Genomic DNA, 121896 nt, shown 5'->3' with positions numbered 1-121896 from the left:
AGCTCTGTAATCACAACAATGCACCCAGACTAATGAATTGCTCTCTTTTCTTCCTAAGCCAATCAGACTGCATTTATTGTTAGGACAAACACCAAGTTTCTTTCTAAGGGGCGTTCTTTGTTGTTGCTGCTGCAAAACCAAATCTATGCCACAAGTTACCATGTTTCATTTGTGAAGCACCAAGTCACTGAAATCTGTTCTCAAGCATGAATTCTGCACAGCAGCGCCAGCATAGATCTTTTCTCCTGATATAGGAACAAAACCACCAGAACACAAATTGGGTTACAGATTTTTTTTTTCAAAATTATGTAGTAGCAACCATCAATATATATATTTACTGCTGATTTCCCTCAAATGTCAAATGAAAATATTAACACACATCTTCCAACCTGGTGTTCTTGAATTGTGTTGGAATCTGTGAAGACCCAGGCATGAAAAAAAAAAGTCCCAAAGTAATTACACAACAAAGACGAAAAGGTGTTACAGCGCTGCTCTTAGACTGCAAATGATGCCAGATGTCTTTGGCATCCAAATTTATCTCAGTCTCAGTGCTCGAAACAATGGATGATTATAGAAAGAAAACAGCCCCGATGAGCAGAAGAGTCATCATTTAAACACAACAGTATCCAACATAGCTGCTAAACACTGGACGATGTTGGAAGTCATCAGCACATCCACATGTTCTTCTAAATGACGTTTTGGGTCCTAAAATATAAACAGAGAATGTTATTTATAGGAGTTATCACACACCCCATTTTTAGTGTCACACTAGCACAACTGAACAGAAGCTGCTAGTAAGCCATTACAACCCCAAACGAGTGCTAGTGTTTTAAGCATGTTTTAAGTTTAAAAAAAAAAAATCTTTGTGTTTGTCTGTGTTCTTTATAAAGTTTGTATCTCTGCTACCTAATCTTAAATAGGTACACACCACACCCTGGCCTGACATGGCTCGACCCGACAAGGTCTCATTTATGTCAGATCCGGCCTTCATAACAAATGAGTTCGACACCCCTGATTTAAATGCTAGTGCCATCAAGTAGGGAGAGGGGTGGGGGCACAGTTAGTATTGTGCATTAGATTCGAAAGAATGTGGGTGGATCGCTGTTGTCAGATTCCAGGCAGTTTGTTCACACTGACCCTAATCCAGAACCTTGTGTGCATTCCAAGTTCCCAAACTTCTTGGTCAAAGCACCCTGGTCAAAGCAGATATTTCCAAGCACCCTGAGCTGCCCAAGTGCCTGAAAGCCATCAGAGATGGGTGGGGCCTGTGCACCCATCCAAACACTCCACTGGCCACAAAACCCATCTTGGGCCAGTCACACACTCTGTCACTAACGTACCTCACAAGCTTATTTTAAGGCTAAAAGGGAGAAGAAGAGAACAATGGAAGCTGCTCTCAGGCAGGTATGAATACATTTTATAAAAATGCCTGCCTAACCTGGGGGGCATGTGTGTGCAAAGCGATAGTTCATGAACTTCAAAAATTTTAAAATATGTATCGCCATATACATTAGAACTAGGTATGCACCACAAATTGTCAAGTTCAAGAAGCATCTATTTTAATGCTGCCTTTTTCTTCTTATTCATTTATCAAGTTCATTAATGAAATCTGGGCTCCACTGAAATCAATGGGAGCTTTGCCATTTGCTTCCAATGGAACTGGGACTTCATCCCATGTTATTTTAAGATATCCTCACTCAAAACAAAAGTGCTTTCCAATTAAACAAATGAAAACAAACCATAAAATACAGATAGGAACAACAGTGAGATATGGGGAAAAAAAATCCTGAAAAAAAAGCCTAAAAATGCTCTTTTTAGAAACTTTCTAACTTGCAAGCAAAATACACATTCATGGTTTGCCATGGAATTACATTTATATCTGCAGACTTTTGGCTTGCAGCACTGAACAGGTTCAGTCAAGGAGTTTTAGGCTTCTCAATGGAGATTCCATTTTGCTAAGTGTAGTTTTGATTTCTAGCATAAACCTGGCAAGAAAACCTTTGACAGCTCCTAAGCTTCTTAGCCTTAAGGTTCTTCTTTCCAGTCCTCCTTTTCTGAATACATATGCAACACATGAAGCTGCCTCATACTGAGTATTACCCTTTGCCACCCCCTTCCAAAATTTCAAAGGTGCCTGCAGTCTCAAGGAGACTGGGGACCCCTGAATTATATTGTATATCTATAAATACTACTCAGGCAAAATATAGGTTTGTTCACTATTAATGGACTACGAATAAGGCCCTTTGTGAGGGGAAACACAATGGGCTCTAGAAAGAGGCTCTGGGCGAGTGCCCCCCTCCCCACCCTTGCTGTCTTTCCGCCCACTTACCCAAGTGAAGGCATTCACTACCCCCAACCTTGATGTCTTTCCACCCACCCAAGGCAGCTGTTTTCTGTAGGGGAAGTGATCAGACTTCAGCTTTCCATCTTCTTCCTTCCCTGCAGGCACTGCCTAGGAAAAGGACAGTCTTTCTCCCCAGTGGGGACCAAAGCAGCTTACATTATTCTCCTCTTCCACTTTTGATCTGCGCAACAACCCTGTGATGTAGGTTAGGCTGAAGGTCCCCCCCTCTTCAAACCCTTCCCACCCTCTCTAGGCTCCACCCCTCAAATCTCCAGGAATTTCCCAACCTGGAGTTGGCAACCCTATTTCCTTCCCAGCAGCAGTAGCAAGCAGACAGGTATAGGGTAGCCAACCTCCAGGTAGAGCTTGAAGAACTTCTGGTATCACAACTGAACTCTAGACAACAGATATCTCTCCCCTTGGAGAAAATAACTGCTTTGGAGGGTGGACTATATGGCATTATATTCAGCTGAAGCCTCTCCCCTCCCCAAACTCTGGCTTCAATAGACTCCACCACAAAATCTCCAGGAAAATTTCCACTAACCTGCAACTGGCATCCCTAGTCAGAACTGGACCCAATGAGTTCTCCCTCAAAGGCCAACAGAGACCTGGAAAGGGCCTCTCCATTGTCTTTTACTGAGAGGGCCAAGCTTGGTTGCCGTTTACTGATAGATTGGTTGCCTAGCAACAGCTACTGCCTAGTAGCTTTCCCAGTAGCCCATTCCTTGTCTGTCTTGAGTCTGGCATTGGGCAAGTGAGAGGAGCGTAGCCAGCAGAGCGACTGATTGGTGGTTCATGGGCCAATCACTAATGGAGTGCACACCACAGCCAATGGGAAAGCAGGACTGGGCCAATTCCATTACAGAATTATTATCTACGGTGTTCCTGTGTTTAACATTGGGAAGGAGGAAAGTAACATAGAGCTACTTTGCAATTGGTTCCTCAAAAGTACAGTATGTTTAGAAGTGGGTGCCACTTTGAAAAGGTTGGGAACTGCTGCTTTATTCAACAAGTTTGGTCCTTACAGCCACCATTGATTGATGTTATTCATAGTCCATCTTTCTCACTGGAACTCAAGGCAGATTACACAATGCAAGTCAAATAAAATCAACAGCGTAGGACTTCCAATAAAACAGTACTACAGAGTGCGGATTGTCTGTGGCAATAATATGAAGCGTAAGGGGATCTGTTAGCTAGGATCCGTTAGCTAGGAAACTCATATCCCCTAAATAGATCACTACCGAGTCTCCTCTCAGTTTTCTAGAGTGTGTGTGTGCGTTGCTTGTCACATAAAGAGTTCAAAGCTCTACGAGGTACACAATTCTCTAGATCAAGGCCCAGGTCTTATTTATTTAACTCATACATACCACACCATTGTCCCCAATGGGGTCCCAAAGTGGCTTACATCAGGGGTGGCCAACGGTAACTCTCCAGATGTTTTTTGCCTACAACTTCCATCAGCCCCAGCTTGGCCAATGGCTGGGGCTGATGGGAGTTGTAGGAAAAAAAATTCTGGAGAGCTACCATTGGCCACCCCTGGCTTACATCATTCTCCTCTCCTCCATTTTATCCTCACACAACAGCATGCATAAAAAACACACCCTCACTATTACAACTGCGAACCTATATTGTTTTACAATGCGAAGGAACACCAACGTTACTTAAAAGGCTGCGCATGCACTGGCAATCGGTTCCACAACTGCCGGCTACAGAAATAGATTTGCTTATTCTTTTGGTGGATGTTCAGCCCAACAACAGAAATCGTATGGATTCCTTTTAAAGCCTCATGTGCTTATTTAGATTCAAAATGTACCACAATGAAAGCATGGCAGGTAACAAATGGTAGCGGTTCTGTCTGTTATTGAGACTACCTTAAGTCAAGAGACTTGCAATCATTTGCTCCGGTGGAAATAAGTGAACCCTTTGTACCAAGTTAAAAAGAAGCAGGGGGGGAGGACTCTATCAGCATGTGACTAAACAAAAATATACAAACCATGTTATTTCACGTCAGTATAATTCATTACACCTCACCTGCTTGCCAACATTTTTTATTGCCAGCTGTTCAGGTGTCATTTTATCTTCTTCCTCTACAGCCTGCGAAGAAAATGTGGGAAAGGTTAACACTTGAGATCTTATTAATTCCAGAGCCAAAAACATTAAAACACTATTTTCTTAAAACCGAACATAAAGCTACAGCATCCTTTAAAGAATTACACTTCCAATGGAAAAAGGAAGCTAAACTATGCTGGTTTCAGGCTGTACAACAGTACCAACTCATGTGCATCAGGGTGACAGTCAAGATCCACACTCTTTAGTTATCTGCGTGGGATCCAGTCTCATTCCTCAGTCAATGCTTCTATTGAGGGGATACTATATTTTTCAAATATGGTGGCAGGGAAACCATGATGGTTCCTCCACAACACATTCCCACTGATGCTGTAAGTGTTCTGAGTGTGCTTATTTCTCATATTAGCATTTCCAAAATTTGGGGGTAGTGGTGGTCCAGGAGCACCTAGGGGTCTCCAAGAGCATACTCCAGGTGTCTTTAAGGACTGAGGTTCAGTCTTTTCCATGCCATTTGGCTAAGATGAAAACAAAGGTTGGGGTTCTCCACTTTGGGGAAAGGGGACCAAATCAGTTTCCTGCTCTTCCAGAGGGCAGAATCGCATACAACTGCCATTGCCTGCTGTTGCCTAGCTAACAGATCACCTGAGAACACAAGCCAGAAGATGAGCTGACTGGCTGACCAATACTTCAGTCCCAGGAACTCCCATTGGTTGAATGCCACCAACTCCTGTGGTCCTAATACAGTCATGAGAGAGAGAGAAAGTACCTTGTTATAATTCTTTGCTAACTCCAGCATTTCCTTCACTACTGTTTCATTAAGTTTGCAGTGTTCACTGTAGTCTTGGAGAGTTAACCCTTCCATCCAACTCTTCTTATGCAAATTCAGCAACATCTGCAAAAAAAAAAAAGTAGCTCAGTCACAACACAGTTTTTCAAAAAAGTGTATCCGATTTCAGCAGATACTCAGATGGTTTAAATGGATAACAACAGATGCACACTCAGTCAATTAAAGTTGGAGAAATTTTGCAATGGTTAAGTGCCGGTATCATGGTAGCTGGAACCTTTACATCAAATTCTGTTCTGCAACAGGATCTGAACTGCAAAAGACAATGGCAGATGAGTAATCCTGCAGACCTCTGATGCCTGCTGGTATTCGTAATGATCACTGCCGAGAGATAAGACAGTTGCCGGTAATGGGAAGGCATTCAGAACACTGTTGCCAAGTCTGAATTACATGGGCCTCCACTAGATGACTCTTCCCCTGTTACATAGATTGACTCGTTACCCTACTCATAAGTACCCATAGCCTTGGAGATGATCTGATGCGACAGAAGCTGTCTGGGATATAAAGTAATAGAGAAACCGGAGGCTACCCTCAGAGGGAGATTCTGAAAGACCTTGATTAAGTGCTAAAAATTGTTTGTGATCATGTGGCTTCAAGGCCTTCAGCCAGACCATCAACTTCCAACACATAATTGGTGTCAGAATTGCTGAGGTCCCATTCTCAGTCATGAGAACAAAGTCACGGGCATGGGGAAATGGACATCACACTGAAAGGATGCCAGCACATTGGGGTGAAGGCTATACACGGTAATGGAAACATCCCAAATCCAAAAATCTTTTCCTTGTCACACTCAGCAATTATTGTTATCACCTTAGCAAAAATGCTTGCAGTGCAATGAATGAAGACGGAATTAACCTGGGGGGGGGGGGGGGGGCGGGGCACGGTGGTTAAGGTCCAGACTCCAGAAGCTGGAGCAAAAAAAAAAGGAAAAAAGAAAAACTTAGTACAGGAAATGACATGAGAGGGAACGGCTCTGAATCTACATTTCTCGATGCCTTGCGGAAAGCGATGCACTAAACACAGCCCCTATACAAACACCCCAATCTCACGTTATCAAATCTGTCTGCCTGTGCATATCATGGGTGTGTTAGGGGCTTTGCAAAGCAGCAAAAGAATTTAACACTTTTGAGTCTTGTGAACCCAAAGGAATTGGCTCTGAGTGAGAAGGCTGGATTCTGTCTGGGTTCATTACTTTCAGTAAAATGACAGACATATTGACAGTTGACTGAATACCGCCTTTTGTTAATTTCCATGCAATTCCAAGGACAGCAGGACATCTGTACAGAGGCATTAAGTCAACCTTATTGCCAATGATCCATAAACTAGGTGGAGTCTGTTGTGAATATCGTATCTTACAGTGATCTGGTGCACTGGGGAGAGGTTAGACTTTGCAAATTAGAAAGGAACAAGTGTGGACCCACAAGAACTTGTGGGGAGGGGGTCGCTTCATTTTATCCTATATCCCTTCCCTACATTATTTCATCCTTCTCTCCGCCTAGCAGTCCACCACATCCCCTCCCTTTCCCCTGCTTCTTTCTCTCCTTTCCACTCACCAACAGACTTTTCTTTTATCTGCCCCACCAACAGCCTTCAACTTCTTCTTATTAACTTATTTCACTGATACTCCAACCTTTCGCTCACATCATTCTCCTCTCATCCATTTTATTCTCACAACAACTCTTATCGGGTAAATTAGGCCGAGAGAGAATGACTGGCCCAAGTTCTTGCCAGGCCAAGTTGCACAAGCTGCTACCAGGCCCACATAAGTTTTGTGGCATCAAGTTTCAGCCATTGCCGTACCTGGGTGAGTTACCCAAGTTGCATGTCGGTGGTTGCTGGGCCCAGGCCTGATGAGCTTTCCTCTCCAGGTCAAAGGGGAGGGGAGCGGAGGTCAACTCAGAGGCCAAAATAACACTGGAGAGAAACCAAGGTCTGTTGTGGTTACCTAAAAACACCCACAACACCTAGAGGACATTTTTTTTAAAGCTACAGATGCTGCTTCTCTTATCATCATCATCATCATCATAGTTATTGCATTTCAGATTTTTCTGCAAACTGGAGTTTTTCTCAGGTTTGTAGAAAGATCTGTCTTGTCTGTCCATGGCTCCAGTCTCTGGATGGCAGTATCGCCACAGCCATGTTGAGAACTAGATATACTGATGCTGCACTTGGGCGATAATGGTCTGCAGTCCTACAATGACATTCTTCTTGTTATCTAAAGAAAAGAGAGACCATACACCTTTAACATTGTAATGGAACCCAGTGAAAGCACTTTGCAGTGAACCTGAGTGAAGCTTCTGAGGTAGGGAGGGTGGGATAAAAGTTTAATAAAATAAAAATAAAATTCAAAAAACCCAAAGAAAACTCACTAACCAGACTGTCATATTAAGCATATACTTCCCTTATTATGCATGCTTCATAGCTTCATAGCCGCCCTGAGCCTGCTTCGGCGGGGAGGGCGGGGTATAAATAAAAAATTATTATTATTATTATTATTATTAAACATGTTTTATGTCTGCTGATGCATCCTGTCATTCTTCCAAGGAACTCAGAGGTTATCCCCTCCTCCATTTTATCTTCAAATCAGCCCCCATGCTGGTGGCGGGGGAGGGAGAGGGGGACAGAGGAGGAGATACTGGCTCAAGATTACTCAGTGAACTTTGTAGCTGAGTGGACATCTGAACTTGGATCTCTCCAGCCCTAGGTCAGCATTCAGATTCTTTGGGATATATGGCTGGGCTCTCGGCTTACTCCCTCATACTCATGGGTACTGGGAGGCAGAAGCATCTTTACAGACTATACTGTGGCAGCTGCATGAGTTGATTGCCATTACACAACACTGCTTTTAAAGCTCTCTAAAAGCACAGCTATGCATACCCATCCCCCCTTTGCAGCCCATTAAGATCAGTGAATTGTGTCCTTGGACTGGACAGTTTGTGAGCTTTTGGCATGGAGGTTGTTTCAGCGGTGATCCTGATGTTAAGGCATACATCCCCTAGGCCAATCCCACAAGTGCTCCATCATGCAGGGATTTATGGCGCTCAAAAATAGCCTGCCTTTCTCAACAGGCTTTTTACAGAAAGCCAAGTTTTCTGGCGACTTGACCAGCATGTTGACATGGACGCAAACATTCAAGTCAAGCTGAATCACTTTGGAGCATTTTCTACATAGTCTGATTTCACAACGTTTATTTTTTAATATTATAAGGAATTTGAGACCAAGCAAGAAAATAAGGCACGAGTCTTTTTTTAAAAAAATAATAACAAATGCAAGAAAATTAACAGGTTCATTGCAGAAATGGAAGACAAGCTTGCAGAAAGACATGGCTTTAAAAAACAGAATGCCCACTTTTTTTTTGTCATTTTAAACAAAAAGGCTCCTAAACCAGCTAATTAAGACAGACTGATTTCCACCAACAACTTATTTAGCATTCCCCGGTTATTCATGCAGATACCTTCTGGAGGAAATGCAGTTTCCTGCAAGAGTACAGATTGAGGTTCATGTGGCGCGGCAATGCACGTGCTATATAATATACAGGAGCAGGAGGAGAAAAATGAGATAGACAATGATGGTGGAAGAGATCGGAAATTAAAATTCAGATCACAGCACCGGTGCATGCCTCTAAGTCATCAGCTTAAATAATTTGCAATGACTTTTAAAAATACTCTCTAAAGCAAATAATTGAAAACACCATAGAGGGAGAAAAATAAACTTGCCTTCTGTTCTAGCTCATTCTTCCTGTAGTTGATAGTAATGGAATAGTAATGTCTATTCAGACCATGAATTAAAGCCTAGAAAAAGAGAGGAAAAACAGGATAAGTAAAATGCCCCCGTGTATCCAGTATGCTAGAAATGTCGGGAGCGCATCTGATTTATACCACCAGTTTTTGTTCATGAAGTTCTCCTTTTTTTAAAAAAAAATGCATTTCTTTCCCGAATGAAACAGTTCTGCACGACACTTGGCTCTTACAAAGTTCATTCCAAGCATTCAAAGAGATTCATTCCTTATGGGAAAATGCAACCTTTCTTCAAGCCTGCCCTTTGAAATCATGACACTGAAAAATCTTCCCTTCTGCTTAGAAAAGCTCAAAGCCATGTACATTATCACAGCAATCTGTACAACAGCCATGGAAGGCAGGCAGCATTGTTGCCATGAAGCAGCTGAAGGCAGAAGAAGCTAAGAGAACAGCAACGTGCAGAAACAGGTGCGTGGATGTGGCTAAAGTTTAAGTCGGGACCTCGGGATATACTTGAGTATTGTGCATTTGGCAAACCCTAGAACGTATTAATAGGTGGTATCTTTGCTTATGTCAAAAGACTGCCACCTTTTAACTGTTTATTATTAAAGCTGCCTTGAGCCTAACGGAAAGGTGGGGTTCAAGTATTTAAGTAAAATAAAATGGCCTGTCTGGCACTGAAGAGGACCTCTGCTTCCTTTGTCATTGCTCCCACTCTATGGAATGGAAGTGAGGGGAAGCGAGGGGAAGACCATACACTAAAACTTTTAGGAGGACTTCTGGTGGAGGGTAGGCTGCAGGCATTTTATTAAGTTGGGGAAATGTAACTTCCAGTTCTAGAGTATTGTTTACTAGAGTATTGTAAGCCACTGGGAAAGGAGGATGCGCAAGGTGTCTTCATGCATGCATATGAACATATGAAGCTGCCTTATACTGAATCAGATCCTCAGTCCATCAAAGTCAGTATTGTCTTCTCAGCCTGGCAACGGCTCTCCAGGGTCTCAAGCTGAGGTTTTTCACACCTATTTGCCTGGACCCTTTTTTGGAGATGCCAGGGATTGAACCTGGGACCTTCTGCTTCCCAAGCAGATGTTCTACCACTGAGCCACCGTCCCTCCCCTAATCTTGCTGTGTTCCTGCAACTCCATCAAAACACAATACGCATTTCCTGCGGATGCAACCGAAGGGTGAAAGGGACAAAAAGTCAAATTAAGAACTTCGTATAGGACAGGACCGATTCTTGCTACAGCTGGCAGCCCAGAATTGTAATTTTTGAGCAATCACGCAAAAGAGAAAAAATAAAGCATAACATGACGAGACAAGTATCTGTCATATGCATTTTGAAAGAAATGAAAGTTACATACATCCGTGCAACAACTTCTGGCCAGGATCCAAAGAAATGTTAAATGTTCACAAAGGAGAACCACACTTGCAAATGGGAGTATGCTGGTATTTGATGACAGTTCCCCTCCCCTTTTTTCCCCCCTCTTCATTCTAGCAGTTCCTCGCTGCTGAAAAGACAAGTCGCCTTTGAAGCCAAAAAGCTCCTTGTCACTTCAGAAATGGGAGCTGCTGCAATCAGCTATCATGCCGAGAGGCCTATCTCCCCTAACGCAAGGGAATCGCTTATTTGAATGCTGCCCTCCGTTTTGTAAGGACCACTACGCATTAAGCCAAAGTATAAGAAAAGAAGCAGGGAAATATGCAGCAGGTTCAGTGCTGGCTTAGAACCAGCAACACACCAGGGCCAGCAAAAGCTGGCTAGGCTTTTAATGGCTGCTTGGAGAGCAAGATATAACAACTTTCTAAAGAGGAAAAAAAAATAATGAAGCAGTAGGACACTGTGGGAGTTTACACAAGAGGTCATTACATACTACCTAAAAAAGCCCAATAATGTATTCTCTGGAAAGATACAAGCACAGGCTTGCCTGCATCCAATAATAATAATAATAAAAAAACATTAGTCGGTTCTTTCATACTCATTATACTTTGCAGTTTGCGCTAACTCATATAAAGAGCACCATCCTTCTGCCCTATTAAGCAAGAATACTATGCGCACTGAGATATGAGTTTTATATGAACTATTGTTAGACAGGGAATCTGTGATGAAACAATCAACGGGTCTGTCTGTGTTTTGATGTCAGAGGGGTTTAACTACGACTAGATCGGAAGTCTCCAAGGTGAGAATGAGAACTCCGATTCCAGCTTGATGGTGGGGCTCGGCTGTTTTCAAATGCAAGGGCGGTGTTTACAGCATGTGCTGCTATTAGTGCTCTTGTAATTAATCTTCAGAGAAATAATTAGGCTTTGTGGTTGCAACTATCTGGGCCTTTTAAAAAGCATTTTAAAGAAAAATAATAATTTTTTTGGCATCAGTGCGGAAGAATGGCAATGACAAAGAAGTTACATCATTCATGAGGGAACGGTTGTTGAAGAAACAAGATGCTTTCCATGCAGAAAGCCCCCGCCCCCATCCCCAACCTTAACTGCAGAAGACTGAAAGCCAAATAGAGGAGTGCCAGTCTCCATCTTTTGACAAGATTTATTTGGGAGTACGCTGCAGTGATCCCATCCCCTTATCTTTCCAGAAACGGCGTAAAAATATAAATTTAAAAGTAAAAAAGATCGAGGTTCGTGCTTTCAATAACAGCCCTGATCTCCTGTTACCAGTTCTCCTGTACTCAGTTTGTGAGTTTTACTGATTTATTTAGAGGAGAGAAAGATAGACAGAGAGATGCCAGACTGCATGATATAGCAGGCATTTTTTTAAAAAAAGGAAATGTGTTTCAGATTGGTTACTATCCTAAACCATAGTCATTTGGAAGTTCCGCTGAAATAAACTGTATTCTCAGGAATATACATCTATGAGCCTCTTCAGACATTCTTTTGGTTCCAAGATAGTAATAATTCAAGACTGTGAGGGAGATCCTTTCTTTATGAGTAGGAGATAAGAAGTGAACTCAGATGAGTGAGATCTACCAGTTCATTCACTGCTTGGCTAGGGGCACAGGAAGAAGTATGCAAGTCCAAGACATGTTCCTAATTTCACCTTGAGTAAGTTCTCAGACATGAAAAAACTACCACTCTGTTTTTTTCTAAGGTATCTGAGTCTGAGACTTACTGGTTTGCTCACAAGTTTCTGGTTTTATGGTTATGTTCTAAGTATGTCTATGACTTGAGTGACTGCTCTTATGGTCTTCGGCAGTCATAAGAAAAACTAAGACCAACAGAAAGTAAGACAAGCTATTAAGCAAACACTGAGAAAGACATGAATAGCATGAAACTACCGTATTTTTTGGACCATAAGACGCACTCCCCCCCCCCAAAAAAAATGGGGGGAGGAAGTGTGTGCGTCTTATGGAGCGAAGGTACCTTCCTGGGGGGGGTGCGATCTGTTGCCTCCGCCTCTGATCCCGGCGCTTCCCCCGCGCCTGCCTGGCTCCAGCTTCTTCCAGCAAGCGCTGGGATTGCTCCACGCTGCCCCCACCGCAAACCCAGCGCTTCACGAGCGCCGGCTGTGGAGAGGGCAGTGTGCTTCCTCCGTGCCTGTCTGCCTGGCTCCAGCTCTGACGCTTACAGCAAGCGCCAGGATTGCTCCCTCTGCCCTCCCATCCCAGCGCTTGCTTTAAGCATCAGAGCTGGAGCCAGGCAGACAGGCACGGAGGAAGGACCCGCCCCCTCTGCAAACCCAGCGGGGGGGGGATCCGTTGCCTCCGCCTCTGATCCTGGCGCTTCCCCCGCGCCTGCCTGCCTGGCTCCAGGCTTCTTCCAGCAAGCGCTGGGATCGCTCCACGCTGCCCCCACCGCAAACCCAGCGCTTCGCGAGTGCCGACTGTGGAGGGGGCAGCGTGCTTCCTCCGTGCCTGTCTGCCTGGCTCCAGCTCTGATGCTTACAGCAAGCGCCAGGATCGCTCCCTCCGCCTTCCGATCCCAGCGCTTGCTTTAAGAATCAGAGCTGGAGCCAGGCAGACAGGCATGGAGGAAGCACGCTGCCCCCTCCACAGCGGTGGGGGCAGCGTGGAGCGATCCCAGCGCTTGCTGGAAGAAGCTGGAGCCAGGCAGGCAGGCCTGGGGGAAGCGCCGGGATCGGAGGCGGAGGCAGCAGATCGCCCCCCAGGAGGAAGGTGCGTCCTATGGTCCAGAGCTCCTTATGGTCCGAAAAATACGGTAATCTGCATGTGATCTCCTGAATAACATATAACTGTACTAAAAAGTCATAGCAATGGTAACACTGAGAATAAACCTATTATGTACATCTTTGTTCTGTATGAAATGCAGCTGTATCTTGGTGGCAATATTTAGTATTTCATAAACCTAAAATGTGGTCTTTTAAATTCTTTTCATTTGAAATACATACAGAAGAGGAATGGGAACAAAATGGTCAGCGATTACATTTTGAGCCACAAGAATCATGCACATCTCAAGGTGAATACCAAACAGTAAATTTTACCTGGATAGACGGCTTGTTTAAGTGACCCAGATTTGAAGTTGTTTGTCTTGGTTCATGTCCCAAGACCATCATATTAGCATTGATCAATCTGAAGGCATCGATAACAACCTGTAAAAACAGGACGCCAAAAGTCAATTCTTTGTAGAAGACGCAAGCGACTGTGCCAAGTTAACAGTGGACAAGTCACGATCAACTCACATCCGAGTTTTGGCCTTTTTCCAGAAAATTATTTAATTATAATATTAATAAAAAAAGAGACAGCCTCCTGCTGACTTTGCCAGCAGCCCACTAATTCTATCTTCTATCGTAAGGTGACACCAATTACCGCATGTTTCAAGGAAAGGAAAATAAATTTAAGCTTTATATAAAAATATATCAGGAGTTAAATATCCATCTCTTTCTCTATATACATATAAACACACAGGCCATGTAACTTTAGAGACATGTATATATTTGTCACCTACATCTTACCTAGTCAAATTGAATGACAGAGAGACTAAAACTGAAAGTGAGCACAAGCTAAGGGACTATGTTTAAAGCCCAGTCCTGTCACATCAATTATACCACTGGAATACTTGAAATGACAACAAAATTATAGTCAGCAAGGAACTTGTCCCATGTATTCCCTTCTAGTCAGATGCTTTTTACTCCCTGCAAGTAGGAAAGAGGTTATAAACTGTCGGATGGATTATGACCACCTTGTCAGTGTCACGGCCGGGAGTAAAACAGAGGGGGGGGGGAGGAATCAAGGTCAACTTATGGCAGAAAATATGTACTTGGCAACTTTCAGAAGTTTATTACTTATTTTTGTTTGCTTCTATAAGACACCACAAATGACAGACTTGTGCGTTCTGCTGATATTGTCCAAGGACCTTTCAGGAAGCACTCAGGCTGCAAAACAGAGGGGTGGAACCTCTGTAGTTTGAGAATGATGGAGAACTCTCACATACGGCTTCCTGTCTCCTCTCCCAAATTATAGCCCAAAGTGCCCCTCCAAATCATATTCTGGGGAGGATCAATGACTCCTCCCCCCACAGAACAGCATTGTGGGCGAGGTGGGGGGAGGACAAGGTATGAGGTGACAATTGGCAAAAATGGCACTTTCTGCCCATTCCGTGGAAGTGCCTAGGTTAGGAAAAGTGTAACATACCTTCATCTGAGAGGAGACAACAACAGATGAGACTATAGTACAATCACCAGTTTAAAGCTACATATTCAACTGCTTTCATTTGTAACTCCCTTTAGTCACAAGATCATTAAGTGGCCTTAACAAGCTACAATTTTTCACTTCCTGTCTGCTACACAACTAAATACCAGCCTTCTATAGAGGATAATGTAAAGCACTTTGAAATTCTGAGGTCGGCATCTATTACATCAAGAGAACATTCAAAGCCAGAACAAATACCGTGTTGCTGTGTTAAGCAGTTTACGCCAATACACTACAATAGTGGCTACGGAATCCCAGAGGTAGAATGGAGGCTCTGTGGCCTGGGAGCACTTCAACCTCAATTTTTTCCCCCTAAATGGGAAGCACTTGCAGCATGTGAAAACCTCTCAACCTAATGCATGGGTTTCTCCATGCAACTGTACAAATGCCTGTGGCTACAGGTGCACACACTGAAAGACAGTTAGGGCTTCTTAGCACATGTATGTGCAGCTAAAACAGATGAACACAAGATCATGTTTTTATGCCTCTATGTGCAAGAAAGAGCCCCGTGGCGCAGAGTGGTAAAGCTGCAGTACTGCAGTTCTAAGCTCTGCTCACGACCTGAGTTCGATTCCGGTGGAAGCTGGGTTCAGGTAGCCAGCTCAAGGTTGACTCAGCCTTCCGAGGTTGGTAAAATGAGTACCCAGCTTGCTGGAGGGGGAAGTGTAGATGACTGGGGAAGGCAATGGGAAACCACCCCATAAAAAGTCTGCCATGAAAACGTTGTGAACGCAACGTCACCCCAGAGTCGGAAACGACTGGTGCTTTTACAGGGGACTACCTTTCCCTCTTTTTTTTTTACTATGTGCAAGGGCTTTCTAGGTAAGGCTGGCATACGAACCAATTTTCAGACTAAGACGAGGAAAGTGTTAAGAGCACAGTAGAGAAGCATCCAGGGCCCATTCCTAAGACATTTTGTAAGACGTAAGAAGGATCAATGATGCAAAGATTAGAAGTCTCACACAGACCTGGTAAGACTAAACTAAATGAGGTTAAACACAAATCCAGAGACCAGCAAAGATTACCATATCTTGCTACAGAAACTGTTTGGCCCTGCCCTTCAGCTGGTACTTGAAGTCACCAGAGACAGCTTAACTGTCTGCAAACTGTAATGCGGAGTGGGGAGGACAACTTCTAGGTGATTATATCCCTTTTGTGCCTCAGCGGCACCAGTGAGAGGTTAATGAAAGCCTTACTTACAGCCTTACACTGTGATTTGTCATTTGCAATTTTATTTTATCACACACTGTTTAAATTGTAAGCACAGAGGGCCATGGGGGAAAGTGGAATATAAGTATTTTAATAAGTAACAGGCGCTTGCGGCCCTTCTGCGAACGTGACAGTACAACTGCACCGTTGCCGTAGAGCAATAAAGGGATAACGGATGGCCCAAGTTTGGGGGAGTGACTATCAATAGCATTTAGAGAGGGGGCCAGATCATTCAGGGATAAATTAAACAAATCGGGGGCTAGAATACAGCCCTGTTTGACTCCCCGACTGGAAATGATCTTTGAAGTTAATGCACCTAGGTCGTTATATCGCACTTGACAGCTATTAAGGGAATACATTTTACGAATAAGAAAAAGTAGGCGTTTATCCAGACCCATGATGTCCAATTTGTTCCAGAGAAGATCCCTGGGAATAAAGTCAAATGCCCCTTTTAAATCAAGGAAGGCCGCAAACAGCCTTCTTCCCCTTCTACCACTGTATTTCTCTATCAGATGGTTAAGAATTATACAGAGGTCCATTGTAGACTTGCCAGGACAAAATCCGATCTGTTCCCTACTTGGGAGATTTTGCTCTTTCATCCATGAAGTGAGTTTTCCCAAGAGGTATCTCGCATATAATTTGCCTGCTATGTCAAGCAGACGAATTGGGCGATAGTTCTCTGGTTCTTGTGGGTCACCCTTCTTATAAATTGGGACAACTATGGAATTTGTCCATGATTCAGGCATGGTCCCTGCTTTATCGATCACTGTGAAGAGAGTCGCCAGAGGGGAAGTCCACTAGTCAGAATTGTTCGTAAATAATTCTGGTGGGAGTCCACCTGGGCCTGGGGCCTTCCCTGCCTTCAAATGACTGATGAGATTATTAATCTCATTAGGACTAACAGGGGGCCATTCAGGTAGATCAGGATTTGTTCCTCCTGATCAGATACAGTGGTCAGAGGGTCAAAAAATAAATGATGGAAATGGTCCAGCCAGACCTTAGCAGGAATGGAATGTCTAGAACAGTGGCTCTTCACATCAGAAGCACCAGTAACTAATGACCAGAAAAGCTTACTGTTAGAAGCAGTAGAGGCACTAATAAGTAAAACCCAGTTCCTAATAGATAATTGCCTTTTCTTATGAGCCATTGCATCTTTAAGCTTATTTTTCAGTTCGCAGTAGCTCAGGGGGATATTAGCAGTGAGGCTGTTGCGATAAGTGCGATATACTGCATGCAGTTGGCGTTTCAGTTTTTGGCGTTCCTCATCATACCATGGGCCTGTCTTCCGAACAAGGGGGCTGGATTTAGCGGTTGACTGCTGTTTATAAAAGTTAATTATAGCCGAAGTTATATTGCTATAAATTTGAGGGCCTCAGAAGGGTCCGCAGCTTCGACCAGTTGCTGATTTAATTCCATTAATTTATTTGTTTGGAGCAAAAGGTTAATGCTTTCTTGAGCTGTCTCTGTCCATCTGACTCTTGGAGGGGCAGGCATATCGACAGGACCCAGAGATGAATGACTAACAGCCTCAAATTTTAGTAAGGTAATCAATGGAGAGTGGTCGCTGTCCAAGCTCTCACCCACTAAAAAGTCCACAATAAGTTTTCTTCAATTGGGAGAAACAATAACATAATCGACAACACTACTGCCTAATCTGGAACTAAATGTGTACTCCCCCAGCAAGTCATGTTGCACAGACCCATTTAATATAGATTTATTAGAGGGGATACAAAAATTTGCCAGAAATACTCCCGCTGCATTAACATGGGGGTCCTTAGAGTTCTTTGAAAAAATCAGGAATTCGGAGAGGGAGTCATGCAGGTCAAGACCCAAGGATTCACATCACATGTAATTATCATTACCTATTCTAGTGTTAAAATCACTCATAATTATAAATTTGGCAGAGGGGTACTCCTGCTCCAGGTTCTCAATATACATGCTAAAACTGTTTCATTGTGCTGAAAGGTCTCCTCTGTTTAGACAAGGGGGCAAATATACATTAACCATTATTAATGTTAGGGCTGATAGTTTAAGCAAAAGCGCCTGGGCCAGCGAAGAGCAAGGGGGCAGAAAGGTAGTTTTTGCTTTAATCTGGTAAGAAATTAAACAACACAGGCCTGCTCTACAGCGGCCCATTTGCTTAAGCTTAATTTCTCTCTCTCTCGGCTTGGCTTCGCGAACGAAGATTTAAGAAGGGTGCAATAGTCCACGTTTGCTGCAGGCTCGCTGGTGGCTGACAAGACCAATGTGGGACAGGCAGGTCCGGCCACAGCGGCTGCAGGGAAAAGTCTGATTTAGGGTTGGTCCTGTAGCAGTGCGATTCTTCCTCAATCTCCTTTTGTCCTCAAGACCAGCTATGCGTGCGTTCTCAAAGGAAGAGACAGCCTGGTGGATGGTGTGCCTCCATGCTTTGCGATCTGAGGCTAGGTCAGACCACTGGTGATGGTTGATGTGACAGGTGCTAAGGGATTTCTTCAAGGAGCCAGTTTGGTGTAGTGGTTAAGTGTGCGGACTCTTATCTGGGAGAACTGGGTTTGATTCCCCACTCCTCCACTTGCACCTGCTAGCGTGGCCTTGGGTCAGCCATAGCTCTGGCAGAGGTTGTCCTTGAAAGGGCAGCTGCTGTGAGAGCCCTCTCCAGCCCCATCCACCTCACAGGGTGTCTGTTGTGGGGGAGGAAGGTAAAGGAGATTGTGAGCCGCTCTGAGACTCTTCGGAGTGGAGGGCGGGATAGAAATCCAATATCTTCTTCTTCTTCTTCTTCTTCTTCTACCTCTTCTTTGGTGCCCCTCTATTTCGATGGCCGGTGGAGAGTTCGCCATACAGGGCAATCTTGGGAAGGCGGTGGTTTTCCATCCTAGAAATATGCCCTGCCCAGCGCAGCTGCGTCTTCAACAGCAGTGCCTCGATGCTGGTAACCTCTGCCCGCTTGAGGACTTCAGTGTTGGTCACAAAGTCACTCCAGTGGATGTTGAGGATGGTGCGAAGGCAGCGCTGATGAAAGCGCTCAAGGAGTCGCAGGTGATGACGGTATAAAACCCACGATTCGGAGCCATAGATGAGGGTTGTCATCACAACCGCTTTGTAAACATTGATCTTTGTGCCTTTTTTCAGATGCTTGTTGCTCCACACTCTTTTGTGCAGTCGGCCAAATGCACGGTTTGCCTTTGCCAGCCTGTTGTCAATCTCCTTGTCGATCTTGGCATCTGAGGAGATGATGCACCCCAGGTAGCTGAACTGCTGGACTGTCTTCAGAACTGATTCACCCACAGTGATGCAGGGAGGGTGATAATCTTCCTGGGGTGCAGGCTGGTGGAGAACTTCTGTCTTCTTCAGACTAACTTCTAGGCCGAATAGCTTGGCAGCCTCTGCAAAGCAGGACGTCATATGCTGCAGAGCTGATACCGAGTGGGAGACGAGTGCAGCATCATCAGCAAACAGTAGCTCTCGGATGAGTTTTTCCATTGTCTTGGAGTGTGCCTTTAGTCGCCTCAGGTTGAACAGGCTGCCATCGATGCGATAGCGGATGTAGACACCATCGTCCTCATCTAGATCTACTGAGGCTCTTTGAAGCATCATGCTAAAGAAGATCGTAAAGAGAGTTGGCGCGAGAACGCAGCCTTGCTTTACACCTGTGCCTACTGGGAAGGGCTCCGAGAGGTCGTTGCAGTGTCTGACTTGGCCTCGCTGGTCTTCGTGTAGCTGGATGATCATGCTGAGGAACCTTGGGGGACATCCTAAACGTTCCAAGATTTGCCACAGGCCTTTCCTGCTAACGGTATCGAAAGCTTTGGTAAGGTCGACAAAAGTCACATACAGAGCCTTGTTCTGTTCCCTGCATTTCTCTTGGAGCTGCCTGAGAACAAATACCATGTCAGTGGTGCTCCTGTTAGCTCTGAAGCCGCACTGGCTCTCTGGGAGGAGTTCTTCTGCAATGGTGGGCACCAGTCTGTTCAGGAGTATTCTGGCAAGGATTTTGCCTGCGATGGAGAGCAGGGTTATCCCCCGGTAGTTGGAGCAGTCTGACTTTTCCCCTTTGTTCTTGTATAGGGTGATGATGATTGCATCGCGAAAGTCCTGTGGTAATTTGCCTTGTTCCCAGCAGGTGACAAGTACTTTGTGAAGTGAGCTATGTAGTACTGTGCCCCCATGCTTCCAGATCTCTGGTGGAATTCCATCAACTCCTGCTGCCTTGCCACTTTTCAGTTGCTTGATGGCTTTAACAGTCTCTTCTAGGGTGGGGATCTCATCCAACTCTGTTTTCACCGGTTGAAGTGGGGTGAGGTGGATTGCTGAATCTTGAACTACGCGGTTGGCACTGAAGAGAACCTGAAAATACTCCGACCACCGGTTCAATATGGATGCCTTGTCTGTGAGGAGCACTTGGCCGTCTGCACTATGCAAGGGACTCTGAGCCTGATATGATGGACCATATACTGCCTTCAGGGCTTCGTAGAACCCTCTTAAATCACCAGTGTCTGCACACAGCTGGGTTCTCTCTGCAAGCTTGGTCCACCACTCGTTCTGAATGTCTCGAAGCTTGCGCTGGAGGTTGCTACATGCAGCGCGAAAGGTTGCTTTTTTCCCAGGACAGGAGGGCTGAGCAAGATGTGCTTGGTAGGCAGATCTCTTTTTTGCCAGTAATTCTTGGATCTCTTGATTATTCTCATCAAACCAGTCCTTGTTCTTCCTTGTGGAGAACCCGAGGACTTCTTCAGAGATCTGCAGGACGGTAGTTTTTAGGTGTTCCCAGAGTGCTTCTGGAGAAGGGTCTGTGGGGCAACTGAGGTCCTCAATTCTTGACTGGAGTTTTGCCTGGAAGGCAGCTTTAACTTCGGCTGACTGGAGGCTGCCAACCTGAAACTTCCTCCGAGGGATACCTCCTCTCCTGGGTGTGGGTTTAAAGTGAAGACGGAGATTGCAGCGTACAAGACGATGATCCGTATGACATTCTGCTAGCGTGGAATAGGACTTATAACCTTCAAATTGTATTTCACTCTGAGCCCAAGTTTCCTGGCATGATATAATATCAAATTGTTTGAGGGAAGTCCATAAATCTGTGCTAGTCACCTTTTTCTTCCAACCTGCAATTCTTCCAGGATAAATTTTTTAGGACTGGTTCTTGGGCACCTTTGAATAGTCAGTTGGACCCCCGATATCCAGAACTCTCCCCTGGTCAAGAAATACACTGCCATTTTTGGTGGAGTTTTTGAATATCATTATTGGGAGAGGAGCCTCTGCAGGTAGATGTAATAAATCATCAGAACTGGAGATGATTTGGGGCTCTATTGAGGATAGTGAAGTATAATCGGTATCGTGGGAGAATGGATAGTTTCCAACATCACGACATAGGGATTTAACTTGTGCTTCTATACGGTGGACCAGTGAGATCAAAGTTGAGCTGGGCTCGGTAGTCAGTGTACAACTGTCATTCACTCCCATCCAAGAACTGTCCTGCAGGGCTGGGTTGCAGTTCTGGTGCAGACTTGCTTGCATTGCCCCTTAAGCAGCCCTCCATCTGGCTCCTGGGTAGAAAGGACTGCAGTAGGGATAGCACAGTCTGCCTCCATGCTCTCATGCAGTGTAACATCTGCAAAACTAGCACGTCGGTTCTGGTCTGATCTGCGCTTGAGCAACTAGGTTTTCAAGAGCTCTAATCTGTCTATGATCCATTGCTGTTCTCTCTCGGAGAGTTCCACAAATGCATCTTGGATATCCGCTTCCACTGGAGTCACATATGATAGCAGATCTGATACGTAAGGCACAGATTTATTGTTTGCAAAGACTTGGCAAACAGCAGAGCCTTTCTGGTTGACAACGCTCATTGATGCCCTTATGTTCTTCTTAGAGCTCATGTGTGATCTGACCCGGTGACTTTCTTCTTCATATCTCACTTCCGGGCCAAAACAGTGTTCATGTAAACACAGGTTGGAAAAATCTCTTTGGACATCGTGCCCTTTGTTTCTAAGAAGGATTGAGGGGATTCCTGAAGTACAGAAGGACAGTATAACTCTCTGTGTCTGATGCACTCTGGGCAACAGTTCTAGGCCTTTTAAGTCAAATGTCTTTAACTGGTTGCCCAAGAAGGCCTTTTAGTGCTTTTTTACCAGCATTTTTGAGTTCCAAGGTGGGATGCTTCCATTATATTTACAGAGAGTCAAATTAACCTTGGTAGGTAATAGCACTAGCTGTTGTGAACCATTTGTAGCTATTATCTCCTTATCTCTGGTAGAAATGTCCTCCAAAAGAAGAGACTGCTGTAAAAGCACCTTTGTCTCTCCATCCTTAAGAACTTCAGTCTTCCTATCAGACATATTTGTTAGGATGCTGCTCATAGAATCCATTTTATGGTGCAGCAAATGCATCATTTTACAAAGGTGGTCAATCGTTCCAGCAGTCAGTTGTAAAATCTCAGAGAGCCCAGCCCCAACATCCACATTCTCAGTACCTTTAAGATGGTGTGGCAGGCTCTCACCCACAGCAGAGTTCCCAAGCTTCAGCTTCCAGCTCAGGGAGTGATATATTTAATTCAGCAGCAATTTCCGTGGAGTCTGCTAAATTTTCCAGCACTGCAAACCGGTTGCAGGTAGGAATCTGACATGAATAGAAATCGTTAATCTTCAGTTGTTTGGAAGAGGGTGTGGCACAGTCCTCTTCCTCTCTCCCGCGTTTAGATGTTTTCATTGTTAAAGTTAATAAGCCCCCAAACTTTAGGGAGCTCGAAGACCAGCTGCAAAATGTAACCAGCAGTGAGAGGCTTTTTTTCCTCCAGCAAAAAGTGAGCGAGGTCAGCAATCAAACACTTGGTTGTAACAGCAACAAATTCCTATTCATTAGCAAAGCTGGCGTAGGAGGGAAGCTTATCTCTGCTTCAAGTTGTCGGCCGTGAAAGAAAATTCAGATTCCAGCTTTTACTTCATACTGCAAGACAAATTTCCTGTCTATAAACTATAAAAAATCCAAAATTTTAGTTTTTTCAAAATCCTGGAAACCACAAAAGCTGGTGCCTCAAGGGAAATAATATTGAACAGGTGAAATCTTTCCAATACTTGGGGGTCTTTTTCCAATATAATCATAACTGGACAGTACAACGCAAGAAAGCAGTCATCTCAGCAAGGTGTAGTTCATCTGCGGTGGTTAGCTTTTTTTTACAAGAACGGCAACCAATTTGTCCCAGCTGCCATTCATGTTTTTAATGCTAAAACAGTTTCTCAGTTGTTATATGCGATCCCCATTTGGGTTTGTGCTCTCAATTTCCAACTTCAGCAAATTCAGGCAGCATTTTTACGCCATATTTTAAGGGTCCCCAACTGTGTCAGCTATGCTGCAATGTGCCTAGAGACTGGAACCCATTTGATTGAGACCAGGACATGGCTACTAACTATAAAGTTTTGTCTACGCCTACACTTTAGGGCAGACCCTGCTAGTTACATCTGTATGATGCTAGCGGATTCCTTCGTTTCCACTTAGTATAGTCAGATCTAGAAGAAAATACATCCCATAGATGTACTCTTGAACAACCTCTATATGCTAAGTGAAACTCAGGCATTCAGAATCCTGAAACAGAGGATCTTAGATATTGAGAAACAGTCCCTTTGTTCTTCTGGACATAAAACTTGTTCCCTTTAGCATTTGGTATTGTCCCAGATCATGGGCTGCCTGCTGCCTACCTTTCCCAGATTACTTCACCCCAGTTACACCGCTCTTTTATGTTAGCAAAACTCAGTGTTCTACCCTCAGCGGTATTGTCTGGGAGGTTTGCCAACAGCCCTTATCAGGATAGAGTCTGCCCATGTAATGGAAGGCATCTTGAAACGGTCGCCCATGTCTTACTTTATTGTGATTTTTATGGGGAAGTGCAAGACTGTATAATCTGTATAATTAGAATAGTCTAATTTTTATGGATTACCTGAAGCGAAGTTAGTTTTTTTTCCTACTATCTGACCAATGTTCCCATATCACAAGCCAGGCTGCAAAGTACCTTTTGGCTGCCATAACAATCAGGGAGCAAAAGACTGGCTCCCCTTCTTGATGTTTGACTGGTTTTTATAGCTGAAACTCCATGTAAATTTGCTACGCTGCACTTTTTATTTCTATGCCAATAAAGGTATTTGGATTGGATTTTAATAAGTAAGTCATGGTTCATATAAAGCACCACGAGGACAACAATAACAAAAGCAGTCCTGTGCAGAACTGCTTCACTTTAAGCACACAGATCTCGGTGGTCTAAGAGTAGAGTGACCATCCATAGGATTCTAACCACCCACCCTACACCAATTCAATCAATGGATGAATTTCCTAGACCATTATACACAGTGAACTGTTGTCCTGTACCCAAGGTTTTCTTTAAGCACTTCTAAATAAATTTTAGTTTAGCTTTAGGTCAATTACTTCATTTATAGCCTGCCGTTCTAAAGGAGACGTCAAGGACTGATTATTATATAAAAAAACACTTATTCAGACAGCATAAGGCACCGAACAAATAATGCAGTAGGACTAGGATCAGAGTCTGAAAACAAGGCAAAACCCTCACAACTGCCTAAGGGTCGATATACAATAATGTAGAAAGTGAATCACAAATACAGAAGACAATGCACATGAGCATCATGAAAATGCAGCTGTTTTTAGCAACACTAAGGCAAAAAAGAAAATAAAGTTCCCTACTTGAGAGCAGGAAATTGATTCTTTTGCTGATTACTAGCCATAGGCCTTTAACAGCAGAGGGAGAAATGTTATATCACTACAACTATAGGCTATCTAAATAAGTGATGTGGCCCTGACCTGGTTAGCCCAGTCAAGCATGATCTCGTCAGATCTCAGAAGCTAAGCAGGGTTGACTCTGGCAAGTATTGGATGGGAGACCTCCTTGAAATACCAGCAGTCGGGAGGACAGGAGCAGGCTTTATTCAGCCACCTCTCTGAATATCCTCCATGCCCCCAGTAGGAGTCAGTCACCAGAGGTTGCCATAACTTCCAGGCGCACTGCGCACACACTCACACGTGCACACATATAAAATACAACCTCCTCAATAAAATAAGTGATGCAGAATGTCCCTAGTGCTGCCACTGAAATGCAAAGGATTGAGGAGGATGAGGCCATTTCTTACCTAAAATGCAGGAAGATATTTTCTTGAGAATCAAAGAGGGGGTAAAGGTGTGTACAGATGACCCTGGCCAAGGCTCTCTCATAATCTTGAAGCTGAAGACGGAAACACTGGTAGCCTTGGACCTTCAATTTAGTACACATAGAGCTCAACATTATGTAACAAAAAAATTTCAACCAACAGAATTTTAAATGAGAGGCTAATTTTAATGCTATCTTAGCCTGGGGGGGGTGTTACTTTAAGCTGCTTGTGGTGCATTTTGTGACCTATGCTTTTGGGCTGTCCTGGGACTTTTTCAAAACTGGATTTTAATTAATATGTTTAATGTTGTGTTTTCTTTTGTATACTGTCTTGGGCAGGTTCCTGGAGAGGCTGCAAAATAACTATCTAAATAAATAACACCCTCCTGTGGCTCCCAGAGGACTTACCAGTGGAGATCACAATAATCAGAAACAAAAAGCAGACCAATGTCAATTAATATAAACAGCACAATTACCAGGCATAACATTTCTAGCAGAAGTCCCCCCAAATTTATGAAGGACTTATTACAATTCCTCAGACAAGCTTAAGGAACATAACCCCCCCCCCCCCCAGAACTTGATGAATGATTTGTGCGCCATATTCCTTCTCCCTACTTCATCCTCTTTAATGGACTGGTTAACACCATCTTCTCCTCCATGTATCCTAGGTCAGATTGAAAAATATTCTCTCTTCTTATTCCATCTTTATTTGTTTTTAAGTATCGTTCTTAGTTCACTTGCCTAATTCCTTCTGGATAGTTTTCAGTAAATTGTGATTTACTTTCAGAGCCTTTGGCACAAGGCGCCTGTAACTACTCGACAGCACTAACGCTCAGAGAGCCAGTTTGGTGTAGTGGCTCAAAGCGATAAACTCAAATCTGGAGAACCAGGTTTGATTCCCCACTCCTCCACAGGCAGCTAACTGAGTGACCTTGGGTCAGTCACAGTTCTCAAGACCTCTCTCAGCCCCACCTACTTTCACATGGTGTCTGTTGTGGGGAGAGAAAGGGAAGGAGATTGTAAGCTGCTCTGAGTGAACGACGGAGCATAAATTCAACTCTTCTTCTTCAGGACTCCTGCTATGGGTCAGGGATACATACGTATGTTCCCTCTACCCTATGATTATACAGATTTAATTTAAAATATAGAATCTAACTTGGCCACAGTTTGCCCTTCCTCCTTTGTAACTCTTTGCTTAGCCTCACTGGCTTGGAGATCTTGCCTCACCTACAGCCGGTGAGGCAGCTGGTCCCATACCTCTCCACCTGTGACTTGGATACAGTGATCCACACAATGGTCACATCCAGACTGGACTATTTCAATTCACTCCACACAGGCCTACCGATGTGTGGAGACTGCAGCTAGTGCAGAATGTGGCAGCGTGTGTGCTGACAATGACGTCCTTGCAGACGCACATACAGCCTGTGCTCTGTGAGCTGCACTGGCTGCCAATACAGTTTCAGGGTCATTTCAAGGTCTTGGTGTTAACCTTTAAGGCCCTGAGTGGCCAGGGACCTGCAGGATCGCCTCCCCTCATATGTGCCCCATTGAGCCTTGTGCTCATCAGACCAATATGGTCTGATGATCCCTGGCCCAAAAGATGTCCGTCTAGCCTCAACCAGGACCAGGGCATTCTCGACCCTGGCCCCAACCTGGTGAAATGAGCTCCCACTATAGATCTGGGCCCTGCAGCACCTTCTGCAGTTCCACAGGTCCTGTAAGACAAAGCTGTTCTACCAGGCAGCGGGCATCGACTTCTATAGGGCCCCTCCTGTTCTACTTCCTCTAGTTGTTCTGCTCACCATCAATCTGTATCATCTCTGAAAATTGCAGGTACTAATTATGACAATCTTGGTTACTAAAGGACTGCCAGAGAAGCTTATAATTTAGAGCAGGGGTGTCAAACATGCAGCCCAGGGGCTGAATCAGGCCCCCAAGCAACTGGCTGTCCTCTGCTTCCTTCTCCCTCTCTCTATTTTCCTTCTGCATCACAGCTTGCTTTGCAAGGTTTGCTTAATCACACAGCAGCTACAGAGCAAAACCTCTATTTTTCCCATTGGCTGAGGCTCTTCCCTTGGGGATGAAGGGGGGAGGGGAGGTAAAGCTTGCTTTGCCAGGCTCTCTCAATCGCACAGCAGAGCGACTGAGCCAAGTTTCTCTTCCTTCTATTGGCTGAGGCTCCTCCTCCTCCTAGTCCCTTAGAGAAGGAAGGAAAGAGCCAGAGCGTCTTTTGCCCAGTTCCCTGGATCCCATGGGAGAAATACAAAGAAAGCACCTTTAAGATGAACAAGTGCTAATGCTTTAAGCATGCTTCAAGTTTTTTTTTTAAAAAAAATATTTAATTGTGTTTGTCTGTGTCCTTTATCACGTTTATATCTCTGCTACCTAATCTTAAATAAGTACACACACGGCCCGGCCCGAAAAGATCTCATTTATGTCAAATTCGGCCCTCATAACAAATGAGTTTGACACCCTGATTTAGCAGATCCCGTGGGATTATAATAAATAATCTGAATGCCATTGTCACTGTAGATGTAGATATTAAAGTTTTAATGTGGATTTTATTGTGTACTGTGTTTGATTAATGTTGTAACCCACCCTGAGCCCACTCGTGGGAAGGAAGGGCTAGAAATAATCTGTTCACTGCCTACATTGTCTTGCTCCCCTGCATTGTCTTCTATTTAAATAATATCATTTTCTGCATTGTTTAACCTGTTTATGTGCTCTGTTTCAATTGTCCTATTACATTGACTATTAGAGGTCTCATTCTACTGACTGCACCGATTTACACTGTGTGATCCACCTTGAGACTCATAGAGAAAGGCAGAATACAAACAAAACTAAAGAGATAAACAAGTATGCTTGATGGCTGAGGAAATCTTGGTGAGACAACCTAGGTAGGAACACAAGTTTCTTGCACCAGTGGGTGCTATGCCTCATGACTATAGTTTCATCCGTGTGTTGTGTGCACCTCTGTAATGTATACAGGAAGGGCTAGGGCTGGATTCACAGCTGACAATCATGCTCATCTGTTCGGCAGCACAGAAGTAACAGCCTTCTTTTGTCCTCCTTGAATAAAGTTTGTTCCTTCACCACATTCCTTCCCCCCCCCCCACCCCGCTCCACAGCCTTTCTTGTACAAGACTGGGAGATCTAAAGGATAATGGTGGAAGGTGTTTCTCCACCCCCCATGCATGGTTCTCTCTTGTTGCATTAAGACAAATGACGAAGCAACTAAGAAAATTTAAATGTTTATATATGCGCACCATATACATTTTTTTTTAAAAAAACAATACTTTATGTAGCATTGGTTGCCCAAACTCTCAAAACAGCATCCAAGCCAGATGTTCTAATTTATGAACACCTGCAAATGCCCAACCGCAGCAGAGAGGGAGTATAAATAAAAAAGTAAGCAAAAACAAAACTGAATTTCGACAGCGTCCTCCAGGGGTTTACTCGACAGGAAACCACACAAATGAAGAACTTACTCTGAGGAGAAAGACACAATTCCTTGGCAGGATATCAGAATCACAAGGTGCTTCCATCAGATTTAAAAGTACTAACACTTACAACTCTTAGAATGGATTCTAGCTGACTGCTCCATTAGAGCGCACGGAACCCATCCAAGATTGGCATGGCATTTCCTAACACTACTGCATCGTTGCATCTGCTCAGACTGGTGCTTCAATATGTACTTTGCCTTTCTGCAAAGGATGCTAAATGTGGCCAGCATCAGGTTATCCAACCTCTGCCACAGCAGCCTGCTTTGGCAAGGCCATGTTTCAGCAGCCTTAACAGTGAAACACCTTAAGCCATCTAGCGGTTCCCTGGAGAACTACACGAGGTATACTGTTTTGGAACCCTGAATATGCCCTCAATCAGTCTTGAAACACATAAGTTTCATATTATTTCTACATTGCCAAGACTGACAGTTTGCCACCTCCCCATCAATACTTGGGGACCTTGGTTTCTCTGGAGGAGGAAATTATACTGGGCTGTTATGCTTGCGGACCGAACCCAAACGACAGTACTTTATAAAACCTATAACTGTTCCCTATTCTCAATTAAGAAGAACTTGCTTTCTTATCAACCACTGTGCAAAAATATGACTTGAGTGACATTCTGCTTCTGCCGAGCAGCATCATTACAACCAATGGAGAGAGAAAAAGGAGAAGAATACTTTAACTACCCCAAGATTAAAGGAATTCACTGTGATCACTATAGCAACTGTCTTAAGGAAAACTAACATGCTCAACAACCTGCAACCTAAAATTAGATCTGGGACGCAACAAAAGCATAAATGCAGCAACACACCCTGCATTTTTATTTCTGTGCAGTCTTATAATTGCTTCTCTCCCCTCCACCCCCACCCCCCGGCAGCAAGAACAAACGAGTTCCTTCTTTAGAGAATCATATCAAAATAAATAGGCTCATTAATGTCCAGTGTACTAATGAGCAATGGATGAAGAAGGTGTTAATTATGCTACAGTAAGATTCAAGGATATAAAACCCTGGTGAGCTCCTGGATATATGTAGTAGCTCAAGCTTTCTCTAGGTCTGTGCACTCTGAGGTACGGTGGAGACTAGGACAGCAATGTGGCCGCCTTAAATTCTGCAGTGGAAACTTTACAGATATAGCAGTAGGAACACAGAGGAGCACAGAGGTCAATTCGGGGGGAAGGGGGAGAATCAATGTCACTTGCATGGCTACAAATGTCTGAATTCTCTTTAGACCTCTCAGCTTCCTTTGACCACAAAGACTTGTAAACTGCATTAAAATGCAGCCTGAACTCTTAATGCAAAATCACTTCTTCCCTGAGAAAGGCAATAAAGAGTACCAGGTAATGCTATGGTTTCATTTTTTCAATAAACGGGTATACAGATTAAGGTGGCAGCGTTTGGGGGGGGGGGGATTATTAAATGTTTTCCTATACTACAATTCTTTCACCAACTGGACGATTTAATTCTGCCTGGTGCAAGTGCTTTGAGACTTTGCAGAGGTCACTTCAACAGTAGACAGCTTATAACAAAACCATTAGCGGTTTGGCTAGCTTAAGGAAACCTCTTACTTTCCTTTTTTTGTTTATTATCACTGCATGAATCTGCAGCATATGATAGTTTATAATTTCTCAGGCTTGTTAAATTCATGTTAAAGGTCTGTTTTCTTGTTGAATAAATTTTGTTCATATAATGCTGCCTATTTCGTACAGTGAGTCTTTAATAGCACCTTTGGTCTATGCGCAACTCACAGATCAAAACAGAGGACTAAAATAGGGGTTGATGATGCTATTTACATGTGTGATTCCTGCTGTCTTCTTGTTAGTAGCTTTAATATAATAGAAGACCTTGTCTGTTTTGTAATTAACACATCTTTACTGGAGAGATATTTGGAAGTGATTGCTGTGAATATACTGGTTAGTAAAATAAACACAATCACACACCACTTTCTGTTATCAGACAAATTTGTGAATTGTACACATTATACTCCAGATCAACAAACTGTGATATAACAGCCAAGTAGAAGACACATTTATATAACCTTTTATTTTTCAGAAAATGTGTATTCATTCTGACCTTGCAAATATAATTAGTTTGTGGGATGCATGGATTGCATCCCATGGATTCTATGGATTGCTTCAGTAATTGCAATGCCTGGAAAAAGAGACTAAATATTTGGAAACTGCCAATACAAAATAAAAACTGCATCTTTATGTACATCTGTTAGTGCTTCCGGATGCATCACGATATGAACAAAGCCTACATTTTTTTTTTCAGCTACTGCCCTCGGATTAACAATCCATAATATTGTTTGCAGTTCACCACGAGCTAGCATTCAGGTTCTCAAATAATTTCATCTATATAGGTTTAGACAGTTGTGCAACAATCCATCCTGCAGATAACCATACAAATCACTTGTCATCACTGTTAACCAATCTGTGACCATTAAAGGAACATTAATACTAGCTGTTTTCAATAATTGCTTCAATTTTAAACTTCCAAGACTTTTCCATCGGAATTGTGGGTGTTCATTTACCTCAAGGTTATAAAATTCTAAATCAAGCAGATCTAACACTTCTTGGGGGGGGGGGGAGGAGAAATAACAGAGGTGTAATATTTACGATAATGAACTAGAACTGGTTAATTCAGTTCTGTTGTTCAGAGCTGAAGCTCTCTGACATCAATTTATTTTGCAGCAAAGAACGGAACAAAACAAAACCAACAGCCCCAAACCTGATGACATACACAAGCAACCTTAAAAATGCCTTGTGCTGCTTCTGAAGTCGAGTACCTAGCTATTGTTTAAGCCACATATTTATGAAGCAGCATAGCAACACATAAGAAATGCTGTGTAAAAGGGTATAATGTAGCTGTGCCAGGTGTGGAAGGCAGAGTAATGTCCCATCTAAAGCCTCTTTTATCACCTGCAACTGACCTGTTATCAACTGCTTAGTTGGCTTCCAGATTCTTTAAAAATTAAATGGAACACATGACCCTCAAAGTGCAGCTGATTCCTATGACCACTTCGTTATTTATGCTGCCATGCATGCTTAGACAACCGCAAGTAAAGAACATCTTCAGTCCCTTGTTAAGCCCACAGCATAAAAAATTCAGAGAAGCCTTACTTTTTATGCCATTTCCAATGAAAAGCACTAAGAACAGAAACTGACTCATGCCAAATGCATATCACTGAATTGCTGTGATTGTGAGTCTGAAGTCTGCTCCATGGAAATTATTTATAAAAATGTCAATTTCGGCCCTAGAAAAGAGATTCCTAGGAGTATGTACATTTTCTTTCGTTATCCTTTGAGAATTTGCTGGCTTTGGTCAGGGCTACGATGCCACTCGAATCCCCGCACTGGAACACGAGACAGCTACAGAATAATACATTTATCTTGACAAGCGAAGGCATGCAGCCATAACCCACAAGCAGCAAAACCACAACTTTCAAAGCTGTATTCCTTAATGAAGATAGACGGATTAGTCCGCATCTACTATGGTAAAAGGCAATTAAAAATTAATACTTTTAAACAACAAAAAAAAGTCTGCTTTGAACTTTTTGGGTTTAGGGAAGAGAAATAAACTGAAATAACCTTTCAGTTTAACAAGCAAGCACTTACTACCTGATCTTGAGCAGAGAAAACTTGAGTGCTGTTACAGTAAAGACAACAGTTCAGTATGTACAGGGGACTCCACCTGTTAAATAAAATATTCCACTTTCGACCTCTGTACAAACACATAACTTACCTCCTTAAACTATGAGCTGAAATCAAAACCCCAAATATACAATTATTATACGCATTTAAAAGTTAAAACAGGACATGAAAACTGGAACTGCAAAGCCATCTGCATCTTATTTAATACATTTATACCCCACCATTCCATCTCTGCAGGATCCTTGGGGGCAGCTGTATATTTCGAAGTCAAGGGTTGGAAACATATGAAGACTCAATTCAGGCAACTTTCCAAACCACAGTTGGAGAATTACAGGAAGAGACATATCCTGATCCCCGTGCCCCTTTCTCTCTGCTGCTGGACACTATCCATAGCCTGCAGATAGGTCCAAAGCAGCTAACTAGTGTTTGTCCTCCAATTCCATAAATGAAAATTAGTTTCGCGGAGGTTTATCATTCCGGCCTGGGGGAGATGCACTAACTGTAGTATGCTGATTTAGACATAGTGACACACTATGGTTAGTTCAAACAGGAAATGGAGATGGAGGAGGTGGCTCATCTAAACATGCCTGGAAGATCACATGAAACAGTGCCGAAGACAGTTGCGCTTAAAGCACAAGGGTTAGGTTGGAGCCAGACTAAATTTTCTGTTCAGAGAAAGCACTCGTGGCAGCAGAAAACACCTTCCTGCCTCTTCCGCTCGTGCTGCAGCTCCCTGAGCTCCCTGAAATGCTGCTTCAGAGGGACAGGGGACCCTCAGGAACAGAATGATAGGAAAATCTGCAGCAGGAAGCAGAATCGGCAGCAATTATACTTCCCCTTCCATCGGCAAAAAATTCAGTCTGGATCCCACCCACTGGTTCCCCATTGTGGTGCAAATGCATCTTACAAAGATAACAGCAACCTCATTTGATTGGTGTAGTGGTTAAGTGTGCGGACTCTTATCTGGGAGAACCAGGTTTGATTCCTCACTCCTCCACTTTCAGCTGCTGGAATGGCCTTGGATCAGCCATAGCTCTGGCAGAGGTTCTCCTTGAAAGGGCAGCTGCTGTGAGAGCCCTCTCAGCCCCACCCATCTCACAGGGTGTCTGTTGTGGGGAAAGGAGATAAAGGAGGTTGTAAGCTGCTCTGAGACTCTGATTCAGAGAGAAGGGTGGGGTATAAATCTGCAGTCTTCTTCTCATGATTTAATTTCCCCAAATTTCCCCCTCTATCCACATTCTGTTAATACTTCAGCTTTGCGCTTCCACAGCACAACTTTTGGATCTTCCTATGTCAATTATGTATTTTAGCTTCACCTAGCATACTGCATCTGCGGTAGGTCAAAACTGTCCCTTTCTGTGCCAGTTTTGTTAAAGGGGTAGGTGACGGTGAGCCACTCAGCACTAGATCAATTTTCCCAAGAGGTTATTTCACTTGCACTCATACATAGTTGCAGTTTAACAACCATGTGGTAAACGGATGGAGGGGAATGGTCAAATAAACAAGTCTTCATGATACTGAAATGGCCAAAAACTCATGCAGTTTACAAAACTGTCCCGAGGAGGTAATACGGTATACTGACGGCATCACAAGAACTTATGTATTTGGGTCAGTCATTCATTTTCCTTCCCTGCATGCACTCTAAGATACAACTGACAATGAGGGGAAGACCCCGAAATGAACCCAGTTGAAGATACATGCCCTGTTTGTTGGCTCTCCAAGGCAGCTAATTGGCCACTGTGTGAGATAGGATGCTGGACTAGATGGACCATCCAGCAAGGCTCTTCTTACATGTGCCAGAAGAAAGGCTGGTTTACAGACAGGTTTCCATTCCTTGTTGTCAGTTAGAAGCAGTTGAAGATGCACACAGAAGCAGCCGAAATCATTCATCTTGAAACACAGAACCTCTAACAGCATCAGTTATATAGGGGGCAAGAATACAGAGGGTCTGTTGATCAACAGGCCTCTCTACTATTCCATTTTATCACAATGCCTGCCCAGTTAGACCAAAGACAAGACAGGAATAAAATGTTTAACAAAGGGCACTATCCATTCCCCGTATAGATTAACACTTCACATATAAACACTATTAAGCTGTGAAGCAATTTAAATACAGGGAAGAACTGTGACTGAAACTACAACACACTACAGGAAATTACAACATGAAGAAACTAGGGAGTCTAGAGGATCCTACATTTTTTTAAAAAAAAAACCTTCCCAAGTCAAAAAAAAAAACTTCCCAAGACTCTCTTTTTAAAGGAATCTCTATGATAATCAGAGAAGCAAGAAAGGAGAATATGGCAATGTGCGTTAGTTGGAAAGGTCATTTTGATGGATTTGTGAACAGAGAAAAAATGGGAAGAATAGTAGGAAGGGGAAAGTAGTGTAGAAAATACACTAAGAAGAGTCATTGATGGTGGGGTAGGAAGTGGAGACAAAGGAACTTGAAGTGGTACATGAGGGTGGGGGGAGAGAAAAGGAAGGGCTCAACATGAGTTGCATGGTTCAGAATGAAAGGTGGTTGTCTGATGGTGGTGCTCAGACTAGACTGCCTGTGGTGCCAGAGGTCTACACCTAGGGAATTTGGGGTGAGCAGTACAGAAGCAAAGTTTGCAGATGATACCAAATTATTTAGGTTGGGATAAACCAAGACAAATTTGTGAAGAGCTATAGGAGGATCTCTCTAAATTGGATGAGTAAGCAACAATGTGGCAAATGAAGTTCAATGTGGGTGTGAGGTGATGCAGAACAAAAACCCAAGATCCTAATTTTTAAATACATAATTATCAGGTCTGACCTGGCTGAGACTGTGTTTGAAAGACTTCTGAGAGTTTAGCTAAGGGGAGATGAGATAAATATTTATAGCTCCCATAGCACTAGAACACAGGAGCACCCAGCAAAATTGATGGGGAAAAGGTTCAGGGACATAGAGAAGGAAATACTTATTTCCTTAGAACAAAATAGGGGTCAATTGCACCTTTAAGACCAACTTAGTTTTATTCAGAATGTAAGCTTTTGTGTGCATGCACACTTCTTCAGACGAGGAATGAGGTATAGTAAGCAATACCACATATAGCTGGTGAAGTTTGGAATGCCAAGTGGTACAACGTTAAAAACCAATAGCAGAATAGTAAAATTAACAAATTCAGAAAACCTATGACCTGGGTTGAATTAGCGTGGGAAACCATAAAACAGGAACATGTCAGAATGTGAGAATGCCTGTTAATTATTCTATTGCTAATAAACCTGGGTCAAAAAGAAGGCATTTCTTTCCCAGAAGTTTTTCCTGTCCAACTAATTTACCTTTTAACATGTAACAAATATATACATCATTCTAGTTTGTCATTAGGAAAAAATACATTAAAATATAGTAGAAGATGGCTTTAATATATGTAATGAGATAAACAGCCAATATCCCTAGTTTGAGTATGTCAATACAAAAGCATTATTCTTATACACTATCCTAAAAGAGAAATACATTGGAATACTGTGGATATATCGCCCTACTTGGTGAAAGTGGGTTTAGCATATGTAATGAGATAAAAAAACAAAACATCTCTGTTCAGTCCTGGGGAGGTGTTTGTTCCAAGTTTCATAATAGTTTGTAATTCAGCAGTTCCCCTCTCCATTCTGTTCATGAAGTTCTGAGAGTGGGTTTAGCATATGTAATGAGATAAAAAACCAATATCTCTATTCAGTCCTGGGGAGGTGTTTGTTCCAAATTTCATAATAATCTGTAATTCAGCAATTTCTTTCTCCATTCTGTTTTTGAAGTTCCTTTGCAGTAAAACAGCTACTTTGAGGTCACCCATTGAATGCTTTGGAAGGTTAAAGTGTTCCCTCACAGGTTTCTCAGTTCTATAATTCCTGATGTCAGATTTGTGTCCATTTATCCTTCGGCAGAGGGTTTGCCCTATGTGGAGAACTGAAGGACACTGTTGGCAATTAATGGCATATATAATGTTGGAAGATGAGCAAGTGAATGAGCCTGAGATGGTGTAGTTAATGCTGTAAGATCCAGTGATTGTGTTGTCAGGGTGTATGTGGCAGCAAAGTTGGCACTTGGGTTTATTGCAAACTCTGGTACCAATGTCCATGCTCAGATGGGATGTTGTATTGTTGTGGGCGAGGAGTTGTTTGAGATTAGGGGGCTGTCTGTGTGCAAGAAAAGGTTTGCCCCCCAGTACTTTTGAAAGAGAGCTGTCATTATTCAATAGAGGTTGTAAGTTGTTGATGATATGTTGAACTGTTTTCAGTTGAGAGTTGTGTGTGACCACTAGTGGTGTTCTGTTATTGTCTTTTTTGGGTTTGTCTTGTAACAGGTTTTCTCTGGGTATCATTCTGGCTTTGTTAATCTGTTTCCCGATTTCGTCAGCTGGGTACTTTAGTTCCAAAAAGGTTTGTTGTAGATCCCTCAGGTGAGAATCTCTGTCAGCAGGACTGGAGCAAATGCAGCTGTAGCGTAGAGCCTGGCTGTATACAATGGATCGTTTGGTAGGTTTGGAATGGCAGCTGGAGGCATACAGGTATGTTTGTCCATCAGTAGGTTTCCGGTATAAGGTAACCTTTTGAAAGATCAAAGGTTTTCTGAATTTGTTAATTTTACTATTCTGCTATTGGTTTTTAACTTTGTGCCACTTGGCATTCCAAACCCCACCAGCTATATGCGGTTCTGCTTACTGTACCTCATTCCTTGTCTGAAGAAGTGTGCATGCACATGAAAGCCTACGTTCTGAATAAAACTAAGTTGGTCTAAAAAGGTGCAATTGACTCCTATTTTGTTCTACTACTTCAGACCAACACGGCTGTCTATTTGGACTTATTTACTTAGTGAGTAATTAAACTGTGGAATTCATTGCCAGTGTACATAGGAATGATGGCTATGAACATAAATGACTTTAAAAGGATGGTGAACAGATTAATGAAGGAGAGATCCACCAATGGCTATTAGCCACGCATGGGCACCACACTTTTTAATACTAGTGCTAGAAGACAGCATCAGAAGAAGGCCCCCAGCTTTACAGCCTACTTGTTTGGCCCTCCAGGGCAACTGGTTGGCTGCTGTGTGGAACTATACCAGTGGTCTGACCCAGCAAGCTCTTCTATCCTTATGCACATTCCAACTGTGAATATGGGCCCTATGGAACACATACTTGCTTGTCCCACGGCTGCACCCACCCAACACCCCAGAACAGCTTGATCTACTGAGCAGCACTGAATTAAGCCATGTTCTGTTGAAAGTATCAACAATGAGACAAGGCTTCCCTATAAAACTATTTAAAAAGTAGTATTTAAGAACTGTTAGAACATAAGAACATAAGAAAAGCCATGTTGGCCAATGGCCCATCCAGCCCAACACTCTGTGTCACATAAGAACATAAGAGGAGCCATGCTGGATCAGGCCAATGGCCCATCCAGCCCAACACTCTGTGTCACATAAGAACATAAGAGGAGCCATGTTGGATCAGGCCAATGGCCCATCCAGTCCAACACTTTGTGTCACATAAGAACATAAGAGGAGCCATTTTGGATCAGGCCAATGGCCCATCCAGTCCAACACTCTATGTCACATAAGAACATAAGAGGAGCCATGTTGGATCAGGCCAATGGCCCATCCAGTCCAACACTCTGTGTCACATAAGAGGAGCCATGTTGGATCAGGCCAGTGGTCCATCCAGTCCAACACTCTATGTCACATAAGAACATAAGAGGAGCCATGTTGGATCAGGCCAATGGCCCATCCAGTCCAACACTCTGTGTCACATAAGAGGAGCCATGTTGGATCAGGCCAGTGGTCCATCCAGTCCAACACTCTGTGTCACATAAGAACATAAGAGGAGCTATGTTGGATCAGGCCAATGGCCCATCCAGTCCAACACTCTGTGCCACATAAGAGGAGCCATGTTGGATCAGGCCAATGGCCCATCCTGTCCAACACTCTGTGGCACACAGTGGCCAAAAAAAAAATATTATATATATACACACACACACACACACTGTGGCTAATAGCCACTGATGGACCTCTGTTCCATATTTTTATCCAATCCCCTCTTGAAGCTGGCTATGCTTGTAGCTGCCACCACCTCCTGTGGCAGTGAATTCCACATGTTAATCACCCTTTGGGTGAAGAAGTACTTCCTTTTATCCATTTTAACCTGTCTGCTCAGCAATTTCATCGAATGCCCACGAGTTCTTGTATTGTGAGAAAGGGAGAAAAGTACTTCTTTCTCTACTTTCTCCATCCCATGCACTACCTTGTAAACCTCTATCATGTCACCCCGCAGGTGACGTTTCTCCAAGCTAAAGAGCCCCAAGCGTTTCAACCTTTCTTCATAGGGAAAGTGTTCCAAACCTTTAATCATTCTAGTTGCCCTTTTCTGGATTTTCTCCAATGCTATAATATCCTTTTTGAGGTGCGGTGACCAGAACTACACACAGTACTCCAAATGAGGCCGCACCATCGATTATACACGGGCATTATGATACTGGCTGATTTGTTTTCAATTCCCTTCCTAATAATTCCCAGCATGGCGAATTATTACTGATTTACTCAATTTAGATTCAATTCCCCACTCTGCTACGAAAGCTCATTGGGTGACCTTGGGCCAGGCACAACCGCTCAGCCTAACATACCTCATAGGGTTGCAGTGAGGATAAAATAGAAGGAAGGAGAATGCTGTTTGTTAGCGCATTGGAGAGAAAGGAAGGATAGAAATAAAGTAAGCAAATGATTGCAGCAATATTACATTAGCTGTCTTGCCTCTACAATGGCCACCTTCGCCCCACCATTAGACAGTGGCAAATCTCTAGGGAAAGACAGTTCTACAACAAAGGAGCAGCCATTGGCAAGGTCTCTCCATATGCTATTGTAAGGATAGAATGTGAAACAGATATCATGTCTCTATGGCTCTTCAGACCTAAGCTGTTCGTACCTAGATACAACAAAGCACTTAATTGTGCCAGCAGATACCAAGGAACCAGTGCAAATTTTGGAGGATAGGCGTAAAGTGACAATAGCTGCTGTATCTGCACTGGCTGAAGGTTCTGACTAGGCATGGGCATGAACTGGGGAATTTCATGATTTGTTTGATTTCTGAATTGGTTCATGATTCGTTTGGTTCGGGAGGTGTAAAACTCTTCAGCAGGCTCTCCTCCACTCGCCCTCCAAGTTTGGCAAAGATTGGATTTGGAATGTCTGAGATATAGCCCCCCAAAACAGGTGCCCCCAGGAAAGCTCAGCTTCAGCTCTATTGACAACTAACTCTTCTCTTTTCATGCTGCAGAATGGGAACTCCATGCTTTGCTCCCAGAGCTGCCAATCAAGTTATGGACAGGTGCTATGGGTGTTTCTAGGGTTCCCAGAAGTCCACCCACAGCGTTGCCTAGGAATTGACTGAATCAGAACAAGGCTGCCTGGGAAAACAAACGGCAAAAATGAACCAAATGAAGCACCAAGGTCTGAACTGGTTCAGAATGAACCACAAATCAGCCTGATTCGTGCACAAATCGTGATTCAAGGATTGGTTCGTGCCCATGTCTAGTTCTGGCGTGCCTTCAAAAGGGCAGCTCCACAAAGAATGTATTGTATTGCCTATTCTCAAGGTAAGAAACATGTGAAAGAAGGTTGATCCCCATCTGACGCATAGGACGCTGACTTTTTACCCAGCGAGATGGTGAGAGGTCAGAGTACCGCAAGTGCAAATGGCAACCTCCAGTATCTTCCTCACAGTTTGAACCTACCAAGTAGCAACTGCTGGAGCAGGGCTGCTAATGCTTACCAGATGCAGAGGCAGGACAGCCAGTTGATGACATTGTTGCGCCAGGCGCAAAGGTCTGGAGATGTGCTCTGTTTGGCCCAACTACAGTCCTGCTTTTGAAATATAGCAAGGGAGCCACTGTTCCAGGTGAAATTGTCTGGTGTGCCAGCTTGCACACTACAGCTGCTTCTCTCTGCTATAGGCCCCTCACACACAACTGAGATTTTAAAACAGAACCTCACTTGAGCCAGAGTCAAATGAGTCTCATTTCAACTAAAGGCACAGATCTGGATGTGATAATCAACTGGACTTTGTTTTTTTTTCTAAAACAGGAGGGTTAGGTAGAAGTAAAGTCAATTGTGGAAGCTACTTAATATTGCATCAGCATCTTAGTGCCCAACAAGGCAATGCATTCATGGGCAATAGTTCACTTATCAGCTGCTCTCCACTCTAATGCAACTCATTCCTTACAGTACTTTGTGATAATACAGAGATAAACCACACAGTGTTATTTTCTCCATGCCCCAGTGCTGATCTGGACCCATGCTGGATCAGACCAAACGCCCATCTAGCCCAGCATTCTGTTCACACAGTGGCCTACCAGCTGCCCTTAAGAAGCCAACGAGTAGGATGACTGCAACAGCACCCTCCTGCCCATGCTCCCCAGGAACTGTTATAAAGAGGCATACTGCCTCTGGTACTGGAGAGAGTATATATCTGTCACGAGTAGCCAATGATAGTCTATTCCTCCATGGTCTCTGCACAATGCTTTGTAAAAGGTTTATACAAACATGCTTCAAAATGTCATAGCTACACAATGACTAAAAAACCAGAAGTATACAAATTGGTAACAACACACTACTACACTACATGCCCTTCAGTCACAAGTGATGATCCAAAGTTCTAGTGGCCTATGTAAGCTTCTCTCGCTATGGTTTTTGTTTTGTTTTGCTTAGATGCAAAACCACACCTTCAACCTTCAAATCCATACCACCTCCTACCCCACTGCAAATGCAAAAAGAGCTGCATCTCCCAGGATCTAACCAGACATAAGGCCATATTGTCCGTATCTATGATGAAGAGACAGTGAATTACATGAAATGGCTGCAAACAGAGCCAGACACAAGTCTAGATGCACTGGTAGAAGGGGAAAGACACTTCTGAAAGACAGGTTGCTTACCTGTAACTGTAGATCTTTGAGTGGTCATCTGTGCATTCACACTCATGAGATAGAGCGCCTGCGCCAATCCCCGAATCGGTACCTAAAAAGCCCGGGATTTTTTTCGCGCTCGGCACCAACAGGCATGCGCAGGCGTCCCAGTGCGCATGCTCACAGGTGCCAGTGTGAGGATCCCGCCAGTTCCTTCCTGACCGCTGGAAGCCCCTACTAGAGGGAGACCGTCAGCAGTGGGGAAGGAGGGTGGGTAGTGTGAATGCACAGATGACCATTTGAAGATCTACAGTTACAGGTAAGCAACCTGTCTATCTTCTTCGTGGTCTCTGTGCTTCACACTCATGGGAGATTAGCAAACAAGACATACCTAGAGGCGGGAAGACGGTCAACCAGAAGAAACAGCTTGCAGCACCACAACTCCCAGATGAGTCCTCTGTTGAGCATGCACGTCCAGCGCATAGTGCTTCATAAAGGCATTCGGAGAGGACCAGGTGGCAGCCTTGCAAACGTCCGTCAGGGAAACGCCTTTTAGGAATGCCACCGACGTCGCCATCGCTCTTGTAGAGTGTCCGCGAATAGGTCCAGGTAACGGCTTCTTGGCCAACAAATAACACACTTTAATAGTCTCAGTGAGCCATTTTGAAAGCCGCTGAGATGAGATTCTGGAACCTAACTTAGGAGCAGCATAAGAAACAAAAAGATGCTGGTCCTTACGAAAACTCCTGGAGCGACTCAAATAAAACAATAAAACACGCTTAACATCTAAAGCATGCAACCTACGTTCCTCATCCAAGGAAGGTGTAGGATAAAACGTGGGCAACCAAACTTCTAAGTTAAGGTGGAACTGAGAAACCACCTTGGGGAGAAAGGAAATATCAGGAGCTAAGTACACTCCAGACTCCTGAAAAGCTAAATATAGGTAGTCACAACGCATAGCCATAAGCTCCCCTGCACGGCGTGCTGATGTGATGGCTACTAAAAAAGCAGTCTTCCAAGATAGGAACTGTAACGAGCATGTGGCCATTGGCTCAAAAGGATGCAGAGTCAGCCTGTCCAACACTAGAGTCAAATCCCACAACTGTGGGGTTGATCTCGAAGGAGGATGAAGCCTAAGCAAACCCTTCAAAAATCTCTTAGAATGAGGGTGTGCAAAAACTGAATGCCCCTCCACTGGTTCATGGAACGCAGATATTGCCGCCAGATAAACTTTAATGGAGGAAAAAACAAGGCCAGCATCCACCAGAAATTAACAAAAACTCAAAAATAACCGGCAGTCCCACCCTCTGGGGCGAAACTGTAGGATCAACTAAAAACTGAAGAAACTTTCGCCACTTCCTATAATAAGAAGCGATGGTAGACAGCTTCCTGCTATTCAGGAAAAAGTGTTGGACTCTGCTGGAGAACTCACAGGGTTGATGAACCACGCTGTCAGCTTCAGGTGGGGCACGTTGAGATGGAATACGTGACCATCCTGAGCTGACAGAAGATCTGGCTCCACCGGAAACTGGTAGAAGACCCCCCCTGCCAGTTGGAGCAAGATCGGGAACCCGTTCTGCCGAGGCCACCACGGAATCACCAGGATGCAGCATGGTCTCTCTCTTGTGATCTTGTTGACCACCCTTGTCAATAGTGGCAGAGGTGGGAACAGATATAGGAACCGACCTTCCCACGGGAACAGCAGACCGTCTCCCAATGACTCTGGATCCGAGCCCCCTGTGGAGCAGAACAGAGGACACTTCCGGTTCTTGGCTGTGGCAAAGACGTCCACCTGAGGATACCCCCAGAGCTGAAACACAGGTTGAAGGAAGCGCCACTGTATCTCCCACTCGTGCAGGGAAGCCGCACCCCTGCTGAGGGAGTCTGCTTGCAGAATGAGCACCCCTGGGAGAAGCGCAGCCTTCACAAAGATGTCGTGGTCCAGGCACTCCAACCACAGTTCCAGTGCCAGCGCACAGAATCGTCGAGAAACTGTCCCTCCCTGTCTGTTGATGTAACACAGGGCAGTGGTATTGTCCATAAGCAGAGCAACAACCTTCCCCGCCATCATGGGGCGGAAGGATCGAAAAGCAAAATGAACTGCCAGCAGTTCCAGGTAATTTATATGGCAATGAGTCAATTCCAAAGGCCAATGGCCCCCCACACACAGAGCGTCCATGTGGGCCCCCCAACCCCATAAAGACGCATCTGTTGTGATCGTCACTGTTGGTACAGGCAGGTGGAAGGGAGCTCCCTGACAAATGTTGTCCTTTGATTTCCACCACTGCAGTGTTTGAAGTGTCACAGGTGGAATTACAAACCTCTTTCGAGGTGAGTCCCTTAATGGTCAAAACTGATGAAGAAACCAAAGTTGTAGGCCTCTCATCTTCAGCTTCGCAAAGATCAGCACGCTTGTAGTCGCCGCCATCAGCCCCAGCATCCGCTGCAGCTGCTACGCCGTGCCCCACTTTCGACTCTGCAAAAGTTTGACAAGGTTGATAATGTCCATCACTCTCTGCTGAGGCAGGAAAGCGCGACGAAGGTTCGTATCGAGCAAAGCCTCTATGAACTGAACTGTCCGTGATGGAGTAAGGTGTGATTTCTCCAAATTAACCTGCAGACCCAAGGTGTGTAGAAGACGAAGAGTGGTGGCAATATGGGTTGACAAATTTTCCTTCAACTCCGCCACAAGGAGCCAATCGTCAATGTATGGAAAGATGACTATCCCTTGAAGCCGGAGGTGGGCAGCCACAACGCTCATCATCTTCGTGAACACCCGAGGTGCAGTGGACAGGCCGAACGGAAGGGCCTTGAACTGGAAATGTTGAGAACCTACTGTAAACCGAAGGAAATGTCTGAACGCAGGATGGATGCTGACGTGGAAGTAGGCATCCTTGAGGTCCAGCGTTGCCATCCAGTCCCCCTTGGTTGATGAGGGGCAGAATCGTTTGCAGAGTGGACATTCTGACATTCTGGTACAGAAAAAACTTGTTCAGATTCCGAAGGTCCATGATTGGTCTCAAACTCCCATCCTGCTTGGGAACCAGGAAGTAATGAGAGTAGAAACCTCCCATCCACCGGGACCCAATCTATGGCGTGTTTCTGTAGGAGGTTGCTCACCTCCGCCAGCAGAGGTGGGGAAGGGGGTGTGGTGATTGCCACAGATTGGTTCGGAATCTGAGCAAAATCTATTTTGTAGCCTTCCGCGATGATGGAAAGCACCCACCTGTCCATAGAGATGGACTCCCAGGCCGACAGGAATGGGCGGAGGCAGATAGACAAAGAAGTGGGGACAGTGACGCGTGCTACCAGAAAGTCAAAGGCCCTGCTTTTGAGGGCAGACGACCTTGGACTTGCCGGTGGTCTGTGCAGAAGCGTAGCAGTTTCGATTGTTCCCCCTGTATGGGGACCTACTCTCAGGTTGGGCAGAGCGAGGTCTCCATTGCTGTTCCGGGGAAAACTTTTGATATTGTTTCTTGGCCCAGGGTTTGTGCCACTGTTTTGGTTTAGCAGCTCTGGAAGATGCCGGGACACCCAGGTTCCTGGAGGTCTTTATGCTCTTATACATTTCCTGAAGAGCATTGTCGATGGTCGAGCTGAAGAGGCCTTCGCCCTTGAAGGGCAGATCTTCAACGAAGGCCCTGGTGTCTTGCTGGAGGGCCGTTGACATGAGCCAGGAGTGGCGGCGGAGGCAGACAGCAGAAGTGATGGTTCCTGCTGAGACGTCCACCATATGCTTTGCTGCAGCCAGTTGTTGTTTGGCTATGGTAAAGCCTTCCTTCTGCAACTTCTTTGCAGCAGACCTCTTCTCCTCACTCACGGAAGACAAGAGGGGGGTAAGTTGTTCCCACACTGAGTATTGGTATCTAGCCATGCACGCAGCATAGTTAGATACCTTTTCTCCCAGCACCCCAGCAGACTAAAACTTCTTCCTGACATTGTCCAGCTTCTTTCCCTCCTTGTCTGGTGGAGAGGAGTGCGTCTTGCAGGCCTTTGACGAGGAGGATACGACCACCGAATTGGGCTTTGGATGCATGAAGAGAAATTCCGCACCGGCCTCTTGGACACGGTACATGTGGTCCAACCTTCTTGATGACACAGGTGTAGAAGCAGGCTTCACCCAGGGCTCCACCGCCTGTAAGATGACCTTCGTAACAAAAAAGGGCAACCGCTGTAGACGTATCCCGCTGCATGATGTCGAATACGGTGTCGTCTACAACGGGTTGCGGTTGTGTCACCGGGAGAGAGAGGGAGAGTGCCATCCTCTTCACCAGGTCCCCATACAACTTTAGATCCTCCGATGGTGAAATGGGAAGATCCTCAGCGGTATGAGACACTGGCGAAGGTTCCAAAGCCCTGTCCGGATCGTTGGTACCGACCTCGGAGTCCGACGATGAAGACTCTTCAAAGAATGTTCTGAGAGCACCGGCATTGACTCTCTGACGGGTGACCGGATCAACACAGATGACCTAGGCTGGACTTCCTCCACCACCACACAGTGTCTTTCGGGCGGGACGGACATCGATGCTGAGGGATGCCGCCTAGAATGCTGGGAAAGCCTCGACATATGGGATGCCTCGGGTTGCTGGTCCCAGTCTGCAAACTCCCGAGGGGGGTACCACTGGTACGGCAGGTATGGATAGGCATAGGGAGGCCACTAGCGCTGCTCCCATGGCGAAAGCAGCGAGCTACAGCGGTCAGTTCCAGCTCTCTCCAACCTCTTGCCTGATCCATCGGTACCAACGGCTCCATCGGTGCCGACACCTCCACCTCCGAGACAGAATCGCTCTCACTGCGACGCCTCGACCCCGAAGAATGGAAATGCTGAGTGAGGTCAATCTCTTGCTCCGATACCGATAGACGCAACTGCTGCGAAGCACTGCCTCTCGACACCGAAGGGCTAAGATATGAGGATGCCAAGATCTTCCTCGGTGGAGCAGTCAATGTCGATGCGTCATGAGAAGGGGAAGGAGTGCAGGATGATCTCTTCTTCTGCTTCTCCTTAGATTTCACCTTCTTCGGTGCAGATGATCGGATCCCCGAGTCATCCCGACGCTTCTTAGCTGGGGTGTCCACTGACCCTTCAGAAGGTCATTTTGTGGAACGCCCGCGCTCGACTGGCATCTCGGTCCTGTTCGGCGATGTATCAGCCGATGTGACCGTCGGGGCCACAGCCTCTCCCATCGGTACCGACGGGCCCGATGCCATCTTTTGAGGGCGAAGTGCCAACTCAACCAACGCAGCCGAAAGCCTCGCCGCTCGATTCCTGCGAGTTTGGAAAAACTCAGGCAGTGCGAGCAAGAATCCACATGATGTCCCTTGCCCAAACAAAGAAGACAGAGGGAATGGCCGTCGGGGGGGGGGGGGCAATCTTACCACAGGAGCGGCATCTCTTAAAAAAACCCCAACGTCTTTCCATAGATGCCAAGGAAAAAAACCCCACCCAGGAAAGTCTCTGAGGGGGAAAACGGGGGAAAACTGGGCCCCAAAGGGCAAGTCCAACAATTTTTTTTTTAAATAACACTAACTATCTAACATCTAACTAACTAACTACACTAAGAAAATAACAAACGGGCTATATACAACAAGAAAAAGCAATCGTAAGATTACTTTACCAACCGGGGACACGAAAGGAGATACTCTCAGTGCAGTGGTCAGAAAGGAACTGGCGGGATCCTCACGCTGGCGAGCATGCGCACTGGGACGCCTGCGCATGCCCGTTGGTGCCGAGCGTGAAAAAAATCCCGGGCTTTTTAGGTACCGATTCGGGGATCGGCGCAGGCGCTCTATCCCATGAGTGTGAAGCACAGAGACCACGAAGAAGATCCATACGGTTTCCCTTATGACGTTGAAAACTTCCAAGGGCTGGGTAGGACTGATTAATATTGAGAAACTCTACTTGATTCTCTCCCACTCATTCAAAAAGGCACCAATTAAACCTGTGGTGAACAAGACTTAAGTAGCTCTTTCAACACATTCTTAATATTCTTTACAGAAGGTGACACTTGGAATGGGCTGGGGGAAGGAAGTCACATGGAGACATAAGTATTCTAAAACAGCACTCCCCCACAAAGAAAAAAAAATCATGGCAGAGTGTTCTGAATCATAAGGAAAATCCCCAAAGCAAGACAAAATCTAGTGGTGACTCTGCACCAGAAAGCTATCAAAATGCTTCTTTGGAAGGGAGATGTTATTTAAATCACGGATATGTCCACAGGCGCATATTTTAAATCTCTTAACTTTTGCATTTAAAAATAAATTAACTAGCGTGCAGAGAAGAGAACTTCATTTCATGAAATGGGGTTTATATCCTTTTTATCGTATTCAAGCTAAAATATTATCACATCATAAAAGGCAGCAGTAGTTTGAGCTGGCTACCTGCTTTAATGCCACTGAACCACGAACGGCAAGACTTAAACCCTTAAAATATTTATAAAATCATAAAAATGTCATACATATTATTAATTGAACGACTATTCCACGATACAATAGCAGAGCATGCTCAAACAAAACACCTCAGCAGTATTTTAAAGCAGTAACCACCTAGCCAATTTCTTGTATGTTCTGTAGTTTTTCTAATCCACTCTCCCTGTGGCTGAGCAAAATCGAATTGCCTCTCACATTTGCAGACAGCTCTGTGAAGGTGATAATAGAGCTGCTCCCTGCTGTCATGAGGCAGGAAATAGGAAAATGGCATATGGGGCTAGAAAGAAATAAAAAAAAGAACCAAACAAGAACAAAAGAGATTTCAACAAAGGACAAACTATAACCCAATATGCTTTGCAAGTTAATCTCTTTTCATAATGATTTCACATAATCATTCATCTGCAAACTTACCCTAAACGTGAATGGCTGTATAGTCTTTGGGGGAAAGTTTTTATTTTGAAACATCTGAAGCACATAAGTGTTGTGCACCATCTCTATAAAATAAAAGCGTCCTTGCTATGTAGGAAAGGACTGCATCCAGCCCAATTTACTAGGATTTCATGTTAACTGTTAGCATAAGATTTTACCATCTTGAACTATACTCAAAAGACAAAAGACTTTTGTTTATCAGTCACAGAGCCTGGCCCTAACAGTGTTCACTAAAGAGTAAGCTGTACAAGAGTTCAAATAGAATTTTCTAGTTTACGATTATAGCTACAGTTAAAAAAGTGTCAACCATAAGCATAAGACTGTTCTTCAACAGCAAAGGACAGAAGGAAGACAGCCATTATTCCAGATTTACTGCCAAGTTAACCTATCTTTCCAATCTTAAATTTCCTTTACTACATTTAATTTAAAAATCCAGAGAAGCTATGAAGCAGGCAGGGGTTGAATTCAAAGAGTTACACTAACAGAACACAGCCTTCTTCCTCCTGCTGCTACAGAAGCCCCTGGTTTATCATTTAGAAAAACAAAAACAAACCCTGCTTTTGAAGACTGGCACACACTCTGGAGCAGCGGTGGCAACAATTCACGTGGGAAACCAGATTCTACCTTCCACTTGCAGAAAGGTGCCCTTGAATCCAACCCAATGCAATTTCCAAAATTTGTTCCATATGGGAAAATCTAGAGCGATTCCCCTGCAAGGCTTTCAATTTCATTTCTTAATAGTAAGCAACACATACCTTTCCTTTTACACTCTGAATGGGATCTACCACAACAGCGACAGCTCTTTCGGATAAGGCTTCAAAACTTTGCTGAGTATTAATATCCACGCCAGACAACCAACAGCCAAAGCCAGGGTGACTGTGATACCAGCCAACCACCATCTCAGGTCTGAAACAGGGGGGGAAAAAACCACATTGAAGAAATTCCCAATACTACTTTGCAACCTAAACTATAAAAAGCAACAACAGAATAAGGCGGCAGTCAGTAGGTGAAGAAAAAAACAAAAGAGGTGAGAAGTAGCACCATCAGAAGCATTTAAATTACTATTCACCAGATTATGGTGAAAACATGAAAATGTGACAAAGGAGTGTTATCATTAAGCGATGCATATTAGCAATGGTAGGTCAGGCTCCCAGTTTCTTCACCCTGTTACCACACCTTCCAAGCCACTTTTTTACTCTTTCAGCACTTCCGTAAATACCTACTCCAAGTCACTGGCGCCAAAAGTTGGTTTTTCACGGCAGAAAAGTCCATTTCAGACATGGACGACAGGAACAAACGGCAGGGAAAGATTAAATATCAATTAAACCAGCAGTAGAACTAGGACTCGGTCAAAAAGCAATTTGCACTGTTCGGCTCAGCCGTTGAGTCTTTTGTTAACATTAATTTTGAAGTTTTTGCCACAGTGTAAGAATTTGAGCAAGCAGATGACAACTGTTGAGATCGCACAAGCGAAGTAACAAAATTTGTTTAAATATTTGGATGCCTTTTTACCAGGTAACCTTTGCTTTGAGGGACAGGGGGCACCAGAGCTGAAAATTCAAATGTTACGGGTTGCAGAAGTCCCCTTTGTGCTGAATTAGTACAAAAGCAGGAAAGATTGCTTCACGGCATGCCAACAGTGCCAACCGCGGCATGCAACAGTGCCAACAGTCTGAAAGCACTTTGCTGGGAACAACCGGTTGTGGGTTCCCATAAATACTCAGGCTCATAATTGGGCTTACGCAGCATATTCTCTTAGCGACGTTGGATCAAACCGACAACTTAGATCTACACACCAACAAATATGAACATATGAAGCTGCCTTATACTGAATCAGACCCTTGGTCCATCAAAGTCAGTATTGTCTTCTCAGACTGGCAATGGCTCTCCAGGGTTTTCACACCGATTTGCCTGGACCCTTTTTTGGAGATGCCGGGGATTGAACCTGGGACCTTCTGCTTCCCAAGCAGATGCTCTGAGCCACCGTCCCTCATGCAAGAGAACGCAAGATTACTACATTCCAGAAATGCCAACTAAGAATGTCCTTACCTTCCAGTCTGCTTTAACATATCCAACATTTTGGCTTGAAACACAGGATCGACCGCCTCGACACTGACTCCCTAGATGTGAGGACAGTAAGAGAGGCAGTTACAGATGGCTCTAACATGCCCGTCGCTTACAACAAGACTTTTAGATCGTTTACTTATAAAAAGTTGCAAAGGGTAGCCATGTTGGTTTGCAGCAGAACAGCTAGATCTGAGTCCGGTAGCACCTATGAGACCAACAAGATTTTCAGGGGGTGTGTTTGAGAGTCAAAGCTTTCTGCAGCTTAAAAGGGGTTGGCCTCTGTTTGGGCAAGGGCACTGTCAATATGCAGACAAACGGCATGTTCTGCGTTCAGTCACTCATTCTCTACTTATTTTGCTGAGTGCTCATGTCAACTGCCAACTCAAGCTTCGGCCTTGTTGCTGATGGCAAGACACAACCTGGAGGAATTGATCACCAGGAAAAAACAGACCAGAGAAGCCGCTGTTCTGGCATAGAACCCATTGCCATATGTGTAAGACAGAAAAGGATCACTTGTTTAGAAGAAGAAGAAGAATTGCAGATTCATACCCCGCCCTTCTCTGAATCAGAGACTCAGAGCAGCTTACAATCTCCTATATCTTCTCCCCCCACAACAGACACCCTGTGAGGTGGGTGGGGCTGAGAGGGCTCTCACAGCAGCTGCCCTTTCAAGGACAACCTCTGCCAGAGCTATGGCTGTCCCAAGGCCATTCCAGCAGGTGCAAGTGGAGAAGTGGGGAATCAAACCCGGTTCTCCCAGATAAGAGTCCGCGCACTTAACCACTACAACAAACTGGCTCTCAGTTTACATGAACTGCTTCCTTGGTTCATGATACATTGCAATCCCCTGAGATGCTACAGTGCCCATTAAAACACAGAAAACAGGGTTTTGTTGGACATTTGATAGGACAAAAATGTCAATTGACCAGTCAAAATATTGTTCAAGTATTGGCTAACAATGGTCCAGCACCATTAAATCATATTTTAATCACTAACAAGGGAGATACTTTTTGTGAGTTACAAAAAAACCAAATTGTTGCGGTAAAATGATGAAATGACATTCAAACATGACAAGACAATATTACATTAGTGTAAATGTTAATGATTAATCTAAAAGTTATCGTTTGCCTAGGAATACCACCGTCGGCCTACAATGACAAGAAATACCACTTTAAGCGAAATTAAAAACAAAAAAGCAAAAGAATTGAAATTGATTTTCAAAAGAAGTTGTCCTAACGAGGCAACAGGCAAATGCTTTTTTAGGCCCAAATCCCACCCCTCACGGGAGCTTTACAGAATATAATGTGGAAGGTTTAATCCATGTTTTCTGCAAAAAGCCAGGCAGAGTAGCGGCTGGTGGTCCAGATCAGTGGCTTTCACCAAGAGTAAAATTTGAGTCCAGTGGGACCTTAAAGACCAACAAAGTTTAATTCTGGGTATAAGCTTATACACAGGATTAAACTTCGTTAGTCTTTAAGGTCCCACTGGATTCAAACTTTGTTCTGTCGCTTCAGATCAACATGGCTGCCCACCTGATTTTACCAAGAGCGGCCGCTTTTGCTCCTGTTTCAAGATGCCGGTGATTACAGCGGGTGGGGCAGTGGGAAACATTTTGCTGAGCTTCATCAGCTGGAGTCCCCAGACACCTCTCAAAAAGGAGCTCTCAGAAAGGAATGCCAAGCGGAAATGCATAAAGATTCTGTTCTCCCACCCTGGAGGGCATTTGAAGATGGAGGAATCAATTGACTTTGCCTAACGTAAGATTTGATCTTTTTATCGGTGTTTGCTGGCTTTTCCCATTTGCTGTTATTTATTGCAATGTTATGACTGATGACAGTTTTGCTGCTTGCAGTGTTTCATTTTTCTTAGCTTTCATAATATAAGTATTTTACTCTGAGCTACCTGTATGCTACCTTAAGTATTGTTTTAGAAGAAAGAAGGGATATTGCTTTCTGAACAAGTAACTAACACATTTCTCCCCAACTGCTGCAGCACTAAGGGACGGGAAGCCCTCACTTCTGCCATTGCTACTGGTAAAATAAAAAAGGTAAGCTGTTACCTACACAGTGGCATTTTTGACTTTACGAAATACTCAATTGCACTCAAATAAGTAGTGAACTGGCAATATTTGACCAATGAGCAGTGCCCAAACCTTTAAAAAAGAGAGAACACATGGTCTGATTACTGTTTTTCAACACTGCAGCCACACACACACAGACACACACCATGATCTAGGTTGCTCCCAGAAGCAATGCCAGCATAGGAGGATTTTCCCTTCCTCCTAGAAACATTGGCATTTGATACGTGGATGAAACTAATGCTAGCATCACTTCTTTTGCAAGCATAACGACTGCCTAGGATGTTGTGTAAAGCAGAACCTGCAGTCAAATTTATGTGCCCGTCCTAGTAAATGGTAATCCAATAATTTATTAAACAGACGATAGCCATTTAGTTCAGACCACTTGGAACTACATCCCCAAATGCTACTGGTTCCCCAATCTTTCCTAAGCAGAACTGATTACTCTCCATGTGAGGTGTGTGTTTGAGACAGTTTGCTACTAGTGACTAGCCCTCCACAACAGAAACGACTGCAACATAAACTGGGCTCTAATTGGGAGAGTCTAAGTGTTGCCACAAGGGATATAGTATCATTTTGACCCAATGAACTCTTGGGCTGTTGGCAGCTGCCTTTGTTATCCTAAGTATTATAACTTAACACAGCTAAAGACATCTAGCTGCAAACCGGCCTGGGCCACACCACTAGAGAATGTCCAACTATATCAGCTAAAGGATTAAAACTAAAACTGTTAAATGCTAGCACAGAGCACCAGCATCTCTTACAGCCCTGGATATATGCATTCCAGCCATCAATATCTTTTTCGCAACTATTACGCATGTGGAGGAAGAAAAATCTTGATGTACAGTTACCCAGTGTGACAAAACACATTTACTCACTAAAGAGTACTTACCGTTCCTGACTGTGGCATAGCAAACACATCAATCACTCGGACAGTATAGTCATCAACAAATTCTCCAAGCATCAGACCCATAACTTCCATGGGGACACCAGCACGACCATGCTTCAACATCTGGAAAGAAGATAAACATTCTATTGATAACTGATTCCATGGTATTTTATGCCAGTGACACATGGTTAATTTCCTAGTTTTTAAAAAATTATACATTCACAATGTTGATGCTATAACATACAAGTGGTATTTAATGGAGGGGCGACTAGAACTAACTTCCCCAAGTCTTGCAAACTTACTAATGATATTCCACTACACCTTGTAGACACCAAGATAACAAAGAGAGAGACTCAAAATGATGAACACACGCACACATTCATACACATAAAAGAAAAACAGGAATATGTCAAATTACACGGAGAGTTGTTCAGGTCTGAGAAGTCAGGCAATCCCAGAAAAAAACGGGGGTGGGCAGTATGATTCAAAATAGTTTGGCCTAATTTTTTTGAATAAATATTTCACAGCAACATTATGTAACAGCCTGAACAGACAAGACTAGGGGTGTGCATTCAACTCTGAGTGGGTTGAAGCTGAATCCAGCGAAGACAGAGGTTCTGTGCCTGGGCCGTGGCGGTCTAGGAAGAGAAATTCCTCTACTGGTCTTTGATGGTGCGCCACTGAGAACAGTGCGCAGGGTCAAGAGCCTGGGGGTGCAACTGGAGCCTTCCTTGTCAATGGAGGCCCAGATAGCAGCCACTGCTAAATCCGCCTTTTTTCATCTGAGACGGGCGAGGCAGTTGGCTCCCTTCCTGGAGCGCGATGACCTGGCAACAGTGATCCATGCAATGGTCACCTCGAGGTTAGACTATTGTAATGCCCTCTACATGGGGCTGCCCCTGTGCCGAACCCGGAAACTGCAGCTAGTGCAGAACACAGCGGCCAGGCGCTAAGTGGGAGCACTTACAGCCTAGGCTGCAGGAACTGCACTGGCTGCCAATTGTGTACCAGATTCGTTACAAGGTGCTGCTTACTACCTTTAAAGCCCTATATGGCCGAGGACCTGTCTACCTTAGGGACCGTCTTTCCCCATATGTTCCCCAGGGAGTGCTTCGATCTAGCTCGCAAAACCTGCTGACAATCCCTGGGCCAAAGGAGGTCAAATTGAAAACAACAAGAGAGAGGGCCTTCTCGGCTACAGCTCCCTGCTGGTGGAACCAGCTACCGGAAGAGGTGCGGGCCTTGCAGGACCTTAACCAGTTCCGCCAGGCCTGTAAGACCATCCTCTTCCAGCTGGCTTTTTAATGTGGAATTATTATACCATCACTATGCAAAGCTATGTTATATTCGTGGCACCAAATTAATGTGGTTTTAAATTTTGTTTTATGGATGTTTTAATGCTTAACTGAGTAATAATTGTAAATTGGGATATTTTATTTGTTTTATTATTTTTCTACTGTAATGCTGTATTTATCTTATGTGAGCCGCCCTGAGCCTGCTTCGGTGGGGAGGACGGGATATAAATTAAAAATTATTATTATTATTATTGGCTATTCTTTCAGCCTGATATTCCAAGTGATGTATTTTTGGCTACTGAACATAGCCAATAAAAAGAAATTTCGGGATTATACGGGAAAACAAGATAGCCACAGTTAAACAGTGTTTAAAGAGACTGCACTCCCTTTAAACACCGTTCTGAGAGAAGCTGCAGCTTCACAAATTCATTTAAAAGGAAGCTACGCTGAAATTGCCTGGGATTGCCATGACAACTTTAAATGCCTACGGCTCCATTACAGCCAATGAGGAACATTATAGTCAATGACCCCAATAGGCTACAATGAGGAATCTATCTGGGGGTATGTGGGGGTCTAGGAGCTGTTTTTTGAGGTAGAGGAACAAAATTTTCAGTGTAGCTTCCGGTATCTCTACTCAAAAAGACTCTCCAAGTTTCAAATAGATTGGTTCAGTGGGTCCAACTCTATGGACCCTCAAAGAAGGCGTCCCCATCCTCTATTATTTCCAGAAAGGGGGAAAAAACCAGGGACTGATGTCAAAGCAGAGAGTCTGTACAGCAGAAACTGAATGGGGGGCATTTCTGCAGAACCAATGCCACTGTGGCAATGCCAGCTCAACAAATCCAAGCAACAGGAGGCTCTAAGCCTAGCATAGGCGCTGCACGTACAGAGTGCTGAGCAGTACCAGTGCAGCAATGTAAGAATGCCCAGCAAAACCCAATGCCTTCCTTTAAATGCTTAACTTTTTTCCTCCATTGAGGGCACCTTCTTTGGTCACTCTGCACATACACTGGTTCTTTCTTTCAAATATGTTTTATTGCATTTAAATCATCAGATACAAAGGTCATACATATTATGTAGTACGGCCATGCACCAAACATATGACATAATAAACGAAATAATTTACTCATTAAAGCTGATTATACAGTTTTAACCTTCATATGAAAATGTACATATAGCATATATTTAAACTTATTAACTACAAACTAAAGGAAGTAATATTGAAAGTGCTAACAGCAGAGATGAGATAAAATTCTCCCATAAAGAAAGATCGTTAATTATATTAGGAATAGATTCATGTGAAGTGAGATATTCTAAAATAGGAAAGCAGATAGCAGAGAAAGTAGATGATAAGAAAGGACATCCAAGTTGATTGCTATTATCAGAGATCTTAGCCATGATGTAAGTACTCCATAACTTTTTATGCCAGAGGTTAGTCAGGTGATTTCTCTGATTTCCAGCGTGTGGCTGCTCTAGCTGCTGAGAGAAGAGCAAGTTTCTTTTTTTTTATGAGGTGGACAATCTGGATCAATGCCTCCATTCAAAAATAGGTGGTCAGGAGTAAATACAATATGTAGATCAGTGATTTGTTGAATGCACTCTAAGATGGGGGAGGGACGGTGGCTCAGTGGTAGAGCATCTGCTTGGTAAGCAGAAGGTCCCAGGTTCAATCCCCGGCATCTCCAACTAAAAAGGGTCCAGGCAAATAGGTGTGAAAAACCACCGCTTGAGACCCTGGAGAGCCACTGCCAGTCTGAGAAGACAATACTGACTTTGATGGACCAAGGGTCTGATTCAGTATAAGGCAGCTTCATATGTTCATTTTTTCCCAGAAGCCACGTGCCTGGGGGGCAAAAAGCCCAGCAATGCAAATAAATCACCTTGTTGACCACATTTCTTCCAACAGAGAGATTTCACTGATAGTATTAGATGTGTTAGCTTCTTTGGAGTCAGGTACCATAGTGAAAGTAATCTGAATGACTGTATTTTTATTTCCACCGCATTAGATTTGAATGGAGGAGAAGACCATATCTCCTCCCACTGTTCCATACTGATTTCATGACTACAGAGTTTAGCCCAGGAAGACTGATAAGTGAGTAAGTTTGATCTGTGTCTTGCATTAAGAGCCGAGCAGATTGAAGAGATCAGATGTTTTCTAGATGAATGGGCCTGTTTGATAATAAATTCAAAATCTGTCAAAGGCTGCTGAACTATGGTTGCAAGTTGAAGTTGTGAACACATATTACTAATTTGAAGGTATTGCCACCATGGAAGTGATATATTAAATTTCTTTTCAAGATCAGATTTAGTTAGCATTGAGTTAGTAGCTATAAGATCTTGAAGAATGATTATTCCTGCTTTTTTCCATGAATCAAATTCGTTTGTACAAAAGGCTGGAGGGAACCAGGAATGGTTTATATATGTCTGAAATCTGGAGAATGGTGGAAGTAGATGTGCTTTGTTTCGGTCCCATATTGACAGCACAGAAGCTAAAAACAAGTTGGAATAGATTGATTTAGGATGTTCTGAGATTTTTCTGCCAAAGTACTTCTTTAAGGTCAAGCTTTCTTGTACATACACTGGTTCTGCTGGGCACTCTGTACATACACTAGTTGTGTTGAGCTTGTAACAAACACACACACACCCGCCTTGGATTTGTTGAGCTGGCACTGCCACAGTGGCACTGGTCACTCTGCTGGTCACTCTGTATGTGCGCTGGCTGTGCTATGCTTGTACCACCCCCCCTCATTTGGATCTGTTGTACTGGCATTACCATAGGGGAACTGGTTCTGCTGGGCTTGGAAAAATCCTCCCCTTTAGTTTCTACTGAATAGACTCTCTGGTTTGACATCAGTCCTTTTTGTTTGCTTCCCCCCCCCATTGCAAACAATGGAAGATGGGGGCACCTTCTTTGGGGGGGTCCACAGAATTGGACCCCCTCGCTCAATCTTTTTGAAACTTTGGGGGGGGTCTTTGAGGAGAGGCACCAGAAGCTACACTGAAATTTTGGTGCCTCCACTTCGAAGAACAGCCCCTCAGACCCCCAAATACTCTCAAATACATTATCCATTGACTATAATGGTGCAAAAAAAATCAGGATTAAATTTAAAAAAAACCCACTCCGAATATCATACCAGTATAGGCATTTGGGTTGGCAGGGGATCCCAAATGTCTGGGGGTTCAATATATCAGAATTTCTGCGCCCCTGCCCCCTCAGCCCAGACTAGCCTGAGCTCCTCAGACCCTGGAAACAAAGCAGAATTGGTCATGTTTAATACTTGGATGGAAGACCACCAAACAAGCTTGGAGATGCTGATGCGAGGGAATGCAATGGCAAACCATCACTGCTCACCTCTTGCCTTGAACTCCTCAGGAGGGGTTGCCACAAATCAGTTGTGACTGAATGGCATTTAATTATTATTATGTTATTACATAAACAACAATAGGCACACAATGACATTCAAAGTCTAAAGAAGTCTACAGAAATTTCTTATTTTCTGATATCAGCAGAAGGAAAACTGTGTTATACATGCAGGGCTTTGTATCAACACTCAGCAGAAAACACACTTACCTTCAAAAGGGCAAGAGAAGAGATATAAACCTGTTCGGCTGTGTCAACGGCAGGGGCATCAGTAGGCGGCCCCTATATAAAAAGGAACCACGAAATAAGCATGCTTTATAAAGCGCCACATAGACACAATCCATTCTATCACACTCCATTGTATCACAATTTTAAAACAGACACAAAGGACAGGATATAGAGGCACACACCAGTACTCTGCATTGCACAGTGGATTTTCTGCTGTTTCTTTCAGCACTAGTTCCCCCCATGCCTACCCAAAAAAGAAGAGCGCACCCAAAGTGCACGGCAACACTCTCTCCTACCTGAGGGACCGTCTCTCCCCATATGAACCCCAGAGGGCACTGAGGTCAGCCGGGAAAAATAGGATGACTATCCCTGGGCCGAAAGAGATCAAGCTTCAGAACACCCGTGCACGGGCCTTTTCAATCGCGGCCCCTGCCCTATGGAATCAGCTTCCTGAGGAGGTGCGGGCCCTGCAGAACCTTGATCAGTTCCGCAGGGCCTGCAAGACCACCCTCTTCAAATTAGCATACACGGACTAATGAATAATGCTGTTAATCAAGGATCCGCCAACACGGTCCTGTCTAAGGACCTATGTCTTCATGGAAATCATGTAAATTATGTAATTTTAACTACATTGACTGGTTTTTAAAGGATGTTAAATTTAAAGTTTATTATGGTTAAATTTAAAGTTTTTATATTTATTATTGTATGTTTATGAAATGTTGTTAGCCACCCTGAGCCTGCCTAGGTGGGGAGGGCGGGATACAAATAAAATTTTACTTACTTACTATGTATACAGAAGGGATGTTCACATCCATGGGGATTCAAACTCAGCCAAAGCTGATAGTGAACACTCACCTACATAAACTAGATTCTTCCTTTAAAGGTCTTAAGTTCACTTGATTGCTTAAGCTAAGCTATCTAGTTAGAATCAGTAAAAATAATGCAAGTGCTGTACTGAGCAAAAACCTGTTGCCAGCGATAAAGGCTCAGATTCAACCAAAGTTCTATTAGTGAATCAAGTCTTGCAGGAAGGCTAAACCTTCCTCGGCATTAACCTCTCTAAAAATGTCCAATTCACCAATTAACTACATGTTTCTTACAGCGGTGTGAATATAAATGCTGCTGGGCTAGCATGATTAACTGGCACCAACACAAACACAATTTCCCTTTTGCTTCGTCAGTTTGCAGCTCAAGGAGGCTCAAAGAGAAAGGCTACGGGAGCACTTTGCAGATCCACTGGTGCAAGTGAGAGAAAAATGGACCTCCAATCCCTAGGCAGAAAAGCTGTGAACAAAATACTCTGCTCTTTGCTTCATGAGTAGCTAATAAAAAATTAGCACAATTGTCCCAGGTGTGAATGATGACTGAGGCCAGTTCTGTGTACTGCTCAAGTGCAGAACGCTGACTACGGCACTGGAAGATGAAAAATTATGCCCTTCCTCGAAAGCAAGGCACTGGCTGCAAATCCACTTGTAACCCTGCAATAATGCTGGAGCGAAACATCCAAAGTCACATTGATCAAAGGAAATGAAAACCAAAACAGTCAAATCCTGCTTTTCTCATTAAAAAAAATCAAGGCACCTTAAAATAGCTACTCGGCAATAAATTACGAACAGTCAAGGATGCTCAAAAGCTTCACAAATTAACTGGAATTCAAAGCCACCTAAAACTGCCTGCAAAACTATCTCACCAACTGAAGAGCAACAGCTGTATTAAACCAAGCTGCCACATACACCCAGACAACACAAAAACTGGACCTAACAACATCAACTACACTACCTCAGGCTTATTCATTTGGTCATCTAACACTGCATAACCCATTAAATGCCAACAACGCCCTTCAGTTGTCTGCACAGACAAACAGGTCAACTCCTATACCAAAAGATAAATGGGCACAAATCTGACATCAAGAATCACAAAACTGAGAAACCTGTAAAACATTTCAACCTCACAGGGCGCTCAATGGGATACCTCAAAGTTACTGTTTTGTTGCAGAACTTCAGAAAGAAGACTGGAATGGGAGACTGCTGAATTACAAGTTATTACAACACTCAATGGAAATCCCAGGGTTTAACAGAGATAGCAGCTTCTTATCTCACTACACATGCTAATAGATCCAGAGGAGTTAGCCGTGTTAGTCTGTTGCTGCAAAATAGTCAAGAGTCCAGTAGCTCCTTTAAGACTAACAAATTTATTGTAGCATAAGCTTTTCAGAAACACAGCTCTCTTCCTCAGATGCATCTGGCAAAGAGAGCTGTGTTCCTTGAAAGCTTATATCACAATAAAATGTGTTAGCCTTGACGATGCTACTGGACTCTTGACTATTTTAAACATGCTGTCACTTAGTTCTCACGTGTACCCAGAAATCAAACGTTGTGGAAGAGCCAGTTTGGTGTAGTGGTTAAGTGTGAGGACTCTTATATGGGAGAACCAGGTTTGATTCCCCACTCCTCCACTTGCACCTCCTGGCATGGCCTTGGGTCAGCCATAGCTCTGGCAGAGGCTGTCCTTGAAAGGGCAGCTGCTGTGAGGGCCCTCTCCAGCCCCACCCACCTCACAGGGCGTCTGTTGTGGGGGAGGAAGGGAAAGGAGATTGTGAGCCGCTCTGAGACTCTTCGGAGTGGAGGGCGGGATATAAATCCAATATCTTCTTCTTCTTCTTCTTTAAAGGTGCCACTGGACTCAAACTTAGCTCTCACATCTGCTAACTCCTTTATTATCTGTATGCCAATTTGCTGCTATTTACATGTCTTACCAAATGTGTTATTCCAATCTCAGCTGTATTTATTGCTCAGTTACTTATGCATCTTGACTCTAATTAGCTCTTCCTGGCAACTAACCTCTCCCCCATCTATATGTAATATTTGAGGAAATCTGTATCAAGAGGATCTGAAGCAGTGTACATGTACACATGCTAAGTCTCTCAGTTATTGCTTATACCAAGAACTGAATTTTCCTGGTCTTGAAGGTGCCAATGGATTCAACTTTGTTCTCATATCTGTTTCTTAACTCTTGTATTTCCATGCTAATTTATTGACATTCACAGATCTTACCAGCTATCTTAATCAAATCTCGTCCCAGTTACTTATGCATCTTGATTCTACCCAGCCCTTCCTGGCAACTAACCCCACCCCCATGTGTAATGGTTGAGAAAGTTCTGTTTCACTGTACCTGAATAAGTGTGCATGCACACAAAAACTTATACCTTGAATAAAACTTTGTTAGACTCAAACTTTGTTCAATTGTATTAACAGTCTTTGGTTAAGTTCATACGTAACCATTTAGAGAGTCAGTCTGGTGTAGTGGTTAAATGTACTGACTCTTATCTGGGAGAACTGGATTTGATTCCCCTCTCCTCCACCTGCACCTGCTGGAATGGCCTTGGGTTAGTGATAGCTATTACAGGAAGTTGTCCTTGAAAGGGCAGCTGCTGTGAGAGCCCTCTCAGCCCCACCCACCTCACAGGGAGTCTGTTGTGGGGGGGAAATATATAGGCGATTGTAAACTGCTCTGAGACTCTGATTCAGAGAGAAGGGTGGGGTATAAATCTGCAGTCGTCTTCTTCTTCGACAAAGGAGTTTGGCAGCTAAAGTTCTCCCTAAGAAGTAAATGTTAAAGAACTGGACTATAATGTCCCTAGCCCCCACAGACAACATCATTCCAGGAACTGGACTTTAGTGCAGTTCCTTCCAGAAGATGTTAATGGGGGCAAACAAGTCTTTTTGGGGAAAGGAAGAGTTTCAATAGGCACCACGAGTTAGATTCAGTCCTTCCACAAACAGTGGAGATTTTGCCATCTTTCCACTACAGTGCTGGTGGCGCTCTGAAAAGCTATGTCTGAGTGGTCAGATACACTTGGGAATTGTGTGGGATATTGCATGTAAGTTCTCCACCCAGAAGGGAGAAATAACCTCCCCAACTCTTGCATGAGGAGCTGCTTCCTGCAGGTTCCCCACACCACTCAGATGACTGTAAAAGGCTCAAGGACGTGCCAATGTTGATCCTACACCCTATACCTACAGCAGCTTACCTAGAGGCTTGAACTGCGCATTGCTATAACCAAATAACCATTCAGGTGTATAACTAGCATTAAAAAAAGATTTTTTGGGGGGGGGGAACTGGGTTTACAAAAGAAAAAACGGTTTACAACAGATGGACCAAGTGAACTTCTGCAAGTCCAATTTAGATCATTCTGTGAGCACACCCTGGAGATCTGGGTTGCCTACACTATGGCTCCCTACTGCTGTCCGCAGTTCACGAATGTCAAAGTGCCCATTAAATAATCTCAATCCTCTTTAGGATGTTAATTCCCTCCTGCTCGTCAATTCCAATATCCCCTTGTATTTGTTTTCTTTTCTTAGAATGTTCTTTCTTTTCCTAGAATGCAATTTTGGGCTGTATCAACAGAAATATAGTGCCCAGTTCACGTGATGTGATGGTACCAGCGTTACTCTGGCTGGTAAGACCTCACCTGGAGTATTGTGTTCCGTTCTGGGCACCACATTTTAAGAAGGATATAGACAAGTTGGAACAGGTCCAGAGGAAGGTGATGAAGATGGTGAGGGGTCTGGAGACCAAGTCCTATGAGGAAAGGTTGAAGGAGCTGGGGATGTTTAGCCTGGAGAGGAGGCATCTGAGAGGTGATATGATCACCATCTTCAAGTACTGTCATATAGAGGATGGTATGGAATTGTTTCCCGGAAGGTAGGACCAGAACCAATGGGTTGAAATTAAATCAAAAGAGTTTCCGGCTCAACATTAGGAAGAACTTCCTGACTGTTAGAGCGATTCCTCAGTGGAACAGGCTTCCTCGGGAGGTGGTGGGCTCTCCTTCCTTGGAGGTTTTTAAACAGAGGCTAAATGGCAATCTGACAGCAATGAAGATCCTGTGAATTTGGGGTAGGTATTTGTGGGTTTCCTGCATTGTGCAGGGGGTTGGACTAGATGACCCTGGAGGTCCCTTCCAACTCTATGATTCTATGATTCTCTCAAATCCCATTTTGTTTAAGATGTGCTCCCTCTCTCTCCTTTCTGCTAAATCTATATTCTTCTCCAATACTCCCATCCATGAGATTGTAACAGTGAGTTATATTAGTCATCCTATTTTATCCATTATTCTTTCATATGCTACAACAATTATTTGCACAGTCTCCTAAGGACTGCTACCAAATATGCTCATTAAATGCTTAGGATTCCTACCAAATATTCTGATTAAATGTAAACCTACTGAAGTAAAGGGTATGCAGCCCTTGGTAATCCAGAGGACACTTGTTAAAAATTCTGTTAAAATGCAGGCTCAATCTAGTCTGTGTGCTGTTTAAATATTATTTTTGCCTAAAGACAAATAACACATTATGTCCTCTAGGCCCTTACACCACACTTCTGTGCCCGCACTGGTATTCACAACATCTCTTAATTTATCCACAAATTGTTAATGTGCAAGCATATGCTACTCCCTCTTCGAGATTATTAAAAAACGCTAAATTAGACAACCCCTAAGGTACTTTATACAGCAGAGCTCAATGCATTCAACCAGTTCTAATCAGACTCAATATGTCCTACTCCCAATTAGTCTAAATCAATGAACTACTATATCTCAACTACTCCCAAGTATGACAAATCCTGTCAATATGATATCTTCAGTCACGTGGAAAATATCACCATCTTCATGTAAGAACCATATCTTTTACACACTTAAATGCAACTGCAGTCCCATGTCTATGTAAGGAGCCCTAGGAACTTCCATGCTGACTACTTGACAGTAAACGGCTTAAGGATGCTAACCAAGTTTGTTTTTCGATATTGATATTTTTGAATTCTGGAAAATCGTTTAAAAACCAGCTGAATTCAAATGTCTCTGTTGCACACATCTAGGATCTATTCAAATGTAAAAAATCACTGTCCTTATGAGAATGAACACTTGAAGCCCTCTCATTCTCTCCCATCTTCTTCTCACACGTGGATCAGATACTGAAGATTTCCTAGTTCCCAATGAACAGGTTCAACGTTGTACTCAAAACTAGATTAAATGACAAATGCGTCCTCTTGCCTGCAAACCAGGATTCCGAAGCAGGATCAAAATGTGGCACAGAACCTTGATTTGTAGGCAACAGTTTATCCCTTCCCTATTCAGGTGTTGTGGCAAACAATGGTTTGTTGTGGGCCTGGAAGTCTTCGCAATCTACACCGTGTGAAAAGGGAACAGGAGGTAGGAAGGGAATATGCCATCTGGAGGACTTCCAGTGCTTGTTCCCATAACAAACAACAATCATATAATAATAATAATTATTATTATTATTATTTATATCCCGCCCTCCCCACCTAGGCAGGCTCAGGGCGGCTTACAAGACATGGTACATATACCATGATATAACAATAAAATACAGTTAATACAATAAAATACAGTTAAAATACAAATTCGTGACTTTAAGTTAAATAATTTAAAACCAATATAAATTAATGGTGCTACAGTTTCAGTACATATATAAAGATGGCTTGATATCACTGCCAAGATTCCGCCTTAGAAGGCAAGTTGGAAGAGGGCGGTTTTACAAGCCCTACGGAACTGGTTAAGATCCCGCAGGGCCCGTATCTCCTCTGGCAGCTGGTTCCACCATTGGGGAGCCGTTATCGAAAAGGCCTGCTCCCTTGTTGTTTTTAGCTTGGCCTCCCTTGGCCCAAGGATTTTCAGAAGATTTTGTGAACTAGATCTCAGTGCTCTCTGGGGAACATATGGAGAGAGACGGTCCCTAAGGTAGGCAGGTTCTCGGCCATATAGGGCTTTAAAGGTAATAACCAGCACCTTGTAACGAATATGTAAATGTAGCCTAAGTTCATACCATCAAAATTCCATACAGAAAAATGAATGACTGCAGAAATACAGCAAATCCCTTTCAACCTTAATATTCAGTCCAATACTACGTTTACTAAACTGGAAATACCTTAATCCCAGCCTTAGTGTGCATAGGATTGCCGCCTCAGAAAGAAGACGCATGAAGCTGCCGTATACTGAATCAGATCCTTGGTCTATCAAAGGAAGTATTGTCTACTCAGATTAGCAGTGGCCCTGCAGTATCTCAGACCCGCCACCTTGATCCTTTTAACTGGAGATGTCAGGGATTGAATTTGTGGCTGTGTGCATGGCAGGCAGTTGCTCCACCACACAGTCATGGCCCATCCCTACAAGAAGCTTCTCTGCCAAATTAAACCCCAGAATGGTGGTTTCAGAGAACATATTTACAAGCTGCAAGCATACTGAGATTTAAACCATGACCAATTCCATTGCATACTTCCATGCATGTCTGCAAGCCCATTGATATATATATATAAGTGTTTATATGTAAACCTTAAATTGGTGGACAACCTTGTGCTTGCCCCCTCTTTTTTTGACACCCAGCAATGTTAATGAAGGTGCACAGAGCCTAAATTACGTTAGGCTACATATCAAACCTCATCTACCAGTCATTTACTTTTTTTTTAACCAGCCGGCTACAAAAGGTGACAGAAAGTAAATTTCCCCTGATAAGCCAGATGCATCAAATTCCTTCTTTCCAGATAATTCCCTGGAGAAGGAACGTGCTAACACCACCCCCATCACCAAAGAACAAAACCTAATCAGCCTCTTAAATGTTGGCTCCTTATAACCAAAATTAGCAATAACAAGATAAGCAAAACTTCCTCCCTCTCTCTCTCTTTTTTTTTAATGAAGCTGTTTTGCATCCAGTCCATCCAAAGATTAAAAACAATCAATCCTGGCTATACTTTTTTTTTAAGAGAGAAGAAACAGATGCTTCTTCCTGACAAAACTGATTGCAAGTGTTAGACAGTGAACTGACCTGCCTGCAGGGCAACCGTATCAGCCGTAAGCTGTATCAATCATTTCTTTTAAGCCACTGGTTATTAGTAAGTGCAGGATTTAAGGAGGACTCGCGCTATTGAAAGCATTTTCTTATTTTTGTCAGCTTTTCGTGACAAAAAAAAAAAACATTTCCAAAATTCTCAGGGAGGTGGGAGGGCGGTGGGGAAGATCAAATAAGCAGCTCGTGAATCAAATGAGGTTAAAATGAGACGCTACTTTTCCTCGGGAGCAGTGAGATATGATCCAGTTATAAAAGCTGTGACTTTTACTTGGGCAGCCCTTGTTGACTAAGTGTTAAAAAAAAGGCATTTGCCATTATAACAGCATAAAAACTAATGCCTCAAAGTGTTACCTTCTCAGGCCTTTTAGCAAATTTGTTAACACTTTTAGGTATATTACTTCACCTTTCTCTTAGTGTGAACTGGTATCAATTATTTAGCCAGTTTTATTATGTTATTAGAATACCTGCTGATTAATCAGGAATCAAAGTGTCATTTTAGAGCAGTGCCCTTCACTTTCGCTGTGCGCTTCTTTAAATGTAAATAATGCATTCAATGCGAGTACAAAAAAATGAAACCGTTTACCTACGGAGAATTGCCGGAGAGTTTAATTTGTATATATGCCATCTTCACAAAACTACAAAGGGTTTTAAAAAGTGTTTTTATAGTATTAAAGAGGGGGGGGGGAACAGGGCAGTAAAAAACGGGGATTGATGCAGAAGTGCCCATAAACAGGATTTTCTGCAACTCTACTGAATTCACACATAAGAGGGTTACATGCGATACTAACTCCAACCTTTCTGTTCACAATTAAAACCGCTTTAAAAGATAAACACCACAAAACACACAGAAGCAAATGTACAAGTATCCAACAATGTCATGTTTATTCTTACCCAGCAAAGTAAAAAAAAGGAACCTTTTAATACTTAATTTTGTGAGCATTAAACAACTAGTGTGAAAAACAAGATGCATGTAAACTATTTCTCCTGCCTCTGCTTCAATGACTAGCTGAGACAACCTGTTATAGGAGGTGTTAATTGGCAATAGGAGTGCAAGTCAGAAGCATGTTCCCCATCGTCCTAACCCAGCAAGGCTAGGTCATTAAAGTGGAAATGAATTCTTTCATGCTGACTTAACTCTTGGAGTGCAGATTTTCAGCTGTTACACCTAGAGACAATTGAGAGAATTTTAAAACGTGTGTTACTTTAGATGGAAAGGGGGGGGGGGTTGGCCTCCACACCCCCACCCCTTCACCATCATGGACAGGGTTTGTATGTTATATTTTATTATTCAGTATATATTAGAAGGGTTTTTTTATGCCTATGGGATCACATCCGCTTCCCTATATGTAGATTTACAATTAAGACAATATACATGTACTTAAAAAGCTGTGCCAGTCACAAGGGAGGAGAACAAAACAATCGGCCCTTCTAAATGATGGTGGAATCCAATTTTAAAATTCGCGTTTGGCTTTGAAGCTATTTACTGCTAAACCTTGAACATGCCTATATCCATATTTTTTTTTTTTACACAAGGCAGGTGGTTTTGTTGATTAGATAGGGGCTCTACTTTATTTTATAAAATAGGATGTAGTGCACTTGAGGCCATCACTGAAATACGAAGGTGCAATATACCCTTTCCAGTAGATGCTTTATAACTGTTAAAATCTCTCATTCAGAAACTGTTCCTTGTAAGGACGTATTTTCTTTAGCAAATGTTCAATATCCATTTGTTGCAAACTTCTACTGGTGCTTTCTCCCATCCAGGGACATCTACACCAGGGTCTCACAACTTTATGAACCTCTGGGCACCTTTGGACTTTTGACAGTGGATGGTGGATGAATGGCTGACACAACAGGCAGAGCCAGCCACAAAATCTCAGAGAGTGAGGTCATGCTTAAGTCTAAGAGTAACTTCAACATTTAAGGCAAAAGTTCTTTTAATAAGATGCCGTTTAACATACTGCCTTCAAATATTTGAATAGCTGAATATCCCTGGGCCAAGGGAGGCCAGATTGAAGTCCACCCGGGATCGGGCCTTCTCCATAGCGGCTCCCCTACTGTGGAACCAACTCCCGGAGGAGGTATGGGCCCTGCGATGTTTAGACCAATTCCGCAGGGCCTGCAAGACCCACCTCTTTAAAATAGCCTTCACTTAATACCGAGCCAAGAAAGTCCTGCTGGATATGTTTTATGTTTTAGTCACTGGATTTTATGGAAGATCTTAACCATAGCACCATAATTTTAACCTTAATGTAATTTTTTAATGATTTTAAGGATGATTTTATAACTGAAATTGTAATTGTTGTATATGGTTTTATTGTACACTGTATTTAAGTGTTGTGAGCCGCCCTGAGCCTGCTTGCGGGGAGGGCGGGATACAAAAAAAAAAAAAACTTGGTGGGCACCAGGAAAGGTACCACATTGAGGCTCTGATCAACACTACAGTTAGCATACTATTCTGGTGCACAGAAGGCAGTAAGTCATGCCTCACTATAGCTCAGGAGTCAAAAGGGAAGATGCACCGTGGATTTAAAACATCACATATTCATTCAGCTCCATTAAAACAAAAGGTCTGCAGAGTAATCTGACAGCCTAGGCTCAGTGAGAAGCGTAACAATAAGTCCTGTTAATGGCTATCTCCAGAAGCTGCTGGCATTCAATTATAAGAGAATTTCCTGTCTGAAACAACATTTTTAAGAGGAAGTACTACCATGGACTGAAAACAGCTGATCAGTTAGCGATAGTGAATGTCTTCCATGATGAGAAAACAAAGAAGAATAGCAAACATGCCTGGTTAACACAAGCACAACATACAAACAATTTACGCTCCACCTTCCATCCTAGAGGTGCATTTGTCATACAGCTGTATCAGAAGAAAGTGTTTGTGCGCAAGAGGCTTTTATGATGCTCAAAGAGCAAATTACCTAGGTCATTTTCAGAACACTGACTGCGGGCATGTTGTAAAACCAGTGAGATTTTAGCAGTTCTTCCTAGCCCAAACAGCATAAGCCAAAAGAAATAACAGAGACACCGTTCAGTTTGCTTAGGATTGCGAATATGCAAAAGGAAGGAGTAACGCTTTAAGAAGTGGAGGATCTAAACAACTGGACCTGAGAAAGCACATGGTTCCCCAATGGAATATGACATCACAATACATTTTCTAAACTTACTTGGAAAGAGAAAAGGCTGTCCACAGCCTCCCTCCCTTTAAAATGGCTGCCAGATATATCTGCACAGACTTAAAAACAAATTTGCCCATATGTCCCTGAACAGTGATATGTATACAAGAGTGGGCGAGAAGGGGCTATAGCTCAGTGGTAGAGCATTTGTTTTGCCTGAAGGTCCTAGGTTCAATTCCCAGCATCTCCATTTAAAAGGCTCACATAGGGGGACATAGAATCATAGAGTTGGAAGGGTCCTCCAGGAACATCTAGTCCAACCCCCCTGCACAATGCAGGAAACTCACAAACACCTCCTCCTAAATTCACAGGATCTCCATTGCTGTCAGATGGCTGTCTAAACCTCCAAGGAAGGAGAGCCCACCACCTCCTGAGGAAACCTGTTCCACTGAGGAATCGCTCTAACGGTCAGGAAGTTCTTCCTAATGTTGAGCCGGAAACTCTTTTGATTTAATTTCAACCCATTGGTTTTGGTCCTACCTTTTGGGGCCACAGAAAACAATTCCACATCATCCTCTATATGACAGCCCTTCAAGTACTTGAAGATGGTGATCATATCACCTCTCAGCTGCCCTGTCTCCAAGCTAAACATCCCCAGCTCCTTCAACCTTTCCTCATAGGACTTGGTCTCCAGACCCCTCACCATCTTCATCGCCATGACAGGCTTCTGCCCAAGACCTTGGAAAGCTGCTGCCAGTCAGAGTACTCGACTGTGACAGCCTCAGAATAATTCATAATTTATTTACTGCGCGGGTTTTATTTTAGTTCTGCTTTTCTCACTGGTGTCCACAAAGCTCTTACAGCTTCCACTTCAGGTGGACATAGTGACAGAAGTGAGTGGCGGGGGATCAGCTCCCTTTCTTTCTGTGATGAACAGAATGGGAGCTGTATCAGGACCTGCTGATGGCACCTGGGTTTTTTGGCCACTGTGTGACACAAGAGTGTTGGACTGGATGGGCCATTGGCCTGATCCAATATGACTTCTCTTATGTTGTTAAGTTCTTGCCCTTTCCTCCCTCCTTCTTACCGAAGAGGGCTGTGCACATGCAAGGTGCGTGGCCTTAATGCAGAAAGGAGGGGACCAGCTGGAAGCTGAAGAGTCACTTCCCTCTCTCAAGCACCTGAAAACTTCTGCAATGTTTGAGGAAGGCTGACAGTAGAAGGACATAAACATGATGCTTTCCTGAATGCTCCCTACAAAGCACTGCATTACTATTACCCCAAAACATTACTTTCAAAACCTTAATCCACTGATAGAGACAGGTAACCAGAGGTGGAATATTTCCCCCAATAGATGCTATGACGGAACAGAAAATGATGATCTGCCCCTTCTAGTCCTGATTTACTGATGCTCGCTAACGCAGAGCACCTCAGCAAAACATCAACAGCTCCTGTTGGAAGCTCTGCTGTTGGTCTCAGCACACAAACTTTTGACATTTGTTAGGCTCTTTTTTAGGACTGGGGTATAATTGCCTGCACAAATCTCAAATCTGGGCTTTTCATTCAATATTGTGCAATCCAATCAGATGTTTGTTTGCTCATAAGCAAGAGCCCCGTGGCACAGAGCGGTAAGCTGCAGTACTGCACTCCAAGCTCTGCTCACAACCTGAGTTCGATCCCAGCGGAAGCTGGGTTCAGGTAGCCAGCTCATGGTAGACTCAGCCTTCCATCCTTCTGAGGTCCGAAAAATAAGTATGCAAGCACCAGTCGTTTTTGACTCTGGGGTGACGTTGCTTTCACAACGTTTTCACGGCAGACTTTTTACGGGGTGGCTTGCCATTGCCTTCCCCAGTCATCTACATCTACGGGGTGGCTTGCCATTGCCTTCCCCAGTCATTTTACTGACCTCGGAAGGATGGAAGGCTGAGTCAACCTGGAGCCGGCTACCTGAACCAGCTTTCGCTGGGATCGAACTCAGGTCATGAGCAGAGGGCTCCGACCTGCAGTACTGCAGCTTTACCGCTCTGCACCACCCCATAAAAAAAAAATCTGCCATGAAAATGTTGGGAAAGCAACGTCCCCCCCAGAGTCAGAAATGACTGGCGCTTGCACCTTTGCTCATAAGCAAGCCCAATGGACATTGGAATACACCCCAACTGAATTACATGCGTCTAGGACTGATGCCTTAAATTCAGATCTGGGTCACTGGGGATGTTGGGATTTTTGCTGTTAACCAAAACTCCACAACTGAAGCTCTTGAAGAAGGGAAGGAAGATCTAACGCAAGTACTGAACCATAAACATGCTTGCTTTTGAGGGGTGGTGGTGGTTAACAATAGATCATTAACCTGCCATTACAAAGCTTGCGAAAGAAGACTAGACTGTGTTTAACCTCTACATACATTAGATCAGCGCATTCAACAGGATTTTTAGATCAGCGGCAGGTCTCTTAACTGCTACAGGTTTTATCAATGAGTTCTAAAAATAAAAAAAAAATAACTAAAGAGCTTCTACAGCATCAAGCGGTGCAGTGCTTGAAACCTCTTTCAAAGTGACAGTTTTCGAGTGCCACGTACAATGCCCTAATCTGGAAGTGTCCCAGCTAACCCATCTGATCAACAATTTCACAGATGGAAGCACTTGATGGCTAATTGGCAAGGCCATTATTCAAACAAAATAGCTATTTGCAATTCTTGCTTCTTTATTTCCAGTTGAAGTGCTAACACGTCTAAGAGACAGGTCACCCTCCCCCCCCCCGCCCACTGCAAGGCCTTCGGAAAAAGGCGCGGTCTACCTTTGCGTACAAGACGCAATTTAAAAGAGCCTTGCCAAAGTCTCAGTAAGCGAAGAACTGAGCGAGATGCCGTGTTCCGTATTCAAGGACAGACTCTCGGCTGGCGTTTCAGTTATTCTTTTGAGGGCTGTGTACAGTGTTACTCTGGGTTATTTACCCACCCACCCGCATCATCATGTCACCAGCTGTCAATGCTGCTATTGTGCATTAGAAATTGACATTTTGGAATTCATAAAAGGCAACGAAGCAAGAGCAAATGTTTCATTTGTATTAATACATTTAGAAACCCAAAGTCTTTAGTCAACAAAGTAACTACATGGCTAGATCCTGCAGTCCAACTGGAAAGTCTCTGCATACTGGCCTTACAGGTAAAGAGCTCCAGCATCCTGCTACAGCAGGAGAGTTTTGTTACAGGGAACACTGGACTTATCTCAGAGGCTCAAGTTCAATGCTTTGCATCAACAGATCACCAGTGGATGTGAAAATGTCTCACCTGAGCCCCAATTGTGTCCTTGAAAAATGGTTATTACAAAAAGAAAAGAAAAGAAATACTGTGTACGTATACGGGAGGGATTAATTTTATTATCTTCTGGAATAGAATTAATGGAATTGTTCTATGATAGCTCAATGCTGCAACTGGCCAAGTTTAAGGAAACATTTCACATTCCAAATTGTTTACTCAGACTTTGGGGCCAAGTCAATCCGACACACATCTTTTAAAGAGTATTTTTAATATTCTAATAACAATGACATTCTGATAAGTATGCAGAAAAATCCAGCACATTTGTGACCGCTACATGTTTTAAAACTGATAAACCTGTACTGCAGAAAAAGGACACGAGGTTCTCAAAGTGACAATTCAGATATAATGTAATATTGTATTCAATGAGATGCTCCAATGTTTTAAGACCAATATTTTCACTGCGCTGTCAAGGGGAGCATGCTACATCTATATATTTCGTTCCAGGCCAGCTGCCTTTCAACGGAAGAGGACTGATTTATTAGGATGCTGTGTGAATATAACTTTGAACGGTTTCCTTGCATTCACATCTGGAGCCCAACTCTGATACCGTTTGGCTCCCAAATGATCACCACGGCGAGAATCTGTAGCTACTGTCAGGCCCATGGCTAAGTAAGGATCACATAAAGATGCCAGCTGTATAATCTTCATATGGGAGGCCAACATGGGCAGGTACAATTTCCTGGTGCAAATAACAGCACTGTATTCAACATGGAAGCACATGCAGAGCCAAAGGCAGGTAGTTGTGTAGCAGTCAAAGTTTGTATGCAATGGGCTTTAGTTTAGTCAAAACCGGTACAAGGGCTATGAAAGATTTTACAAGTCACCACAACAACTTCAGCTATAATTAAATGACAGTCTCCACATTTTTAAAAAAATTGTAATCCCACTTAGGGCGGTGTATAAATCGCAAATTAAATTACATTAAATTAATCTGCAAGAAAGGCTGGTGAAGTCCTCCACTGACATCTCTCAAGTTATCAGATACCATTGCTACTATATTAATCATTAATTTCAGACATCACAGATCTCCCCATAAATTTCTACACCAAGCACAACTGATCAAGAACGTTACATAAATACTATTCCAGAATTCCATTTGTTATCTAAACAATATCATTTTGTAATTTTGCTGCCCCCCCACCCCCCCGCCATCAAGTTCTGGTGACACTCAAAAATAGCACTCTTAGCTCTCAACCCTTACATGAAACTGCCACGCACAGATTCCACAGAGCCTTTATGCTTTGTTAGATCAACACAGAACTACACTACTGGATCAGGTACTACTACAGATAATATACAATAAATCAGGCATCGATGATTAAGGTATCTATTTCTGGGATCTGGCAACTCAGAACTGCTTCAATATTTTGCAAGCATCCGGTCTTCTCATACAAAACCCATGCTCGCATGAAATTCTGAAGTGCTGTCCAACTTCACAGTTCCATAAAAAGATCTCAATCTGCACCCCCCTGAAAAATTACTATCATCAGTCCTCAACGTAAGCTTCCCCCAGTTTTATTGATTTAGTACCTCCATGGCAAGCCAGATCTTGCTGAAACTAAAAAGATCAGCCAAGGTAACCCAATTTGCTCTGTGATATCAGGGCATCTGATGTCCCTAATCATTTAGGAAGCTGAACTGCACAGCACAACTCATATCCATCACACCTAATTGACAAAAGAGATCTGGACTGTCATTGGGGGGGCGGGTCAACATAGACTGAACAACTTCCAAGGCAGTCTTTACCTAGAACTAAAATAGTATGGGCTGAGACCAATTTATTTGTAATGCTTATTTATACAGCAAAATGCAGATTCTAAAAAAAAATTGGGCAGAGCAGTGGGGAAAAGTTAACCAAAAATAAGGATGTGGAAGGCACTTGGGATTTTATTTCACGGAAGAAGTTGCTATAAATAATACTCCTGTACACAAAAACAAAACAAAAACCAAGACGTTGAAATGCTAAAGATGTTTGGTGGCTTCATTAATCATGGCAGACAGCTTTCAGTATTCTTACAGTCTTATCGCATGGCCATCACCATAACACTGAGCAGACCTCATGACACATTCAAACAAACAGCACTGTATGAATGAGATTTTGGAACTGTCATCAGTGACTAACCCACAAAGGTTTTATTTATAACAGATTCTTTGTACTTTTCTCAGCATGGCAGATCAAATTTTGCCAATACATCTGGCTCCAAACATGATGCCATGTGACAATGAGACTGATCTTCCATCTTCACATGTGACATGCTGTGTAGTTCTATTATATTTCAGTGAAGGTCTGTGCAATGCATCTGACAATGCCTCTGAAGATGACAGTGTGTCTGAGGAAGGTGGTGTGGCTCTTGTTTTCAGGAGTTCATCCCACAACAGACTGACTGTATGACGTACGATAGGAAGCAATCTCTCTGCTGCAACAAACTAACATGGCCACCATTCTAGAATTCATATGCATGACATACAATGAAAAATATAGCAATGTTTTTTTTTCTTTTATAGTTACCATATTTCAAATCTGCAATTATGTGATTATGCTGCTAAAACTGTTTTATTATTATTAATTTAAAGAGACTCCAGCAACTACAACATCAACGATACACCAACAAACTGAATACTAACCTGTCCCAGACCAGGCATGCCTCCACCAAGTCGAAGAAGTCTATCCATATTTTCTAGAAAAAACAAAAAGAAAGCATACCTAGACTCTGATGTGTTTACTAACTTGTTCTCCATACAATTCACCTTCAGTCCCTAAGTATGTCAAAAATATTGGTAGTAATTACAACACAACATCAGACTTCCTGTTAATTAACACCACATATTAATTCAAGAAGCTGTCTTCCATGCTAATTAACAACCTTACTTTAGATGCATAGGTTTTGGGTTATCCCCAGTTTTGAAAAAAAAAAAAGACACGTATTTCTTGTTATAATCTTTTTTTAAAAAAAGTTTGCAATCATTTATTTCCTCCCCTGTTCCCATGCCACTTACCTTGGGAAGAAACATCTGCATGCAAAAGTAGAGAAAACTCATCACCGCTAGAGTTTCCTTTAATTTGTCTAGGGTACATCATATAAAAATAATTCAAAAGTGAAGATTTTTAACATCCTCATTAGTAAGTTCTGTGCTAATTAACTTACAGCTTGTCAGTTATCATCAAAACTGCATGTGAAAGACGCTGAACAGATTATAGATTTCTGAATTAGCATCAAAAGCTTTTTTTAATGAACTCATTACTCCAAAAGAACACTGTAAAGTAAACATTAAATGCCTTTAGTTAAAGTACTAAGAGCTATACCGTCGATTCCCTACATTTCAAATCGTGTTAAATATGGAATGCTGGAGAAAGGCTAGGCCACAAACCATGTGACATTTGTTATTTTGCTTTAACATTAACATCTTGAGATATGACATGTCACTTCGGGTTCTTGAAATTCAGAATATCTTAACTAGCAGCATGCCTCCATAAGTGATGGTCTAAATTGCTGCTTAACTTTTCAAAGCTAGGCCCACCAGAATCCAGTCCATGAATGCCAAGACTTAAAATAGCCACAATCTTTCTCTACACTTAGTATCAACAGAAAGCATCTATGGATACTAGAGTTCACATAGTAAAGGCCTAAGCATGTGCACATTACTTTCAGGACAGCAGTGCGGCTTCTCTAAGAAAATATCAACTGGAAAAATTTCCAGAAAATAAATGATAATTGATGTAAATAAATAATATTTGCAAAAGAAGGCAAATATACTACGGAAAAGCCCTGAGGTTTGTCCCTGTTTCATATCCCACACAGAGACCATTTTAAAAGATTTTCTTTTTTGCAGTTTCCAAGGAGAAATGTAACATCAGAGAATTTTTCATTTTGCAAACATTTTCCATGCAAATTTTCAACCCCACATTACTGCTTCAGGGATGCTCAACTCATGGCATTTCTTCAAGGGTGCTCTACATCAGGGTGTCAAAACTTATTTGTTACAAGGGCCAGATCTGACATATGGGACTATGTGGTGTTGGGCCATGCGCGTCATAAAACATAATGCCAGGTAGCAGAGATATAAACTTTATAAAGAATACAAACACAATTAAAGATTTTCTTTTACTTAAAATACAAACATGCTTAAAGCTCTTGTGATATTTTGTTTAAAATGGAAAGGTGGGAGAATAGTGGGACTTTGCAACGCAATTTTTAAAATAAAACATCAAGAAAAAGCACAAGGATCACAGCAGAAACTAAAAATATAAACAAAAAATATAAAATGCTCTGAGCCTAGGAAAACATGAAATGGCTGGGCATTGCGACTCCCCCCACACACACACCTTCCTAGCTCTACTCAGATTGGCAATGGCTCTCTAGTGTAATGTCCCCCTTAGGCTGTGGGTTCTCAGGTTAGAATACTCACTAGGCACCAGTTCTCAGGTCCATTCAGCAGAGACAAGCTGGTTCAAAGCATCAGTCCTTTATTTTCCAGCAAGCAACAGCTTCAACTGGCCATACAAATGTTGGAAAGTGAAACTACTTGAGATCAACTCCATTTAAATATGTTGCAGAACAGACAAAGTTGCAAGGAAAACATGGAATGGATTTTCCACTGAGGTCTCTGGTCTCCCAGAATAGTCTATCTGGGCAGAGACACCTTAATGGAAAATCCATTTTGCATTTTCTGTGCAGCTTTGCAAGCCCAGAAGAGCTTCTTTCTGAAAGCAGGCAAAGAAAGAGCTGAGAACTTTGGCTGCCTTGGAGCTTCAAAGGGTGAGGACAGAAGAGGGAGAAGGGGGGAGAAAAGAGCCATGGGCCTGATAACAGCTCTGGATGGGCCTGCAGCAGCCCACAGGCTGTGACATCTCTACTCTACACTGCAATGAGACAAAGAGGAAACCATGGATTCTCTTTCTCTCTATATATATACTTTCCTAAGATAGCTATAAGATGCCTAAGAATAAGATAAAAAAACATGAAAGTACCTTTTAGGCTACAGATAGCAATTTTCTGCCCCAAAACATTTCCCCTCTGCTCTAATTAAGCTGATTAAATATGGAAGGAAAACTTTCTCCAGTAGAACACGGCACTTGATCCCGAAAGATTCTACAAACCCTAATGATGTTACCAGCCGTGAAAACCTGAAATCTTTGATGATTAAATATGCATTGTACCTACTGATACTTGACAAAGGGAGCTTTGACTTTTGAAAGCTTCTACCCTGAAAATCTTGCTTGTCTCTAAGGTGCTACTGGACCGGAACCTAGCTGTTCTACTGCAGACCAGCATGACTACCCTCTGAAACCCTTTAGGCTGGATTCTATGAACTCCTGGCCAATTACACTAAGACATTCAATGTAATTCGGGGGCCCTTTACACAAATGTAGCTTTCTGTGCAAGTTGAAAATTACAACACATACAAAGGTACATCCACCCAGTCGCATCCCAACAACTTTAGTGTTAGGGAAACTAAGGAACATCTTCATGTGTACGCAAAGCTCCTCCCACCAGTGCTGTTCCATTTTGATTATTTTAGCCTGAGAGCTCCAGATGACAGAAAAGTGCTCCACACCCATATCAATGCCTAGATTTTATTTTCAAGTAGTTCAGGTCACGGTGTGCTATTAAGAAGATGGGAAAGTAAACTAAACCTTGTAATAAGAACTAGGTGAAGTTATATGGTTCAAGTTACCATACTGAAGGTGTAATGAGAGTGTAACATATAACTTCTCAGTAACTGGCCACTCAGAAGAAAGCAGAATCAAACAGGAACACTAAGGAACCATCCTACAGTAGAGTAAATCATGTTCCTTTCACTCTGTCAACTTAGGATCAGCTAACAGGTAACCAGTAATGCTTAAGTTTGTCATGTGAGAGGTGAGGACTGAATCAGAAATACTTCTGTAACAGGTTACCGGCAAACTCAGCAATTACCACTTTTTGGGGAGAAGGGATGCTCCACTGAAGCAGCAATAGGTACACAACTGTCTAATGCAAATGGGGCTTCTATAGCAGGGTCAAGATACTGTGCTATTGACTATCATCTCAAAAATATATTTTGCAATAGGCCAGGGAAATGAAAAAGTTAACTGTTGAGCTCCTAGTAACATGCCAAAATTAATGAAGTTAAACACCCAGGCAATACAAAGAATGCTTTCTCTAATGTATTATGCCTGTGCAATTCTCGCAGCATGTGTCACTTTTTAACAAAACTTTTTAACAAAGACTCTCGGGTTTGGATCCTACAGTCACTTTTGGTTTCTGCAGCAGAAGCTCCTTTGACAAAAAAAACCAAAAAGCAGCTTTTCCAGCTGCAGAGGATGCAATTCCCCTCTCCTGCTGCAGTCTTCCAAATTCCCTCCACCTCCACACTTTTCCTCCAGGTTTACAGGACTAAAGCAGCACAATTTTGGGTGGCAAAGAAGGCTGTAATGTGAGAGTGGAAGGCAAGGAAGTTGGCTTCTGATAGCATGACTCCACTCACACTGTTCTGGGTCCAAGTCATGCTTTTCTCAGTATTATGCCCACAGCCTCAAGATCAACACTTAACGCTAGCTCCATCATTTACAATTACAAAAAGTTACTCTTATAACCACTAAAAACATAGGCTCAACTAGGACTTAAGAACTATTGCCAGGTATGTATCTAGCTGTGCAGCTATTCAGATATGCTGAACAACAGAATGACATTTCTAGACAATGTAAGCAATACAGTGCTCAGGAATCTAAGAAAATGATTTAGCTCATTCTATTCCTAATTTGTACTCACCTACTCAGTTCTAGTAAGGCTTCCTGAGTCCTGATGTCAATGAAGTTTTATCCCTATGAACACAGAAAGAACAACAGACTCTGAGAACAGTTCCTTAGCTTTGTGTACAGGAAGTCATACTCATGACACCATGGGCATACCTTTGCTGAATTTCAGGCAGCTTAACATTGGCTATAACAAAAATCCTATGACTAGACACAGTGCATTTAACAAAATGTTGCATGGTAGGTTGCTGGAAAGGTTCTAGCTCCTTTCAGTGAGCATCACAGAACAAAAAAGAGGATATGGTGCTATTCCCAGATGGTATCAGGAGGCTGAGGCACTTTGGGGTCAGCTTTGAGGTTTCTGTAAGATTATTGGGCAGTTTTTCTGTCTAGAAGAAATCACAGATGCTTGGCATTACAGTTCTCAACACTGAATTTGTGTCTGCAGAGATCGCATGTAAGCATACAGAGTTAAGAGACCTCAGTCCTATTGGTCCTCTGCAAATCTATGTACAAAGAATTAACCCCTTATCTCTTAAGTGCTAAGTTTCAAGAAGTTAAATTAATATAAGATTGTTTGGGTGAAATAGGTCTGGATAAGGAGGAAATGTTAAGAGGTGAAGTGTGAGGAGAGAGGGGAAAACAGTACAAATAAAAGTGAAACTTTTTAAGCAGAATACTCCAGAAATCTTGAGATCTTTATGAGTGTATCCTTATAAAAGTGTAAGCAAATACAATACATATGGTTATGTTATTATTTAGTTAAATAAAACACCATAGTTCAATAAAACAATGTAGTTAGATAAAACAATGTAAATGGTTATTGTTAATTATTATTTTTATCCTTCCGATAAAGTACAGCAGAAAAATTGCCCAAATATGAATAATTAACCTCTTAAACTGGAAAGAGTTCACCTTGCAGTGATTTCATAAATTACCTATAACTAAAACTAACCTTAAAAGTTGTTATACTAAAATGAAACCTTCATCTAGGTAGTAAATATTAAGTAAATCACTTATATGATGGTTTAAACAATTAAAAAGGAGCAAAACCTGACACTAGACAATTATGAATGATAAGTCCCACGTAGTTTGTCTCAGTTCAAAGTCCGTACGAAGACCCCGGGATTTATTATCTCTGTTTCAACTATTGCAATCTTCCACAGTGGTGTGGGCTTCAATCAAGTATTTCTGGACGCCAATGTTAATGAATAAATTCTGAAGTATTATTTCTGATTATTTATAAGAATTCCAGTAGTTATCTATGACAATTTCCAACTTGTTTCAATCTTCCATTCCCATTGAAGTATATTCTATTATGAAATCAAGCCTTCATTCAATTCTCCATATGCTTGTAGCTCTGCCTTCTTGGTGGGGGCCGTACAAAAAATTCTTATAAATAATCAGAAATAATACTTCAGAATTTATTCATTAACACTGGCATCCAGAAATACTTGACTGAAGCCTACACCGCTGTGGAAGATTGCAATAATTGAAATGGAGATAATAAATCCTGAAGTCTTTGTATAGACTTTGGGCTGAGACAAACTGCATGGAACTTATTATTCATAATTGTCTAGTGTAGGGTTTTGCTCCTTTTTGATAATATTAAGGCCAGCAAAAATTAGCCTTTATGTAGAAAACCATTATTTAAATCAAGTCTTACTGACTAGTGATTTAAATCGTGATTCAAATGAAATCCACCCTGCTCCCCTCCCCTCCAGTAAGGCCACAACATCCTATCCTTCCTTCAGCAGCACTCAGGGGTGAACGACTATTGCAGCAAAGGCTTACTTACTCATTCACTTCAAGGTGATACAGGAGAATAAAACATGAGTTGAAGAGACAAAAAATGGTATATTCATACACAAGTCAGGAGAAAGTCATTATGGACTCAGTTACGTAAAGATGTTGGATTCCTTACTTTAGTTTAACCAGAAAGCCATTTACAAATTCACTCACACTCTATATATGACCATCATAATTTCTAACAGAACTTTAATAGACCTTCAGAGCTCTATAAGGTTTGGGATCAACATACCTGAAAGACCACCACCTACAAATGATGCTGTTAGCCGCCCTGAGCCTTCTCCGGCGGGGAGGGCGGGATATAAATAAAATTTTGTTGTTGTTGTTGTTACTCTCTTACAAACTGCCCCACCACTGGGGTCATCTTTGGAGGCCCTGCTTCGGTGTTTTGGGTACCCCCACCTTCTTATGCAAGTGACAACACACAAAATGGCCTTCTCAGTCATGGCACCAAAGCTCTGGAACTCTCTCTCAAAAGAGACTGGTCTGTCCCTTTCTGTTGCCATCTTCCACTAGCGGATAAAGAGTTTCGTTTGTTTGGTATTCTCCCAGCAATCTCTCCTTCCTGACCAATGTTTTAATTGCTATTTTTACATTTTGGTATGTATTTTAATTCCATTTTTAATTTGCTGTAGTGATGTGTGCTAGGGGGGGCTGATTTTCATGACTCTAAAATGTGATCTCATCACGTATATTTTAAATTGTTGGTCACCTTGGTGGCTCTTGTGAGAGCAGACAGGTGGGATAGACAAATTTGGTGTAGATGACTGGGGAATGTAATGGCAAACCAACCCCTTAAAAGTCTGCCAAGAAAACATCACGCTGTGACATTACTCCATGGGTTGCTAACAATTCAGTGCTTGCACAAGGACTACCTTTACCCTTAAATTTGGTGCAACACGACAGAATATCTTAACATAGTCTATGGATCTGTCTAGAATTCCACAGGTACAAAGAAGGGGTTATTTTCACTGATCCGCCTCTTCCTGTGGTAGTGCTTTGATTCCCCCCTAAACAATTCCTAGCAGTCCCCCATCCCTCGGGGCAGCATTCAGGATGTATGTCTTGGACTGCCAAAGGAAAGGGGAATCAGCAAGAACACTCCCCTGCGGAAATCTAGGTGGGATAGAAACTCATGTATGTGACAAAGATTAGATAATGTTTAAAAATATATTATTTATATGCTCAACAGGGCTCCAATAACTTGCTGCACAAGGTTAGCATACCAAGGCCAACAGAGAAACATATTAGCTGAATTTTAGTATACCCTTTAGAGATTACCTGGAGAGCTATGCAGGAATGATACCCCGGGAGGTGAAAAAGCAGCTGTCTGAAGGAACATCAGGCTATCACCTGTCCTATTCTACGCAGGTTCAAGGGTACATACAACAACACCAAGCCAGGCAACATCTTGGACAGTTTTGCTTGGAAAGGGATTCTCCACAGGGATTTCAACCATGACCCCAGCCTCATTTTAACTTTGGTTGGCAAGTTACATGGGGGTGGAGATTAGGAGGCTAAACACACACTCCTGCCCTGTCTCTTAAATTCAAATTAACGGCAAGTATGCACCAGCTCTAGGAGTCTTGGATACCAGCCTTTATTAGCTATTTACAGTGGCTAAACATTTTATGAAAGCTGAAAAACGTTTTTCACATTTTCATATGGACAAGTTTTTGCAGATGGATGCTGTTGAGGTGCCAAAAAAAAATAATACTTAATGAACAAGTACACCAGGAGTTCTCCACAAATGCAAAAGGATCTCCAATTATAAGCTTTCCATATGCAAATATTTATGCATAATGCAGTATTGTTTAAATAGCTATTCCAATGCAAAATGCTACTTAGAATTCGCTGCGTTTGGATGGAACAGAGCAATGTAAACATTCTGAGCTTGATTTGCTAAAGCTTCGATTAACAGCTTTAGTTAGATATTCTTCAATAGGCCATGGGCTCCCTTACACACATCTCTCTGTTAACTACATCACCAGTCTAACTGACCATTCTCTCTTCAGACACTCTGTGAAGGGCAGAGAAGAATGTGAATTTAGGAAGGACCAAAAAGCATCCCGTGTGGCAATCTGAACCTGATTCTGGACAGAATAACAGAATATCATAACTCTTTCTCAGTTGGGATATTTTGCAGTAATGTAGGTTTTTCCACAGAAATTTTCTGATTCAAATTTAACGAGTGTTAGGCAGCATTAGACGGGGGGAAAAAAAAAACCAGCAGGAGTTCACGTCAGGGGGTGAGGCCACATCTCTGACATCACCAGAAGCCAGGCTCCAGGAAGCTGCAGTGGAAGCATGGCTCAGCCCCTTGAGCCCGGCCAGTGGGCCGGGCTCCAGGAAGCCACCGCCACATCACATGTGGGAGAACATGGCTGCCTTCTTCTGCCAGAGCCCTAGAAAATAAAAAAGCAGCAAATACACCATGCAGAAGCCCTGGAGTTTGACAGTGCTTCATATCTCACATTTAGTCCACCTAACATGATGGATTTGCATCACAACAGCTCTATAAACTACAGATAAACAGATTATATTTACATATATGTAGCAGAAAATTTTCCATGGAAAAAATACAGCATCGTAAAATGAGAGATGAGCAGAGGTGGTTTGCTAATGCGTTCCTCTGCCGAGCAACCCCAATTGGTGGTCACCCATCCAAGTCCTTTTCATGGCCAGCACAGCCAAGCTCCCTAGCTCATATGGGCCTGGCCTATTTGGGCTGCTCAGTCAAACACTACTATATACCAGTCAGAAATGTGGGAAAGTCACTATCTAACATGTATATTGTTCTATGTGGGGTGGGCTTTTATTATTTACCTCCATCAACTAGGACTGGATAAGCTATAAAACTAAACAAAAAACCAGCAGGTACATCCAACAGGCGAGGCAACTGGCCCTCTTCCTGTCTCACCCTGCCCCAGCCACAGTAATCCATGCAACAGTCACCTCCAGATTATTGTAACTTGCTTTACGTTGGCCTGGCTTTGAGACTGATACGGAAACTCCAACTGGTTCAGCATGCAGTGGCACAGGTCCTGACAGAAACGACACAGACAGCACGTATTCAACCTGTGCTGCATCAGCTGCGCTGGCTTCCAGTGAAGGACTGGGACAGGTTCAAGGTACTGACTTTTAAGGCCTTGAGTGGACTAGGATCCATGTATCTTCAGGACCGCCTCCTCTGGTATGTTCCCCAAAGAGCTTTACGCTCTGCTGAGAACCTACTGATGACCCCTAGCCCAAAAGATGTCTGGCTGTCCTCAACCTTTTCAGCCCTGGCTCCTACCTGGTGGAACTCTGTTAAACAACATATGTTTCCTGTGGGACCTGATATAGTTCCACACAGCTTGCAAGACAGAGACGATCTGCCAGGCTTTTGGTTGAGGACAACAACGGGTGCCATCCTATCCGGCACTCCCTTCCCCTCATCCACCCTGCGTTTGTTCTCTATTTGCGAGACAGCAACACAAATGCAAACCGATTTTAACACCATCTGAAAATGTTCTGAGCTGTTTTAATGATTTGGATTTTAAACAGTATAGATTTCCTGCTGTTAACCGCCCTGAGCTCTGTGAACTCAGAAAAGGCAGTTTTTACACTGAAATTTATAAAGACATATAGATAAATAAAACATTTATAAATAAATAAAACAGATAAACGATAGGCTTGGGGTAGGCTACCCCATCACCAACATGGGTGCTACTGACCAGTAGCACACTAAACCATTCTGCTCAGCACACAGTAGCACCACTGGGACTCAGCTGCCTCCTCTGGACAGCTCGCTTTTGTCTCCCCCCCCCCATCCTGATTTGGAAGCACACCAAGGGCATCACTGCTAGACAGGGTGGGGTGGGGGTTTTGGCACTCAGGTAAAAAAAAAACATATCTGCACTGAGACAGAATCAAAAACAGCAGTAATGGAAGAGGTCACATGCTGAAGAGGTACATGCACAAACCACAACAGCTCACCTAAACAAGGCAGCCTAATAAGGGAGTGTGAGATGTGTTAAACAAACAACACTAAAAGGTGTCAAATTTACTATGAAACTGTTGTTGTTGTGTTCTCCCAATTAAAGAAAAGTCAACAAGCCCTGTTCGAAGGAGAAACAGGATGCTTAACGCAACCTGAAAGGAACACGCTGAAACGAACACTGGCCTAAACTCAAACTGTGGGATATTGCAGGCACTAAAAACCTTTTAGAAAAATAAAACCTTTCTCCTGGCTCCTGCCGGCAACTATTTGCCATGGCAGGCAGAACTTACAGAATTAACATTTGATGAACATTTTTTTTTTTTTGGGGGGGGGGGGGGGGAGACAAGAAGATTATTCTTGTCCATACCCATTGGGAGCAAATCAGGCATCAATGCTATTCAGGGTTATCTTGCTGTGGCAGAAATGAGCTCGAAGGCAGCAAGAGAGGTTCAACTTCAAACCTTCATTGAGTCATCACACTGAGCAGCCTGGCGCTAAGCACTACAGGTCAAATTTAACATACTGCACAGGAGGCTGGTTACAATGATAATTTCACAATCATAAAGCACATTGGGCACTAAACCATGCAGAAATAAAAAATCAAACCAAGGCACAAACAGCTAAACAAATAGCAAATCAAATCAAGGCACAAACAGCAAAACAACCAATTTTATCAGTTTCCTTAATATTTCACAAACTGACATGGGGCAGGAGAAGAAGAACAGGAAATTAAGTATACTTTTGATCCTCATGTAACTGTTTACACCAGGAGTGGCCAAACTGCGGCTTGGGATCCACATGTGGCTCTTTCTCACATATTGTATCGTTCTCAAAGCCCCCAATGCCCCATTGGCCAGCATGGAGAAGGTATTTATCTCTTTAGATCACTTTTCCAAGCCAAGCAAGTGGCTTGGAAAATGCATTTAAAGTTAAAGTTGCTTTCTTTCTACTTCTCCCTCCTCCTCCCTCATCTATTTGCTTTTATTTGCTTTTCTTCCCTCCTTCCCTCCAACCATCCTTGTGGCTCTCAAACATCTGATGTTTATGTCTTGCAGCTCTCAAACATCTGGTATTTATTCTATGTGGCTATTACATTAAGCAAGTTTGGCCAACCTTGTGTTTACATTCTGTTAGAAAACATTTTCAGCCTCTGTTTCCACTATTTTCCATATCCAGCTCTTTTTTGGAAGCTGTAAAAATGATCAGAACCAGGCTTTTTTTCTGGGGGAACATGGTGGAATGGAGTTCCGGAACCTCTTTGTGGAAACAAACTTCTCTCAAAAAATTCTAAAAGTTCATGAAGGACACCTATGAGTTTCTCCTTCGTTTCCCTCTTGAGAGTTCCAGCACCTCTTTTTCCAGAAAAAAAGGCCCTGGTCAGAACAACCTCTACCCACCCAGCAGCATTTACGACATTCTTTTTGGTCTTAAAGCAACAGCCCCAAATCCCAGTCTGGTCGTGTGTACTTAAGTACACTATTACAATTCAGAATCGCACAAACCCTAACCATTTTCTTACGCACATACCTAGAGGTGAGCTGAAAGAGAGATCTGGTCCAAGCTTCCATGGCAGAGCAAGGATTTTTCAACTAAGACTTTTCAGATCCTAGCCCAGCCACCACATCACTATTGCAAAATGAAACAGGAGCGCAGGGCGGTCTTTAAATACTAACGTTTATTCCACATGAAGCTGCCTTATACTAAATCAGACTCTTGGTACACCTAAGTCAGTACAGAGCTATTTAAGTAAGGGACAACTTATGTGGAGGTTATGTATGTGGCCTCTCTGATCTTCTGTTATTTTAATAACTTGTGGGGAGGGTTGTATTTACTGTTGTTACACCACCTGAACATATGAAGCTGCCTTATACTGAACCTGGTCCTTACACTTGGTCCATCAAGGTCAGTATTGTCTTCTCAGACTGGCAGCGGCTCTCCAGGGTCTCAAGCTGAGGTTTTTCACACCTATTTGCCTGGACTCTTTTTTGGAGATGCCAGGGATTGAACCTGGGACCTTCTGCTTCCCAAGCAGATGCTCTACCACTGAGCCACCATCCCTCCCCTTAAAAGAACAACATGATGACTACTATATGCTCTGTAGGCCACCCCACACACCAGAATATGAACATACGAAGCTGCCTTATACTGAATCAGACCTTTGGTCCATCAAAGTCAGTATTGTCTTCTCAGACTGGCAGCGGCTCTCCAGGGTCTCAAGCTGAGGTTTTTCACACCTATTTGCCTGGACCCTTTTTTGGAGATGCCGGGGATTGAACCTGGGACCTTCTGCTTCCCAAGCAGATGCGCTACCACTACCTGGGTCCTGATCATGTCCGAAGAAAGGCATATAAGCACACTAAACTAATCACACATACAACAAAATCCCAGAACTTATTCCATCATTATAGCTTTGGAAAGAAATCTCCAAAGAGAACTTTTTCGTGGGCATTTAAAAAATAAAATAAAAGGGAGGGGGGGGGGGCGAGCAAACTCAAGTCAAACTTTACGATGAGCAAAACGGGCCAATTGGCAAGTCGACTATTTTTTTTTTTTAAGCCCTCCTGCTCCTAAAGAAAGAAGCCTCCCCCCGCCTCAAAAAAGGGAGAGGAGAAGGAAAAGCGAATGCACAGCACCTTCAGCCTATTGACAGGAGCCAGTCCCCGCAGCCGGGTTACCTTTTCGGGCCATCACCTGGGCACTTGCACAGGACCCCCCTTCTCCCGCCCGCCCCTTCAAACCAAGTCAGGCAAAGCCAAACCAAGTCTCCCCCCGCTTAGGTCACCAGCAGCCACTCTCGCGCCCGAGGCCTACCAGTAGTGGCGGCGATTCCCAGCCTTCTTCCCTCGGGCAGGTCGTCTCCTCCTACCGACGAGCGCTCAGCACCGCCGTCTTCCGCTCAACAAGGCCGCGATGAATCAGCCCAATCCATTCAAACCCGGGCCGCCGTACCAGGCCTCCCACAAACACTTCCGGGATCAGGGTGCATTCCGTCCCTTCGTTTCCGCCTCACCCCCCCCCCTACGGCTTCCGTTCTCCTCGCTGACGCCCAATAGTTTAGCCGTCCTTGGAGCCATAGCAACAGGAAGATCCCGCCCGCCTTCAGCGAGTCCCCATCTAACCGAGGCTTCGCAGGGTTGCCTCCGGCGCGCGCGTTAGGCGAGCAATTGCCCGACAGCGGCGAGGGTGTGCGCTGTTGCGTGAACAGTCGCCGCCTCGTTGCGTGTCAAGCCAACACGTGCCAGATGTGTTGCGGCTGGACGTTAGTGAATGACAGGTCACTGGGTCCAAGGAACTTTGTGTGTGTGTGAGAAGTGGTCTTCGAGTCCACTTCTGGTGTAAAACAATTTTATGATTCAGCAACGTTAATCAATTACTATCCAAAAATAAACATCAAAATATTGCATCGCGTTTCCCATCTCCCGCCCCCCCCCCCTTTCTGTGACTTCCCCGGTGCATTCTACTTAAGAATAAAAGGTAATATTAACCTTTTAAGAACCTATTTTAAAAAAGAATAAAAGAATTAAAAGAATAAAAGGTAATATTAACCTTAAAAGAATAAAAGGTAATATTAACCTTTTAAGAACCTATTTTAAAAAAGAACTTATCACTATAATAAAATACAAATAAGAGCAGAATTACTTACTACTATTATTATCTACCTTGATTAATAGTCCATTTATAGTATTATACTTAATTCTTAATATTGCCTATCTTAATTATAACTAGGCTTCCCAATCCCCAGGTCCCAGAAGCGGATCCCCCGGTTTTACAGGCTTCCCCCCTCCCCCAGCCAGCTGGCCGGTGGGGGAAGCCCCACCCCCATAGCCATCATGCACCTCCATGAACGATTCCCATAGGGAATGATGGGGAATTGAGCTGCGGGTATCGGGGGCTCTGGGGGGGGGGTGCTGTTTTCTGAGATAGGGGCACCAAATTTTCAGTATAGCATCTAGTGCCTCTACCTAAAATACCTCCCAAGTTTCAAAAAGATTGAACCAGGTGGTCCAATTCTATGAGCCCCAAAAGAAGGTGCCCCTATCCTTCATTATTTCCTATGGAAGGAAGGCATTTAAAAAGTGTTCAGTCCCTTTAAATGTGATGGCCAGAACTACCTTTTTCATATTGGCAAACCGGAATGATATTTATAATGCTATGCTACATGTTTAAAAGTAAATTGGGTGGACAGAAACACCCCTAAGAAAAAGATGTTTTCAGTTTAACCCATGCTTGAGGAGAAAGAAAGCAATTAACAGACTGCACATTTACTTATAATGTTGAATTCTCACCATCATTCTCCAATTCCGACATGTTTATTGCCTTTTGCTGTTTCCCCAAGCAACTTATACTATCCAGAGACCAAACTTGTTATTTGTTAGTTTCACTATTTCACCACTGGATTCAAACTTTGTACTATTTTGCATGCTTAACCACTACCCACAAGTTATATGTAGCACTGCTCAAACTGTACCCCATTTTACTGTCTGATGAAGTGTACTTTTAGCACACAAAAGCTTACATTCTCAATAAAACTTTGTTGATCTTAAAGGTGCTACTGGACTGCAACTTTGTTCAATTTGTTAAATGCCTTTCTTCCATTGGAAATAATGGAGAGTGGGGGCACCTTCTCTTGGGACCCATAGAATTGGTCCCTCTGGTCTGATCTGTTTGAAAATTTTTTGGGGGGGGGTGTTGATGAGAAGCACCAGATGCTGTGCTGAAAAATTTGGTGCTTCTACCTCAAAAAACAGCCCCCCATAGGCCCAGTTATCCACAGACTGATTCTCCATTATATCCTCTGGAGACTGGTCTCCATAGGGTATAATGCAGTGCTCAATGGACATTCCCTCCCCCACTTTCTGATACCCTGAAGCAGGGGGAGGGCCTCCAAACCAGGAGTCCCCCTGTCCCACAACCCTAAGAACTACTGTGAGAGGATTATAGGCTTGAAGGAACCATAGAGTAGGCTTGATGAAAACAGCTAAAAAACAGGTTTGTTGCAATGGTATGTATGGCTTGGTTGTTCCTTTGTTTTGCTTTCCTCCAGCCCTCTCAGAAGTACAGTAACAATGTTACTGGAGAGCTGGGCCTAAGAATGTGTAACAATTACAAAGCAGGTTTCTTGTCTGATTGATTCAGACTTCTAACACAGAACAGAAAGGCTTTTAACTGCATTTGCCAAGAACAGCACTCAAACTCTCCATTCTTCAAAATACCTAAAGTCCCCTATGACTAGGGCTCCAAGGTCTGACACAGGAAATATCTGGGGACTTTGGGGGTGGTGCCAAGAGACTTTGGGGATGGAGCCATGAGAAGCACAAATTGAACTCCAACTAGAGATCTGGTCATTATATTTAAAAGGACCATGTTCCTTTTAAATGTCTTCCCTCCGTTGGAAATAATGGAGAATGGGGGCACCTTCTTTTGGGGCTCATAGAATTGGACCCTCTGGTCCAACCTTTTTGAAACTTGAGTTTGTTTGTTTAGGAGAGGTACCAGATGCTATGCTGAAAATTTGGTGCCTCTACCTCAAAAAAAAAAAAAAAAACAGCCCTTCCAGAGCCCCAGATACCCATGGCCCAATTATCTATTATACTTTATGGGAACTAGTCTCCATAGGGTATAATGGAGTGCCCACTGGACATTTTCTCCCCCACCCCACTTTCTGATAATCCTGAAATGGAGGTAGGGTCTCCAAATCAGGGGACCCCCTGCCCCCAACTGGGGATTTGTCAAAAACAACAGAGTTCGAGTAGCACAAACAAACGTCGTATATTCAATTGCTCATAAATTGCTCATTCCATATACACAAACCATACAAACATATTCTTAAAGTCCCAGTCCACAAAAGTCCACTGTATTCCAAAACATGCTTTAAGATGCAATCTTCAATTTCTTGTGTTGGAGAAGAAAAATGAGACCGGTTTCAGCCACGCCTTTCTCAATCATCACTCACAATGCAAATAGCTGCGTCCGCCTTCTCCTAATACAGACACAATATTCCACAATATACACAACACAATATTCTAAGAAAATATGAACAGCGCTATAACGCAAATGTAAGTGTTCCAAATTATATGTAGGGTCCACAATTAGAACTATACGGACTAGAATTTGTGAACACCAAGACTAAGACATTTACAAAACTATGTTCAGGGGAGGGACGGTGGCTCAGTGGTAGAGCATCTGCTTGGGAAGCAGAAGGTCCCAGGTTCAATCCCTGGCATCTCCAAAAAAGGGTCCAGGCAAAATGGTGTGAAAAACCTCAGCTTGAGACCCTGGAGAGCCACTGCCAGTCTGAGAAAACAATACTGACTTTGATGGACCAAGGGTCTGATTCAGTATAAGGCAGCTTCATATGTTCATGTTCCTTTAAGTCAACATTTTGCTGAAGCAAACCATTTAGCTACGGATTTTTCTTTTTTGGCGTTAGAAAAATTTGAATCAGGCCCCCTATGTTAGAACTGATATACAAAAACATCTCCTGAGACGTGAAAGTTACACACTTTAAAAACTATGACGCCAAGAGGCTTGAATCAAAGTTTGGATTGGTCTGTATTTTTGCAAATTACATGTTATTTCCGGCGATTTAGCCATTATTATAGTAAAAACGGCAAGTATTGTATATGGATAGGATCTTTGTTGAATGAACATGATTTAGTATGGACGTCTCTTTAAATGAACACAGCTGTAGTGTTTTAATGATGTTCCTACTGTGGCTATATGAGGTTCAAGGGTGACCAAGGATGATTAGGGACGCAACAATTTGTGTGAGGCGATGCCCATTAACATAGCAGGACTGGGTCCCATTTAGCGAATGATCGTTCCAAAAAATTGGTAGGTGAAGGATAAGGGCGGTCTGTTTGTGTATTTTGTACTTTGTACCGTTATATCGCTTTTCATATTTTCTTGGAATATTGTGTTGTGTTATTTTCTATTCTGTATTAGGAGAAGGTGGACGCAGCAATTTGCGTTGTGAGTGACGACTAAGAAAGGCGTGGCCGAAACCGGTCTCTATTTTCTTCTCCAACACTTCTTACAAGAAATTGAAGATTGCATCTTGAAGCATGTTTTGGAATACAGTGGGCTTTTGTGGACTGGGACTTTAAGAATATGTTTGTATGGTTTGTGTATATGGAATGAGCAATTTATGAGCAATTGAATATACGGTGTTTGTTTGTGCTAACCGAACTCTGTTATTTTTGACACATCCATATTGGGTATCCTCTGTTCTTACCCAACTGGGAATTGGCAACTCCACTATGACTCCCTGCCTAACCAGAAGACCTCCTATCCCTTTCCTCATCAAAGTCCAGCAGCTCCAACCTCTGTCAGTTGGACAGCAGTTAAACTGCCAAACTGCTCCCCCCCCTCCTTTCCAACATTCCAGCCCACCTTTTGAAAGGGATTGGCTGAGGCTCCTGGAGGGTGGAACTTGAAACTGTCCACAGAGTTGCTAGGTCCCCCTGGAGACCTGGAGTTTTGGGAGAGACCTAGGACCTCCAGGAGAAATGGGGGTGGAGCCTGGGGAGGAATCCACCTTCCAAAGCATCCATTTTCTCTAGAGGAACTGATTTCTGTAGTCTGGGGAAGAGATGTAATTCCAGGGGATCCCCAGGTCCCACCTGGATGCTGGCATCCCTAACTGTCCATCACAGAAGGTTACGTTCAATAGTCATGGGGTAAAGGGACAAGTCCTCTTGTGGGTCAAAAACGGGCTAATTAATAGGAAACAGAGAATGAGTATAAATGGGCAATTTTCGCAGTGGAGGGTGGTAATCAGTGGGGTACCATGGGGCTCAGTACTGGGTCCAATGCTTTTTAACTTGTTCATTAATGATTTGGAGTTGGGAGTAAGCAGTGAAGTGGCAAAGTTTGCGGATGACACTAAATTGTTCAGGGTGGTGAGAACCAGAGAGGATTGTGAGGCACTCCAAAGGGATCTGTTGAGGCTCGGTGAGTGGATGTCAACATGGCAAATGAGGTTCAGTGTGGCCAAATGCAAAGTAATGCACAATTGGGGCCAAAAATCCTAACTGTAAATACAGGTTGATGGGGTGTGAACTGGCAGAGACTGACCAAGAGGTCTTGGGGTCGTGGTAGATAACTCTCTGAAAATGTTGAGACAGTGTGTGACTGAAATAAAAAAGGCCAACACTATGCTGGAAATTATTAGGAAGGGAATTGAAAACAAATCAGCCAGTATCATAATGCCCCTGTATAAATCAATGGTGCGGCCTCATTTGGAGTACTGTGTACAGTTCTGGTCACCACACCTCAAAAAAGATATAGCATTGGGGAAAGTGCAGAAAAGGGCAACTAGAATGATTAAAGAGTTGGAACGCTTTCTCAATGAAGAAAGGTTAAAACATTTGGGGCTCTTCAGCTTGGAGAAATGTTGACCGAGGGGTGACACAATAGAAGTTTACAAGATTAGTACTTATCTCCCTTTCTCACAATACGAGAACTTGTGGACACTCAATGAAATTGCTGAGCAGTCATGTTAGAATGGATAAAAAAAAGTACTTCTTCACCCAAAGGATGATTAACACATGGAATTCACTGCCGCAGGAGGTGGCGGCGGCTACAAGCATAGACAGCTTCAAAAGGCGATTGGATAAACATATGGAGCAGAGGTCCATCCGTGGCTATTCGCCACAGCATATTGTTGGAACTCTTGTAAAGTACCACACGTGGAGACGTACGAAGGGCAACATCGTTTATTACATGGTACAATACAAGATGGAAGAGAGGGAGCACGCGGGCCGGGTCCCGCATATATACAGTTGCCGGACTATTCTTCCTGCTGGCTGGTCCAATGCAGACCAGCCGTATTTCCCGCCACTGGCTGTGGTTGGCGGATAGTCGCGTCCAGCGCGGAGGCACCTGGATGTTTCTCAGTTACCTCCGCGGCTGGGGTGGACTGATGTTATTTAGCTGTTGTGGCCTTTATGAACTGGTTGCGTTCTGCGAACGCCATACACTACACTCCTCCCCCCTTAGTTAGTGACATAGTCCTGGAGGTAGGCGGGAGGTCGACGCTCCCGTGTTGAACGCCTTGGAGTTGCTTGTGGTGCCGGGGCTCCTTCCACATCCGGGGCTTCCCCGGGGGTTTGAGCGTTGGGGGGCTGTGGGTCTGGATCCGAGGGTTGGTCCACCTCTGCCGGTGGGTGTGGCCTTGGTGCCGGCGCGGGTGTCATTGGGTGCTCCTCGGACCCCGCCCCCTCCCTCGTTTCCGTGGGTACCTCTGGGAGAGTCCGGCGGTGCAACTGGTCGATGTGCCGGCGTAGGATCTGTCCCCCCTTGGTGGATACCTCGTAGTGGCGGGAACCCACGACCCGTAGTACCCGCCCGGCTACCCACTCTGGGCCTGAAGCATAGTTGCGGGCGAACACTGGGTCCCCCGTGAAGAACCCCCTAGCCGCGTCTCTGACCTCCGGGGACCCACGCACGTCGGAGGCTCGGTCGGGGTGTAGCTGGTCTAGCCTTGTGGTGAGCTTGCGTCCCATGAGGAGCTCGGCTGGGCTGACCCCGGTGACTGGGTTTGGAATGACCCGGTTGTCGAAGAGGAACGCGGCTAGCCGGTGGTCCCAATCGCCTTGCACTATTCTGCCCAGGGCCTCTTTTGTTGTCCGGACCATCCGCTCGGCCTGGCCGTTGGTGGCCGGGTGGAAGGGAGCTGACCGGATGTGTCTAATGAGGTACCTCTGGAGGAACGCCTGGAATTCCCCCGATGTAAACGCTGCCCCGTTGTCCGAGACTATGATGTCCGGGATCCCGTGGGTGCACAGGACCCTGCGTAATGCTCTAATGGCTGCTGCTGACGAGGTAGACCCTACGGGGATGACCTCTAACCATTTTGTGTATGCATCTACCATGATTAGGAAGATCTGTCCCTGGAACGGCCCGGCAAAGTCAATGTGGAGCCGGGACCACGGTTTCCTTGTGGTCTCCCACCGTGTAGCTGGGGCGCTGGGTGGGTCCGGCCTTGACTCCTGGCATGTGCAGCATCTCCGGACCCAGTTCTCTATCTCCCCGTCCATCCCCGGCCACCATACGTAGCTCCTGGCTAGGGCCTTCATTCTCACTATGCCTGGGTGTGTTTCGTGAAGTGATTCCAAAACCCGTTTCTGTAGAGGGGGGGGGACCACTACCCTGATCCCCCATAGTAGGCACCCCTTGTGGGCTGCTAGTTCCTCCCTTCGCATTTTGTAGGGTTTGAACTCTTCCCCCATGTCCCCCTCTGGCCACCCCCTCACCACCCAGTCGAGCACCCATACCAGGGTTTTGTTTTTCCCGGTGGCTTTGGCCACCTCCGCCGCGTGGAGGGGCTGATCCGGGAGTGCCTCGATCGACATGACCTGGTGTGCTGGGGCTGGATCGGGGCCTGTGTCTGGGAGTGGCAACCGGCTGAGTGCGTCCGCGTGACCCATTGCCTTGCCCGCCCTGTGTACCAGTGCGTAGGTGTATGAGTTGAGGAATTGGTTCCACCTCAACACCCTCTGGGACAGGATTTGGGGAGTTTGGCGGTCTGGGGCCAACAGACCCAAAAGCGGCTTATGGTCCGTTGCTATTGTGAACCGGCGCCCATACAAATAATCGTTGAATTTGTGGACCCCCGCCACTATGGCCAGGGCCTCCTTGTCAATTTGTGCATAGTTCCGTTCCGCCGACGTCAGGGTGCGTGAGTAGTATGCGACCGGAACCTCCCGGCCATCCGGTAACTGGTGCCCCAGGACAGCGCCCACCCCGTACGGCGACGCATCGCATGCCAGGATGACCGGCAGGCTCTCGTCGAAGTGGTGCAGCACCGCGTTGGAGACCAGAACATCCTTAACTGCCTGGAAGGCGGCGGCTTGCTTCTTCCCCCACACCCATGGAGCTTTTTTGTCCAGTAGTCGGTGTAGGGGTTCGGCAAGGGCCGCCTTGTGGGGTATGAACGTGTGGTAGAAATTGAGGACCCCCAAGAAGCTCTGTAGCTCCGCTTTACACGTGGGGGCTGGGGCTTGAACAATGGCCCTGGTCTTTTCCTCGGTCGGGTGGATTCCCTCCGCGTCCACTGCGAAGCCCAGGAACTCCACCCGTGGCACCCCCAGCATGCACTTCTCCCTTTTAACCTTTAGTCCAGCGGCTTGAAAATGGCGGAGCACCTCCCGGAGGCGGTTGCGGAATTCCTCAGGGTCCGGGGCGGCGATTAAAACATCGTCGAAAAACGGCTGGACTCCGGGGATCCCTTTAAGGAGAGCATCCATTATGCTCTGGAAGATTCCCGGAGCCACGCTGACCCCAAACTGTAACCTGTTCACCCTGAACGCCCCCCTGTGGGTAACAATCGTCTGTGCCTCAGCTGTTTTGGCGTCCACCGGGAGCTGCTGGTAGGCTTGTGCCAGGTCCAGCTTCCCGAAAATCTTTGACCCCGCCAGGGCGGCCAGGACGTGGCTGACTACTGGCACCGGGTATGGGTTGTCTTGGAGAGCTTTGTTAATTGTGCACTTGTAATCTGCACATATCCGCACGTCCCCATTGGGTTTGACCGGAGTCACTATGGGGGTCTCCCACATGGCGTAATCGACCGGCTCCAGGACACCTTGTGCTACTAGGCGGTCCAACTCTGCCTCGATCTTGGGCTTCAAGGCGAAGGGGACCCTCCTTGCCTTGAGCCGGATCGGTCTGACCGTCGGGTCGAGCGGTAGGGAGATGGCCGGGCCCTTGTAACTACCCAGCGACCATCAAATACGTCGGGAAACTCTCTGCACACCTCCCCGAACCCCCCCGCTGTGGTCGTGCGCGCCACCTCTATTCGGATTCCCAATGGGCCAAACCATGCCAGACCCAAGAGGGTGGTAAGCGGCCGCCTGACCACCAGGATATCTAGGGGCCCTCTGAAGGACCCCCGCTCCACCTGCACCCGTGCCCACCCCGCTATTTGGACCGGGTTTTGCTGGAAGTCCCGCAATATGAAATTTGCCGGTCGCAGCTGCAGCCCCTGGCCGGGGCGTAGCCTCCTCAGGGTCTCCTCCGCGATTATGGAGATGGAGGAGCCCGAGTCCACTTCCATGACGCAGGGGGCCCCGTCTATGAGGACCGCCATCTTTATCTTGTTGGGGGTGGTCAGGGGCAAACTCAGTACCTGAAGTGAGGTGGAGGCTGTTGAGTGGGACTCTGTGGCCTCGTGGTGCGCGGTCGGTCGCGGGCGGTTGTGCTTGGCTCGGCAAGCTCGCGCGATGTGGCCAGTCTTCCCGCAGCTCCTGCAGTCCCAGGTCCGGTACTGGCAGTCCCTCTGATCGTGGGGGTCGCCGCAGCTGGCGCATTTGGCCCTTTCGTTAGTGCGCTGGTTCGGCCGTTCGCTGGCTCGGGGGCGCTGTGGAGCTCGGGCAGCTGGTCCTGCGGCGCGTCGCGTCTGGAAGGCTTCCCCCTCGTCCTGGTGCTCGGGGTCCAGCTCCTCGTGGTGGGCGGTCTCGGTCTTGACCCGGGGAAAGGTCCGGGCAGCCCTCTCGAACACTACCGCCTCGCTGAAGGCGCCCTGGAGGGTGAGCTCTTCTTTGGCGAAGAGCTTCTGCTGGAGCCTTTCGTCGCGGAGGCCCCATGTGAATCGGTCGGCCAGGGTTTCCTCCAACTGGGGAAAGTTGCAGTTCCCGGCGAGCTTGCGGAGGGCCGCCAAGTAGTCCGCGGCTGACTCTCCAGCGGTCTGGTCCCTTTTGTGGAACAGGAATCTGCGGGCCACCCGCGAGGGCTGCGGCAAGAAATGGCCCGTGAGGAGTCTGATGATCTCCTCGTAGGATTTCTCCGCGAGGCGGGCGGGAGCCGAGAGACCCTTGGCGATCTCGAACGTGGCTGGCCCGCAGACGCTCAGGAGAACATCCCTCTTTGATCCGGCGTCGGTGATCTTGTTGGCCCGGAGGTAGAACTCGACCCGTTCCGAGTAGGACTCCCAGCCCTCTGGATTCGCAGGGTCGAATGGCTCGATGTAACCGGTGTTCCCGCCCTGGTTGGCCATGGTGGCGGCGGCGGCGGTCGTGGCCGGTCGTTCGTTGCCCAAGATCTCCGATTGTAGCCGATGAGGCTAGGATCCCATCCTCGTCGCCACTGTAAAGTACCACACGTGGAGACGTACGAAGGGCAACATCGTTTATTACATGGTACAATACAAGATGGAAGAGAGGGAGCACGCGGGCCGGGTCCCGCATATATACAGTTGCCGGACTATTCTTCCTGCTGGCTGGTCCAATGCAGACCAGCCGTATTTCCCGCCACTGGCTGTGGTTGGCGGATAGTCGCGTCCAGCGCGGAGGCACCTGGATGTTTCTCAGTTACCTCCGCGGCTGGGGTGGACTGATGTTATTTAGCTGTTGTGGCCTTTATGAACTGGTTGCGTTCTGCGAACGCCATACACTACAACTCTCTTACTGTTTTTCCACACAGTTTACCACGCGGTCACGTTACTGTTCTCTCTGCAGCGTCTGTTGGATTTTCCACTAACTGCGCTGGAGTTACAGGAAGTGCCACGGCTTTTGCGTAGCAAACATAAACTGGGTTTTAGTGGTTTACGTTTGCTACGCAAAGCCGCAGCACTTCCTGTAACTTTGGCGCAGATAGTGGGAAATCCGACGGACGCTGCAGAGAGAACAGGAACGTGACCGTGTGGTAAACTGTGTGTGAAAACGGTCTCTCTCTCTGGGGCAGTGATGCTCTGTATTCTTGGTGCTTGGGTGGGGGGCAACAGTGGGAGGTCTACTAGTATTCTGACCCCACTCCTGATGGCACCTGGGTTTTTTTTGCCACTGTGTGACACAGAGTTTTGGACTGGATGGGCCATTTGCCTGATCCAACATGGCTTCTCTTACATTCTTATGTTCTCTTAGTTTGGTGTATTGGTTAAGTGCATGACTCTTATCTGTGAGAACTGGGTTTGATTCCCCACTCCTCCACCTGCAGCTGTTGGAAGGGCCTTGGGTCACCCACAGCTCTTGTAGGAGTTGTCCTTGAAAGGGCAGCTGCTGTAAGAGCTCTCTCAGCCCCACCTACCTCACAGGGTGTCTGTTATTGGGGGGGGGGGAGGTGAAGGAGATTGTGAGCTGCTCTGAGACTCAGAGTATAGGGTGCGATATAAATCCAGTATCATCATCATCTTCTTCTTCTAAGAACAATTTAAGGAGGGAAAGTGTATCACTGTATCAAAATATTCAATCTGGAATAACTTGTTACAATTTGAGGCTCATTCTCACTGTAAAAGATTTCAATTCCCACCCTGTATTGAAAGAATGGAGAAAATCTGACTTTATATAGCATTTTTAAAAATCTAACCAGAGAATATGCCTGCAGTGTAACTAGTCAGAATTAAATGATCTGGAATACATAGCCTTAGTTCATGCTAATCATATGAACGTGGCACAAGTTTATGCCAATATGGTCTCTTTTGTGTCTGCACTATGTGGATTAGATTGACTGGGAACCAAGCCAATATTTCCCTGTATTAAATAGACAATTTGTAACTCATGCAATGCTGTTACAAGATTCCAGCGTTTTACAGAGGTAATCATCTGGATACAGGAACCCCTTGCAGGTGAAAGGATATACACACAAAATCCATTGATTCAACCAGAGACTTTCTATTCATTTCAAGGATGGCGCAGTTCCAAGCACAGAAGGAGATTTGCCTATCAAGTTCCTGTGTTCATTGACAAGAATGGTGATGTACACATGTACGGGAAGAGGCTCTGGTTTGAAGGGAATATGTTGGATCATGCTCAGATTTTGGTGGGCCTGGGGGACAATTTTTGCTGAATCTCCCCTCCCCCAGAAATGCTGCTTCTGGCTCCCCAGGAATAGTTTGGGGAGAAATTAGAAGTCTACCTCTGGGGTGGGTGTGTGGCAAAAATCACCCTCCCCTTCTTGCATCCGTAGACATTGAGGCAGAATCCAAACCAATGTTTTGTTGTTTCTGTGACCCAAGCATTTTCCAGTTCTCAGTTTTCTGCCATTTCCCACCATCTTAACTTGTACTCTTAAGAACATATTTATTATCATTTGAAGTAAACAGAAACTGAAAGAAATATTCCGCACCTTGGACCTTTATGCTACATTTCCTAAATTAACATGCACTGTATGGCCACTATTATAGTAAGACTCAGAATGGATAAAACATTGGCCTTGAGGAATATCACCCTTCCTTTATTTTTGACTGAATGGCGTGTGCTGATATACATCTGTGTTCAAAGAAAGCATAGTTAGGGTTAGGGTACCATGCATCAACCTTCTGTTAAAGGGACAGACTATTTCTCTCCTGGCCAGTTGGCAACCCTACTCACAGACAAACAGTTAGTTTGGTTTGTGTGTGTTTTTGTATCTTGCTGCTAATGGCTTATAGTTTCTGTGTCATGGTCATGACTATATATTTAAAGTTTGTAGTTCATCTTTAATTTAACCTGTTGTGTGGGTAGATTGTTGTTTCCAGGGGGGTTTTTTTGTAGCAGGAACTCCTTTGCATATTAGGCCAACCCCCTCTGATGTAGCCAATCCTCCTGGAGCTTACAGTGGGCCCTGTGCTAAGAACCCTGTAAGTTCTTGGAGGGCTGGCAACATCAGGGGTGTGTGGCCTAATATGGAACGGAGCTCCTGCAACAACAAAAAAAGCCCCTGGTTGTTTCAATAGAAGTATCTCACAATCGTTCTTTGGGGGAGGTATCAGGAACAGGCACATTTTATTAATTTAATAATGCCACCTGAAATAAACTTTGGGTTGAATCCTCCATCCCATGAACAGAGCTCCGCTCATGGAATGAAACTCTCCTGCCTTCCACTACTGCACATGGCAGGCTCTTAGCTGCTACCTCTGGGAGTCTGCAAACCTGGTGGGGATGATGTTTGAGTGTGCAATGTGATGTGGGTGTGAATAAGCAAAATTTGCTCCCCTTCTTCACTGGGAACAGAATAAGAGGGTTGGATCCAGCTCCTTCGCTTTTTTGTCGTTCTTCTATAAAGAAGTCTACAGATGATGCTTTCCCTATCAATGTCACTGTGTTTATTTGATGATATTGTCACTTGGATGTTATGTAATCAACAGGCATCTTGCCCCCCCCCTCCCATCTTCAATGCCTAGCCCAAAATATAGGACTTGTTTATAACATCTATTTTCCCAAGTTATCAACACCTTAAGTGGCTTCCATCTCTAATTTGTTTACATGTTCACAGATTTAATCAGAGGCCAAAGTGAGCTTGAAGTGAGGGGGAAGCCCTTGGATAATTAAGCCTTCTCAACGCGTCTTGCTATCGTCTCAGTGTAAGTAACCATATAAACAACAACATGGTTACGATCTCGATTGGGGTTGAAGTGGTGGGGCTTAGAATTCACAGCAGCATGCGGCATCCCGAAAAGCCCCTCATGTTCCTTTCTCCTGTAAACAAGGGCTGATGCTTCAAAATGACAAGCCTGGATGAATGACCTCTAGTGCTGTGGTGTATAAACAAGCCTCTGCTCAGTTTGTTGTCTTGCAGAGACTAAGAGAGACACCTCGGGATGCTATTAAATCCAGTGACGAGCGTTCTGAACATGGCAGCAAAGGAACAGGAGAGTCTTTGGCTGCCTCCACCCTGAGGAACAAAAAATGCATGTAGCTGTGGTGGTGTAACTTCCATTTGTGGGTCCTATGGGCCAGACGTTGGAGTGGATCTTGCGATACTGCAAAGAGAATAAAACATTTTTAAAAGGTAAAGGTAGTCCCCTGTGCAAGCGCCAGTCATTTTTGACTCTGAGATGACGTTGCTTTCACGTTTGCACGGCAGACTTTTTTACGGGGTTGTTTGCCATTGCCTTCCCCAGTCATCTACACTTTTCCCCCAGCAAGATGGGTACTCATTTTATCGACCTCGGAAGGATGGGAGGCTGAGTCAACCTCGAGCCGGCTACCTGAACCAGCTTCCGCTGGGATTGAATTCAGGTCGTGAGCAGAGGGCTCCGACTGCAGTACTGCAGCTTTACCGCTCTGTGCCACGGGGCTCTTAGAACATTTTTACTTTTCACTTAACATCATATCATGTAACACATGTAACACAACAGAACAGTGATCTTTTTTAACTGAATTGTATTTTAACTGATGTATTTAACTGAATTGTAATTTTAAAATTGTTCATTTATATTGTATTTCATGTATATCATGGTCTTCCATGTCTGTGAGCCGCCCTGAGCCCGCCTTTGGCGGGGGAGGGCAGGATATAAAAATAAATTTATCTTATCTTATCTTATCTTATCTTATCTTATCTTATCTTATCTTATCTTATCTTATCTTATCTTATCTTATCTTATCTTATCATCTTATCTTATCTTATCATCTTTTAAAGTCCGAACAATCAACTTTCCCCTCCTTCATGGCTTGCCACCCCCAAAGTCCATCTCTTTCCTCTTGGTGGGGGCCCAGGAAGTCTCTGGCTGAACGTTCCATGCACTGGCTGCCAAGATGAGAGTCCCAAATTTACCGCCTGTTAGATAACACAGCTCCGATACAATAATTATAAAAATTACAATTTGGAACAAGTCTCCTTCTCTTACCAGTCTCCATACATAAATCATAGTTACCTTAAACAAAGTGTCAACTTAATCAAAAGATGCTGTTCATCAATACCATTCTTATCAGGATGGTTCAGGGCTCTTTTTGTAGCATATTAGACCACACACGCCTGATGTAGCCAATCCCCCAAGAGCTTACAGGGCTCTTAGTACAGGTCCTATTGTAAGCTCCAGGAGGATTGGCTACATCAGGGGTGTGTGGCCTAATATGCAAAGGAGTTTCTGCTACAAAAAAAGCCCCGGGACAGTTGATGATAACATTTAGCACTAAAATATTGTTGTCACAAGATACTTTGAAAAGTCATCCCACAGTGTCTGGTTTGGCTAAGTCCCGCCTGCTATGGATAAGAGCAGGACAGACCATTTCATTTTAGGAAGGGCGACATTTATGGAGATGAGCCAATGGGGATGAGGACAAGTAGGCTAGGAAAATCTTGTCAGCCCTTGTTCGGGCTGTTTTCATGGGGGTTTTTTTTGGAACTTGCACCCTAACCATAAAACCTATATATTTTCAAGCGATGTTGATGGTAGTATAAATCTTTTATTTTGTTTATTGTATTTATATTTGTTTTTGTATGGATACAGATCAAGGTGCATAGCCACGTCAGTACGTCTGTAGCAGTCGAAAAGAGCAAGAGTCCAGTTGCTCCTTAAAGATTAACAAGATTTGCGGCAGGTATGAGCTGTTGTGAGTTTCTGCTCACTTCTTCAGATACAGCTAGAATGCAAGTCCATCTGTCCCATACATTGGAAAGTGGAGTGATTTCAGATGCCATACAACATGAGCAGGCAAATGACCATAGCAGGTGAATGACAACAACAGACATGATTGGATTAGGTGTGACCAGGGCTTTTTTTTTTTTGAGCAAGAATGAACAGGAAAGCAGTTTTTGGCTGGCTTGGTGTCAGGGGTGTGGCGTAATATGCCAATGAGTTCCTGCTGGGCTTTTTCTACAAAAAAAAGCCCTGGTGTCAAGAGCCTATGATTTAGGTTCAAGCTCCCCAACAGGGCAGTCTTGCTTCCCTGCTCAGGTCTGGCACCCTAGGCACCCTGGGCAAGACTAACATCTGCCCTTCCACACACTGATAATCGAGTCACATGGAGGCACCCAATTTGGCGCCCCCAGAAGACCGGTGCCCTAGGTGACTGCCTCGTTTGCCTAGTGGCAGGCCAGCCCGGAGCTTGTCGCTGTCAGTGCCTCTATCTCTGCTCTTCCCTGAAACATCAGTGTAACAACAGTCATTCATCTCCCTGCAGGGCCCTGTCAGTTCCTTTCCCTTTCCCCTTTCCAGCTGAACCATGGTATGCAGTTACACCACGGCTAAGCAGAGAAAAAGAAAGACTTTTACATGACTGAAAATGGAAGAGGAGATGTGTAGAGTTTCACTCTGCCGTTTGAAGGTGAGATTTACCTCTGTTCCCCACCCCCTGTATTGGCTGCAGAAAGAGGAGGTCCACGCAGATTCTCTACCTGCAGACCCCCTCCGTTTGAGTCAGCTCAAAGGAGATTTTCCTTTGATCTGGTGAATCTGGGAAAGCCGCAGGAGATCCACAAGTCCTTCTCACAATGACTACAGCATCATTTAGAAGCACAGAGGCTTCTTTTTTTGGGGGGGGGGGGGACCATGTAGAACAACCTTATACTGAGTCTGTCAAGACCAATATTGTTGTGTCTGGCTGGGTGTGACTCTCCGTATGCTTTTAAATGGGCATGTTCAGGACTGGATTTAGCATTCCTAGCAGATTTAATTTCTGTCTCTTAAAGGAACGAATGAGAATCTAAATCAACAAAGAAAATCAACGGGAAGTTGTGCAGATGAATCCAATATCTATTCAGATATGCCAGCATTTGCTTTAGAGCACAGCATTTCTTAATGCCAATTTGCATTAATAAAAACAGAAATACCAGCAGATGTGTGTATGACACAGGGAAGCTGGAATCTCAAATCCCTGCAGAAATAACCGTTAAAATGCACTCTCTCCACCCTGCAGTTTTTACAGAACTTGCATGAAAACGTAATACAGATTAACTGCCTTCTCTGCATCTCATAATAGGATATATAGTTAACAATGGCACTCAAATGATAACTAAAGGCTTTAGCAAATGCACTGTGATGCAGTGGTACAAAAGCCACCCTCATCTATTCTGGCAAACCATGGATGGCTGCACACTTGCCACGAGAGTCAGGAGATGGCTAGACATGAGCAAATCCAGAACAATGTGACCTGACAAGATGACTTTGCCATCCCTCCCAACACAGGGGATCTGTGCAATTCCTAGATGCCATTGCACCATGTTTCATTTTGCTCCCATGGCTTCACTGAGCAGCAGTGGGAGCCTGGAGCCCGCGGGTTACCCTAACATCCACTGTGCGTGCTTTTGCTACATAGACTGAATTCTGGCACAACAGGTGCTCACAAAACCTGTCCGCTCTGTGTACTATGGTTCTTCCATAGATTTTGTTGGATCTAGCCAGCTGTTTTGCTCAATGTCACTTAATGCCTCAGTGGGACCCATCCCTCATGGCTTTTGTACATACAAGCAACCCCCCTCTAAGCTGTGGAGTCATTTGAGCAAAAATTCTACTTCATGAGCTACTGTTGTGAGCGAGCAATTTGGCTACTGTATAAATTAGTTTGCTCTGGGACCATTTTTCCTGAGCTGAGACAAAAAATGTTTGAGCCGGAGGCTAAAAATTGTGAGCTAGCTCACACTAACTCAGCTTAGAGGGAACACTGATACAGGCCCCACAATCCCTAGCGAAGCCTTTTTGTGTGGTCAAAGTGAACCCACCTCCCTTTTTTATCAGTGGAGAAGCTGGATGTATCCAACTTGTCATTACTGCTAAGAGAAACATTGGTGGTTCCTACAGTTAATATGTAAACTGTGGATGTCATGCATTCATGTAACTCTATGTACCTTTGTACACTTTATGTTTACTTCATGTGCAGTCCACCTTTCTTACTGAGGCTCAAGGAAGATCATGCAACTAGAAGGGCAACTGTATCTCATGTGGATGCTGCCCACATCCATGTAAAGTGTGGACAGATTGTAGACTTGTGAACAATTCTGTCTTTGAATGAACAAAAGTCTCCCTGCAGTTAATTAACTTCTCAATAACACCTTTTAAATCTCATATTTTTTAAAACACACACACACAGAGGAACGAACAAAGCAAAATGCCAACTCTCCCGGCACTGTTGATGGTGTTTGCCAGATTTCCACCACCTGTTGATATGATCCGTGCTTTCTAGAATCCCATGCGAAAGCAGACTTTCATTATTCTTAATGATCTCTGAGTCACAGCATTGTCTTCTTGTGAATGATACATATATTGGAATATCATAAATAAATATAGATTCGGGAGAGAAAAAAAGAGAAGAAAGAAGAGAAATATTTACATTAGAAAGTACAGTGAATTAATTGCATATGTAAAACCAATATCCAAGTTGTTACTTATGACAGATGGTATTTTATATTTTGATGTAAAATATATATATTCTTAATCATATATGTCAAGCAAAAGAGACCATATGTTGTTAAACACTTCCAAATTGTCACTTATTATGAGGGACAATCCAATCTAGAGCCATGTTTTGCCGCGGTCTTTCCAGCGTGTCAATATTTGGCATGCCCAAATGGACCATAGCAGAATAAAAATCTAGAAAGATTTTTGCTTCAGAATCAGTGACAGTTTGGAAGTCTTCAAACTGTACCCTTTTAGGACAAATACTGTTTATATGCCTGTTGTTCTTATTTGTATATTTATACCCTGCATTTCTCCCCAGTGGGCATCTAACATGGAGGGAGCTTTGACTCTTGAAAGCTTATGCCCTGAATAGCATGTTGGTCTTTAAGGTGCTCCCGAACTCGAACCTAGATCTTGGTCCAACATTCTCACCACTGCACCCTGCTTGTGAAGTTGAATGTTGTTATGCTAATAAAAAGGGGGGGGGGAAGGCTCCCAAATAATGTGTCTTACAGAAATGCTTAGCTAGATGCCTCAAGATGCCTCTCAGGTTGAAGGCCAAGAGAAGCTTTCTCAGTGCTGAAGGTGGCAGGATTGTTGGGGTAGGTACATTTGATCTACCCAGTTGTCACATGTGATCATTTTGACCAATATCTCTATAAAAACAAAGCAAAGCAAAAACTGCTATAATCCTCATGTGAGAAAACAGCATATGTGCTAATAAGGATAATTATTAGATATAAGATTTACTGATCCTAGGTGGGTTTATGATCATATTTCAGTTTGGGGATGGGTTTTAAATGTGAGATTAATTGCACTTTGATATATGTGATTTACTGCTTTAATGCGTTGAGAATAACTGAGCTATTTTAGAGGCACTGTGAAAGTGAGTGGACACCATCAGGTTTAGTTTAGCCATGGCCTGGGACTCCCATTTTAACCCTTAAATGTCCAGGCAAATGTATTTAATGTGGTTCTAAGGCAGAAGTGGGCAGTACTTCGTTGCTTTCAGAAAAACAACAAGAAGAAAAAGAGGTACCTGTGTTCATGTATTTTGGGAACCTTGACACCTATAATATTAATAATAACTGTGTGCTGTCAAGTCATAACAGACTTATGGCAACCCCGGGACTATGGGGTTTGCAAGGCAAGTGACAAACAGAGGTAGTTTGTCATTGCCTTACTTTGTATAGCAACTCCAGTGCTCCTTGGTGGTCTTCCATCCAAGTAATGAAATGATAGGCTAATCAGGGTTGTTTGAGCTGCTGATGTAATACTACTTTATATCTGTTTCTATTCAATAGATCTGGGCCAAAGATGAACATGGTGGAGGTCTGTAAGACCAGAATTATCTGTGAGAGACACCCCCCCCCCACTCCTTTACAGAACGGGTTCCAGAAAATGAAAACCAAGACAATATTCATGCTCTCACATTTTATGTGGTGTGAGAAGCGAATCAAACTCAGCCAAGATGAATCCAGTCAAGCCTTCTGAATCTATCAGACTGAAGGCGAAGTTTGTAGAAAACTGGAGAAAATGGAATTGGAATTGGTAAGGTAGAAAACTTTCACACTGTTATATGCAGCAACTCTTTCATTTATTGTTTGTTAGCTACTAATGTATAACCGAAAATGACTAGGAAGGTTTGCTCAAATGTTCTAAGCACACTTTGGTGGGGCTTCAGAAGAATGCCATCAGCACTTTGCCTTCTCGAAGACACACTTGTACAATTCAAGTGCTGCAACAGCTACAAAAGAAGTCAGAGTGATGCCATACCTACATTATTAGAAACAGGTACTCCCCTTTTAAAGTACTACCTTGAGTATTGAGTAACAGCACTGTATCCCAGGCACCGGAAATAAGGGCAAGTTCAAGGCTTAAGGCCTCCTTTCTTAAAGTTCCCCTCCCATTCTCACATCTTGGCTTAATCAAAGTAATTATTTATTACAACAGAGGAAATACAGTTTTGCACACAGGCTATGGTACTCCCCTCCCCACCCAACTTCTCTCCCTTCCCAAACCAAAGGTCCAGTAGTTAGTGTCCCAGATTAGCCTGATCATGTCAGTGTTTGGGAGCTAAACATGGATGGCTTGCCATAATCATTACTTGAATGGGAAACCACCAAGGAGTGATGAAACTGGTCCAGCTTCAGCCCCTCAGAAGCTGGCCTCCAGTGGGAAGGAAAGTCCTCAGGGTCTCTCTCTTCACCTTCCAAGAAAAGAAGTCAGCTTCAGTTCAAAGACAGGCTGGGGGCTAATTTCCTCCAGAAGTGATTTCCAAAAAGGGAGGACCTGCACCAGACAAAAACCTCTTCAGCTGAGGCCTCAGCACTCCAGTCCTTAGAGAGACAAAATGATTAGGCCTCTGCTCCACCCACTACCCAGTTTTCTTTTCTTCCAGTTACTCCTACACACACTCCTCCCAATAAACAAATTAAGCCATTGCATTGCTCTCCCCAACTGCATGTATCCCAAAGTTTTACAGAACATTTTTTTTGGGGGGGGGGCAGGGAGGGGAGGCTTTCCCAAGTCTTGGTCCTTGTGTGTTCTTTCACCACACTCAGCCAGAAAAAGAGACTGCAAGTGCCCAGGAACAACCTAGTGGATGTACATGATTTTATTTATTAATTTTATTTACTTCATTTGTACCCCACCTTTCTCCCTTCCTCTCCTTCATTTTATCCTCACAACCACCCTGTTAGGCAGGCTAGGCTGAGAGAGTGTGGCTGGCCCAGTGTCACCCACTGAGCTTCCACGGCATGAGTAGATATTCAAGCCCAGGTTTCCTAGATATTAGCACAACACTCTTAACCACTAGATCACACTGTCTGTCACAGAGGGAGGGGGGGATCAGTGTTCCCTCTAAGCTGAGTTCATGTCAGCTAGCTCACAGTTTTTTAGCCTCTGGCTCACACATTTTTGTCTTAGCTTAGCCTGCTCAGGAAGGATAGCCCCTGAGCACACTAATTTATGCAGTAGCTCACACCTTTAATGCCAGTAGCTCACAAAGTAGAATTTTTGCTCACAAGACTCCACAGTTTAGAGGAAACATTTTTTAACAAGAAAAAGCACTGATTAGAAGACAGATTAGGAAGAATTCATTGAGTGATATGTGGTTACCAAAGCTATGGTTGTATGTGGCTTTGTGGGAAAGGCACAGAATCAATGAACTACGATTAATAGTTTAGTGGGAATTTGAGGCTGGGCTTAGCCCAGTGGTAGATCATCTGGTTTGCTTGCAGAAGGTCACATGGTGCATCGCCAACATATCCATCTACAAGGATCAGAATTAGGAAGGGGCCATGGCTCAGTGGTAGAGTATCTGCTTGGTATGTTCAATCCCTGACATCTTCAGTTAATACGAATAGGTGGTAAGTGGTGTTATAGACCTCCCCCTGAGACTCTGGAGAGCTGCTGCCAATCTGAGTAGACAGTATTGCTCTTGATAGTATGATTCAGTATAAGGCAGCTTCAAGTGACTCATATGACTCAGGAATCCAGTGACATGAAAGACCTTTGCCTGAGAATGTAGAGCAGGGGTGGCCAATGGTAGCTCTCCATATGTTTTTTTTTTTTTTGCTTACAACTCCCATCAGCCCCAGCCAGCATGGCCAATGGCTGGGGCTGATGGGAGTTGTAGGCAAAAAAAAAACATCTGGAGAGCTACCGTTGTCCACCCCCGATGTAGAGGGCTGGAGCAGACAATTTCAGACCCTGCTAGATGAATGGTCTGATTCAGTATAAGGCAGCTTTATGTGTTCAATGTCATGGGTGCTGGGGACCCTGCAGAAGAAACCGAGCCTGCAGAGCCTGCAGAAGGAACTGTGCCCCTGCCACCTGCACCAGTGCCCCTGCCTCCAGCTGAAGAAGATCCAAGCCCCCCTGCCTCGCCCTCTCGGGTGGCTCGTGTGCGTGACCGCCTTCGTCAGGACCTCAGGGATCGGAGGAGGGCGGCACGCTCACAAGCAAGACGCTCCCTGAGCCCTGAGTGGTGAAAGGATTCTGGCCCTTCTAAGTGTGAGGATGCTTAAGTTTCGGCAGGATCCTGGCTGCTGCTCTGAGACAGCAATTAGCCCAAATGAGCAACAGGCAGCAGAGGGCTATATAGCTGTGGGCTTTGGGAGGAGGCTTTGTGGAAGCAACTAGTCACATACCTGACATCCTAGCATCCACTCCGGCTCTTGACTTTGGCTTTTGGATTCCTGACTTTGGCTTGGACCTCTGGACCCCCTGACTTCGGCTTCTGAACCTCTGACCTGTGATACCTGGATTACGATTCTGTTTTGGCGCCTTGGACCCTCCTTGCTCACGAGTTGCTGACCTTGGACTGCCCCTGGACTTTGCCTGACTCAGCCCCAGCTCGTGACAGATTGCTTCCACCCACAACCAACACCCATTCCACAGGATGGATGCTGAAGCAAGTGGAACCACAGGACTACTGGCTGCGCTCCAAGCCCAGGTACAGCAGCTGACACAGGCAGTAGTACACTTGCAGCAACAACCTGTGGCCAGTGCTCCAGCCAAGTGCCCAGTTCCCCCACCTGACAGATTTGGGGGTGCCGTGGAAGAATTTCCTGCTTTCCTAGCGCAGTGCCGGCTGTACTTCGAACTAAGAGCTCGGGACTTCCCCAACGACAAAACAAAGGTGTGTTTCATCATCAGCCTGTTAAAGGGGCAGGCGGCCAAATGGGCCACACCCTTGCTGGTTGCGTCCTCTCCCCTGCTGACTGATTACCAGGGGTTTGAGGCCCACCTGTCTGCTGCCTTCTCAAACCCAGTCCAAGCAGCCACAGCCAACCGGAAGATCAGGGCGCTGAAACAAGGCAAATCCTCAGTGGCTCAGTATGCCACCGAATTCAAGCTCCTGGCCCAAGACTTCGCGTGGAATGAGGCTGCCCAGATGGACCAGTTTACCGAGGGGCTGGCAGAGGAAGTCCTGGATGAACTGGCCAGGGTGGAGTCGCCACCCACGCTCCAAGGACTTATCACCCTCTGCCTCCGCATTGATGGCCGCCTGGAAAGTCGCCGCCAAGCCAAGACCAGAGGGCGCCAGCTCCCTGTGCCGTGCCACTTGGCTCCTCGCCCATCCCCAGTTAGTACCAGAGCCGAGGAGGAGCCTATGCAGCTTGGAGCTGCTCGACCCCGCCTGACTCCAGAAGAAAAGGCCAGACGCCGCACGCAGAATCTGTGCCTTTACTGCGGTACGGCAGGCCACTATGCCTTTGGCTGCCCTGCTAAGCGTCGGATACCCGGACCCTCATTGCCACCGCCGCCAAAAGAGCAGCCCCAGGCGTAAGTGGGCCCTCCAGCCTGGGGCGACTAGCTGGGTCCTCCGAACAGCAGACTGATACCCCGGGCCCATTCCTGCTACCAGTCAAACTCCGTCTGCCTGATGAACGCTGGCTGTTTGTATATGCCATGCTGGACTCAGGAGCGGCCAACTGTTTTGTAGATGCTGCCTTTGTAAAGCAGCACCAGACACCAGTGCAGACAAAAGAGACTCCAACGCTGGTGGAGGCTATTGACGGGCGCCTCCTCCGTTCTGGCCCCGTCACCCAGGAGACCTGCCCCATCACCTTCCACGTCCAGCAGCACCAAGAACAGCTGCAGTTTAATGTCGCCCGCATGCCTCGCTTCCCGCTGATTCTGGGCCTTTCCTGGCTGAAGCTGCACAACCCCATCGTGGACTGGGCCCAGCAGGAACTACGTTTCCGAGACCCATGCCCCCATCTGACTCCTCCCACCACTCTAGCAGCCGGCATCCCGAGTGGTGGTCCTCAGCTCCCTCAGAAGTATGCGGACTTCGCCGATGTCTTCGAAGAGACAGGAGCGGATCAGCTTCCCCCTCACCGGCCCTATGACTGTACAATTGACCTAGTACCTGGGGCACCACTCCCGGTGGGGCGTCTGTACCCGATGTCGGAGCCTGAGTTGGCAGCTCTGCGAGACTACCTGGACAAGAACCTGAAACGCGGATTCATCCGACCCTCAACCTCTCCCCTGTCTGCTCCAGTCCTCTTCGTGAAGAAGAAAAGTGGGGAGCTGCGGCTGTGCAATGACTACTGGGCCCTGAACAAGATCACCATCCGCGACCGGTACCCTCTACCACTGATCCCTGAACTCTTGGATCGCTTAAAGGGGGCCCAGATTTACACCAAGCTGGACCTCCGTGGAGCGTACAATTTGGTGCGCATACGGCCCGGAGACGAGTGGAAGACCGCGTTTGGGACCCGATACGGGCAGTACGAGCACCTGGTGATGCCCTTCGGATTGACCAATGCCCCCGCTGTCTTCCAGAGGTTCATGAACGACATATTCCGGGACCTGCTCGACCGCTTCGCGATCATATACCTGGATGACATCCTAATTTACTCCCGCAATCCTGCCCAGCACGCCGAGCACGTCCGCCAGGTCCTGCAGCGCCTACGAGCCCATGGCCTCTACGCCAAGCTGGAGAAGTGCGACTTCGACCTGCGCTCCGTCGAGTTCCTTGGGCACATTGTGTCACCGCAGGGGATCCTCATGGACCCGAAAAAAGTAGAAGCGGTCCTGACCTGGCAGGCTCCTCAGAATCGCAAAGACCTGCAGCGGTTCCTTGGTTTTGCCAACTACTATCGGCAATTCATCCCGGCCTACGCATCCCTGACCACACCCCTGACTCAACTACTCCGCCCCAAAGAACCCTTCCGCTGGTCCCCAGAGGCCGATAACGCCTTCTCCACCCTGAAGACTCGCTTTGCCACCGGGCCACTCCTGAGATACCCTGACTCCCAGCTTCCCTTTACGGTGGAAGCTGATGCCTCCAACGTGGCCCTGGGAGCAGTGCTGTCCCAGCGCGAGGAGCCGTCCCAGCCACTCCAGCCCTGCGCCTATTACTCGCGCCAGCTCACTGCTGCAGAGAGGAACTATACCATCTGGGAGAGGGAGTTGCTCGCGATCAAGGCGGCGTTTGAGGTTTGGCGACATTACCTCGAAGGGGCTCGCCACCCTGTTCAAGTGCTCACCAATCACCGGAACTTGGAACACCTCCAGACCACCCGCCGTCTCAACCAGCGCCAGATCCGGTGGTCCCTATTCTTCTCTCGCTTCGACTTCCGGATCTCCTACATCCCCCATACCCAGAACCGGAAAGCAGACGCGCTCTCCCGGAAACCGGAATACGCCCCTGCCTCAACTGAGACCGTGCCCGTTGCTCCAATCCTGCCACCCTCAGTATTTGCAGCCACCTCCACTTCACCAGCACTCGTGGAGGACATTCGGGCTAGCCAGGCCAATGATCCCTGGGTCCAGCAACACCTCCAGGCTCTCCAAGATGACCCAACAGGCGAGTTCACGACTCGAGGCGGCCTCTTGCTACACCGCGAACGCCTCTATGTGCCGCCCGGGCCCTTGCGAGCAGAAGTGCTACGCCTGACCCACGACTCGTTACCCGCCGGGCACTTTGGACAGCATAAGACCACCCACTTGCTGACAAGGGAATTCTGGTGGCCACGAGTTCGCGCTGATGTTGCCCGTTATGTCAGCTCCTGTGACGTCTGCCGACGGGCCAAAGACATCCCAGCCAAACCCTCAGGGTTGCTACAGCCCTTGCCCACATCTTCAGGACCCTGGGAGACCATCTCGATGGACTTCATCACGGAACTTCCGCGCTCCAAGGGTCAGACTTGTATCTGGGTGGTCGTCGACCTATTTACCAAGATGGCCCACTTTGTTCCGTGCCCGAAACTTCCCACAGCTCAGGAGACGGCCCAGCTTTACCTGCAACACATCTTTCGTCTGCACGGACTCCCAGCCCATCTGATCTCCGATCGGGGCCCTCAGTTCTCCTCTCGGTTCTGGCAAGCCCTCCATTCCAGCCTGGGTACTCGAGTGCACCTGTCCTCAGCCTACCACCCACAGACAGATGGCCAGACAGAGCGCACCAATGCCACGCTAGAGCAATATCTCCGCTGTTACACCTGTTACCAGCAGGATGACTGGACCACTCTATTGCCCCTAGCGGAGTTTGCATACAACAATGCGGTCCATTCATCCACCCAAATGACCCCGTTTGCTGCAACCTACGGGTACCACCCTCGGTTCTTCCCGGCAATCCTACCACCCACGAATGTCCCCGCCATCGATGCCTACCTGCAAGAACTCCGCGCCAGCCAAGACTTGCTCCGAGAGCAGCTACAGCAGGCCAAGGAGGCATATAAACGGGCTGCGGACCGAAAGAGGCAAGAAGGCCCTCCAGTGCAGCCGGGGGATCAGGTGTGGCTCTCAACTCGCTACCTGCGCCGGCCTGGTCGGTCTCACAAGCTGGATGCACGGTTCATTGGACCCTACCCCGTCGTAGAACAAATAAACCCCGTCGCCTTCAGGCTCCAGTTGCCACCCCACCTCCGCATTCATCCTGTGTTCCATCGCTCCCTCCTTGTTCCAGCTGCACCCCCTGACCCAGCTCGGCCTCCTTCCCCACCGCCGCCACCACCGGTGTTGGTGGATGACGAGGAAGAATATGAGGTGCGCCAGATTCTGGACTCCCGGTACCATCGTGGAGGCCTCCAGTACCTTGTGGACTGGGAGGGATACGGCCCAGAAGACCGGTCCTGGGAACCTGTGGACAATCTTCATGCCCCGGACTTGGTGCAACGATTCCACAGCGACCACCCCGACCTCCCAGGCCCCTCGACGGAGGGGGGCCCTGGGGGGGGGATAGTGTCATGGGTGCTGGGGACCCTGCAGAAGAAACCGAGCCTGCAGAGCCTGCAGAAGGAACTGTGCCCCTGCCACCTGCACCAGTGCCCCTGCCTCCTGCTGAAGAAGATCCAAGCCCCCCTGCCTCGCCCTCTCGGGTGGCTCGTGTGCGTGACCGCCTTCGTCAGGACCTCAGGGATCGGAGGAGGGCGGCACGCTCACAAGCAAGACGCTCCCTGAGCCCTGAGTGGTGAAAGGATTCTGGCCCTTCTAAGTGTGAGGATGCTTAAGTTTCGGCAGGATCCTGGCTGCTGCTCTGAGACAGCAATTAGCCCAAATGAGCAACAGGCAGCAGAGGGCTATATAGCTGTGGGCTTTGGGAGGAGGCTTTGTGGAAGCAACTAGTCACATACCTGACATCCTAGCATCCACTCCGGCTCTTGACTTTGGCTTTTGGATTCCTGACTTTGGCTTGGACCTCTGGACCCCCTGACTTCGGCTTCTGAACCTCTGACCTGTGATACCTGGATTACGATTCTGTTTTGGCGCCTTGGACCCTCCTTGCTCACGAGTTGCTGACCTTGGACTGCCCCTGGACTTTGCCTGACTCAGCCCCAGCTCGTGACATTCAACTTCTTTTTCTGCATAGCTAGACTCTTCAGTTGCCTACATTGCTTCTTCCTTTCCTGCTTTACCCTCACAGCAGCACCGTGTGGTAGGTTAGGCAGAGTGTGCACGACTGGCTCAAGGCCACTCAGCAAACTTCATGCCAGTGGGGATCTGGTCTCCCACACCTCTTTCCACCCTCTTGATGTCTACCCTACACCGTGTTTTCCCTGTTCTGTAGATTCTAGACAGTTATCTGAGATCAGATATTTGCTAGTTGTTGTGTCCTAGGTTCAAATGGAGAACTGTTACTTTTGGAGGGAACTGTTACTTTTGGAGGGAAGCTGAACAAGCCAAGCTTGTACTCCACACCAGGGTTCCAGAGAAGGCCTAAGCATGCCCAATCAGGGGAAGGATTGAAACATAAGTAGCCAATCAACATCTAGGCTCATACTGTACCCTGATATCCCTTAGGCCTCTGTAAATAGCCAATCCATGTACATAGTTAAGGTCCAATCAGAAGGGGGCAAGAATTGTATAAAGGAGCAGGAGGTTTGAATAGAGCTCAGTTTGTGTTGGTGTTCCTGAAGTAAAGCTTGCTGAAATCACTCTCCGACTCTGGTCTCTTACTGCGCCGACCCCAGTACTTTACACTAGTCTTTAAACTTTATTGTTAGGGTATACCCCAGACTAGCTGCCAGGGCCATAGCAAGAGTGGTGTGTTTGGGGTGGCAAACTGGGGCACAGCTCTCTGATTATGGGAGCAAGAAGGGCTGAAGTTTTAAAAATAATTGCTTGTGCTTTTGACTGACTATGAGGGGAATGGGCCATGACCTGTAGGTTTCAGAAACAGCAAAGGTGATGTATGTTTATTATGTAGCAAATGATAGGATTTGCAAAAAAAAAAAAAAGTCATATTAGAGATGAAACACATTAGTGCCCCAAATTCACCTTTATAAATATTTGTGATAGTTTCCAGATAATTCTGTGCTTCCTGATATCTTTCCTAAACATTCTTTGTATGTTTGTTACCTGTTTTTTTTAACACCCAGTGATATATTTATTTCAGGGCTTGCTGTTCTACGGTTGACGGAACAAATATTTATAGTATAATCCTAATTACAGAATTGCACCCATCTAATCCCTTTGGCTTCCATTTACTTAGAAGTGTGTAACTTCGGTTAGGATTGCGCTGTAAGTAAATTTCTTGCACACGTTTAACATTGATATGTTTGCTGACTCATCTTCTGGGCCTCTGCCATATGCCCTGTGCAGCATTTTAATGATATCTGATGGACTCTTACCTCTGCACAGGGTGATCTGGACGTGTGCCCTGGAAAACGTGCAACATGCCACTATGCAGAGAATGCTCAGTAGTGTTGAACAAACTGGGGGAACTTGTCCGCAACGACTTCTTTTTGGATCTCCGATAAAGAACCCAAGGGTTACGTGGGTATGGAAACGACTAGTAAGTAGTGGTACTTCAATTTTCATATATAAGATGCTCAGAAATCTAATGTACCCTGCTTTCGGTCTCTGTTTCTCTCAAACTGAGTACCCTCATCAGTCACTCAGATTATTGGTTTGCAATTAGGAATGTGTAGCATTTCAAGCTCATCGTTGCTGTCGGGATTAACTGACTTGCTTGCGTTCTGTATTCCCCACAGTAATTGGGGGGCAGGTCATAGAAAAATCAGCCATATTTCGTACCTAAGTGCTGCTTCTGTGCCTGCAGATTCTTCAGCCTTCAGTATTTATTTAACTGGTATACTCACAATTTATTGGCTTGAACTACAGTTCCCAAGTGACCATGTGAGGATATTCCACATGTTTTGCTTTAGAAAGAATACTCAAGGTTGCTTCCGCAAAGGTCCTTCTGCATTTGTACCAGAGGAGAGAAAGTATGGCTTGGATCCATCAGAGCATATCCATGGACTGAAAGAATAATCTCGCATGCCCCCCCTTTTAAATGCTAATCATGTATTAGCAAAAACAAGCAGGATTTGGAAAGTTAAATATCTTCTCTCCTTCCCATTGGTCCCAGTATGAATCAGATTATTTTTACCACTGAATGGAGTTCTGTGATCTTTGTCACTTCTAATATGGCTCTATAGATGGACTGCTCTCTGCTAACAAGCTTAGTTTTTGCAGATGTTCAATATGTAGCTCTTTCTTTGCTTGAGTGTTCAATATGCATCTCTTATGTGTTATCACCAGACACCATTACATGTAGGAGGTAACCAGTCCTATCAATCACTGAGTGCCAAACATTGTCGTTAAAGATCATCAGATATCCAGGAGTTGCCAGATATGCAAACATTCAGTTAGCATTCTGTGTCTATTTCATCTTGACATGTGTATGGGAAAACTGCCAAAAGACATTTTGTTATTTGAGGTGGAGTAGAAACCAAAATCAAACCATGAATGTGAGCCTACTCCTTTTTATTGCACTGAAGAGCACTTCTTTCTTGATTCTTTCCTTTATCTTCTGCACTTATACCCCACCTGTCTCCCCAATGGAGGCCTGAAGGAGCTTCCATCCTTCTTTCCTCTATTCTATTCCTATAGCAACCTGGTGATGTAGGTTGGGCTGAGAATGTGCGATTGGCCCAAGGCCATCTATGGCAGAGTGGAAATCTGAACCTGGGTCTCCCAGATCTTAGTCTAACCATTGCACCATGCTGGATCTCTATTGGCTCACGCCTGCAACTGTGCCACCCTAAGCAGACCTATACCCATTTAAGCATTTGCAGCACATTTCTGCCTCTGCTATATTCTTAGGAGCCTTTGGGCTTGCTTCTAAAGCAAAGTCAACTTTAAAAAAAGGCAGGTGCTGCTTATCTTTGCCTTGGCTTCATCAGTGCAAAAACTGTTAAGTTGGAGCAGAAACAACAATGGAGGAGGCAAGCTTTCGTTTCAGAATCTTTCCAGTGCCGCAAGTCTCTGTGGTTTTTACAGCAACAGCTTAAACATCAAATTACTTAGTGTGGCTTTCGCTCCTAAAGCAAGAATAATTAAGGTGTATTATAGAAGGTCAGATTCAGTGATCAGCTCCAGACATTTTATTTGCAGTCGGCAGCGGAAGTAAGGGTTTTTTTTTAATGGTTGCAGCATTAAAATAAGTAACACTATGCAAATGAGTGTTGAGGGGACCATCTGTGTCATTTTAATAAAAGACAATTAATGCATGAGAACTAATGCTCTGCGCAGCAGTAATCTTTACACTGAAGACTCTTTCTCTCTTTCTTGCTCTCTAAAAAGCAGCTCACAAATAAATATCACTGCCAGATACCCCCAGTAATTTGAGTGCAGTAAGTGAACAAGGAGGATTCCTTCCCTGATAATCGAGGGGTTGGGGCAGGGGGCTGCAGAGCAACTCACTGGCAGAGATTGGAACAGAATTCAGATTTCTTCATACCTTGAGACCCCTGCAAGGAGTTGGTTTCAAATATTGTTGTCAAGAAAATTGGTATAGAGTTCTCCAAAACTGAGGATTTGGCAGAAGAATCCACAGATCCTTATTACATGAAAGAACTATATCTAATGTCTATGAAAGTAGAGCAGAATTTTGAAGGAGCTTCCTCCCTCCCTCCCTCCTCCTCACCACCACCACCTCTATCTATCTATCTATCTATCTATCTATCTATCTATCTATCTATCTATCTATCTATCTATCTATCTATCTATCTATCTATCTATCTATCTCATTTTTATCCTGCCCTTCCTCGAAGAAGCTCAGTGTGGCATACAGAGTTCTCCCTTACTTTGTTTTGTTTTTACAACTACTCTGTGAGGAAGGCTATGATGGCCCTGTCCACTCCTCTCTCTCAGAGGCTCAGCTCAAGAACCTGAGGGAAGGAGCAGGAGCCTGCTTTAATGTAAACCACTTAAATGATGTTGGAGGCATTTTGAAATTTAAAAATAACAAAATATGTTATTTATTATAGAGGGGAAAGGTCAGGTGAAATCAGGGGTTGGAATTTCTGAGGTAAAATCAGTACATGCACAGATTCTTATGTTTCAGGCTAGTGAGAGTTTCTTAAACTTTTCACAGTGACTTAAATCTTTAGATTGAGAGGCTTTTATTTCAGTTTTCCCCCAAACACTCCAGTGCACTTTCTTTGAGTATTCTCTGACTCTTTTGGTTTCCAGAAGGCTGGGGCACTCTTTCCAGTAGCCAAACCCCTTTTTTTGAAACACCAGTACTCGTCTTGAGTTTTTAACTGACTCTTAAGGTCTCTAAATGCAATTTCTAACCACATCAGACCAGGGATCTCTACTTTGGTGTAGTGATTAAGTGTGCGGACTCTTATCTGGGAGAACCGGGTTTGATTCCCCACTCCTCCACTTGTACCTGGGTCAGCCGTAGCTCTGGCAGAGGTTGTCCTTGAAAGGGCAGCTGCTGTGAGAGCCCTTTCCAGCCCCACCCACCTCACAGGGTGTCTGTTGTGGGGGAGGAAGGTAAAGGAGATTGTGAGCTGCTCTGAGACTCTTCGGAGTGGAGGGCGGGATATAAATCCAATATCTTCTTCTTCTTCAGAACTAACTCCCTGTTTGACTAGGTAGGGAAATTCTCCTCTCACTTGTAGATCTATCCCCTTTCTTTGGCTCAAATTTATTTATTTATTTATTTGATTTATATCCTGCCCTCCCCACTGAGGCAGGCTCAGGGTGGCTCACAAATTTGAGGACACACAGTTACATTGTGTGACCAAATAAAATAAAACAACAATAAAAACATAAAACATAAAAACAATTTCTAAAAATATCTACTTATACTGGTATCAAGGTTTCAGACAGCGATCTGAATGGTGGTTAGCCATTCTAAGAGCTCCTAGGATCATGATAACATAAAGAGGTAGACCATCAGTGATGTTTCTATGGGCCAATCCTGCTGCTGCAGATGTTATCATTATAAAAATGCATGGTGGAAGAGTGCCGTTTTGCAGGCCCTGCAGAACTGTGAAAGCTCTCGCAGGGCCCTGATCTCTTCCGGCAGCTCATTCCACCAGCTAGGGGCAGCAACGGAAAAGGCCCTGGCTCTTGTTGATTTGAGTCTCACTTCTCTGATGCTGGGGACTGTCAACAGGATTTGAGACCTGGACCGAAGTGCTCACTGGGGCATATACAGGGAAAGGTGGTCCCTAAGGTAAGCAGGACCCTGGCCATATAGGGCTTTAAAAGTAATGACCAGCACCTTGAAACTAATCCGGTACATTATCGGTAGCCAGTGTAGCACTTTCAGCACAGGATGAATGTGCTCCCGTAAAGCAACTCCCATTAACAGCCTGGCTGCAGCATTCTACACTAGCTGACTTGGCAGTGGCAGCTACTTGGGCCTCCATTGTTAAAGAGTAATCCAAGAGCACCCCTAAGCTTTTAACCTTGGGCGCCAGCGTGAGCTGCGCTCCATCGAAGGTCGGTAAGTGGACCTCCAGTCCCGAACCACGACGGCTCAGATACAGGACCTCCATCTTCATCGGATTTAATTTCAGTCCACTCAGTCTGAGCCACCCCACCACAGCTTGCAATGCTGTGGACAGATCTTCTGGGGTGGAGTCAGACTGGCCACCCATCAACAGATAGAGCTGGGTGTCATCAGCGTACTGGTGACAACCCAGCCCATACCTCTGAGCAATCTGGGCAAGGGGGTGCATGTAGATGTTGAATAACATCGGAGAAAGAACCGCTCCCTGCGGCATACCACAGATAAGTGGGTGTTGTCAGGGCAGTTCATCTCCTAGCACCACCCTCTGTCCCTGGAGAAAGGAGGAAAGCCGCTTCAAGGCCAACCCCTGAATCCCAGCATCAGTGAGGTGACAGGTCAGTAGCTGATGGTCAACCGTGTTGAACGCCGCTGACAAGTCTAGCAACATCAGCACTGCTGAGCCACCTCTACCCAGGTGCCTCTGGAGGTCATCTGTGAGGGCAACCGGAACTGTCTCTGTCCCGTGACCCGGATAAAAACCGGATTGATGTGGGTTGAGCACAGAAGCACCATCCAGAAAACTCTGAGGCTGCATCGCCACAGCCCTTTCAATCTTGCCTAAAAACGGTTAGACACTGGCCGGTAATTTGCCAATTCAGCCGGGCCTAAAGATGACTTTTTTAGAAGAGGGCGAACCACAGCCTCTTTAAGAGGCTGGGGGAAGGTTCCTTCCAGAAGGGACCTGTTGACAATTTCCTTTAGGGGGACTCGTAGCTCCTCTCAGCTTTTATTAGCCAGGAGGGGCATGGGTCCGACCTACAGGTGGTTGGGCGCACAGTGGAGAAAATTCTGTCAACTTCATCCAGGCTGAGTGGAGTGAAAGAATCCAAAACTTGACTAGAAGACGTGCGTGGAGTCTCGAGTTCACTTACTGTTTCCAAGGTGGCAGGGAGGTCACGGCAGAGTGACAGGACTTTATCTGCGAAAAAGCTCGCAAATGCCTCACAGCCTATATCCAATTCACTAGCATTTGGAATACCCTGCGGTAGGGTAGTTAAAGACCGAATTGTCCTAAATAATTGCGCTGGGTGCAAGTACGCAGATGCAATCATCGTCGTAAGATATATTTTCTTAGTGGCCCTGACTGCCACCTCATAGGTTCTCTTATATGACCTATAAGCTGTTCTTGTCGCTTCGTTGCGGGCTTGCCGCCACTGCCTCTCTAGCTGCCTGAGCCTCCATTTCATCTGCCGTAGTCCCAGTGTGTACCAGGGTGCCAGCTTTGTATGAGGGTGTAGAGGGCGCCTGGGAGCGATCTCATCGATGGCTGTGGTGAGCCTGTTGTGCCAGGTCTCCACTAGCTCATCTAGAGAATCGCCAGGGGGCCAAATGGGAGTCTTCACCTATTTCCCAGACTTCCTTGCCAACGTTTCCACAGTTCTTCTGTCAGTGTTAAACTCCTGTTAGCTAAGGCTGAAATCAGACTGAATTCTCATCATGCTACTGTCAAGTCTTT

The 121896-nt window shown here is 44.7% G+C and overlaps 1 protein-coding gene across 1 annotated transcript; it reads right to left on the bottom strand.

Annotated features, from left to right (window-relative positions):
* Nucleotides 1-277: 277 nt before the first annotated feature.
* PSMD14 (proteasome 26S subunit, non-ATPase 14) lies at nucleotides 278-87665 on the bottom strand. The gene is made up of 12 exons (XM_060257359.1): nucleotides 87448-87665; nucleotides 78862-78914; nucleotides 74735-74787; nucleotides 57798-57869; nucleotides 52935-53054; nucleotides 49948-50018; nucleotides 48654-48804; nucleotides 13443-13550; nucleotides 8972-9046; nucleotides 5178-5303; nucleotides 4376-4438; nucleotides 278-705 (listed from the first exon to the last, which is right to left on the bottom strand). Exons 3-12 carry the CDS (start codon nucleotides 74780-74782, stop codon nucleotides 607-609), a joined length of 933 nt encoding a protein of 310 aa, XP_060113342.1. The 5' UTR covers nucleotides 74783-74787; nucleotides 78862-78914; nucleotides 87448-87665; the 3' UTR covers nucleotides 278-606.
* Nucleotides 87666-121896: the final 34231 nt, after the last annotated feature.

This window comes from Heteronotia binoei, chromosome 16 (genome assembly GCF_032191835.1).
Source record: "Heteronotia binoei isolate CCM8104 ecotype False Entrance Well chromosome 16, APGP_CSIRO_Hbin_v1, whole genome shotgun sequence".
In the NCBI taxonomy this organism is placed as follows: Eukaryota; Metazoa; Chordata; class Lepidosauria; order Squamata; family Gekkonidae; genus Heteronotia; species Heteronotia binoei.
This window is presented reverse-complemented; position numbering and strand designations above follow the sequence as displayed.

What these genes read in the sequence shown, in the direction of transcription:
- PSMD14 (XM_060257359.1), bottom strand. Translation starts at nt 74,782, where the DNA reads ATGGATAGACTTCTTCGACTTGGTGGAGGCATGCCTGGTCTGGGACAG. An exon ending in CTATGCCACAGTCAGGAACG is followed by an intron (nt 50,019 to 52,934) that starts GTAAGTACTCTT and finishes CCTCACATCTAG; the next exon opens with GGAGTCAGTGTCGAGGCGGT. An exon ending in TAAACAAGCCGTCTATCCAG is followed by an intron (nt 9,047 to 13,442) that starts GTAAAATTTACT and finishes CTCTTTTTCTAG; the next exon opens with GCTTTAATTCATGGTCTGAA.